The following is a 110,574-nucleotide window of genomic DNA, read 5'->3' as shown; positions in this document are numbered from 1 at the left end:
GTCGTTTTCTTTCCTAACTCGGGTCATAAAGGCCCATTAAGGTGCTTGAATAATTTACACAAGGTATAAACGATTACTTTTCCATAGCCACCAGTTTTGTTGCGATAGGTTAAGTATTTTTTTAACGCGAAAAATGGTAAATTCCGCCATCTTGGACGTTGCTGCTTGTCTGGCAACTTTGCTTTCTCCGCTCGACGTTTGCAATTCTCGGAGCGAGAAGGAAGCGAGAGAGGCTGCGCCAAGGCGCTCGTTGCTTGCAATGGGAGGCGAGAGGAGGAAAGGCGCATGGAGCGACAGAGTTGCAACAGAGCGGGCGCCTGCTCTCGTGCAGGCAACACTGGCGCATATCCTTTCTTGAATCCTCTCCCTCAGGCGCCACCATTAAATTGCAAACGCTCTCCAGGTTTTGAGTTGCGCCCACCCTCACTAGAGCCTCCCTAATCTCTTTATGCAAAAGTGATGCCCCCTGTTGGAGACTTAGTTCGAGGGTTTCTTGGTAGGAAATTCGAGGAAAGAAAAGATGTCAGAAAGGATGCAACTCAGGAAGGCAGGGCGAGGAAAAGGAAGGCCGGGGACGATCGAGAAAGCAGACAGAATGCTGGAAAGAGGGGAATGTTTTTCCCTTTCCTCTCAAGTGTTCCGTGGTGTCGGTCCTGGTTGGTCTGGTCTGCTTCTACCTCCCCAGCATAGAGATCATACATACTAACTCTAGAGGAAAAGGTCCGCCATTTTCCCATACATTCTGGCTGCCGCAAGCGGCGGATCATGCAGGCAGACCCTCGGGGTCCCAAACACGGTTACATCATCAGAGCAGTTTCGTGAACTTCAACAATCCCCGAACTTACCGGTGGAAAGATATTCGCATTCCTTTCGAAGCTTTTTTTTTTTGCATAGCGCGCAGATGTACGGCTTCGCGTTAACGCTAAACTAAACCATATACCCGGCTTCGGCGGTGGGGCGCGGGTGGGCGCGGTTGAGGAATACGAAACTGCGCAACCACCAGATTTCCGAGATTTCGACAGAAGGGAAGTTAATGCAGCGTAATGACTTTATTGCTTTTTATAAACGTTAGAATAGCTCAGAATTTAGTTTACAACGTTAAATTATCACTGTTTATATTGCTGAGAGTTTACACTCTTCGTGTTTACCATGGCAACCATGGCAACGTTGCTTTCTTTTTCTCGTGTTCTGTCGCTCTCTTTTGCGATCGTTCACTCGGGACCCCGGGTGTCGGCGCACGGGATTTGCCACTCCTCCTCACCCACCTTTACCCCCCTGCTCCCCAGCCACCCCATATCCATGACTAGGGGTGTCGCGAACCGGCCGAGGTTCGAGTTCGACCAGGTTCGACTTTTTCGAACTTTTCGTGGAAATTTCGACGAACTTTGTATTGAGGTTCGACTCGTGTGCACAAGCGCGACAGGCTGGCCAGTTGGCTTCGGATTGGATGGTAATGGCTAAGGGATGAATTAAGGGCACCGCTGATTGGTTATTTCAGTTAATACAGTACAAAAAATTAATTTATTAACATCTTCAGTGATTAGAATTGGTTTCTTTTAATTGCAACTGTTCATAAAATAAAATAACCCTTTGCATAAAAATAAATTCTCCAAACCTAGACATGCGTGTATCGAGGTTAGTACACTGTCCGCAAAGTCGAACCGGTCGAATCTGGTGAAAAGTTCGAAGGTTCGTCGAACGGTTCGATCCAGTCGAACCCCGAAAGTTCGACCTAAAAATCCGGTTCGACAAAAGTTCGCGACACCCCTATCCATGACCTCAGCCTTCATTTCCCTCACCCTTATTGCCCTCGCCCTACCTTCTTGACCTCCCCACATAGTGGTTCCGCACTCTGCGAGGCTGATAAATTTATATTCTTTAAATTCATTCTGAATGCGGATTGTGTCGAGTTCTTATCCGCAATCCAACCGCGTGCGGAATGTGTTGAATTTTCCGCACTCCACGTGTGGAGAGATTTAAACGTGGGAAACTTTGGATACAGTGACTTACGATGTGACACTGGCCTGTTGGCAGCATCACGTCCATATGAATATTAGTGGTTGTGCTACACTGTACTAGAATACTTCAGTTGTGCGGTGTTTAACTTAATCGGAATCCATTAAATTCCAATAATTACCTGTTTTTTTTTTTGTTTTTTTTTTAATTGATTAGCATTGGGTGGCGCATTTGAGTACAGATTGAACTGTAATCGCACCTTGTACACTGGAAAGAAAAAGGATCAAAGCAGGAGATAAGCGATCAATATTTTTTTTTTTTTTCAGTTTCTTTTTGCATTTTTTTTTGTTTGTTTGTAAGACAAATATTTTTTTTTTTTTAACTATTCGAAAGCTGGTTTAAGATTTTTACGTATAATGCGCCTTTGCCACAGTCAGCGCATTACCATTGCGTGGTGCTTAGCTGATGAGGGTAGTAAATGTGGGAACGGAGGGGGAGGCTAGTAAGCAATTTTTAAGACACAAGTAACCCCCCCCCCCCCCCGGGCCCCTCTCAGCTCTTACACACAGACACAGATGTTCCAAATGTCCCCTGCCCCCCACTGCGGCCAAAACCCGCACGCTCATAGTCCCAAAGTTTGGCACCTATGATCACACAACCACAAAAACATCTTTTAACATTCATCACATCTATCAATTTCTACTTACAAACACACAGTTCATTTGATTTTTAAAAATGCTACAACCTTTCAGGCATGCCCCGTCTAGTAGTGTTGAAAGTGTTTAGGATAGATTAAGCGAGTTGGGGAGGGGGTCTATAATTATTGTTTACTGGAAATGACCAATTTTTTCTGCGCACCCCCCCCCCCCCCCATCTTTTGTCCCTGTGCCACTGCCCCCATCATCTAGGCACAAGACGTCGAAAACCTTACACCAGCATGTTTCATTTCTTTTTCTTTCATCAACAAAGATATTCAACCCTACAAAAAAAAAATAGTGATCGCCAAGTTTTTTTGGGGGGGCGGGCTAATGCGCCTGGGGTGTCCTTGACTTAGTGTGGGTAAAGGGTACAACCCCCTCCCCCTCCCCCGGCCACACACACACGCACATATACACAAGCACACTGATCGCCTATGTCCCCTTCTCTAAGATCCCCGAGGCGCCAGTACCGTTTGATTTTAAGTGACACCACCCAATGCTAATTAATTTCTTCAAAAAATGAAAACACAAGCATTTGTTTCAATATTATTCTAATTCCGAAACACAGGCCTTTGCTCAATTAAACACGGCAGAACCACTAATATTTCCAGAGAGTCATCGAGTCATGCCAGCACGCCAGTGTCTAACACAAAGCTGATAACTTCTAAACTACCAGGTGTCCCAAATCGCATCCATGCTCTGTAAATCGACCGCAAAATTCGGTTTCTTAACCTATCGCGCTGCGATTTTGTGCGGCATTGCCCACAGATGGTGCTTTTTTTTTTTTTTTGGAAAATTTACAAACAGTGAATTTACTTGAGGAAAAAGTAAAGAAAGAAAAAGGCTTAGCTCCTATGGAAACGAAACAAAGCCACCGCTCTTCAAACAATACGGCACAGTTTCGCATGGGTAACAAGAGATGGTGCAAGCGGTCACGACGCCAACTTGCGTCAAAGAACGAACAAACGGTGCCGAGAAAATGCGTCATTGGCAGACGATCGTTTCGACTCAGGGGAATCCCAGCCCTTCTCTTGCATTCCTTGTTTCCCTCCTCTTGAACAGGTTGGCATACGCTCTCTCCCCTGTAGCTTAGGCTGTACTGCACGGTTTTAGTGAGACGGAGTATAGAAGCTACGTGCATCGACGGTCTCCCACGCTGTTCGGAAAACGAAAAGAATGTCGCACCGTTCACGTGACCCACTCCGGCCAACCCAAAAAGTCCATCTCTTCCACGTAAAAAGAATCGTCTGCTTCAAACGCCATTGCCTTCGAAAATTGCCTTCCGAAAACTTTTACACGCATCCAATATTATGACAATTTTGATAAAGCGTTTAGTACCTCACAGTCACAGACATCGACGCAAAACTGCAGAGTCCCTGTGGCAGTGTCGAGGGCTGGAAAAATGTTTGCCCACCATGCGGCTCGGCGAATAACTAGACTAGTCGAAACTCTAATTTATTCCAGGAGGGACATGTGGCACGAGCCTCCTTTGAACTTCCCGCTTTCTATAAGCAAGGCACACACGCGCGTTTAGTGGGGCCCGTGGCTTGTGCGGGGCCACAAGAGAATAAAGCTTCATTTTGGTTTGCCGCGACACAGGGTCAGTCGTATTTCTTTCAGGTGCCACTGAGCACCCGAGACTAATTATCATAATTATGGTAGATCCACCTCTTTTGGCAGAAGTGGTGCCCCCTCTCAGAGACTTGGTTCGAGGGTTTTTCGTTAGGAAATTCCCTAGTGTTCGCACTCACTCGTGCCATGCCCACGCAAGAATTCATACCGAAAAATCCTCAAACCGTGAATGTGGTAAAGCGCGGATCCACTGTCACAGCCACATCACTTTGGGCCATTCCATTTTTGCTGTTCTCGGGATAGATGTAAAACAATACACAGACATCACAGCTCATGTGTTTTAAGGGACACTGACAGGGTGTATGCTTGCCGAAGTTATTTGAACATGACCTATAAGAGCCCAACTACCCACAACAAAATTTGTGGCTCGAAATTCGTTTTCTTTGCCCAAAAACAGTCACTCGAGAAATGGCTAGTTTCAGTCGCGCTCACTCGTTCCTATGGTCATGTGGCGTTCAAACTATGGCTGTGGTTCAAGTCTTACTCGAATAGATCTGAATTACTCCGGTGGATCATGTCACGTGACAACACAGATAGAGCACCGCTGGACGCGATGAATGGAGATGGAGTAAATTTTGGAAGACAGCCTATGTGTACCAAACATATCCAAAGTAGTGGGTTATCTAAGGAACACATTGAATATTGAAAATGGAAAAGAATATGAACCCAATTTTTTGTGGCCTCCAAGAAGCTGCATATATGTTGATTGAAAAAAAATTGTAGAGTCCTTCTACTCGACGTGAAGATGGAGAACCAGCGAAGCTATTATTTTTACAACGTCTAGGATGACCTCGAGGACAACGTCTAGGACAACCTCAGAATGACTTCTAGGACGACGTCTTTGACAACGCCTAGAGGACCCAAGGACGACCTCGAGGACGACGCCTAGAGATGATAACAAGGGATCAGGACCTATCTAATAATGCCAAGGAAGGCTTACTCATGGTGGTTGCCCTCTCTTTTTATTTTTATTTATTCATACTTGCCACGACCAATGGGGAGTTTTCTGTGAACATCTGCAAACAATTTTTTCCCAGATCCTAGCGCATAACAGCTTCGCTGTAAAAAACAAATGTTGCACAGACCACAGGAAGTACATGCACACGTCATTCTCAAAATGGCAACGTACCGCAAACTGAACGATGCAATGGTGGCATGTGACGGACCAATGTTGCGACAGGGGTGGGGCAGCTATTTCGGAACTGTCGTTCGTGATACCAGCCAATCAATCTTTAAGCGCAGAACATTTAGTGGAAGTGATACAAGAGCAAAACAATCGCGGGACAAACGGTCCCTGTAACTTTGTTGTTGCCGTTGTTTGCTTCACACGCCAAAAAAGCGAAGAAAAAAAAAAGAAAGAAATGTGGTCGGTTGTGGTAATGAGACTTCCGGCCATAAGCTTCCGTCCTCGTGTTTCGGTTTCGAGCAGTCAAGTTTTTTCCCATTATTAAAAATATATGCAACTCTGCAGCAAAATACTGATTGAGTAATCTCCCGACACCATATTAAATCACCTGGCAAAAAACATTTTAAAGAAACCCAAAATTTAGGAAATATGAAAGTTTACACAAAGAGAAGGGAAGGAGAGCGTCTCTTCCTTCTCTTCTCTTGGTGTCAACTTTTGTATTTCTTCAGAGTCTAGGGTTGCTTCAAAATGTTCCGTACACACCAGCTTATATGTGCCCTTACGGGGTCCGTGTGGCAAAAATAAATAAGAACTTCTTGGAGGTGTCACTGCCCTTTTAACCCTTAGCCCATGCAGGTTTCAGTTTCAATTTTCTCCCTACCTCTCGCAACTGGGCTGTCAATTTTATTTGTATGTGTCGAGCAATGCTCTGCCTTTCAATAATGCCTGACTGCACGTATAAAGTTTTGTTTAGGGGACTTGTCTCCATTTGCTCCCCCATTGTTCCAGAAAGGTTAGTTGTGTCACTCGACTTCGCATTTTATGGCAAACGCTGAGATCTAAAAAATTTGTAATAAACTAATTTAGTAATAAATTAAATAAGAAAAGGGTGCGAGGTTGGGGTGCCACGTTGCGACGCACCGTCTCGAAAAGTATAGAGGTACAATTCTAGGAAAATATCCTAGGTTGGAGGCACGCAGACATCAATTGACATTGAGCCCATAGATAAGCATTTCTTCGATAAATATACTTCATAAAGCGTGCTAGATTTTCTGCATGGAACCAAAATTTGTGTTTAACATGTGGGAAAAAACCCAACACTCGAAGGATTAGCGATGCTTAAAGGAACCAGTGGTTGCGAGTGCGGTCAGAATTTGGATTAAACATACAGATGAAGCATGAAGATTCTTCGATCGAATTACCAGGACCGAGCGTATATTAGCCTGCCACAATGACTCGTTCAGGAAGCCTTTGTCCGGGCACGTGAAGGAACGGGGTTTATAGCTGGCGAGTTCCGTCCGGCCACCGTTCAGGACAAAAAGAAGAGAAAACGAGAAAATTGTACAATTTTATTTTTCTCAACATGCACGCAAAGGTAAACATTGTTAAAAATAAAATTGAGCCCCAGAACAACTAGTAGGCGCAATAAAACTGTACATGTACAGGTAAACTTTAAAACAGTAAAACGTATAAGGGAAATGAAAAGAATAAAGTTGGCACATGCTAAAACCACCAAACAACGCCCAAGAAAAAGAACAAAAAAAAAAAATCTCCAGCTGCTTTTAAAAATCTACAAGGCCGACTCCCTCTGTTGTAGTTCTGGCTCTGTAGATCCTAACCTTCTTCCTGATCCAAATGAACAGGATCACTGTCGACGGAATGGCACACATTACAACAATGAAGATGAGTACGTAGAGGAGTATGGTCCAGGCGTTGTCCTCCATGGTAACAAAGTCCCAAGCGCAAGAGTGACCTGGGTAAGCAAACGTTTGGGAGTTTCAGACCCAGAGGCATCCGTGGAAGGTCCAGACATTCAATTTGAGATTCTGAACCTCCAAGGTTGAGATCACAATTTAAGGGCACGGCCCACAGCACCTGGCATAAAGCTAGCTTGAGGTCCTGGGTTTTCAAAATGGGTTCCTAGGCAGCCAGGTACTCCCCAAAGCACCCCTGAGAATTCCCCCGAGTTCAGAAATTTTCTCGACCGTCCAAAATATAAAATGTTTTTCCGCTTTGAGGACAACTTTAGTAAGTATTTGCGACTCCAGCAAAACGGACGCCACTAAGCGGGAAAACAGGGAACCAGCCGGACCAGGTCGCTCCGCGCCCCTCCGCGTCTCTGGTGGCTTTCACGGACACGTGTTGTCGGCGCGGTGGCGAACAATATAATTTGGCGAAAGTTTGAAAATTTCTTAAGTTTGCTCGAGTGTTTATTAGTGTGGTGAAGCCTCAGTAGATTGTTTCATTCCATCACTTGTTTGAAAGCCCGTTTATTCCACAACACACGGTCGCGTGCTTTCCATTTCTTAGACGGGGAGGAATCACAGAAAAACATTTAGATTTTTTGTCTGTCTCGAATCACATTCAAAGTGACAACTACTTGGTAACTGATAAGTGGTTTCTTTATACGGATGTAGAACAGTGAAATGAGGACGACAGACGAGGTGTTTCCCTGGAGGGAACACCAATGTTGCAGTCAAGTGAATGGGAAGCTTCGATTGCTTCTTTTCTTGAGTTTGGATGTGTTCGATTATCTGCAAGTTTGAGCCACCCACGCCGGTGGGTGTTGGCTAATCATCTAGGCTGCTTTTCGCCGAAAAAGCCTCTGGACCACACCGAAAGAGTTGGGTTGATTTCGCAACTACTTGATTCCAGACAAACCTGCTCGCTGCATACGATTAATGAGGGAAATTTCTGCTTTCAAAAGATGGGGGACGTGTCTCGCAAAGTTAACTGTCAAGGCATTATGATCTATCGCGCCTCCAATATTTATATTATACCCCCGTCGAAGTCAGCAGCAATACACCTCTACAATGCTCAGGGTGATCGGCCACAAAAAAATACTAATTTTCTCCGTTCAGGTGTCGAAGTCAAGTTCAATGCAGAGAGGTTCTGCTTAATATCCGATGAACACTCTTTTCAGTTTGTCCGCATTTGTCTCCGTGCTACCGGCTAGAACCATTTGACAGAGTAAAAGTGGTATCCCTCTGTCTGTCAAATATACTTTTATTCAGGAGTTCACTTAAGGGGGCACTAGGGTCTTGAAACAATTTTTTTTATTTCTGGTCAGAATGCCACCAAATTTTGCATGCTAGTGTGTTTTCCTATACAGACTCCAAATATGCTCGATTTCGCGGACAGATCAGTCGCATGGTCGAGGCTTGCGAGTTAGCTGAAAATTACTCTCGGTGGAACAATTCTGGTAGCCATCGCCGCTTTCCTTAGCTAATCAGAACTGATTAGAATCTATTACCGTCTCTCCGGAGCCCATAGTTTCGTTTTTGATCGAAATCTCCAAAACAAATGTTTAACATAAAAAAAAAAAACACCGGGAAAACAAAACCATGCTCTGCAAGCTTATGTGCACCGGCTACACTTAACCGTCGCAGTACAAATTTCTATAAAATTGGGCATTACACACAAGAAAATCTGTTAAATTAAATGCGCCACCCGTTCAGGCGGCCCAGCCGAGCCGACGCGACCTGGACTCAGCCGCCATGTTTGCTTGGTGATGGCGCCCCCTATAGGTCGCTGGAGTCGCGGATAAGCTGCTCACTAATGCATAACTATATAGAGTGTTTAACTTTAATTTAAACAAATTGGTAAAAAAAGTGAAAGGTAAATTAATTGGTGTGTTCAGAAAAGATTGAACACGCAAGTCCGGTTCACATTTTTGTTTTTCTTCATATTTTTGTACATTACTCCCCAATATGTGGCAAAAACAAAATAACAAAAGATTCTAAAAAAAAAAAAAAAAAATTATGACTGCCCCAAGATGGCAACATTGTTTTCGGGCTTTGTCAGTTCTGTCAAGTTTGACAGCATGTAAAGGCAAACAAACTAAAAATACAAAAAAACTTGATATTTTTTAAGAAGCAGTGAATTATAGTTACTATATTCTTAAATGTTTACAGAATTCTAAAAATTACATATCACACGTAAAACATTCACAAATTTGGAAGGCGATCACGGTGGCTGTGGCCTTGGGCAAATATGTCCACGTGGGGAGGTACATTTCAAAGCGCCATACTTTTGACGGAGACAAAACGATGCAACATGTTTTGAATGGAGTATTATGAGGGTGTAAAAAAGAGTGATTCCTCGAAATTTTAGAAAGATTGAGTTTTTCTGGGTTTTTTAAACTGCACATTGGAGATGTGAAACTTTTCGATTTCGGATATGTTTGAAGCGCTGTAAATAATCTGAATCATAAACTAAAACAGCAATTTATTTTTTGATAAGGGACAGTTTTATGAAAGACATAAAAAAAGTTTCAGTTTAATACTGTCCTTAACATATAACGAGATAATGAGTCACAAAAATAGGGTCAAAATTTTTGGTATCTTTCGTTTGCCTATTACATGCAGTCAAACTTGACAGAACCAGCAAAGCTGGAAAAAAAACGGCGTTGCCGTCTTGGGGAAGTCTTTTTTTTTCTTTAGATTTCTTTTTAGAAAACCTTTTTGATTTTGTTCCCTCCACATATTGGGAAGTAACATATAAAAATATATAAAAAAAAAAAAATGCAAACCGGACTCACGTGTTTGATTTTATCTGAACACACCCTAATGTGCTCTGTGCAAATGAGTTATAAGGTCAAGGAAGTGGGCGGAGTACCCACCCACTTTCGCTGAAAACTGGGTTAATCTATACATGGATGCTTGTCCGGTCAAATCGGGTGCAGAATTCCCAAGTTTGGGAAATGCTAATAGTGTGTGCTTGAACGAAGAAGGCGCTTCCACAGTATTTTACGGTAACAAGGGGGACTAATTCTCTAGAAAAGTCCGACCGAAGTAAAAATGTTTAATTAACCTTTAAACTCGTGAAAATAAGCCCGTGATTCCAACTAGAAGCTTGCCAAGTGTCGTCGAAAACCACTAAATCAGTCAACTTTAGGGGGATTTCATGCACGTAGGAAGTGCAGGGGTGCACCAAAGTTACCTCTTGAGCAACAAGTGCAAAGGTGGGAAGACACGAATGAATAGATTCTAAACTGCATTTTTTAACTGCTAGCTCTACGCCCGACGCACCAGTGGTAACTTTGGTAGACCCCCGCGCTTCTTACGTCCTTCACATTCCCAAGAAAATGACTGATTTAGTGATTTTCAATGACGCTCAAGTTTCTAATGGGAACCATATGTTTAATTTCTGCTAATTAAAAAAGTCAATGAGCAAGTTTTACTCAATTATTTGAGTTGTGGCGATTAGCCACCTAATACAGTGCAATCCGCTTATAACGATAATGAGAAAAAGACAAAAATTAAATTGTTATTACCGATTATTGTTGTATCTGGACTAGACTGAGCGTTTCTAGTCTAAAAGCTCTATACTCTGTTTCACCTTATGTTGTACCGCAGAAAAGGCTAGAAGTGCAAGCTCACAGCGTTGGGAGCTGCTCTTAACGCACGAGAGCTTGTGCCGCCGAGATGTGCCCTAGAGCAAGGAGCTCGCGCTTGTAGCCTTTCCTGCAGTACATCATCAGGTGAAACAGAATATAGAAACGGATCTTTACAAGCAGGATATTGTTATACTATGTGGTATCGTTATAAGTGGATTGCACTGTATTATGTCCCCCTGCTCATACAACTCACCTGCAAGACCACATTAGTGTACCTTTCACTGCTTTTATTTTTAACAAATCAATAAAGCGTTAAAAAAAAACAAAGAAACACCCTGTATGTGTCAAGCTTACCCTAGTAGGGAGGTTTTCAAATGCGGGTCCGCGAAAGCATTCTAGGGGACCGCGAAGCTCTGCCTCATCAGTCAAGCCCGGCAATAAAAGTGGTAGGTATCTTTTTCAGATAGTGATGAAACATTTCAATTTTCGGTTGAGCTTTCTCGCACGTACCTATGTCATTAAGAGAAGTCTACTTCACAGTGGCACTTAGTTATATCCATTTATTAAATCATTATCATAATTAACCTACACTTTTCCCTTTCCCTCACAACAAACGGGGTCCTTTGTCATATCCGCCGTTGCACAAGGGGTCCGTGAAACACTTATGGTTGAGAACCACTGCCCTAGTATGTGCATTATTGTCCACAATATCTGTATGCTTCTGTACTGCTTTATAGCATCAATGCCAAGTCCGGTAGAGGTTCATCCCGGACGCAGCTTTTGTGCTAAAGACAAATGTTGCTAAAATAGAACAACATCAAGTTCAAGGGGCCCAAACATGGATGTATGAAATTCAGATTAATGCCTCTAGCTCTTCCCTTTGGTTTGTATCGAGGACTCTAATGAAACTTGCTCACAACCTACTTTGACAACCTGTTTTTAAAAAGTCAGCTAGAGAATCCGATGTGGCTTATTTGGCTGGCCAGTTATAGTTATGCAAATATTTTCTCTCAGTTTTATTAAACTGACAAACACAGTTAATATGGTAGAGTACTATGATAATCGAAAACTCTATGAAGCCGCTGAAGACAAAATATGTGGCGGAGCGAGGATTTGGACTCCAGATCTCCCAATGTTCGATTGGGTGTGCTAACCGCTACACCACACCGGCTGGTCTTTCTGACATTTCCTATATGTTTTATTAATGCACTGGAACAAAATGTATCCAATCAGAGGTGTTCTATAAGTACATGCCACCAAAGTGCAACGTGGCACAACGCTTGCTGCCACGTGGTGGGTGCTCCAGAATTCCACTCACTGTTTGTCTCTCACGTCTACCGTATTTTGCAATGTATAAGACACACATTTTTTACAAAATTTTTGGCAATGCGTTTTATACACAGGTGCGTCTTATATACTCATTTTTACTTGGAAACTTGCAAAAAGGAGGGGGGGGGGGTGCGTCTTTTAGAGCAGAAAATATGCATTTTCCGATGTATAAAAAACTTTTTCCCCAAACTTTTTGGCGGTGTGTCTTATCTAGCAATTTTTACTGAAAAACTTGCGAAAACAGGGGGCTGCGTCTTATACAACGATGCGTCTTATACACCGGAAGATACGGTACACATTATTTTTTGTTTATGAGCTTTTAGAGACATGGCATCATCATCTGCGGGAATCCAGAGCCACGTTTGAACATATCACAAACACTTACTCAGAACTAGAAACTGTCACATCAAATTTTGACAGTTAATTATTGCTAAAAAAAAAATCATCAACAAGTTTCAACGATATCACACACTGCAACATGTTACCATTTAAGTTCATAAATTAGAGAATGTAAAAGATTACAAACTTCACAATTTTAATGTTGCATTAAAACTATATAAAGCACTCATTTCTTCCATGCAGACACTAGGCCATGAATTGCTGAGGCTTCCATATAAGTACCTAGGCTTTGAAGTTTTTAGTAATATATATCCAAAAGATGCCAACATAGGATGTGTGCAAAGTATTAATTTGGCCTGTAATAGGTGTAACTAATAGGCTGAAAAAATATAGTGGTTTACCTTTTGACATTTACTCATTTTTTATTCTTGGTGTTGCCATAACAGACGTAAACATTGGGCAAGGAAATACCATCCTTTTGAGGCCGTGCAGTCAAAACAGAAAGTCTCAAACAACTAAACAAAAGTATGGGGTGTCGTCTCAAGTAAGTGAACAGTGTTTTTAGCACCAAAAAGTAAGCTTTATGTAACGGCGTGCCTAGACTCTGCCCATATGTAACAACAGTAGAAAAGTACCTATGCTAAGTTTCAGAGCTTAACGTCTCGTTCAAAAGATAATAGTGATTTTCAGAAATTATCAAGGAGCCAATGGTGACCAATGGAACCCGCAAAGAGAGAGATGAACAGCGCAGAGTGCCGATCGAATACGGATGCCATTTTCTCAAGTAGATCTTAGAAAATCACTCTTTTACTTTGGGTGTTTCTGAAGTATTGGTAACTTCTCCAAACTGCTACAACTGCATTTCAAGTGCACTCCAAGCTCACGGCATTGCAGTTTTTTTTTCTGGGGTGCAAAAAATGCTGTTAAATTTTCCTTGGCCGACATCCTAGGGATATTTTATGTTGTATGCTCCTGCACTTTCCCTCAGAAGGTGTAGTGGCTGTTCTAGTCATTCTCCAATTTTGTCACACCATTTTTCACCGTTAACCTGTGCCACTGTGGTGCTCATGCATATAATTTATCTACAAATGCTGGTTTTAACGGTGAAAAACAAATGCCAATTTACAACATCCAGCTGCTGTCTGAGAACCAGACACCCATGCCATTTCTACCCCGACAAACCTGTGTAACTGTAGTTTGTGTAGACGACACCAACGCCTCCCTTGGCACAGTGGAGCTTAGAAAAGCCGACACGCTTGTTCTTGAGGTCAAAGACCGTGTGCAACCTTCTCAGGACATTGAAGCCGATCACGGTACCTATGGCAAGAAAATGTAACAAGGAAGAAATCACATTAGTTAGGAAATATAATCAGTGTCTAAGCCCATGTGTCACGATTCTGGTACCACCATTTGGCTACCTCACTCTGCATAGTTCTGGGATTTCTGGAGAAAGGAAGCATGCTTCTCAAAAAGTGAGATATCAAAGAACTGTGCACATTCAGCACATCTATTTGTCATTCGACTGCGTTGCAGTACATTCCGCAACGAAGCCTAGAGACAGGCTTATGTTGTCTTATCTGCCTAAGATCATTAGTTTCTGCATTAGAACAAAAAAATTGCTGCTCATCTACAGGAATCCTCTCATTTTCTGTTAACTGCCTACACATCAGGAGAAATGTAATAGCTAAATGATGGTGCAAAAAACTGAACAGAAGAGTTTATGGAAGAGGGAAACATCAGTGGCTCTTTCAAAATTAAAAGCGAGGAAATTTGAATGTTTTGGATAAACACAACAAGAGCAATTTGGATTTTTCAGGACTTATCCCAACACACAAAATCCTAGCCACGAGGGATGTCGAACATAATTTCTTTGACTCCAAGGTGCTCCAACTATCGGGGCTCACCGACCTAACTCCGAAGCACCGATCCCGAGCTTGTAGCAAGCCCTGTCTCCAGTCGTGACCTTCACCCGTTGAAAATAGACCTGTTGGGAGCACCGATAGGAGCAGCAGTCAATCAAAAGCCAAACCACATTTAAAGGAGCGGCTCTGACGGGGAGAAACAAACGTGCCTCGGGAGTCAGCTCCAGCTCAAACACCTTGCCGCTAGAGTCCGGAAAATGGAGGTGCACGTCCGGGAAGCCGGCGGTCACGAATCCGTCCTCCAGGCAGTACACTGTCCCTGCGTCTCGAGACAGGTTGTAGATCCCCTAAGAAAGGAACGGGGTGGCGACACCTCATTGCACGAGGGTAGGGATCAAGCGTATCAAACGCGACAACATCTCTTTCGGCCCCGGAACATTCTCGTCTGTAACGCGAAAGGATTTGGCCCCCGCCCTGCACCATCCTACCTCCTTCTCTCTTCGTCGCGTACGTGTGAACGGGTCGCAAGTCGTTCGGCACATGCATCATCGTAATACAGATGATGTGATACGTAGCTGCCCCGACAAATGCATGTGTTGCAATTGACTCTGCTCTACGATAAAAGTCAGAAGTTCACCGGTCGTCCTTGCAATGCCTCGCTAAAGAAAGGAATGAATGCAGTAAGACATAGTTGAGCAGAAGCAGTCGTGCATTGAGGCATCGCTTGCCAATAAGGTGCGAGAAAAGAAAGAATAGCATTTGGCTAAAGACAGAGAAGCAAAACATGCTCATTCTTCTAGGACCGAGGGCCGGATGAGGGAACGGGACGCTTCAAGCACATAATGCTGCGAGAAAGCGGGCAATCATTTCTGGGGGTGACGTTGGCTAGCGAGCACTCCGAAGAGCAATTCGTTGAGAGTCCGTTTGTGTGTATTGATGGAAAATGTGCGTACATTTCATGCTTACTTGCCTGGCATAGGGTTTGTCTCATTTTATACAACTGGAACAAGAGAATATTTTTTTCTTTCATTTTGACATGACTCTACCAAATTGTTTTTTTTTTTTCTTTAAACAGTTTTATATTATGACCCTAAATGGATAGCACACAAAAAGAAATCAAGGTTAAAGGGACACTGACAGGGTATTTATGCTCGCCAAGGTTTTTATTTGTACATGACATATGATAGACCAACTATTCAAAAACAATTTGCGGCTCAATATTCGTTTTCTTTCCGCCCAAAAACCGCCAATCAAGAACTAGCCGGTTTGAGTCGCGCTCACTCTCTTCTCTGTGGTCACGGGCAGTTTTCTATGGTTTAGACACAACCACCAAATATAATGAAAGTCGTGGGTCATCGAAGGTGCACACACAATATAAAAATAGAATAAAATAATGATACCCATTTTTTGTGGCTTGTAAAAAGCCGCAAATACGTTGATTGGGGGAAAAGTATCACAGCCATGCGACTTCTGCCACCACTCTCCTCTCCTTTATTTTTTTTCCTCCCCAGTCCACTTTCGGTTTCGAGCAGTTGCATTTTTTTACTTTATTAGAAATATATGTGACGCTGTAGAAAAATATCGATTGGGTAGTCTTCTGACACCCTAATGAATAACCTGGCAGAAAATAAAAACAGAGCTTTTAGCCTTTCCACTTTGGTGAAGAAGGGAAGACCGCCGAAGCTGTACTATGATGGGACGACCTCAAAGACAAAGCCTAGAGGACGACAACTAGGACGACCTCAAGAGCGACGTCTACGACGAACTAAAGGACGACTTTTAGGACGACCTCAGGGACGACGTCTGGGACAACGTCTGGGATGACCTCAAGAACGATACCCAGGGCGACCTGAGGGACAAAGTCTAGGACGACCTCAAGGACGACTTCTAGGACGACCTCGAGGACAATGTCTACGACGACCTCAAAGACAACTTCTAGGATGACCTCAATGACGACTTTTAGGACAACCTCAAGGACGAACTCAAGGTTGATCTGAAGAATGACGTCTAGGACGACCTCAAGGACGACTTCTAGGACAACCTCGAGGACGACATCTAGAACAACGCCTACAGAAATTCAGCCTTTCCACTCTGGTGAAAACCAGAGAGGAAAGGCTGGAAAGGTTGTCGCCATCTATAAGCGAGGCCGGGAAGCCGGTCGTCTGGTTGCTGCCATCGCTCATAGATAGCGGAGGCTGTCCAGAGTTTTGTGTCAACATTTCTTTTCAGGGGACACGATCCTCGGGAAACTAGCCCTTAGCAGCTCCGCTGTAATAAGTTTTGGGGGTGTCAGTGTCCGTTTAAGTCCGATAGCCCCATCAGGAAAATGGGCAAAACTGCTCGTAGACTTTGGGAGCTTTGAACCCCTAAACAAGGGGGCACAAAAATGAAAGACGGTTACAAATCTCTGCAAGGCAGAATTAGAGCGCAGCTCTTGAGGAGGAGGAGGGGAGGGTATGCCTCTTCCCCTCCTCCTCCCGCTGAATTTGTTCGTGGGTGACGTGACACAAAGCCATGTGACATTTTCCCCGCTAAATATAAAGGGGAAACTGAATCAGTGTTGAGGTCACGTGACGTCAATTTCCCGCTAAATTTAGCGGGTTAAGTTTCTCCGCTAAATTCAGCAGGGAAATTGATGTCACGTGACCTGAACAGCAATTCAGTTTCCCCGCTAAATTTAGCGAGGAACCTGTGACGTCCCATAATGCAACGCGCTTGGCTACGCCGACGGCAACGTCTCTCAAACCCGGAGACGAGCACCTAAGAGCTGCACTCTAAAAGAGAGAGGGAACCTGAAACGGGGACATACAGAGGACAATGTGGACGCAACCATCGGAACACAGCAACTTATAGTGAGGATGGGACACAACAGAGAGGACAATGGGGACACAACCATAGGTGTGGAACGTATGGTTAAAATAATGGACAGAAATGAAACCTGAAAACAAAGAAGTCTAACCATTCATGTTTTCTCATTTTTAGCATATTATAGTGAAAAAAAAAAAAGTAACTTTGTACAAAAGCTCTGAAATTTAATAATGTACAAGTACATAATGTCAAGTATCCCTACACAGGGGATACTTGACACACTACTGCAGCAACAATAGATATCATCCAAAAAACATTAACAACTTAGAAAATCTCATAAATTAAGACAATATGGTACATCTTAGAATACATTTTTAACAACGCCAGGAGCAGAAACGGCATACGATACGACATATAGTACCGCTTCTCGGTGTCACCATCCTATTAGGAGACGATGTTGCGTGCCGAGGGAACTAATCTGTATCGAAAATGTATTCGATAGCATCATTTATATTGAATTTCACAGTCAACAAAAGATCAAGAAAAAATCTAAAAAAAAAAGCCAAGGGAAAGGGCTACTATTGATGCGGTTTTGTTTTTACGACCACTGGCGAGGGTAACTCGGGCGGGCGGCATCTGCACATACCCTCTTTGGGTTCCGCTTTGACGTAATATTTTTTCTTTTTCACCGACTTTACTGCTATGCAACGCAAACACACGGCAATGCCTGAAGCTGTGCCACAACAGTTCCGCGATCACTACATCGCACCACTTTGTCGGTCGCTACTGGATCAACACGCGCGTTACACATACCTTAATATCCCGAGCCATCGCCCATTCCCTACCGCCTGAAATTCATAAAAAAAGTGGGGTGGGCCATGTCTCGGTGGGTGAGCACAAAAAGTTGAAAAAAGCGGAAAAAACCGCCCATTTTTCTTTGCGTATCTACCGCTGCTGCACAAGAAATACATTAAACTCGAAACTCGATTTAGTTTTATTGTTTTATAGAAAAAATGCTCATGAAAAAATGTTTTACTATCACGAAGTCCGTCACTTGCATACGCGCTAGGAACACCGTCGATCTGCATACAGCGCGATTGATTGTTTCGTGAAAGCACGTCACCACTATGTTCTCCTAGTTAGTTAAAAAAAAAGTCTACAAGAAAATAGAAAAATTAACCAGGTGCAACAAGCGAGCGAGTGGTCCAAAGAAGCGACGAAGGGCGATGCTGGGAAAGCGGAAAAGCCGGCGATCACGTCGGCGAATTCTTTTCTGTCGGGCTTGTCAATCGCAAGTTCTTGTACAACTTTCTTGTTTAGTGCGTACATGCGTGCGTCCGTGCATGGCGTGCTATCAATGGGGGTTTGAGACGCTCTACAAACGTGTAGGGTGTTCCAGCAAAGCTTTATTTACCAGTTGGCTTTGTCTAAAACATTGCACAACCGGTGTCTTGACGTACCGGAAAGAGCGGGTTCGCAGCGACCTTACTTCGGCAAACACAGACGTTCACCTTACACTCCGCAGTTACATTCCCAGTATATGGAGCGTTCGCTTACCTCGCGATCCCTGACTGAGTTACTGCTTGTATTGACTTTTAAATTTTTTGTTTTTTGTTGGGTCGATTTTTTTTTGTAAGCAAAACAAACTTTCACTTTCTTATCTCCATCATTTTCTTTTCTCACGGATACACTACCACTGTGGGGTCGCTCACGGAGGAAATGCGTAAACAAAGAGAAGTGTCTTGCATTCCGTTTTACTTTGTCATGGACATCCTCCAACTGTAAGGTCCGCGGCCGCGTCATTCGGGTAGGATGAGTGTTCATGGATCGCGGATTCCGCGTTGGGGTATTTGAAGGGGTGGGCGATGACTGTGTTTTTTTGGAAATCGATATTGACCCCAAAAAATGGGGTGGGCAATGACTCGGGGATGGGCGATGACTTGGAATATTACGGTTGTACCCAGTATTTTATCGCACCGGGCCAAAGAGCTGGAGATTGCTCCGGTTCCTACGTCCCCGCGCGACCCACTTTGGAACATTCGGACGTCCGACAGACACGCGAGAATCGTCTTAAAAATCCGCGACGAGGAATCATTTGAGCAGTTTACTCACCAAGCTCCCCAGGGTGTCGAACACCCAATCGAAGACGGGGCGGAGGAACTTCAGATCCGTGGTCCCACTGTCGACTATCACGGGACTTCTGTTCAGCTGCAAACGGCACGCAGAGGTTCGCTCAACAAACCGTGACAATCCCGACTCGTACGCGACCACAATGCCCGGAGCGCATCTCGGACCGATTCGTCTGGCGCCCTGTGCCGCCCGTGTGCGAATGCAAATGTCGCCATCGTTACGGCATACCAACTTACGACTGCGGAAGTTTCCGCAGACCGTGTAAAGCCGAAGAGTGGCCTACAGCAGGACCAGGATCGCACAACGTCGTCGGGCAAACGTTGTGGCACCACGAAGGGGAAGGCGGTAAACGCACGGCCTGAGATGAGTTCCGGGCTTGTCATTTGACCGTGGTTCTCGCGAAGGGCCAGGAACATTGGCGAGGAGTGGCGTCAGAGCGACGACGCTCCGTACCTCCGTGCAGGATCCCGGCCACACGTGGTGCCCAACGCGGATGTCGAGCAGCGCAATTTCGAAGTATGTCTCCCTCACGACGGCCGTGTACGCAGTCGCCTCGGAGACTCTCCCGCCAAACTCCTGAAATGACCAAGAACAGAGATTTCCCTTATCCGTTTATCGAGTATTTATACGGCGAGCAAGTAGGCCATGACGTGTACCTTTGCACGTGAGACGGGTGGTACGAAAAAGCGAGGAGTCTCTACGAGCGTGAAAGGAGGCACGAGATGGTGGGGGCAGTGATCGCGTGTGCAATGAAGCTCCGTACCAGTGGAGGCTATCCTCTTTGTTCGGTGGCCAACAACAACATTTCTGTGGATTTCCGATCGAAAAAAAATTGAAAGGCAGCTGCCGGGCGGCCACACGAAGCGACAATGTGCGTCAAATAACGTCGCAAAAAAAGATGAGGAGAGGAATGTAAAACTGAAAATAGTCATTTAATTAGGCGAACTTGTACCCACAAATATTAAAAAAAAAGGTACCGTGCATTCTGTGTCCGAGATGGAAGGACGACCGTCCCAAAGCGGCGTGCTACTGCTCCTCTTATACATGCAGTACACACGGGAATGTTCTGGACCAGAATGCACAATGACGGCCAAGAATGGGCTGGAACCTTCCGCACATACCATATTTGCACAAATATAACGCGAGATTTTTTTTCGGAATTACGTGTTGCAGTACACACGGAAATGTTCTGGACCAGAACGCACAATGACGCCCAAGAATGGGCAGGAAACCTTCCGGACGTACCGTATTTGCACGAATATAATGCGAGTTTTTTTTTTCGGAATTACGTGTTCCAGAACACACCTCACGTTATGTTCGGAATCCAAGTTCAGCCAGGAGGCCCGCGAGTCTGGAGAAAGCCAGAGGAGAAAGCCATCCCACAGGCTCAATCAACATTACTAGAACCCCTCAGTAGGGAAACTGCCATAGAGCCTGCTTTAAAGAAGTGGCTCCAATCCATACTTGAGAACTGAGCTAATGGCGATCGCAACGCCGCCATTTCTCCCGCAGCGTCCACTCCGGGAACTGTACGGCTGCATGTCGAGTCGGGCAAAAGCAGGTGGCACCATCTCGCAGAGCCATCTCGCAGTAGCTATGTAAAGCAGATTTCATGTTTCAACTTCTCGCTAAACGGTGGCGCTGTTATCGTATTTAGCTTGGTCTCGGTGGACGCCAGCGGCACAGGTTTCAAGGGCGTTTCCCAACTGAGGGTTTTAGTAATGTTGTGTTCAATGCAGGAGATCGGGTGGGAAAAAAAGTGGGGGTGTGGGGGGAATATATTAGCTATTAAGCCACGTGAAGGGGCGAATAGAAAACATAAAAAGCGTTTTTATCGCTTTTGTGCTTGTACAATGCGGCGCGCCATGTGGGAATGTGGACGCTGGCCAATTCACGCCAAGCCAAGCTAAGTCAAGTCAACACAAGCCAAGCCAAGACCACCGATTGTGTTTACGCAATCGTGCAACACAAGGTGTTTGTCTATGCGGTGGGACCCTTGGGACCCGGTAACAAGAGCGATCGTGTATCGGGTTCCGCAGACTTTTTTCTATCTGCACATTTTTTAGTTCCCGCTCCAGAGTGGTCTGGAGTTTGTGCGTTGCTGCTTCTGTTTCATGCCTTGCTTTGCTTGTGGGCTGCCGAGAAGCTGACGCCAAAGAAAAAGGAGCTACCAGACAAGCCCCCCCCCCCGGTGCTGCTGCTTATGTGCTTAGTCGCCAAGTGAATTATAAACAAAAGGATCTGAGCAGTAACGATGAGTGCACTCAAAACATAAACTGAGATTTCTTCCATTTCCACTGCCTTTTCACTTCTGCTATACCCTCCCGAGTATGGAAAATGTATGCGGCCTCGGCTTGCGTTATAATAGTAATAACTTTTTGTTTTCTTTTTGAGGGCATCAAAACCTGCCCTCGCATTATATTCGTGGTTGCGTTATATTCGTGCAAGTACGGTATATTGCTCGATGAAAGAAAAGAACCGGGTCAAGCTGGGTTCGAACCCCATTCCTCCACAGGGTAGCTTTGTCTGTTGCCAACTTTGCCACGTATGCGGCAAAATTAAATCTCATAAAAGACGGGTTTCAAGTAACAAACTATCATTAAAAACCCCAAAGAACGCCCACCATATACATATAGAGATAAATAGTGAAAAATATGAGGTGGGCTATCTTTTGGAGTGCGACAGCAAAATTTGATTAAACATTTGTGATAAACACCTGGCACCCGCTACAAACCCCGTGACACAGGACTGAAACCGCAGATAGCAGACACATCAAATTCACGTTCCACAGTGCGATCGATAAACACACAGCGATCCACTATAAGCTCATATCTCATGGCAACTGATACCCCAGATCGCGAACACAAGAGATTCATGTTTCACAGTGTGATAAACATCTGGGAACCCGCTACAAACTTGCGCGTCACAGGAACCTATATCGTGCAAGCAGATCTCAGACGAAAATGTGGGAGTGAATTCGCATGTCACAGGAACGGATTTCGCGAATTGCAGATGCAGCAGATTCTCATTTTCCGTTGCAATAAAGACGTGGGAACACCTCGCGTGGCACTGAAACCGACAGTGCACACGCAGATGACGGGCAAAAATGCGGTAATCTATACTGGTACCATGAGGAAAAAATAAAATATGGTTCAGAAAGATAACCACCCATGAGATAGTGACACGCGTTGGGAAGGGAAGCGGCAAAATGCATTGAGCCAACGACAAAATGGGCAACTCCGCTTACTTTTTGTTTTTGAAAAAACAATGCAGTTCTCTTCAGTATCGCCTTGGAAAACCACAGATCAAATATTACGACGTAGCTCTGTCTAAAAGTTTCTTAAACGAACCTGCAAACTTTGCAACTCGCCAAGTTGCCGAATTCGGCTGACTCGAGCGGACAGGTTGAGGCGCAACTGGGATGTCACGAACCACCCTAGGTTGGATTTTGAAAGGTTTCGATATTTGCCAAGCGAACCGAGGTTCGAATTAGAAAAATTCGCAACTTGCGATCACAGTGGAGTTTCGAATTCGAAAAGTTCGAAGCTTTCACGGTTTCTAAAATCTCGGGTTCAAATATTTTTTTACTTGAGGTTCAATAAAATCGAAGATTTCGAACTTTCCTAACTTGAAATTCGAGATATTCGAAAAATTTGAATCTCTTGGGATCTGAAGTTTGTAAAATTCCAAGATTTCGAAATTCTTTGGAAATAAAATTCAAAAACTTCGAATTTTTATAGACATGAAGTTCGAACAATTCTAATATTTCGAATTTCTTTCTGCATAAAGTCCGAAAAGTTAGAAGGTTTCGTTTCTCTTTTAACGGTAAAATCGAAAAAAACAAAAAACTTAAATTTTAAATTTCTTTTAAGTCCAAGTTTTCAAAGTTCGAAGTCCGGCTTTCAAGTTCCTTCACAGTTTCAGTTTCAAATAACGTTTTCACGACTCACTGGTTTTTTAAGTTTAGAAAAGTTAGGATGTCATATCTAGACTGCGAAGTTGGTCAGGCAATTAAATGAGACGACGAGTGTCCCGGATGTGCTGGAATATTTGCCAGTGCAGAGTGACGCGTGTCCATAGATCAGTAATTGTGACCGCCAGCCCGGGGGGGGGGATGGGGAGGAGGGGGGGGGGGGGGGGAAGGGGTTTTATCCTTCATCACGCAGTAGTGATCAAACGAGCACAAAGTTTTACGATAGTCATCTCGTTCGAAATGGCCAGGGGTGGGCAGGAGGTTGAGGCTCAGAAAAACCTTCAACCGACCTGGCAAACTACCTCCCCACCCCTTGCACGCTGGTAGTAATCTGATCGAACGCCGCCCGAGTGACGCTGGCCTATAGTAAGTTAAGTTTGTAATTATCCTGGAGGTTTATTTTCTGGGACGGAGGAATTGCCTCACAAAAAGCAAAGAAGCCAACACAACTCGAGGTCGAGGAGCGTTCTACCATACAAGTGGCGTCAGAAGAGGGAAAATGGGGGAAGAGGGGAGGGGGGGGCTTCAGCCCCCCTTCCCCCCTTCCAGAAGATTCGGACTGTTAAAGAAAACAATACGGGGAAAGAGGGCGTGGTCGAGCTTATTTTAATCTGAAATTATTTATGCATATGTATAGCTACTGTCGCTCTGCACTGCATAAAAGATCGCGTAGATGGTCATTGTTAGAAACTCGTTGTCAGAAGGCACTACTCGTCACATGCTTAGTGGTTCAGAAGTTCAAAGCTACGTCTTTTCGACCTAAATAACCATGCCAATAGTAAAAAAAAAAAAAAAATTATAAATGCAGGGATAAAAAGCTGGAGAAAAACAAACTATCGAGAATTCGCCGGAAGTGTTGTATTCTTGCATATTCAGAAGTTCAGAACTTCAAAACAAGTTTCTCCTACCAAAATGTGTACAGGCTAAAAGAAACACGTCCCAGAAACGTGAAGCGAAAAAAAAAAAAAAAGTTTTCTTTGAATGACGTGCTGAACTTTAACAATATTAGAAATCTCCTCCCATGAGTTAATTTATTCCTTAACGTGAAAAAACAATAAATACATTATCTTGTATTTCGCAGATGGCAATGATATGTACTGTCTGTGGTGTTAATTTAAATGCAATACCTCAAACAACTTAGACGAAAATAAATACCAAGTTTAGGGCATAATTGCATGTAGATACATGTTTGGACACTTCTTAGAAACTCACCTTGAAAAACAATAATCACATCTCAAGACGGCACTTACCTAGGCTATACATAGACCATTCTTAAAAAGTTTAACATCTCTACCATAAATAGCTTTGGCTACAGCATGCTTCAAATCTGGCACAAACGATAATCGTCATAAACCCGTCGTCCTTCCTCGCCCCTTCGGGAATTTATTTCTTTAAAGCTAAGCACGCCAGAACATTGAAATAAACGGCATTGCCTTTCGTAAGGAACGCAGCACCGCATGTAAAAGTTTGAGAAAAAAAAAAATTACGAATGTACCTCACTACTTGAATTGAAATGAAACCATCCACCGGTCTTCCGAAATTCGACGAACGTCGAACTTTTACCCTAAAAGTTCGAAGTTTGTCGAACTTCTGATTATTCACGATTCGAAAGTTCGAAACTTTTCAAATTCTCTTGATAAATAAGTTCAAAAGTTCGAAAATTATCGAATTCCTTAGCATGGGAAATTCGAAAGTTAGAAAAGCATCAAATTTTTTGGTCAGCCAAGTTCGTAAGTTCGACAAGCATCGAATTTTGCAGCGTGATAAGTTTGAAAAGGATCAAACTTTTTAGCGTAATAAGTTTGACAGTTTGAAAAGCGTCGAACGTCTTAGCTTAACAAGTTTGAAAATTCGACTTCCGTCGAATTTTACGATATAGAAAATTCGAAATCTTTCAAACCTTTCGAACCGCTTGATTCGATCATCGAAACTTCGGTTCGAAAAAAGTTTGCGGCATCCTTAGGCGCAACCAACAGCGCAGTTAAGGCCACAGTGTAGTCGTAGACAACATTAAGTTAAACATCACCACCATTGCCCCCTCTTGCTTGCTTTTACTTCGGGCAAACAAAACGGGTGACGTCGGCAACGTTCTCTCTCGGCGCTCAAGGGTGATTGGCGTAACACGCCTGTGCAGCACGCTTCTTGGGACATGTCCGGCCGCCCCGCCATGATCCCGCCTTTACTGCCGTCTCCCGCGTCACAACTGTCGTCAGAGTCTCACCATCTGTGACTACTGAGAGTCTCATCCACACTACGGACACTTCATGCTCAGACTTATGCCACAGTTGTGCAGACGTCGTCGAATGTCGTAGACACCAAAACGGTGAAGTGTGGTGCAGAAGACACTTCCGCCTGGCACACACCCGCCCATCTCCCGCCCGTCGTGAGCAAAGGATCATGTCACATCTCGTACCAAGTGATAGCCATGTTCTTGGCGGCCCGAGTCCAATGTTGCCGGACGATGCTGAAGTTTCGGTTTCGATTTATGCTCGTGTTTAAAATTAGACTTAAAAAAATATATCCCATTTTTCGCGATGCAACTGATGGTAGTGTTTTTTACTAGGGCTGTTTAATGTGAAATCAGTCATTATAATGAAATCTTTGGAATTGAGCGGTTTTGTATTTGTGGAAACAAATTTAAATCGTCTTCATTTAACCTCCAGGATCTCAAATATCGATAATATTCTTTAATTTGGTGAACGGAGGCTGCAGAAAACCTTTTCAGAAGTACTGCTGAAGGCGCTCCTTCCTGAAGCATGACGTCACAAAAGGAGTTTTCGGAATCTCCACTCTAGTGCATCTTATGCGCCTATCCAAGCTATGCACGCACACTCTTGATATTTTTAAAAAGGGCAGAAAAAAACGTCACGACTAGTGCCAGTGCGAGGGAACATAACTAGCAAGCTTGGAAATGCACGCGCAGCCCTCAAGCGACACGCGCTTGGCGGATTTCAGCTAACGGTCATCACCATTGCCCCTTTTTGTTTGTTTTTTCTTCTAAGGGGCAAGCATAACGGGGGACGTTAGCAATGTTTCCTCTCGGTGCTCAGCAGTGTCCACGTGATTGGCATAATGCTTCAATGCAGCACGCTTCTTGAGAGCAGTCTGGCCGTCCCGCCGTCTCCCATGTCCCAACCACCGTCGTCGTTTCACCGTTTGTGGTTGTTTTTTGGACTCGTTCACACTACGGACACGGCACAGACCTATGCCGCAGTTGTGCAGACGTTGTCGAATGTCATTGACACAAAAACACGGTGAAGAGTGTGGTGCAGACGACACTTGTGCCTGCCCCAATCCCACCAGACGTTGCGTAGAAAATCATGTGAAATCTCGCACCACATGATAGCCATGTTCTGGGTGGATGGACGAATGGATGGGTGCTAACGACCATACCCTTTATATTGGGCAGTAGCTTGCCCCACCGAGTTCAGAAATTGAGAACCAAACATATAATTTTGTTCCTTCGCCAAGTTGCTCGCACTCTGCAATTTTGTAACTATCACTGGGCGGTATGGGATACCACCAGGATGACATTTGGAGAAGGGAAAAACACAAAAAACTTCACACCCCGCCTATTTCCTATGGTGAGGGAGTTGCCAATTTTCCTCTGGTCAAACCTAGTCAGCGTTACCCCGGAACTGGGCCCACTGGAAGACTGGGTGGAGGCTTTGGGCCAGAGCCACGTGGGAGGGAGTTAAATTTTCCTTTGTCCCGCCTATCCCCAGCTGCGTCAGTTGGTTGTACGTCATTCAATATGCCCCAGATAATTTCTACCAGTCTTCCTACCTCCTCTTAGTTAATGAAATGCACTTATCAACCATTGTTCCATTTTCAACACTACATGTTTTATTGTCTTGTCTTCCCGTAGGCACACTGTACACCGCACATCCTCAATACTCCTGTTCTAGCCTCAAATAACAATGAGCTCCCCCGTGAATTATCATAGCACCACAGTTCCTCGCTCAATTTCTGTTTTTGTTCAAGGCTGACTTTCCCTGCATTTTTTCCTCCCACATCTTTCTCTCGGCTTCTTTTACATCCCTTTTTTACAGAGGCAGTAATCTGCTCTGCTCACGCCCTTGACTGTTGATATTTTAATCTTAGTTTTTGTGTTCGGTTTGTTTATTTAGTGTTCAAACTTTTATGTACAGATGCTTAAATACCTTTCTTGTCCATTTTGCACCCCCAATTGTGTCCAGTCTTTGTTCAAATTCCAACTTATGCGGAGGGCACGCTCGTCTGCTTCTTGCGCAGGAGGTAGCGGTGATGTCAGAACACCAAGCCCATGATGGGCTGATCGCGACCCCCAATCCGAGCGTCGTCTGCTCCTTTGCAACGTTGTCTACTAGCAACGTCGTCTGCGCCTGTCTTACCTTTCCTGCGACTTACGGAAGTGCAGGTCTTTACAAGCGAGCTCGACTTCGCCTTTCAGAGAGTGCAGACGAAATAACTCGGGCGCAATAACTATGTTGTTTTGTCTTCGTTTCCTGCGTCTGTCGGAGATTCACCGCTTTTTCACCGGCGAGAACGCGGCCTTCGAAAAAGGCGAAAGGACATACCTTGAAGGATACGTCCTTTCTTTTGAGGTGAAGGATTTCATTCTAGTTGTGAATGTCCAGGCGTTGTTTGAGAACTGTAGCTTGTGGAGGTCTCAAAGGGGTGCGAGGCGTCCGGATAGGAGGCCGACCGCGAAACCACCACCCCGCAGCGGATCAGAGTCACCGCTACGACGGGTTCGACTGCTGGCTGCACCCGCTAGCCGGGACTCACGAAGGGAGTACACGGACACACAGAATAGAGGGACACCCGGGGTTTATTTGTCCGGATAAATACAAAGATATAAAGACTAGTAACGGCAAGGGGGAGGTTGTCCTTACCTTGCCGCACTTTCCCGAGCCTGGACGGAGGTGGGGCAGCAGAGTGCGTGGCCGCACATCCGAACAGTTTCAAGTCCAGCAGACCAGTCCCTTCTCCGAGCGGCCAGAGGACCCGCTCTCTCTCCTTCTCTCCCTGGCGGCTCCAGCCTCGTCCCCGGAGGGGCGGGCGAGCCCGCCAAAGGGAAGTTCCCTACGTTCCCCCCAGCGGGAGGGACGCGGACGGAGGAGTGGCGAGAGTAGACAACCAAGATGGCTGCCTCTCCTTGCCACGATAAGGTACGCTCCCGTCGGAAGCCAAGTGGCTTCCGACGTCGCGCCCGCGGCCCGAAGGCTGGATCAGGGAAAGGGAGCCAGAGGCTCCCACACTCCCCCCTCCTTAAAACTGTTGGCACCCCTTTAGGGAAAGAAAGGGTTGCCGGCTCTCATACCCCAAAATGTACAAAACAAAAGCAAAAACACACAAAAAAAAATACATTAAAAAAGATAAACAATCGCCAACCCCGCCGTCCCTCACAGTTCCCGTACGCCGCCTCCCGCCTAGAACAACATCAGTTCGTCACCCGACGGGAGGTTGGCGTACTCACCGCCGTCGCCGCAGCCGAGGTCCCCGCCGGTCGGTGTGGACGTCGCCGTTGACGCGGACGTTCCTGCCGACGAGGCGTCCCCGGTCTCTGCCGGCACCGCCGACGTCACCGGGAGCTGTAGCAGGCTCCCCTCCAGCATGGCCGCCGCGAACCCTGGCCTCTGGGTCATGTAGGCCAGCACCGCCTCCACGGCGCCGGGCTGGTCGAGGGCGGCGTGCAGGTCGGTCGGGGTGGGGTCGGCGCTCGGCGTGGTTCCCCAAACCTGGTCCCGGTGGTAGCGGCACGCCTCATGCACCTCGTGGAGGCGCAGCGTGCCGCAAACGCCGCAGTACACGGCACCGGGATCCGGTGCAAAACAGGCGCCCTGAGCCTCCCGGCCCTCCTCGTCCATGGTGCGGCCCAAAAATACCGGCAGCACCGTCCTTGATGGTGCCCCTGGCCGTGGGCACCGCTGCTGCGACCACTTATGCCACGAGACATAACAGCGAGGTGGCTCCGTGCCTTTCTGAGAAGTCCACGTCGCGACGTGGCACACCGACCTTCGCCCGCCGCCACCGGTGGTGGGCGCCCCGGCTGCTGACCCCGGAGCTGCGTCGTCCACGGACGCCGCAGCCGCCGCCGATGGAGCCCCGAGGTGACCCGCCGGTCCGGACTGCCCTCGAGCCCGGTGCTGGTGGCCCCCATGACGGCCGCAGTCGACCGAAGGGTGGCAGCGGCCCGGGCAGGCCCCGAGAACGGCGTCGCTCATGGCCGTCGCGGCCGCAGCCGCCGATGGAGCCCCGAGGGAACCCGCCGGTCCGGTCAGGCCGTGAGCCCGGTGCTGGTGGCCCCCATGACCGCCGCAGTCAACCGGAGGGTGGCGGCGGCCCGGGCAGGCCCCGTCTCGTCGCGCCCTTGGCAATGCATCCCCCTCAAGATGCCGCTCGTCCTGGCGGCCCGCGGACCCGGTCCCGGTGGCCCCCATAGCCACCGCAGTCAACCGACAGGTGGTGTTGGCCCGGGCAGGTCCCGAATCGCCACTGCGGCCCGCGGCCGGAAAAACGCCTTCGCCTCGCGGTTCTCCTTGGTCCCCGTTCGGGAAAACACGTTTCCCGGGAAGGGCCGCTCTCAGAGGCTCGGGGCTGGGTGCCGGGATGCTGCTCGCTCATCTTGCAGGAGTAAGACTGAGAACTCAGCGGGTCTTCTGTCATTTCTTGTGCTCGATAGCCCCGGGCACCCCACCTCCTCTCCCCCCCAAAGGTCGGGGCCGCAACAGTTCTGGCCCACTTCCTCTCTTTTCCCCAATCTCCCCCGCAAGACGTTGGGGGGGGGGGGGAGGGGGTGAAGGAACCGGCTTTAGAGGCAGACATCGGGGCATCTTCCTACGTGTTGCGTAGAAAGCACTTACCCTCTGTCCCCCTTCTTCCTCCCGCGCGGTGAAAGTGGGGTGCGAAACCGCGCGGCGGCGAAGAAACAGGCATAGAGAAGCCGGTGGGGCATCCTCTGGCTGATTTTCGCAACTTGGCCGCGGGCGCTTCTTCCCGGCCCGTGGATAGGGGAAACCGAGTGGACTGCGCCTCTGTTCTCGGTCGAAAACGCTGTCAACAAAGGAAAAGCAATCGCTTGCCGAGAACGTGGTTCGCCGTCGGATCCCCAGTGCCAATAGCTGGCCTCAGACAGTGTGTGTCCATTAACCGGCCCAACTGCAGAGCGGAAGGGTCCTCGGGAGGCAGGCCACGCAGTGCCACTAACAGAATTAAATGGCACCCTGCGTACACAAACTGAAGTCGCCGAGAACTGATTTGGCGATCTCCCTTGCGACCAGGGGTCGCGCGGAGACCGGCATTTCGTCGTCCCTAATTACGACGGCTCCGCAGTGGATAGCGGGGAGGCGGACAAAGGCCGCTGGCCCCGCTTCGCCGCGAGCGTGTCTGCTGCCGCGAAGAACAGGTGTCCTCGGTCGGCTCCCCCTCCCTCCTGGTGTAGGGTTTCAGGTCGCAGACATGTACCGGTCCCCCAACGTCTCTGCATTGCAGGTCCGTTAGTTTATAGACAAGGCGGGAGCATGTCTCTTTAACTCGGTACGGGCCCGACCATTTTGGCGCCAGTGCTGCTGAGAAGGCCTCGCTTGCATCGCTAAGCACGTGCGCGCGCCTCAGCACGAGGTCGCCCACCTGATAGCGGACGTCCCGATGCGAGCGGTCGTACTGGGCCTTCTGGCTAGCTCTTGCCGCTTCCAGATTTCGGTGGGCTTCAGAGAAGACCTTTGTTATCCGCGACTGGAGCTGCCGTGTGTAATCAGCGTAGGCTGGCCGCGCATCGTTCACCCCATCACTCGCCGCCAACACGCGGTCCATGGGGTTCAGGAGCTCTCGCCCGAAGGTAAGCATGGCAGGGGTAAAACCCGTCGATCGGTTGACCGTGGACCGCAGAGCAAACCCAATCTCAGTGAGATAGATGTCCCAATCTTTGTGTCGCTCCGCATAAGCCGCAAGCATTGGCTTGAGGTTGCGGTTGACACGCTCGGTCACATTCGACTGGGGGTGGTACGTCGTGGTCCTATTGTGCTTAATGCCATGGGCTGCACAGGTGTCCACGAATACCTTTGCCGTGAAGACGCTGGCGTTGTCAGTTATCAAAGCCTGGGGATACCCGAAGAGCGAGAACACCTCCAGTAGTTTATCTAGGATCACTCGAGCTGTCAGCGTTCGGAGAGGAAATAGTTCCACCTATTTGCTTAAGTGGTCCGTGACAACCAGCAGGTACTGATGACCCCTCGGGCTCCTTCGAAAAGGGCCGACGATGTCGCAAGCCGCAAGAGACCAGGGTTGCTGGCTTTTGATGGGCTGTAACAAGCCGGGGGGTTTGCCGCCTCATGGCTTGAGGCCTTGGCACAGGTGGCAGGAGCAGGCGTATCTGAGAACGTCCCTCTTCTTGTTTGGCCAGGTAGCAGAGTGACACAACTTTCGGTAAGTCTTAGGGCCACTCGAGTGCCCGGCCAAGGGGGTGTCGTGATAGAAGCGCAACAGGGCGCCTCTCAGCCCGCGGGGTACCACCACCTTGAACGGATCAGATGTCTCGTTCTCACATGGTATATACCACAAAAGAAGCCCGTCAGCATCAAGCAGGAACGAATCCAATGCGCCAACCACACCACCAGTGGCTTTCCGGCGCTCGGCGTTTTCAGCAGTACCAGCTGATCGCCCGGCGGCCGCGCCGCCCGACTCCGACGAGTCCGACTCCTTCATGAGTCCATCGATAACCTCTCGACAATACGGATCGTTCCGCTGTGTTTCTCGTAGCTCTTGTTTGCCAAAGGGGATCCCCACGCCGCCTATAGGGTCGACGAGGTTCACGGTCGCGTCTGCAGAACACGGGGGGGCCAGTGTTTCGTTGGACGGGGCTGTGCGTGGCTCGGACGCAATCACATTCTTGGTTTGGCTTTCTGACTCGGAAAGGCTCGCACATGCAACGTGGGCCCGAGACAAAGCGTTGGCCACCACGTTCCTGCTCCCTTTCCGGTAGCGCACCACACAGTCGTAGCGCTGTAACGTCAGCGCCCACCTCGCCAGGCGACCTGCAGGCTCTCGAAGACAGGTTAGCCACCTTAGAGCGGCATGGTCGGTCTCAATGACGAAGGTAGTCCCATCAACAAACATGTCGAACTTACGGAAAGCAAACACCATGGCTAGGCACTCTCGTTCGGTCACGCTGTATCGGGTCTCAGCGGGCGTCAACGATCGGCTGGCAAACGCAACCGGTCGGAGCGCGCCTTCGTGCTCCTGGAGCAAAACCGCCCAGAGTCTCCGGTCGTTTGCGTCAGTTTGGATCACGAACGATCGGTTCAGGTCGGGCAGTTTCGGGTTGGCAGTGGCCACTAGAGCATCCGCGAGGCTACCAAAAGCGGCCTGCTGCTCAGGGCCCCAGTCCCACTTCGCAGACTTCCTCAATAAGCGGGTTAAGGGAGCCTGGAGAGCCGCACATCCCGGGATAAACTGACGGTAGAAGTTTATCATCCCAAGATAGCGGCGCAGAGAGCTGACGTCCGTCGGCGCCGGGTACTCCAGGAGTGCCTGGAGTTTTTCCGGGCAAGGCGAGACGTGGCCCCTATCGATCGTGAACCCCAACAAAGAAATGCGGGTCTCTGCGACTTGGGCCTTTTTCGGATTCAGAGTGATTCCGGCAGCTCTTAGTCTCTCAAAGAACATCCTCCAAATGACGCAAGTGGTCCTCGAAGGTGTCCGAGTACACGACAATGTCGTCGAGGTACGCCATGGCATATGACCATCTCGCTTCCCCGAGGACACGGTCCATCAGTCGCTGGAATGTCATGGGCACTCCCGTAAGCCCGAACGGCATGCGCGTGAACTCAAAAAGCCCACGGTGACAGACAAAGGCTGTTTTGGCCGCGTCGTCGGGTTCGACTCGTACCTGTAGATAGCCTCTGCTGGCGTCGAGAGTTGTAAAGTACTTTGCTCCGCCGAGGTTCGATATGATAGAGTCGATGCTTTGGAACGGGTAGGCGTCTTTACGGGTGACTTCATTCAGTTTGCGGTAGTCCACGCAGAGGCGGGATGGGCCGTCTTTCTTTGGGACGAGAACGACCAGAAAGCCCCATGGGCTCTCTGAACGCCGGACAACGCCGGTGTCGATCATCTCATCCAGGGCGGCGTCAATGGCCTTCCTCTTAGCCAAACTGACCGGACGAGGATTACATCGCCAGGGGCGAGCATCTCCTGTGTCGATCCGATGCCGCACTGAGTCAGCGCAGCCGGGTCGGTCCGTGAACATCGTGTCATAAGAGTATAACAACGACGAGAGGCGCGCCCTATCAAGTCCCGTAATACCGCACGTGGGTGTCAACAGTGAGTAGGGGGCACGATCCCCCCGCTCCGGCGGCGGGCGCCGACCTGGGAGCAGGGGAGTGCACAGCCGCGCAGCCCGCAACCGGTTTCAGGGAAAGAGCATCTCCCTCGCGACTCAGGTTGTTCGCTGCGCTCGTCGGGACGGGGGCCGTGGAGGCAGCCGGGGATTCGCAAAAGGGTTTCACCGGTCCAAAGGGGCCCTCACGGTAACCTCGGTTAGCGACGTCGATCACCATCCCTGTTCGAGCGAGAAAGTCTCGCCCTAAAATGACCGGTACAGAGAGGTCGGGAGGTGAATGAAACGGTGGCGCCTCACTCTGTGGTCCTATCGCACGACTAACCGCACGGCACCGCTCGACTGGGCGGTGCCACCGGCGGCCAGCCGGAAGGACGTGTTGCACTCTCTTAACCGCACAGAGTGCGTTTGCAAGTGTGCAAATACTTCCTCGCCGAATAACGATGCGCTGGCCCCGGAATCAAGGAGAGCCGCAAACGTTCGACCAGCGATTGTGAGGGCCAAGAACGGAGCAGGCGCATCGGGTGAAAAATTGAGCCGATACGCGGACGGAGCGAGGGCGATCATGGGCGCCCCCGCGTTCTTCCGAGCCGCCGGCCTCGTCAGCGGCGGCCTGCTCCGTTTCCCGAGGCGTTGGGAGGCGCTGTCCGCCGGTCAGTACATTCTCGGGCGAAATGGCCCAGATTACCGCAGCGGAAACACCGTGCGTCCGAACCGCGGGGTGGGTCCCGTCGCACGTTCCTCGACGGGGCGGGACGCTCACTGGGAGCATCTTGGTGCTCAACCTGCGCCCCCCTGCGCTGCCTTGTATCCGACGGGCGGTCCCGATTGCGCTGGGCCGCATGCGCCTCTGTGGAGCCTCGTCGCAAGCCAAAGGTGTAGGGGTCCAGGGCACGATCAGAAATGTCTCTCGTGTCCCTTCCCCGCGTGTCGACATATGCCGCATACGCCTCAGGGCGGCGAGTCCGAGCCCCGAAGTCTCCGTTCCACGCACAGCGCGGCTCTAGGGACTCCGACGGGTGGGGCGGAGGCCTGTAGGCGCGCGAGGCGAGGATATCGCCCTATAGGCGGCGAGCTTCAACGACAAGATCGTCCAGGGAGCTGAACCGACTGCTGCGCAGATAGGCGGCCCCACGTTGGGCGCCAGAATGTGGAGGTCTCAAAGGGGTGCGAGGCGTCCGGATAGGAGGCCGACCGCGAAACCACCACCCCGCAGCGGATCAGAGTCACCGCTACGACGGGTTCGACTGCTGGCTGCACCCGCTAGCCGGGACTCACGAAGGGAGTACACGGACACACAGAATAGAGGGACACCCGGGGTTTATTTGTCCGGATAAATACAAAGATATAAGGACTAGTAACGGCAAGGGGGAGGTTGTCCTTACCTTGCCGCACTTTCCCGAGAGCCTGGACGGAGGTGGGGCAGCAGAGTGTGTGGCCGCACGTCCAAACAGTTTCAAGACCAGCAGACCAGTCCCTTCTCCGAGCGGCCAGAGGACCCGCTCTCTCTCTCCTTCTCTCCCTGGCGGCTCCAGCCTCGTCCCCGGAGGGGCGGGCGAGCCCGCCAAAGGGAAGTTCCCTACGTCCCCCCCAGCGGGAGGGACGCGGACGGAGGAGTGGCGAGAGTAGACAACCAAGATGGCTGCCTCTCCTTGCCACGATAAGGTACGCTCCGGTCGGAAGCCAAGTGGCTTCCGACGTCGCGCCCGCGGCCCGAAGGCCGGATCAGGGAAAGGGAGCCAGAGGCTCCCACAAGCTACACGGTAAGGATGACGCTCTCCGATAAAGGTGACAATTTAGAAAGTCACTAAATGCCCTCGTGGGGCCACAAAGTGCAGCCACATGGTGGCTACCGCACTTTACGCGGCTCTAAATGGACTGTCCAAGACGGACCTTCCACAGCAGTGTCTGCAACGCCCCAAGAGCAGCATGCCGCTGCAGGTCGTTCGCTTAGGTAAGAAGTAAACACCATGTTCATCGCTATGTTAAAACGTTTAGTTGCACGAGTTTCGTGAATGGCACCTCGCGTTTATTGAGTTGTTCAAAGATAATCAGCTAAAGACAGATGACAGCCGATGTAGTAACTGTAAATAAACAAATGCGGTTGTGCGATCGGTACTGTGAACACATCATAGCCCAAAAGTGCTCGATCACTGCTTGTTGTCACAACTTTTTTGCTCGACTAAAAGGCTGTTGTGAGTTAGCGTATTATGGTATGTATGTGTGGCGTAAACCCAAGTGGCAAAAGTTCGAAAACTTGTGCTAATCCGTGGAAGAGAATCCGAGCAAGATCGATCGAACTTGTGCTAATCGCGGAAGTTATGTCGTAGACTCGTTCACACCAAGAAGTAATTATTGTTATAATGCAATAAAATGCAAAGGTGCAAGCGAGGTGCACAAGAATGACGAAAATAATCCCTGGAGAAGGGGAACAAGATGGACAAAGACAAAAATAAATCTTTTTCGGAGGCCGCGTTCTCGCCGGTGAATAAGCGGTGAATCTTCAACAGACACAGGAAAGGTAAACAAAAACAATGTACTGCTCGAGTTATTTTGTCTGCCCTTTCTGAAAAACGAAGTCGAGCTCGCTCGTAAAGACCTGCACTTCCGAAAGTCGCAGGAAAGGTAAGACAGACGCAGACGACGTTGCGAGCCGACGAAACTACAAAGGAGCACACGACACTCAGATAGGGAGTTGCGATCAGCCAATGATGGGCTCGGTGTTCTGATGTCACCGCTACCCCCTGCGCAAGAAGCAGACGAACATGCCCTTCGCATTGATCACCTCTCTAGCGTCCAAAGATGCCCAGCCCATGTCTCCCCGCACTCCTTCATTTGGTATATTCCCATGCGCCCCCAATGCCAGTCTGCCCACGCCCCTCTGCCGGGTCTCCAAGCTCGACTGGACCTCAGATTTCATGCATAATACCGCATTGCCAAAAGACTACCCCGGCACCATGACTCCTTTCAATATTCCCCTCACAACTTCATATCTATATTGTAATTCCATTGTGATTAATGCTTCATAATTGCTGCATTCCTTTTTCCTTTCTTCAGCATATTTTATTCCTGTTCTTCTAAGTACTGTTTTCCCTCATTCAGCCATACTGCAACCGTAAAATACCGGGCAAGCACCCACTCAAAATTTTGAGATAATCATAAAAAAATGGGGGATGGGCGCTTGTCCAGTCATCAATTCTACATATAAATGTACTGTGCATATTTTCTCAAACTTACAAATTTGGGTATGGGCGCTTAATGTGGTGTGGGCGGATGCACGGTATCCTACGGTAGGTATTTATACTTCTCTATGTGTTCTATTAAAACATCTCATATTTTCAGCGGGAATAATGGTTATAAACCATTATTCCAGACTTGTTGCTACTGAATTTTAGGCCTAGAGAGTCCCTTTCCTTTCCATAGATCTTAATCAGCTCCTGTAACCTATCCCGGCTATTTGCTAACAGTACAATGTCGTCCGCGTAGAACGTTCCTGGTTTAACTTGGTATATTTTTTCCCCCTCTCTCCATATATAACACATTAAAACCTAAATTGCACCCCTCTAATTTTTTTTCCATTCTACTCAGGTATATCACAGAAAGTAGAGGTGATAGGGGACAACCCTGCCCGAGTTCTCTTTTTATTTCTGCTGGTTCTGCTTCCCATGTTAAAACAAGCTTATTATCTGTGTATACCTGTTCTAAAAGCCTAATCAAATGTGCATATAAATCATATTCTCTCAGCTGTACCAAGAGTTTTTCCTGACTCACATTGTTATAAACCCCCTTAAAGGGATACTTCAACGAAATTTGAAATATTCCCGTCGTGTATAAAAATAGGTTGAATATGATCCACAATATCTGTAGATGACAATCGCACATTTGTTTTTTGAGCCTGGTGGCTGTACTTTTCGTTATGAACGGCCCACTCTGGTAAGCGCTCGGAGAAGGCCCAGCGAAGACCATGTGACATCCAACACAATTGTGACGTAGGTCGTCACGGGACGAGCAAAGCTACGGCGAGGCTGACGTCGAGATGATGGCCTAGTCGTTCCAGCCACCGAAGCGGCTGCTTTTGTACGAATTTTGAGTGAAGGGTTAATCTTCTGTAATCTTGTAAGGGGACAATAGCGATTTCTGCGACACACAAAAGGCATTCCCGGGAAGAAAGGAGCTCCTCCTTCCCCTCTTTTCTCGTCGTGGCCGGAGGCGAGACAACCTCTGTCACTAGCTGTCAAGGTTCCTAGACGGGCATTACAAACGAGGCGTTAGCGACATCCTCCAGGTGCTCTTTGCTAAACGTTTAATTTGTTTTAAAATTCCTTTTCTGGACTTTTTTAACAAGATATTGCCATGTTCGATGTGATACTGCTCCTTTGAACACATATAGACCAAAAAATGAGCGCCGAAATTTTGTTGTAGTATCTTTTTAAAGGGCAATTCCGCTTAATTCCAAAAAATTTAGGCATACATGCGATTCCATTTCACAAAGCACTACTAAGCAGCTTTACGTCTTGGGATTCGCGAAATGTGGAATATTATTTTTGTAATCTTAATTTAAACATCAGCGGATACTGAAACTTTGGTTGCAACAGGCAACATTGGTCTCGTGTCGTCATTGTCATGGCCACATCACGTCGAACCACGTGGTTTTGTGACATTCGTGGAGGCGAGGTACAGGACACGCGCGTGGACGGTGATGGCCCGGGGGAGAGGGGGAAGGGGAGAAGACGAAAGAGGAGAGGGGGAGTGGAGAAACAGACAGATAAGCGTGTAGGGCAGCGCAAACTAGCGCATCTGCGTTACGGTGATCACGTGGACGCCGTTGAGCCAACACCGGAGGAGAATCTCATGACGTCATCGTTCAATTTCGCTCTGAGAACTAAAACAAACAAAACGTGAGAATGACGTAGACATGCCTCTGACGTAGTGGCTCAACGTTGACTGCTCCAACTCCGTTGCATTGACTGCGCTGACGATTACGCCTCATGTTGCATGCTAGAGTTGGCAGATTTCGGCGACTTGGCTCATTTGAAAGTTTGCTGGCCAGTTTATTAAATATATAAACAGAATTAGATTGTAATATTTGACATGGGGTCGTCCTATATGATACTGAAGAGGGCTGCATAGCTTTATAATATCAAAAATGAAGCGGAGTTTCCCTTTAATGTCTAGAAAGGGTGATGATGATGATGATGATTGGGGTTTTTTTGGCACAAGAGCAACTTAGGCCATATTGCGCCAAACAAAGGTTTTTCTAAGAGGCTTAAAAGTATAATCTATACGAACTGGAAGCTACAGCTGGTGTAAAAAGCTAGTTTTATGAAGGAAATTTAAAACTCGATTGAATGGTACCAATGGTTGATCGCCTAGCAGAAAATATGGGTGAAAGGGAAGGTGACCTCGAAAAAGTTCTGGAAAACATGATCGCCGCTCTTGGTTTAAAGATTTGCAATGCCACAGGATGTGCAAAACAGTCATAACTTTCCCACAGTTGTCGCAAAGTTTAACGTTCTCACCACAGAGCAGGTGCAAATGAGTCAAACGGGTATGACCGATCCGTAAGCGGCAAAGGAGAACTTCAACCTGACGGTCTTTATGGGAGGAACTCTCCCACACTCCCAGTTGGGGCTTGATAACATGAAGCTTGTTCTCTTTTTCCATATCCCAATCCAACTGCCATGACTTCATAATTGATTTCTGGATGATTGGTCTCAGGTCTTGGTGTGGCAAGCCAAGAGGCAGTTTTGGGGACTCTTTTGCAGAGCCAGCAAGCAAGTCTGCTTTCTCATTGCCGGAAATACCTACGTGGCTAGGAACCCAACAGAATTTGATCAAGTGTCCTAGTTGAAGTGCTCGGTTTAACCGTACCCGAAGATATTGTACGAGAAGGTTCTTACTGTCTGTTAAGGACGAAATGGCTAGAAGAACGCTCTGGGAGTCGACAAACAGAATTGCTTTCATGATATTGTTCTCCAGTAAGTACTCAACAGCCATTGAAATGGCATACAATTCAGCAGTAAAAATATTTGCACAAGTGTGGAGTTGTCGAAATTCCCTGAAGGTAGTGGAGTAAACCGCACACCCCACGAAGGTTGATGTTTTTGATCCGTCAGTGTAAAAGTGTGAGTAGTCCTTGTATTTCTGTTCCAATTCGGCGAACTCCCGCTGAAGAACGAGTGGAGAAGTAGTTTTCTTTTTGTACTTGGCCAGTGACCAGTCACAAGAGATTGGCAGAAGGTCCCAAGGCGCAACTCTCTCATTGCTCCTCAGCAAAGCAGCTTCACTAAAGGGGAGATGGAGCGATGTTGCCATGCTCTGCACTCTGAAACTCAGGGGTCGAACAATGCTCGGCTTGTTTTCATAGAGTCGGAACGATGTAGAAGGTTGAAGGGCGTCGAAAGTGGGATGTTGAGGATAGCTGTATATCTTGTAAGCATAACAAAGACTCAAATATTGCCTTCGTTTTTCCAAGGACATTTGATGTGTATCAGCATACAAGCTAAGTACAGGTGATGTTCGAAACGCTCCCGTGGCAAGTCTGAGCCCCAAATGATGGACGGGGTCCAACATCTTTAGGGCAGACGGACGCGCCGACCCATAAACAATCGCGCCATAGTCCAAGCGGGACCGTACCAAAGAGTTGTACAGTCGCAAAAGGCACCGTCTGTCAGACCCCCAGGTTGTATGCGACAGTACTTTGAGAATGTTTGAAGAACGTAGGCATTTATGTTTCAACTCCTTCAAGTGGGGTATAAAAGTGAGCTTTTTATCAAATATTATTCCTAAAAACTTGTGGGCCTCCTTTACAGATATAGCAACATCATTCAAGTGCAACACTGGATCTGGAAACAGACCACGGCGGAGAGAAAAGGGAACACAGATTGTCTTTTCGGGGGAGAACCTAAAGCCATTTTGATCAGCCCACCTGCTCATCTTATTGATTGTGAGCTGCAGTTGCCGTTCACAGCTGGACAAGTTACAAGAGGAAAACAATATTTGCACATCGTCCACATACATTGAATAGGATACAGATGGTGGTATAACTTTAGCCAGACTATTAATTTTCACGGCAAAGAGTGTAACGCTTAATACTCCACCCTGAGGGACGCCATTCTCCTGGGGAAAAACATCCGACAATATGGAGCCCAACCGCACTTGAAAGGTCCAACCCGTCAAGAAACTTTGAATGCAGCGAAGCATGCGACCTCGGACACCATATGAATACAAGTCTCGAACTATCCCATATCTCCAAGTCGTGTCGTAAGCCTTTTGTAGGTCAAAAAAGACAGAGACACAGTGCTGGCGATGGACAAACGCCTCCCGAATAGAAGTTTCCAGGCGGACAAGGTGGTCAACCGTGGAGCGGCCCGCTCGGAAGCCGCACTGATTTCTATCAAACACACCCTCTGCCTCTAAAAAGTGGACAAGACGGTGATTAATAAGTCTCTCATAGGTTTTGCCCAGGCAGCTTGTCAATGCAATCGGGCGATAGCTCGTCGGTAAGGAGGGGTCTTTGCTGGGTTTCAGTAGAGGAATTATGTGCGCCATTTTCCAGCAGTCAGGAAAACAAGCAGCATCCAACAATAAATTAAAAAAAGTGAGCAAACTGTTTAAACATTCAGGCGATAGTCTCCTTAACATCTCGTATTGAATCCTATCTGGCCCAGCCGCAGAGTCGTTTTTGACGCCGAGAGCCAGTTCAAGCTCACACCGTGTAAATGGCTTGTTATAAGGAGCACCCTGACCACCAGACAAAGGAATAGTTTGTTTTTCTGCTACTGATCGAAACTTCTTAAAAGATTCGCTATAATTGGCCGAGTTAGACACTTCCTGGAAGTGTTTACCAAGAACATTTGCTTGTTCTTTAAGCGATGTTGCTGATGGAAAAAGAGGTATCCTGAAAGACCGATAGTCTCCCCTGATCTTCCTAAGATGATCCCACACTTCCTTTGAAGAAACAAAACTACTCAAAGAGGTTACATACTTTCTCCACGAACTGCCTTTAGCTTGCCTTCGTGTCCAGCGAGCTTTGGCTCTTCTTTTCTTGAATTCAAGTAGATTCCTTTGAGTGGGATAACGTCTGAAGATGCACCATGCCTTGTTTTGCAACTTGCGTGTTGTGGAGCAGTCCTTGTTCCACCATGGCTTGCACCTCTTGGGGAGTCGTCCAGAGGTCTGGGGGATACTGTGCGATGCGGCATTTATAATCGCTTCAGTAACGTACAGCGTCGCATCTTCAGGGCTCTTATTTACGAGAACAGATGAATCAATAAAAGCCTCCAAACGAAAAAGAGACCAATCAGCCTTTTCCAATTTCCACCTTGGAAGTCGTCTGGGAATGGAAGGAATTGGCATCGTGCTTTCTAAAACAATAGGAAAATGATCGCTCTCAAAAGGGTTATTTAAAACAGTCCATGAAAAGCATGGAAGTAAAATTGGTGATGCAATAGAAAGGTCAATGGATGTAAATGATTGATGTGCTGCACTAAAAAATGTAGGTTGCCTCCCATTAAAAAGACACAACCCAGATGATAATAAAAACCGCTCTACGACACCTCCACGTGAATCCTGGCGAGCGCTACCCCACAAAGGGTGGTGGGCATTAAAATCGCCTAAAATCAAAAAAGGTTGAGGTAGTTGTTTTACAAGTGACTCAAGTTCACTGATATGCAGTGGAGAGTTAGGTGGCAAATAGAGAGAAACAACAGTGATCAAGCGGTCAACAAGAAGGCGTACCGCTACAGCCTCTAAGGGCGTAGAAAGGGGTACCTCCGAGCAAGCAACACCACTCTGCACCACCAGTGCCACTCCTCCCGACGTATTTGGGGAGAGTCTATCTTTCCTAAAAACTTGGTGCCGACGTAAAATCTGTGTATGAGTGTCATTTAAATGTGTTTCTTGCAGGCTGAGGGCGATTGGTCTCAACTCGTCCATAAAATAATTTACATCATCTATATTTCTGATAAGGCCACGGCAGTTCCACTGCATAAAATGGAAATTGGTCATTGTTTAAAAAAGGAGATTAAAATATGAATAAAGAAGAAACACTGGGCGAATAAATGAAAGTTCTAAAGCTGCTGCATGTGGCATAAATTAATTTACAATCTCACATTGGAGGGATCACAGGTTTTTTGCCTTTGTGTTTACTTTTAGAAGTCTGCCACTCCATGTCGTCTTGGTCAGACGCATGAGTGGAGACTTCTTCACACTCATCCATGGCCTCAGTTTCCTGAGGTGAGGCTTTTCCTGCTGGTTTCTTTACGGTCGGGGAACGGGGCGCCATGCGCCGCCCGCGACCAGACCCAGCCAAAGGGGCAGAGGAGGTGCTGGGCGGAGCGTCACCCGAGTCCACCCGTTCCTGTCCCTTAGGCGCTGCAGGTGCGGCACGAGAGCCATGCCGCTCCTTTGATGATGCTCTCTCCAGGGAGTGTGGGCGAGAGTGTACACCCTTCACCCTGGAAGGAGACTGCGGAGGAGGGACGGTTGCAGTAGCCACCGGCCCATCCTGGGTCTGGGAAACAGCCAGAGAGGACAAAGGCTGTTGTCTTGTTGGAGCGCGAGGGTTCGCACTCTGGCCGGGAGGGTCGGTAGACCGCCCGGCCGAGATCGCACGCCCCGGAAGCTGAATCTTCAGCTGGGGCGTGGGGGACTGCCGTGGCTTCCCATAGTCCAAAAAGGACGTCTGGGTTGCCACTGCAACCTTCAGTGGTGCAGGTCCCCGCTGCACCACTTGGGCGTAGCCGCTGCACCACTTGGGCGTAGCCGCCTTTTTGCACGAATGCAAAGCGACGGCGTGCTTCAGGATAAGAAAGGTTTTCTTTGACTTTCAAGGTGAGAACCTGTTTCTCGTCTTTCCATGTCTTGCATGATCTGGAGTATGCTGGGTGAGGTTCTGAGCAGTTTACGCAGTGTGGGTTGTTGGTACATGTATCGGCTTCGTGGTCGGTCTTGCTACACTTTGCACAGGTGGCCTTTCCACGGCAGCTTTGAGAGCCATGGCCAAATCTCTGGCACTTGAAGCATCTACGGGGGTTTGGCACATAAGGCCGAACCCTGCAGCGCAGGTACCCAGCCCTCACAGCTTCAGGAAGGACGGTCGATTGGAAAGTGAGTACCACATGTTTTGTCTTCAGCTCGTTCCCGTCACGACGCATGGTGATACGCCTTGCAGCTGTGACACCTTGGTCAGAGAGGCCTTCAACAATTTCACTTTCAGAGCTATCAAGAAGGTCATCCTCGGAGATAACTCCTTGAATGCTGTTTAACGTTCGGTGGGAAGAGACAGAGACGTCATAGCCAGAAACAGACGTTAAGCCTAATAGCGCACTACTCTGCTGATTTGTTTCCACCTCAACAAGTAAATCCCCAGAGCTCATTTTCTTTGCTTTGTAGTTTCTCCCAATTGCACCTTCAAGTACCTTTGCTACTAAGAATGGGGACATTTGTGAGAGTCGTTTATCACCTTCAGAATGTATAACTAAAAACTTGGAGAATTTCGAAGGAAGGTCAGGTGTTTTTGCAGTGGTGGCTTCGGTGCGGACCCTTTTCAGGGCCCGATCAGTGGTTTTTTGCCTAGAACCCATAAAGATGGGAGAAAAGTTCAGTGCCCGGGTGCACCGCCCACCACGGAGCCCAACAAGGGGGTAGGTAATGTGCCATAACAAGAAAGGCTTGGCTGACACAATTACACTACCAGTGCTGCCCGGGCACTATACCCTAGTGTGGTTGCAGGGACAGGACCTGTTTCCACTCAAGGTTAGCCCTTGCCACCTAAGAAGGTGAAAAAAGAAGGAAGAGAGTGCAGAAGAAAAGAGAAAGAGGTGTAAGGAAAAGTGAAAGAAGGAAGAAGAGGGTAGAAGAGGCGACTGACTGAATCATCCTGGTCGGGCCAAGCCAGGACACCCGTCTACGAGAAGCAGGGGTCGAAGCGGTGTATTGCCTCGCCCGGGGGGCCCCGAAGGGTCCAAACATACCCTGGACTCAGCTCAACCACCAGGGTCCCCTTTTCCCCGGACACGGGTACGCCACGCACAGCCAGACGTGGGTGGGCGAACCCACATGGCTCGGGGTTCGTAGTGACGCCACTCACCAAGCACCTACAAAAGTAGGTGCCCCCTGCGTGCGGGTATGGTGGCCCACGTGGCTGGGGTCCGTGGTGACGCTACTCACCAAGCACCTAGCACCTAAGGTATAGGTGCCCCCTGCGGGGCTCGGGGTCCGTGGAGACGCCACTCTCCAAACACCTGCTTTCACAGGTGCCCCCTGCGGGGGTCTAGAAAGGGTACCCATTACGGTTTTTTACTGATTCGTGCCACCTCTAAACAAAACATCCAACCTTCTATCTCTTTGAAACCCATTCTGTAGCTCACCTCAGTGTTTTCAGACCATTCTTCCATGCTTCTTTTTACTACCTGCTTGGCGGCTCAAGGCCAATGTTAACAGATGGAGCCGAAGTTTCCGTTTCTGCTGGTCTTTAAAGTTAGATTTATCAATACATATCCGATTTTTTTCAAAGCAAATGATGTAGTGCCTTTTATTAATGCTTTTTAGCGTATTTAGCCTCAGAATGAACACAATTTTTTTCCCCGAAAATTTACACATATTTGGGGGGGGCATTGATTACGCGAGGTAAAATTTTTGCATTTACACACTTCGTGCACATGTTATATTAGGTGCCAATATGACACGGCAAGGTACTATGGCACATCTCTAATGATCGAGGCACACCCATGGCTGGTCAAGGGCGCACCACAGTAACCATGCTTTATAAATTGCAAACCTTTTTGGGGCACTTTCGGCGTGCCTTTTGCAGAAAGAAAAGTGCCCTATGAAGCTCATTCAGTACGGAAAGCAACGCGACCATTCTTAGCTTATATACATTGCTAGTATCCTGCGGCGCTCTCAGGTATATATACCGTGACTATGTGCATAAGAACTCATACAAGGTCCCACCGCCGACCACCGAGGCCCGCTTCCACGGATCAAGTTTCATTCACAGAGACGGCTGTTACCGCCAGACACTCTACCTACTACGTAGCATGCACTTCGCTGTGCCATTCCGTTACGGATCAAATGAACAGATTTACCGGGAGCATCGGAAATTAGGCCTAATCACTTTCACAATTTCACTGCTTGAAAGCGGACCACAGACGATGGCATGTTTGTTGACATTAATGCATCTGATAGGCAAAGAATGTCCGGGGCTGGGCAATTACTCGACCCAAGCTTCGTCAAGTGTGCGCGCCGACCAGTTTTACGATTGATCACTTCCGCAACTACCGCACCTATGCAATTGCGGCCTTTACGAGAGCGGCTTGGCTTGGCTTGGCTTGACTTGACCTGACCACTTGGCGGCAAAAGAAAATTGGCTTGGTGGCTAGCTGAATTGAATGCTATTCAAGACTTGCGGAGCCGAAAATTGGAGGTGCGCTGATTATGTGAGAGGAAAAAAAAAGTCAACATATTGGTAAATACAAGTAAATACGATAATGTAAAATGACTTATTATCCGAAACTCTTCGAAACTAAGAGGAGATGCCCTTTAAGCTGGACACAATTAAAGTTTCGTAAAACACCACCCATGCTTGATAGAACCACTCAAGTTAATTTAAACTATCTAAACATAAACTCCACAAACATACTCACGAGGACACCAGTGTTGTCGAATGTGCTCGTCTTCTCTCTTGTGCAAGGGCTGAGTTCAAAGTGTTTGATCCCTTTTTGTGTGTCTAGCACTTGCATAAAGCTGGTTTGCTGAAAAAATAGAAAAATACAAGAGCAAAACTTTTTAACGTGAAGCAAATTTTACAAACAATCACATTTGTATTCTCAAAATTCTGCATTTATTCGGGCTCTCAGTTCTATCACTTCAGCGAAGTTTCCTGACAAAGTAAACGGGACAAAGAAGTCTTGATTCGGCATTAAAGGCAACAATGGTGCATTAGATCACTGTAAGGCAGCAACTGATATATGCTTATCGTAAAATCCCGTAAGGGCGCCCTCTCCCGAGGGATCGCCCATCCCGTTTTCCTAGCCAAATATCCGTAACATAAAAATTTTGTAACATCGTCCACACCCCAATTCCTGTCAGACATCACGCAATGTTCAACGGGAATTACGTCAGCCGCGCGATCTGCGGTGCCAATACGTGTGATAAGCGAGTTCACAGCAGGTTTCCACGTTCCTGTCCGAGATCTCTGCGCGTAATATCGGTTCCCGTGACATGTGAGCTTGTAGTGAGTTCCCACATTTCTTATTCCCGATCTGCGTGTGCGATTTCGATTCCTATGGCATCCAAGTTTGTAGCCAGTTTCCGCGTGTTTATCACACCGCGAAACACAAATCTGTTGCATCCGCAGTCTGCAATATCCTTTTCTGTGACACAGGAGTTTGTAGCAAATTCCCACTTGTTTATCAAAATGTAAAATGTGAATTTGCCGTGTCCACAATCTGCGGTATCAGTTCCCTTGTCGCTGGTTTGTAGCTGGTGCCCCTGTGTTTATCATTAATCTTTTTTATAAAGTTTTGCTATCGCATCTTTAAAAATATTTTCCATGTTTTTCACCATTTATCTTTTCATCTTGGGTGGGCGCCCCCCCCCCCATTACAGGATTTCACGATTTACCAATTTCAGCCGGCAACCTAACGAAAATTCTGCCTCTTGAGATTTTTGGCAGCTCATGGCGTTTAGTCCCGACTGATCAATAGAGGTGTATGTAAAAGGCGGCAGAAGTAAAACAAAACTTTATATCAATGGTAATCTGTGCGTTACTGAAACACCTTATTGTAGGAAAACACATTTCACCATCTCTGCTGCTGCCGCACATGACCACATTTCCCTAAGCTAGTTTCTTTTGCAACAACCTTTCAGCTGCGTGAAAAAAAAAAAAATTATATATATAAGGATTACATGATCATGATGTGTTGCAATTGCACAAAAGAGAATAGAACAATGTCTCAGACTGCGACACCTCATTTATAAAAGTACCTTCAGGACGCCAGAAAGTGTGGCACAACCTTTGGCAAAAACAATACACCAAAAAACCTAGTGACCGAGCGCTTTTAGAAAACCAAAAAGTATACTTCTGGAAACCTACTTAAAAGTATATTCAGAGTTTACTAACTCAGTAGCAATATTTATTTTTTTTAAATGGTGCAACGATATTTAGTTGGAATGTTTTTCACTTTACACGAGTTTAGTGGCACTACCGAAACTGAAATATACCTGCACATAATGCCATTGACCAAGGAACTTCTTTATTACATTGTAATTTTAAGGATAAAAGCAAGCATTATCTTTCAATCTCTCTATTGCAAAGCTTAATGACGTACCTCGGAGGCCGCAGTGTTTGCGTAGTCCTGCGAGTGACGATATTTGAATGCAGCCCATAGATTGGACCCGAGCATTGCATAAACACTTAATTTGGGCTCGCAATAACCAAAAGTTCGAAAAGAATTGTGTGCAACTGCTGCAATGACGACAATGGCTGAACATTAAAAATGTCCGGAACTCTGAGCATGTCCTGTGCTTTGCCCAATCCAGTGCATGACGACGATAAACATTGGTGGCACATAGTCGGCTCCAGATCACGTGGCTGCTTGTTCCAGCTGCGAGTTGATGGGGTGAACGCATTCTTTTATTTTTTATGAAACTACCATTGCAGAGGGATAAAATCTAATGCATATTTTATGGGTTATAAACGTCGGGGATTCATTCTAAGCGGTATTTGTGTGAATTACAAAAAAATGACATTTACAGTTCCTTGTAATGCCGAGTTAGAGCACAGCTCTTAAAGAGGAGGAGAGTATGCCTCTCCTTCCCCTCCCTCTACCCCTCCACCCTCCTCACTTGTGACCCTAGTGACGTCACTCGTAAAGACCTCGTGAAGGCCACATGAAGGTCGTGACCTTCACGAGTGACTTTTGAGACGTCAAGTGTGACGTCATTATGGGAAACGTCCCATAATGTGACGTGCAATTATGCCAAAGGTGACAGCGACCAAGCGGGAAATGGGTGCCTAAGAGCTGCGCTGTATAGGGGTGTCCAAACAGGACACTACAAAACGCACAACTCCGACAAATCGTGAAAATTGAAGCGGGCTTGAAGCGGGCGCATCCGCTTCAATTTTCACGATTTGTCGGAGTCGTGCGTTCTGTAGTGTCCTGTTTGGACACCCCTTAAAAAGGTTGCACCGCCCCTTTAAATATATGCATACCTCAGTGGCTGAACTCGGTGGGTGGCAGCAGTAGAGTTTGCCTATACGCGCAGCGCATCAGTTAAAAGCATGGTAAAGTTGCCATATCAGATATTAGAAGTATAGTGTGTTCTCAATACCGGGCTCGCTTCAAAGTTGGTGGGAAACATCGGCACTTGCCTGTAGGCATCTCAACTTTTAATATCAAAGGTGTATTTTTGTGGTACTCTACATCGTGAAATTTCAAGGCATAGCTCCCTCCCTCATAAAAATTAGACAAACGTCTGCTACACAGTCCACTACGGACAACAATGTAGATGATTGAGGAGTTAATCGGGGGTCATGCTTGGAAAGCCATCTCCCAATAGGCGTAGCAAGCCAACGATGCACTCGATCGAAGGCAGACGGCTACATCGTCTGCTTTCATATATTGATCCACAATTGGTACATTTTTTGCCCAGGGAAATCTGAGTGCCTTACCTTTGACAGAGCCGGGAATGCGAGGCCCAACAGCCCCTGCCAGTGTGACTGGTTGGGGAACATGTCCGCCGAGGAAGATATTGCAACGAGGGCCACTCTGAGGGCCAGGACCCCCGCCCGATCCTGCAGCACGTCGCTGCCCACGGTGCCCCCGTAGGAACCCTCGACAAACCTCTTCGATACATACTCGCCATTCGACTTGTACGTTGCAGATCTGAAAGGACAGTTGGGACGGCGTTATGCCGCCTTACCAAACGTGCCAAAGAGTGTGAAAGCTAGCCGCCAGAGCTTGCAAAATGCATCCGTCATTCTTCCATGCTCTGCAACCGGCCGTATTAGAGTTGCTCAATTGAAAGAGAGTGGCAATATAGATCAATTTCACCACCGAGCGTTCGGCGCACGCGTGATGCTGCCATAGCTTTAGTCTACAGAAGGCACAAGGAAGTACACAAGACGCTTCGTGCTCAGAGCGCACACACCAGCAGCGAGGTTACTGCACGTGCAGAAGACTAAAGTTCCCTCGAAGTATCGTGGCAGCACTGACTGATGAGATCAATCTACTAGTCGGCACAAGCAGACGAGTGGTGAAAATCTCGGGAGGACGTCATTTGCGTTGCCTTTGCTGCTGCAGTAGTCATCGTTGTGGCTCTTTCAAATCGTCGAAGCGATGCTTTAGAACACTTTAGTTTCATGATCATTTTGCAAATTCTAATTTGTGTTTCTACACCAGTGGTTCTCAAATGGGGACTGTCTGCGGACCTTTGAGGTCCCTGGAGGCCATCTTAGGATCCCCGAAGCTCTGGACCGTCAATAAAGTGGAGCAATAAAATACTCTTAATGCGAAAGCATTATAACTGTCCCATGGACCGAACCGGCATTATCAGCTTTTAAAGCTGCACTAAACGGCATCTAAATCCCCGTACCATAAAGTGAAGGCTGCAGTCTCTAGCAGCCACCCCACTGGCTGACACATGGTGTAGTTCTAAGGAACGCTACCCCACATAGAAGCCCTCTCCATGGCGTTGCAGCGGCCCGGCCGCCAGTAAGGAGTGGCCACCCGCAGAGCCCGCCCAGGCAGGCTCCGGAGAGGCTGCATGGCTGAGCTCAGCATGGCAAGCAGCTTGTAGGAATGCGGTGCTTTTGCATACCGACAGATTTTCTTTATTGATGCTAGCTGTCCCACAAAATTAAATGGACGAAACCATGTGAACCAAGCGAGTAGGGTTGATTATCCTCCGTTTCAGAGCTTCAAAGTGGGTTCGCACGAATATAGTTTTCTTCATTTACCCCTTTGTCATTGTAATCGTCCAATACAGTTGCCCCGGTGGATAAGATCCCCATGCCTTTTCCACCTATCAGGAAGGGGACCCGGAAACATTGGTGATGGAGAACCACTGTTCTACACAATAGAAATATTTGCATGCCTAAAAGTCGTCACTCTGCTGCAAATCTTCATGGTGTTATTGCACCCCACAGCACATCCCCAATACTCCCCACCTTGCATTGCGTGCTGCAAATAGCTGACACCAGACACAACCTGCAAAAACCACGGACTCCCACTATCACCACAACCAGGGGTGGAACTCATGAAATGTACTTGGGAGCAGCCACGGGAGCAGCTGAAACAGCTGTTTTGGAGCAGGTTGGGAGCAGCTAAAACTATGTTCTGGAGCAGGCTAGGAGCAGCTCAGATCAGTCTTCGTTGCACTTCAGCTTCTGTCTTTGACGAGAACAAGAACAATTTCAATTGTGCATAGCAGCACAGATAAACATGAGTGGTTAGGAACCTAGCTAGATGGGATAACAGTGTAACGGACGCGAAATCTTGAAACAATGAGAACCAAAAAGCAAGTACCATATGTTTCTGCAGATAGTGTCCTTGATATTTTCTGAGTGGCTTTCAGCTGTTCAAAATGCAAACCAGCACTGCTTATGGCACAACCCACACCTGCTTGACATAGTAATTATATGTCTGAACCACGTGACCTGCGTAAGCAACGGACGTGCAGTTGCGCGGAGGAACAGGGCACCAAATTCCGAGTTTACACTACTGTACAACTCAATATCGAAGCAGCAGATTACGAATAACGAAGTTATCATAATCTAAGCGATAAGCAGGAGCAAGGTTAAAGTACGCCGAGCAGATCTACAGCTCGCGTGAGAGCTGCTGGCCGGCAAGGTTTCGGATCGGACCGCGTTTCAGTTCAATGAAATCACGATTTATCTTGCAGGAATGCCGTTCCAACTTTTAACCATGAAGTACTAAAAAAAATCTTTTGCTAATGTGTTTTTAACAGGCTGACGTCCGGAACCCAGGCCACAGAGCCTCAGGTAATCTGACGCTTAGCAACTCGACCTCACCTCAGCTGACTTGCTTAGCCGCTTATGGTTGAAGAATAACAATCCAGTCGCAGGCGGTGCAGCGCTTAAAATCCGACCCCCGAGTTTTTTCGCGCGCTACCGACTCGGGATACACAGGAAGAATAAACAGAACAAAGAATTGCAAGGACGACCAAGCTAAACGCGCTCATTGTTGCCAATCAAGTCGATAAAAACCGAAACCAAGACAAAATAAAAAATTTTTGGCGCACGTTGAGCGATTTGGAGCATAATGGCGCGAGGTATTGGCTGCGGCGCAGTTTCCACAAAATGGCGCAGACAAATGCGTCTGGCACAAAATAGCGCAAATGGGGCAGCCGTTCCACCCCTGCCACAACCCACAACACCGTGACGGGGGGGAGCGTCATCAGCTCTCAGATACATTTGACATCACGAGCAACCCTGCTCGTTGTTGCCAGTGGAGCGACAGCCGGCGATTTGGAGCTGTACGCATAAACTTCCAAATTCTTTTTCTCGAAATAGGATGATTATTTTGATCAGATATTGTGTAGGCATAATCAGGAGTGGATGTTTTGTGCATGGTGAAAGTTTTATAAAAATCAATGACCATCAATATACTGTTTTACAGCAGCCCACATATCATAATGGGTCTTGAATTTTCCAGGTTTTGTTTCACAGCGAAGCTGTTTATGGCTAGGGTTTCATAGATTTTTCGCGTGCATGACCAAAAACTCTAGCTGCACGCGTATGCCTTCCCTGAATAAAAGATTTTAAGTAAATAACCAAAATAAAGCGTTGACAAACAAGCATGCTAGATGCCATTTGTTTTAGGCTTTTGCTTTAGGACACTTCTTGCTGCAGATGCCGGCACGTGCGGCACCATTCCCTGCATTCTCCTAGATGCTTAAGTAATTTAGCAATAGGTCTATTCAGTAGATTAGTCATCAATATGACTAATCTACTGAATATAAATTCAAGGTCAGCAGGCTCTCAGGTGGATAATAAAGTTTTTTTAAAGATTTGCCGCCGTGCGACTTCCATAGGCCATGTTTACACTCGCACCACCCTCTCTTTGTCGTCATTCCAAGTGCTTGCATGCCTAGTTTCCTTTCCTTCTGCTCTCCCGGGGTGGCGGTCCTGTCGTGCGTGTCTACTTTCTGCCCGATGGCAGTCCCATCCCAAGTGTCTATAGTTTCCTCCAGCTCCTCCGGGCGGGTGTGTCGTGTGCTAAACAGCTTCGCTGGTAATCCACCTTCACAGAGTGAATGAATTTTTTAGCACTCTGACTAGCTTGGAAAACAGAAAATGTCTAAAACCGTATGATGGCAACAATGGTATGCCATTATGAATGGTGACCTTCTCACAGTTTGAAATAAGCATAGAGAGGTTCCTGGGTAGTGCCAGATGAACACAAATAAACACAGAAATATACAACTGCTGGCACCACCCAAGAATATGAACCAACTAGCTAAGCTCCAACAAGGAGAGGTTCCTATTTGTACAATATTCTTGACTTTTCTTTGAGAACTAACTGATACCTTCTGCACACCAGCGAAGTACTAGCACCCCAATGCGAGCCAAAGAACTCACTTATCCAGCTGTTTTTATGCATCAAATGATTCTTTAGACTTAACAAGAGTTGAAATGAATCCCCTGATCCTGTTGATGAGAAACATTAGAAAAGCAATCCGTGTCTAGTGGAAGTGATCCGGTGGGAGAAGCAATCCTGAAAGTGCTACCCAGATTATCCACTACGGTGATGCTACTCTATCATATAGCCACTGCGAGATTTCTCCAGTTTCTATGGCAAATATGCTTAAGAAAAAAAGCTTTATAAAAGCAAAGCTTATGTGAGCCGTTTGGATACAACCAATCAACATGTTCACATCACACGGTACATGGTTTCGTCCTTGCACACCAACTATAGGCCTCCTGCGCTGAAGCTTTGAACGTATTGCGGCGCCCTCCAATGGCGGGTGATAGAGTGTTCGAGTGGTACAAGTCCCGCGCCCCCGCACAAAAACAAACCTGTTCAGGCGGCTATTTACCTCTGCACGCAGCTGTTATTCGTGCGTGCACGTGGTCACTACTCAAAATGTGTCACTCGTAGTCGCCACCGCAAAACGTTATCCCAGGGACCCCAGCTCACCGCAAGCTAGCAATTCTTCCTTTGTTCAAGCACGTCGAAACCGAGAGCAACAAGCACGGCCTCGATGCTTCAAAACGTCGCCATCAATGGTACTTTTGTTTCATCAACTGTCAAGAACAGGGAGGGCTTAACTCCAGAGTAATCTTCTGCAGATTCCCATTGAAACCGTACAAAGTCGAGCAGAGGGAATAATACTAGCCGCCCAGCGCACTCAGTAAGCGAGATAATTGTTTTTCTTGCCCTCCAGGTTAATCTGCTAAGCATGGCCAAACAATCAAGTGGCCGTGGCATGTATCAAAACGTGTGTCATGCGAATTTTATGAAGAGGAACGCGCTATACTGTACTACTAGTAGAGGGATCCGATTGAGCTACTTCTTTTGCATCATGAGATCTGCAGTAAAAGCACTATCTCCAGCGAGACCTTTCATTAGAAAAGACGAGCGTGCAAGCACACAAATGCACTACAGAGAGCAAGAAGCATGTGCTGAAGGCGGAGCTTCTACTGCTGATCTTATGTAGCGTCAAGCTTACAGCACAAATGCATAAGAAAAGCTGCAAGAGCTCGAGAAGCAGCGTGCAGTAGGAATGACCTGCTCTGCCGACAAACGGTCAGTCGCCGCTTGATCGCTAGCGTCTGCTTTTGCGCATCTTTTAGGTTAATCATCAGCTGATCGTGTTGGCTGTACGGAGAGACTGCAGTTTAGGAGTGTTTTGCTTATAAGGCGCATTAACGTATCTCGTAATGCTCATCTAAGGCTCAACATCATAGGAAGTTCGCTGTTTTTGCAAGTGACAGCGCGCCTACACCAACTTTGAGACTTCTTGTACAGCGTAGACTCAGCTTGCAGTAATATGCATCGCTGAGTTTCTTCCCTTTGCGAAGTGTTGAAGAACGAAAGAAGCTTCCCACATTAGATTCCGTGCCATAAAATGATAGCAAGGGGGGAATTCATACCACCGGCTAATGTTTTCACGCAGGTCAAATTTAAATGTGCCAGTTTGTAGCACCCAGTAGCAATAAACAAATGGTAGGGGGCGCTGCAATCCTTTTTTCCGGAGCGCCTCCTGAGCAAAGCAGGAGGGTTATAGAAGCTACAATTTCAGAAACAAAACTGTCTAAATTGAAAAAGTAAAGCAGACTCACACATGGTAATCTGCCTAGGCAATTTCCTGGAAGCTTTAATGTACACCTTTTGTCATAATTGTCCTCACATAGGTATAAAGAATCTGGCACACAGTGTAGTGCCTTGCCTGAGCCCCGCAATACAACGATCCTTTCGTTGAACCCAGATAAAAAACGGCGCGAGATGCCACAAAAATAAAGAAAGTACCTTACTTGTTCGTGTCGAAATACGTCGTTAAATTGCGTTCCGGATACGAGGCGATGGCAACGTCACTGCTGCCGGTGTCCAGAAACAAAGTCAGCTGCGGCAAAGAAGGTGTCGAAGAACATCTCAGGTTCTGAAGGTAGTACGCCACCAACATTCCGCCGGCATTTTCCCTACCTGTTGTGGCGGTGTGCCGACGGCAACGTCGACGATAAAGCCTGCGGCTACGGTTCCCTGGAGCGCATTGCCCTCGACGCCCCTGAACTGCTCGGTGTGAAGGGCAAGGCGGACCGGCCAGCGGACAACATCATCTCCGATCACAGATTTGTGAAGAGCAAGCAGCTGTAGAACAGCAGTGAGGTTGGGCCACCTGACCATCTGACGCCTGATCCAACATTGAGCAAGCCGATGACAGGGGGGAAAGTTTTGCCTGTGGACAGAAAAGTTGACAGAACCAGTTTTTGGAAGGGCGGTATTGCAAATGTTTGCGACACTTCTTTCCAACACGACCACAACAAGGCTGTCGTCTCCAGCCGACATTACCGGGAGTGAAATTTCTTCGGTATAAAAAAGATTCAGAGACTGTAAAGAGAGGTACTCACTATAGAGAGAAAACAACCGCAGTGAGCGATCTTTCATGCATGGCTTTTCAAGAATTGTTGAAGAGAAAGCGATTCAAGCCTAGGGTTATTCACACGTGCAGGTTTCTGACAGGATCAAGTTTATGCGCTGGGCGGTTTGTCCAACAGTTTGTCCGGCGGCGCGGGCGGCTTTCTCCTCTCACTCCTTCAGTCACGAATCCCGAGAGAACAGGGACAGCGAACCGAGCGAACTTTTTAACTTTTCGTTTGTGTTTTCGCTAGTTTTCGCCTCGTTAAAGTGGCGCTACCTGGTGTCAGTTACGCTACAAACTAAAATAATTTTTCCTCTACTTCATGTACCAATAAACCAGACTCATAGATCAGACTGTCTTATTTAGTTTTCATTTTGTTTTAAGATACCAAATATTTAAGCGATTTAAGGTCGAATGCTGTTAGTGCGGGGCAGTCGGGCAGTGGTCAGGTGGTCAGGCACTGGTGATATTTAGTACTATCGTCTATGCTTTTTCTATGCTGTCCGGTTGGTCCGGCTCTGATGCTGTCTAGTGTATCTAGGCTTTTGTGTGATTCAGTTTTCACGGTTTTCATTTCAGTTCTTGTAGAAAGCACGGTTCCGAGCGAAGCGTGTAAGCCAAGTAGGAACTGTTTATTTATGAAATCCGCCGACGTTTGTACAAGACGCCCGACCAACGTATAATTTAACAATGAAAGGGCGGCACGTGTCCGTCGCTGTCTTCCTAGCGCTCTGCGTCACCGCATCTGTGGCAAAGAAGTTCAAAAATGAGGAAAAGCCCGCGTGGGCTAAAAAAGACATACGTGATTACAATGAAGCCGACTTGGAGAGGCTCTACGATCAGTGGGAGGTGAGTACCTCGTTTTCAGAAGTCGGAGCACAGTGTTCTGCCTTGTCAGCGACTAGAGCGAAAACGAAAGTTCCGAGCGCGAGCACCGCTGCGTGCGAGCTCGCGCTCTGCGCGACTGCAACGGCGCGCTTTATGCAGTCACATTAACACGCTAAACAGAAACATTCAGTGCTGTAGAAACACAGCAGCAAAACGGTTGCGGGTTAGCTTGCTACGTTACGGCCCACCTCGTCACTTTCGCAAGCTAGAGATGGGTGTGCTCACAAACGTCCATCTGACAGTTATCTTGTCAGTCATTGCCTGCCCGGAGCTAGATGCGTGGGGGTGAATAGACTAACCGCCAGGGCGAGAAGTCTGAGCGGGTAGTTTTCACTAATGTCGCCCCATGAGCGCTTGTGCAGCCGAGGCGCGATCAAACGAACACAGCTCGCCCGTGTAGCCTTTGCTGTTGGTCCTCGCAAAATCGAGACAAAGTGTAGTAGTCGTACTACTGCACTGACGAAGTCGCCCCTCTACGGGAAACCTCGTATCCAATTTAGGTCACATTAAAGGCCCAAACGTGTAAATAAGCTACTTCCCAAAATCCAAAACGCAACACTGCGCGTTGCATTATGCAGGTTAAGATTGGTAGGGCTGGAGTGCAGTGGATGATGGAAGTAAATCAAAGTGATAGGAATGCAGCAAGAAGGTTCTGGGAGCACATTAAAGGGACACTGACAGGGTATTTATGTTCGTTAAAGTTATTATTTGTACATGACATAAGAGAGCCGCACTACCCAAATCTCAATTGGCGGTTCTAAATTTGTTTTCGTTCCGCCCAAAAACCGCTGATCAAGAACTGGCCGGTTTGAGTCGCGCTCACTCTCTTCTTTGTGGTCTTGTGCCATTTCTATGGTTTAGACACAACCACCAAATATAATCGAAGTAGCGGGTGATCGACAGCACACACTCAATATTAAAAATAGAAAATAAATATGATACCAATTTTTTATAGTTTATAAAATGCTGCAAGTATGCTGATTGAAGAAAAAAAAAAGTTGCACAGCCACCTGACTCCCGGTAACTTTCTCCTCCTCTATATTGGTTTTTCCTCCCCCCTCTAGTTTCAATTTCTTTTCCAAGCAGTTGCGTTTTTTTTTTTTTTTTTACTTGATAAAAAAATATGTGATACTGTAGCAAAAAATTTATTTGGTTGTCTTTTGACACCATAATGAATCATCTGGAAAAAAAATAAAACAAAACTTTTGGAGGTGTCAGTGTCCCTTTAATGCGCAGGAAAGAAAAACGGTAGGGTTCCAGTGTTTATTGACCACACAAGAGGGGATAAGTGTAGAGGGCGAGGACACAAAGGAATTTATTAGACATACAATCGAGGCAACATTCGGAGAATCGGAACCGAATAAGATTGCACAGAGCACGAACAGCAACACGGCACAAGATGAGAGCACTAGTGAGGCGACCACGAGGGAATGGGACAGAGCAGAAAGTCTGTTTATGCCATTTGCTTTTCTTATTGTATAGATATGAATTGCATTCCTACTGGCATTCAATCTTGTATAAAGTTATTTGCAGATGACTGTTCTTTACCATGAAATAATTAACCAATGTGATAGTAATTCTCTTTTCCAAACTGACCTCGACTCTATTTCTATCTAGTAAAATACCGAGAGATGCCTCACCCCCGAAAGATAGCCCACCCCTATTTTTCGCTTTGATATGCCATATCTTTTAAACACCAAAAGATAGCCCACTCTTAGTAATAGCAGTGCTGGGATCAATGATGGCCTCGGTGTAGATGACTCTAGTTCACTATGGCGGGATATAAGCGAACGTTGCTGACTGGGAAGTACAGACATCTTTGATTCGTTGCCCCTCACCACCATAACAACCTTGGAAGGGGCACAACCTAAAAATGGCAATTTTTTAAAACTTTTCTTGATTGTAGACCAAAAGTTAGCCCACTCCATATTTTCAGCGGATTTGCTGTTGATGTTAGGTGTTCTATCTCTCGGGATTTTACGGTAGTGTAATAAATGGTTAATGACTCTTAACATAAGCAAAAGTAAGAGCATGAAAATTTCCCACCTTTCTCAATTCCCCAAATCATGTGTCCAAAATAAAAATGTTATCCCAGTAGTGCATGTCGGCTCATACAAATAACTCGGAGCTCACATAATATAACAAGTTCTCATGGCATACCCAAGTCATCTACGTCATAATTTTTCTCCAGCCCCTTCGTCTTTCAAGCTGATTTCATATCGAACACTCACTTGCCTGAAGCTTGAATACACACCAGCAGTGATGTGATTGCTGCGCCAAGGGGCTAACCCTGCTACATCCTGCTACATTGTGCCCAAATATGGGTAATCTGCGCCAAGCCTGCGCCAAGAAAACAATTTGGTTTTCTTTCAAAACCGAAACTAAACTGAGTACCATAATTGAGCAAGCCGCCGCTTTTCTCGTTTTCTTTAAGTTGAATGACCTATACCAGCCCGCTCGTTCTGTCCTTACCCTGCATCAATCGTCCATCCTGTCTTGCATGGTTTTCCCACCGTCTCGCGTATCGCGCTCTGGTCGTCTCATGGGTCTCGTCTTGCGCCCTTTTTTTCTTTTTTTTTTTTTTTTTATATTTTCAACAGTAGACGCGGGTGTCTGCGGATGCTCCGACGCTAGCATGCCGGGTACCAGCCATGCAGTCATGCTGTGAAACGAAACCACGTTTTTGCGCGGCGGGAGTTACTTTCTGAGCTGAAGCGCACTCTCCTGAAAGTAACGACCATGGGAAAAATATATTTGGTCCCTTCCATTCACCGTGGTCGCGCGACGTCGGGTGTTGCCATCCCCGCGTCGCTGCAGATTTGGCGCTTTCTAAAATGAAGCTAAGTACCGCCGCATGTTCATGAACATTCCTGTTCTTGTTTAAATCATACTTTACTACAAAAATTCCTCTCTAACTGAAAGACTGCTGTGTCGAAGTATTGATTACCTAGGTTTCTCTCGGTGGGCTTTGTTCGGAGAGGGACCACGGTGTGTGAAAAATCTGCCGCAAAAGAAAGTTGTTGAAGAGAAGTGAGCTAAAGCAAAGAAGGGCAATGCCTGCACGCTGAACCCGCACAGAGTGCTTGTTTGTCTCGAGTTCAGTCGTTGCACAAAGCGCTCCAAGAACTTTTTGACCATGACTTGCGATGTCTTGCATCGATATGCTGAGGTTCTTTGTGTGCATGCGTGTGTGTTTGTTTGTTTGTTTGTTTAGCTTGTACTTTGTTTGCCGGCCTGGCAAGTACGCGCCGCTGGACCTTTTTTTTGTCATATTCTCGACAGTTACATTTTGCATACAATTTTGGGAATCGGTTGTCGACGGAGCGTAGTGGCATGGTTTCACATTTCGATCGAACATCCAATGTCTCCGCTCGCGCGACGAGGCATGCGCAACTGCAAGCCTGCCGAAGTTTCCCTCATGTGCATGCAAACTTGATTGCATGACAGAGGCACCAGCCGGGACGCTTGCAATCCATTGTTTTACGTTTGCTTACTTTTGACAAGAATGTGGCACGTCTGGAACCAGCAAAACGGTGGCAAGCAGTGTTTCGGAATTGCTCGGCAATGCCTACAGCACTGTACACTTGTATAGGATGTCTCAGCAGTAAAAACACAAACCGCGAGTTCCGTCGCAACACGTCACATCAGAACACAACACAACAGAAAGTGCCCTTTGTTTGTACAGCACTTAAAAATTAATATTTTTATTTTTTTAAGAATATCTGCTCCAAAAGCCACTTTTGCTGCTCCAAAGGACTGCTTTGGCTGCTCCAAAGGTGCTCCAAAATGGCTTAGGCCAATCACATCACTGCACCAGCGGTACGGGGCCCGGCTCAATGTACAGTCATGTGAATACTAAATAGCTCCACGCGAGGTATTTTCTTTTTCATAAGCGCTTGGCTGGTGGTTTACGTTTGAACTAGCGCTGACTTCGGGACTCGTCTATGTGGAGCAAATGGGGGGGAGCCCATCAGCGGGAACTGCCGTTATCATCTGTGCCTGTGTCGCTGCGGTCTGATTGGAAGGGGGAGAGAATTCTCGAAACGGTAGATGAAAACGGCATTTCGCATTAATGGGCTCTCTCCCTATCTGCTCCAGATGGATGAGTCCTGACGTCAGCACTAGTTTGAATGTAAGCCACCAGTCAAGCGCTCCTCAGAAAAAACGCCCGCTCGTGTGGAGCTATTTAGTATCTGCATGACTGTACATTGGCGCCATAAAATCCTCTCAAAATCTGTCAGCGAGCTTTATTCTCTCTATTTCCGTCTTGCTAATGTTTTATAATAAAATCTGATCTTGAGCTTCCAGAATTACAAATTCAAAGAAAAATTTAACGTCTTTCTCTTCTTCATAAAACTTCCTTTTATAACTCATCATTGCAACATCAACATTATTTCAGAGCCTTCATACCTTTCATCCGGCATTGATCACTGCTATGAAGTTGGCATTCCCTATTGCAGCACAATGTTTTTTTTATTCCTTTCTACCCGAAACCAGCTCAGAGTGGAACCGCCTTCCCCATTTTGTCGTCTCCATTCAAGGTGTCTCATCCTTCAAAATCGCCATAACTGAACACCTCTATTGTCCTACACTTTGTTAATTTATTTAGTTTTTTTGTTGTTTAATTATTGTACTTTTTCTTTATACATCTTCTAACACCTTGTACCCACCCCTCTGTAATGCTCCCTGAACCCTGAGGGTATTGAAATACAGTGCAATCCACTTATAACAATAATTTAAAACCCTTAAATTTTCAATTGTTATAGTTGGTTATCGTCGTATCTGGACTAGAGACTGATTGTTTCTAGTCTAGAAGCTCTAGAAACTGATTGTTTTAAGTCGTACATTGTTATATGTGGTATTGTGATAAGTGAATTGCACTTTAAGCAAATAAATTAAAAAAATAAGAGTGTCTTAAGGAGCAAAAGTATGCAGGGTGAGCTGGTTAGGAAACATAACCTAAACCATGATACTTTTATTTCTCCTTGTCTTAGGGTTAAGATTATGATGTACTCATGAGCAAGGCAAATGCTTAATCGAAGGATTTCCCTAATTTCACCTTGTAAAGAGTGCGGCCATAAGAACTAACACAGTTGGCACGCCTTGCAAGATTCACATTCCAAATGTAAATACCTAAAGTTGGGCATGCGAAAGTTGATTTGAGAGATGTTTTATGTCTATTATTTTGACAGCTCAATTCAGGTGACACGGTAACACTGCAGAGAAGACTAACTGTTTCAATGATTTTTAAATCGACTTGCATAATGCATAAATACACGTGCCCATGTGCTGGAGAACACCCCGCCATTGGACAACTTAACAATCTTTAAAGAAGGAATCTTTTCCCTCTTTGAAGAAGGAATCTTTTCCCTGCTTTTTCACCTGGACATTAAAAAATGAGAGACGTTTGCAAATTTCTGTAATGTGAAATTAGAGTACAGCTCTTGAGGAGGAGGGGTGGAGGGTACAGAGGGGAAGGTATGCCCCTTTACCTCCTCCCTACCCTCTCCTCCTCCCCTCCTCCTTCGATTCAGTTTCCCCGCTAAATGTAGTGGGGAAAATGACGTCACACAACTTGGTGTCACATCAGCTATTAACAAAATCAGTTTCTCCGCTAGATTTAGCTGGAAAATTGACGTCACGTGACCTCAACACCAATTCAATTTCCCGCTAAAACTGAATTTGTCCACTAAATCTAGCGGAGAAACTGAATTTCCCCGCTAAATTTAGCAGGGAATTGAATTGGTGTTGAGGTCACGTGACGTCAGTTTTCCTGCTAAATTCAGCACGGTTACGCCGACGCCTTGAAACACTGAAATGGGTGCGTAAGAGCTGCATTTTAGAACTTTACCGGAGTAAATATCATCCCAAATAATTTTCTGCACTGTTATTCTGAGTGGTGAGCCAAGTATTTCACTGTAATTTTTTGTAAATCTCTCGCAAGTGGCAAAATACCAACAGAGTGGAAGTACGCCAAATTATTCCTCCTCTTAAGGCTGAAGATAGCCAGCTTGTAACAAATTACCGACCAATATTGTTTTTATGTACAACAGAAAAAATACTGGAGCATGTTATATTCTCGCATATCTCTTCACATTTAGAATGAAATGCCTTGCTTAGGCATCAGTAGCAATGTTTTTGCGAGTCCCTATCCACTTCTATTCAGTTTGTAGAAACAACTCATTATTTTTTGGAGGTATTGACGCGGGTAGGTAGATGTGATCTTGGATTTCTCGAAGGCTTTCGATAAGGTTTCACACCTAGAGTTACTAAGAAAACTGAAATTAATCCTTAAAAATTATATGTTAATAAATTTGATTAGTGACTACCTTATCTCTCGTCGCCAGGCTGTTGCTATTGGTGGATCAATTTCCGATCCTATTTCTGTTGACTCCGGGATCTTGCAGGGATCTGTGCTTGGACCATTATTTTTTTTAACATTCATTAACAATATTTTAGATGACATTTCAATTCAGGTGAATCTTTTCGTTGACGATTCTATTATTTGCAGCGAAACCTCTAGCCATGACAACCATCTTCTCATTGACATTTTCCTGGAAAAAAATTAATTCATGGTGCAAAAAAAAATGCCAAATGACTCTTAATGCAAAAAAATCTGTATTTATGAGTATCACGCAGAAAAAAAAGCATTTCACAATTTCCCTATTCTATAGACGGTGTGCCGTTGCAAAAAGTTTGATCTTTCAAATACCTGGGAGTCCTCCTCTCTTCTTATCTGTGATGGAACAACCACACTATATATCTCAACGCGCGTTTCAGGAACTGCTTTCTAAGGCTGTCGCTTGGGCGCTCTAGTCTATCAACAAAGTTGCTTGCTTATAAGTCCTACGAAAGGTAAGACCCATCCTAGAATATGCAGCAGTAGTTTGGGATTGTCACACTCAAGAAAATAATCAATTAGAGAAAATACGTAGAAAGGCTGTTCGGTTTATTTATAACTCTGACAGTTGGTCTGCATCTCCCAGCCAGCTCCTGCAGAATGCCAAACTTTAGTGCCTCGACACTAGACTTCGGAAGGATCAACTTAACTTCTTATACCTAATTGTCAATGACAACCTAAAAATTAACAATAACAAATACATTTCTTTCTTCTAACTACAGGTAACAAGAAGATCACATCATTTGTCAGTTTGAGAGTTTGCTGCTGCAAATAACGCATTTCACCAGTCACTTCTTTTCGTACACTATTCGAGAATGGGATTTGTTGACATTGTCACCAGTGCGTCTCTGTCTTTATTCTTAGCTCAGATTGAATAGAAATTATATTTATATTGTATAGTAAACATGTTCAAGTCCTTTTGTTCGTTTTTTTTTTTTTTAATTACTGTTGCAATTGATTTTGTTTTTTTTTGTTATCTTTCGTTCTGTAGTCAGGGTTCTGCTGGACTTTAGTTTTTCCTCCATAGCTGATGACACAGCACCTTGTCTTTACTTAAAATATTGTATGTATTGCGGAGCACTGCCAGTATATTTTTTTCTTGTGATAGCACTTTCTTATTTGTGCTTTTTGTTTGTCTGTGCCATTCCGGCTAAAGCCTCGACGAGGCGCCCATTGTTAGTGTATAAAGGGCGGTAAAATTTAAAAAAAATGGAGCAAAAACGGCGGTTGTGCATTTCCTAAGCCCTATACCAGCCGTTCGTCGTCTGCACACCGATTTGTGAGCTTGCTCCCCGGTGGTCATTGTTCATACATTTTTTTAATAGTATTCTCGCAATTATCTTGCTGGTCGCGTCTCTGCTATGGTTTTCAGCGTCTTTGCGATAGCAAACCTTTTGAGAGCGAGCTCATAATCCAGTGTGCAGATGACAAACAGGCTGGTACAGGACGTAGAAAATACACAGCCTCCGACTACAGCGCAATGCACTTATAATGATCGGTTTCTAGAGTTTCTACACTAGAAATGATCAGTTTCTAGTCCAGATAGAACGATAATCGGTTATAACGATTGAATTTTTGGTTTTTCTCATAATCGTTGTAAGTTGCATAGTACTTCCAAGTTTGAGCTGTAAAAAAAAAAACAGACGTAAAACTCCTTGCGAGGCTATGCTCGAGTGCCTAATTTCTGGCACGTACGTCTGAAATTCGATTTTTGCAAGGCGTGCCAAGCGTGTTAGTCCTTACAACCGCACCCTGCAAATGATTCCACTGTTTACGAAAATTGCGGTTCATTTCTGCTCGCTCACGTTCCACCCAACGTGCACTTGCGACAGCAGCCAGCCAGAAAGTGCTTGCACCAGGTGCACAAATGCAGCAATGAATGCACTCTATAATGCATTTATGAAATGGTATACCACCAGCATTGCAAATATTCATTGGGGAAACCTAGAGAATGCTTCCGTTTCGCCGCAGCATGCCTAACCTTGACATATACCCTCTTCTAGGAAGATGAGGAACCGCTCGAACCAGATGAACTTCCGGAGCACTTGAGACCCTCACCAAAGATCGACCTGAGCAACCTCGATCCGTCAAACCCGGAGAATATTTTGAAAATGACTAAGAAGGGGAAAATGCTGATGACCTTTGTTTCCGTGACGGGTAAGCTGCCGACAGAGACTTGACCCTTTAACCACCAAGTTATTTTCAAAAAAAATGTACAAACTTTCCCAAATTTTTTTGTTTGCATATATTTTTTCTTATGTCGTTCTGATTTTGCAAATACATTACTTGATTGGTTTCTGACAGGTATTAACACAAAACTTTTATAAGAAAAAGTTATTTTTTATGGAAGCCTTCCCTCAGTGCATGTAAGAGTAATAGAATAACACGTGCCAAAATGCGCTGTATTTATTTGAACATACGCACCATAATGAAAGATCAAGTGCCTAGACGTTTCTCCATACTAGCGCTAAAAAGTTCCGTAAGTTTAGAAGTCCGCTTTCGTGTGGTAGATTTTAAAGCAGGGCTTCACACAAAGCCCTACTTTGCAGTCCTCGCACCATGTCCTCGTTTCTTTGCGTGGCTTCTTTCCCGAGTTGTTTGAATGGGCATGTGTGCACACAACGCATCTCCGTGTCGGCTCCTGCTTTTTTGGAGTTGGCGGGATTTTTCTAGGGAAGTGACGGCCCTTGAGTCTTGTTAGGGCGCAGTCAGATCTGTGGCCTGGCCTTGGTCGTCCTTCACTATCGAGGTAGTGTTGAAGCAGCAACTCTACAAGTCTGACGCGGAAATCCAAATGGTTCAATGTTCCACCTTGCTTCTTGTATAGGCAAAAGGCATTGAAGATGGAAATGTCAAGAAGGTGGCGAAACAGTTTCTTGTAGTAAACCTTTTGCCCTTTACGTAGTGATCGATAGTAAGACATGTTCTGGTCTGAGCGGTCGACGCCACCCATTGTGTTGTTGTAGTCGAGAGCGATTGTAGGCTTTGAAACTTGCTCGTTCTTAGAAATGACAGCATCTTGCATTGTGCTTGAGGGAACCGTGCTTAGAAAGGTTACAAGCTTTTTGTCTCTCCATTGCATAGCGAGACATTTCCCGCTTTGAAAGGCAGCAACCTCCCCTTTGTTCAACTTTATCTTTTTGAACTCGGGCATTTCCTTTCTTCCAGGACAAGCTGTTCCATATACGTCAGTTTTTCGTTTGACGAGCATGTCGGCTAGCTCGGGCGAGTTGTAGTAGTTGTCAATCGTCAAGGTGTACCCCTTGTCGAGAATGGGCTTCATGAGTTCCATTACCACCTTGGTGCCAATCGCTTCTTTGCCATCCACATCTACCGTCCCCTTTCCAGTGTAGAGAATAAAATTGCAGACGTAACCGCTGGAGGATTCGCACAGTAGGAAGAATTTCAGACCAAACCTTGCACGTTTGAGTGGTACATATTGCTTCCACGCCAGTCTTCCTTTGAATAGCAGGAGACTCTCATCAACGGACACATCCTGCTCCGGCGCATAGGTTGCAAGGAAGGCCTTATTCAGCCTTGAAAGCACAGGCCACAGCTTCGGGTTCAGGTGAGTTGCTTCGTCCATAGTCGTCAAGCTGGTAAAGTGAAGGCAGCGCATCAGTGCCTGAAAGCGGTTCCTGCTCATTGCTTTGCTAAACACCGGCGTCACCAAGACTTCTTTTGTTGACCAATACAACTCAACTTGCGGCTTGCCAACGATTCCTTGCAAAATTATTAGCGCAAGGAACACCATCATCTCCTCGCGGTCCACCGGTTTCCACGAAGAACCCCGCGCAGCGAAATGCGGGACCGCGTAGCGATTTGTCTCTGTCACAATGAGGTTGACAAGATCCCAATCAAAGAAAACCTCGAACCAGCCAAGAATGTCTTTTTCGTCAGTGGGTTGCCGCAGAATCCCAGGCACTGCACAAAAGGAAACCTCGGAGGCGCGGGTGGCGGGTTTTCAGTGTTTACGCGTTGCCACACTCGAACACTACCCAGTGCGCCATCTTCTTCGGCACTGTGGTCGTCTAAGTCTGTTTCGTATTCAAAATCTATGTCCGACCCGCTTTCAGACACAAATTCAATGTCTTCATCGTTGCTACTGTTTGAACTGCCGCAAGAGAGAGCCCGTTTCCGAGGGCCGTTACCGGCATCACTCAAGCGTGCTGCCATTTCTGATCACTGTTGCAAGGCTAGATACGCGCCAAAGGCCAAAACACGCTTTATTTGCGCGACCTCTCCTGCCCTCCAGTGTTGAAAATTGAAACTAAAGCCGATCGACGAACCTGTCTCGCGTTTGGCAGTAAAACCAAACCATTATTTTGACTGGACGAGTGTGACTCGTCATCGGCAATATCGGTACAACCTTTCATGACGAGTACAGCTCGGGCCGGGTGGTTAGAGGGTTAATGGGTCCCTCTCAAGTCTCGTATCGCTTGTTACAGGATTAAACATTCTGTACAGTAGTGGAACAACCAAAACTACGGATGATACAAGTCTAAAACCAGATACAGTGTGACCGCATATAACGTATGTCGCGGGAGTCGCAAAAATCTGCACTGTACACAAACTCATCTCTGTTATGTCACAGCGCGGTGGTTTCGCGTCGGACGCGCTTCCGGTCCGGGGCTGTGGGCAGAAGTGCCCATCTGAGACGTGTATTCCTGCGTTGTTTTGAAAGGAACCTGACAAAAACCTGCCTTCTTGTCAAAATGCTGCGACTGGGGCTGTACCAAAAGGGTCGAGAAAGGTTTGAAGGTCAGTTTGCATGCGCTCAATTCGTCCGAGAACGTGGATATATGCCATGAAAAGGGAAAACCAGACGTTGTCGGACCACGATTGCTTGGGCGGGAAGTATTTTGGGTTGATTTCGCAAATACTTCTGGCCATCAGATTTATTTATTTTGTTCCAAAATAAATGCCGGAAAACCGTCAAGTTGTACGGACCACCTGCAAACTACGTTCAGTGCGTCTTCAAGTTCAAACGGTCGCCTGATCGTTCGAACTGTCGTCTGCTCTTTCAAACGTTTCTGCTTGTCGTCTGCTCTTTTAGAAAACACCGGCCCGTAGACCAAACGTGGGCCCGGTACTTGCGATAAAAAGTAGGTGCAGGCCTCAAAAGACTTAATTTTGAGGGTTGGTAAGCAGGCTGGACGTAAAGAGTAGATACAAGGTTATGTTGATCATTGTTACCAGTTGCCATCACCGACTTGTTATGCCTGATTCACTTGGTCCGATTTTTCTTGCGATTTTCAATATCGACGTCGACCATCTCAGCTACGGTTCACGCTTTTTCAGTCCGAGCAACGTCGCTACTGAAAGTTGCGAGCGAAATCCCATCTTCTGAATCAGGCTTTAGTTTACATTCTGCGGCGTCCACGCGGAATGAATCGCCGCATGTCAGGTTATTCACGCGAAGTTTTGCAGTGTAACGAGCCTCGTTAATTTCACTGAGGCCGCTCAAGTGGTCAGACATCGTTAGGAGGACGTAGAATCAACAATTCGAACGCGAAAAAGAGCGCGGGGACTCACATTGGACGCCGACAACATCCCATTCCAATGGTTTGTTTATGAGCGACGGCGAGCTTCGTGCCCACACCCCCATCGCGCATGCGCGGCGCTGGTGGCGTCCGCTGGGGGCGCTCCGGGCGCTCCGGTTTGTTTGTAAACGTGAGTTGGTGTATAAGCGGTACCACGCTATAACCAAAACATAAAGTTTTTCAGGCCAAAATACATGCCATGAGGCAACTTACTTTTGTAAAAGAATTTATTTTATGTTAGATGAAAAATAAAGCTTAGTTTGAGGAAACTCTTTATTTCACCAGACTAGTACACTTCTCTCTCAAGTGTGTCACACATTTTGAAAGAAATGAGCGACTTTTGCCTGGCGCAACCTTTTAACAGCGTCGCGGGTCGCGGACGGACGTTGCGAGCATTCAAGATTGCTAACCCTAATCACTTTTCTCCGGTGATGAAAATCGCATGAAAATTCGCATCCTTTATACGGTACGCGCCAGTAATACCTTCAACTTTAGCACTGGCATGAAATGCTCCAAATAAGAAATCCGGGCGATGTTCGAAAACACAAATGCTTGGAAAGCACCACTGTAGTCGAAGTAAACAAACACAACGACACGGGCGTTTCTGCCGTCTTGAGAGTGCCGCCACGACATCGCTGCACGATTAGATGGATCTTCCCTTCTAGTACGTGCTGGGTTATCATAGTGACACACAACAAAAAATCACAGTCAAGGATAGCGCTTTTACGCGCAACGATGAGCTTCCACCACGCCGTCTACGTTGACGATCACAACCGACGCCATGTTTGCGGATAGAAGCCGGCCCGTGACCTGCATGCAGTGTTGCCGCATCGGCACTTCGGCTTTTCCCGCGTCGAGCGGCGAACATTCCCTTTTTGTCCCGCAACACCATTTTAGTGGCAGAAGTCGTTTTTAAGATACACATGACACCAAGTTCCTTTAGATACAGCAACTCCTCACATATGTTTCTGTTTTGTAGACATTTGCATCGCATAAATTACGAAATGCAAAGGCTGTCATTCGGCAAACTGTTCCCCCTCCCCCTCTTTTCTGCGCCTTACATTGGTTGAAAGAACCAGGGGAACTAAATAAAGGCATGCGGGCCCTTAACTAAACTAAACTAAAATCGCCTGCTCGTGTTCGTGATGTGAAAGGAACGCCACCCACTTTGAAATGCATGATTTGTTGCACTGACAGAGGACGTATGTGCGTAGCTAGCGGTGAGGAAAACGCGCGAACTGGCAGTACTGTACCGGCAAGCTGGCAGCACGCACATGATGATGTAAGTCGCGGTGAATCAGATTGGCTCTTGAAAACAGCAAATATCTGAGTAGCTAGTGCCACTTCTTTTCTCTTGTTCGATGTAGATAAGAAAAAGACATTTCAAGTTTGTTTTTTATTAACAAATATTTCCCATGTTTTACATGCTTTAAATTCTGACTTAGTTTGACGTAAGCGCGTTGGTGAAGTTAAATAAAAACAGAAAGAATAAACATAGGGACGGACAGAACAGCACCTCGCAACAGCACGAAAGAGGTGCTGTTCTGTCCGTCCCTATGTTTATTATTTCTGTTTTCATTTAAATTCTGTTTTCCCTTTTTCCCAAGCTGTCATGCTTTGTCCCACAATATGGGAGATTTCCCACGATTCGGCAACACTGCCGGCATGTAATGCGTGCAAACACGTCTCCTCGACCTGCGATTGGTCTGTCGTTGTGGTTGTTTCTAACGCAGCGGAGAGACGTACGCACGTGAACGACACGTGCGTGCGTTGCTATGGCAACTGAAGTCTCTTCGCTTCTCCCCGCTTCTTCGAGCAACCTCCTTGCCCCGGGAGTGCCGCTTGTGGCTAGCTGGGCTGGCGCCATTATCTAGTGTCGCACAGGGAAGCGTGCTCGCTGTGATCGCTGCGCCAATCGGTCGGCGCGGTAGGCGGGCTGTTCCAGAAACCGCACTATAACCAATAGTTCTCTTTACGCGCCTGCATTTTAAGCGGTATGTAATTACATGCAGTTCTATGGGAGGCGAACCGGTGGTTTAAAAAAGCCGCGTTATACCCGGTCCTGCACTATAAACGGTTACGTTGTAAGTGGTCTATACCAGTGGCGTACACAGGGGGGGGCCGAAGGGGCCGCGGCTCCCCCCCGAAACTTTCGGGTGGGGGGGGGGGGGGGGGGGGCGGAGGGAGGGAGGGAGGGAGGGAGGGAGGGAGGGAGGGAGGGAGGGAGGGGAGGGGAGGGGAGGGGAGGGGAGGGGAGGGGCGAGGTCACTGACTCTCGGGTTCATCAGTAGCACTGCGGTGGTTTTTTATTTTTTTTAGACAGCGGAGCCAACTTTGTGGAGAAGTTGTAAAAAAAATAAATAAGAAGGGATGGGAATGCAATATGGTCATTTATGACATAGTACAATTAATAAAAAATGTGTAGTTTAACGTCTTTCGTGTAATCTGACTGAGGAATTATTAATTAACGAATTTATTCATTAAATAGTCTATTAAAGGGAGGCGATCAGTCGGATTAATTTGCTAATGAACCCCCATCTCCAATCAAGATTCAACGCTTTATGAAAGTCATGGATTGTGCGATATAACAAAAATATGTAGGACCAAAGGTTCTACAAACCACAACACTAAGACTATGGAAGCATCCGACTTAATATTTAATGCTTTGCTGAATTTCCACGTGTGTGAAACGACACAACACAACCTTTAGTAAGAAGAAAAAACGACAAAAACATTAAACATTTAATAAGATGGGTCCAGCTTGTGGGGACCGCACAGATCGCGATAAACGTAACCAAGGACTGCGGGTTGCGCGATTGGGCGTGTAAGCCGCGGCCTCCGCAATCTGTTTTTGTGTATGTGTGTTGTTGCTTTGCGTTTTATTCTGTTGCAATATAGTTTTATATAACGGTCGTCGCGGAGTAGCCGGCACTGCGGGATTCACACACGCACGCACGCGCACACACACACAGACACACACACACGTTATATATATATATATATATATACTATAATCGGCCGCATATCTCATTTGTTAAATATATTGTGAGGTAGGCTGCACTGCTAGCGTTACTCAGGAAAGAAAATATATTTGTTTACTTCTACTTTTATTGCTTCGCGAGTGCCCCAATTGCGCGGAGTCGCCGGGGCTGGTTTGTCGTCGCCACGGAGTGGCCCCCTTGTCCCCCGTCTCAATTGTTCCTCGAGAACCCCCGCTTTGGGTGCGTACCATGCGCTGTGCCCCGCTTGAGCGCAGCGGGGCCCCTCAATGTTTTGTAGCCTTTTTTTTTATTTTGAGAAGAAGCATCGGTAGTCGGTACTGCTCTTGCGCCCCGACGAGGTTTTTTTTTTCCTGGAAGCGATGTCCGGCTGACAATCGACAGTTAGGGCGAAGGTTTTTGGGAGTTTTCGGGGGTATGTGTTCATGTACTTTCTTAATTGGATTTTGTATTATATATGTTTGTTTTGTACCGCGTGGCTCCCATTGGTCTAAAAAGAGCGATATCTGATTGGCTCCTGGGGTGGCGGGAAAACTCTTAACAAAGTGAATATAGGCGCCTAAAGGCATGGGATTTGCGGTTCAAGGCTCGAGTACGGAAGTTGTCATCGGCAGTTAGAGAACTGCGCGAGATAGGGGCGCGAGTGTGTGACCTGCTGCCTCAGGATGAGAGCCAAGTTCAATATGTGAGTGTACAAACCATTTTCCATCGTTCCTTTGTTGCGTCGTGTGACTTCCTTGACTTTCTTTTGTGAACGGATTTCGAAAACCTTAGAAATGGACACCAACGAACAAATCACGTGAGATTTTTGTTGGTTCGATCAGGTTAAGATGGGAAGTAATTTATGGCGGAGCAGCTTTCCAGTGTTTATCGTCTATCCATCAAGGTGTTCCGCGTTTCTACTCATGCATCATTGCTTTATCAGCCCCGATGACTGGCGGCTTCGTGCATTAGAGTCGTGCTTCATAAAATATTTGTTTTTATGATTCTTTTTTTCTGCTAACTCTGGTGCCTTCTGTTGACGTGACTTGTAAATAAAAAAAGTAAAGTGCAAATGCCTTCCTGGTGAGGAATTTTCGGGGCACCATTTTTTTTGTATCATGATCATCCCAAAACCAATATGACAACTTTAATTTAATTATTTAATAGAAGAATGCAGTGGTGTGATTGCTGCGCCAATTGCGCCAAACTGTGCCAAGGGGCTAACCCTGCTACATCCTGCTACATTTTGCCAAAATGTAGGTAATCTGCGCCAAGCCTGCGCCAAAGGAGCAATTTCATTCGCCTTTTAAAACCGAAACTAAACTGAGAACCGTAATTGAGCATGCGTCAGCTAGGTGGCGCAAACGGCCGCCTGACTCAAAGCACCCTGCATCAATCGTCCATCAGGTCTCGCATGTTTTTTCGCGCCGTCCTAACCTCCTTGCGGCCGTCTCGCGCTTCACGCCCTTGTGCCCAACTTTGCTTGTGCCCTCGTCCTCGTCGTCTCGAAAATCTCGTCTCGCGTCTTTTAAATGTTTTTCAACGATAGACGCAGGCATGTGCGGACGCCCCGGATAGTGTGCTGGGTGCCAGCCATGCCCTTCATGCTGTGAAACCAAACCACGTTTTTGAGCAGCGAGAGTTACTTTGTGAGCTGAAACACTCTTGCGACCACAATCGCCGTGGTTGCACAACATCGGGTGTTGCCGTCCCTACGTCGCTGCAGATATGGCACTTTCTAAACTTGTCAATCTACATTCCTGGCCTTCTTTAAATCATACTCTACTTAAAAAAAAACCCTCTAACTCAAGGACTGCTCGTCGAAATATTGATTACCTAAGTTTCTCTCGGTGGACTTTCTCTGAGGGGGAGCCCGGTATGTGAAAAATGTGCCGCAAAAGAAAGTTGGTGAAGAGAAGTGAGCTAAAGCAAAGAAAGCAATGTGTTCACATTGAACCCGCACATTGCGCTTGTTTGTCTCGAGTTTGGTCGTTGCACAAAGCGCTCCAAGAGCTTTTTTACCCTGGCTCGCGATGTCATGCATCGATGCGCTCAGGTTCTTGTTTTCTGTCTGTTTAGCTTGCATATCGCCTGCCGGCCTGGCAAGCACAGGCCGCTTGACTGCATTTTCTTTTTTTTTGTATGCTGAACAGTTACATTTTGCACACTATTTTGGGAACCAGTTGGAGACGGAGGGGAGTGGCATTGTTTCGGTTTCGATTGAACAGCCGTTGTCTCCGCTCGCGCAACGAAGCACATGCCACTGCAAGCCTGCTGAAGTTGCCCTCACGTGCACGTGAACCTGACTGCATGACAAAGGCACCAGCCGGGATGCTTGCAATTCATTGTTTTGCGTTTGCTTACTTTGACGTCGGGAACCAGCAAAACGGTGGCAAGCGTTCTTTACGGAATCGCTCGGGCAACGCCTACAGCACTGTACACTTCTGGGATGTCTCAGCAGTAAAAACACTGGCAACGAGTTCCGTCACAACACGTCACATCAGAACAGAACACAACACAAGGTACATTCGTTTGTACAGCCCTTAAAAAATATTTTTGTTTTTCTAAGAATATCTGCTCCAAAAGCCACTTTTTCTGCTCCGAAACACTGTTCCGGCTGCTCCAAAAGCCACTTTTGCTGCTCCAAAACACTGTTCCGGCTGCTCCAAAGGCCACTTTTGCTGCTCCAAAACATTGTTTTGGCTGCTCCAAAAGGTGCTCCAAAATGGCTTAGGCCAATCACATCACTGAATGCATAGTTCTTAAAAAAAAAGGAAAATGCTTTTATTTCCTCTTGGACTTTCTTTTCTCTTTTTATCTTGTCCCTCTTTACCCCCTTTACCCCCTTTACTCCATTTACCCGCCTTATCTTGACCCCCGTTGATCCGGCCCCCTCCGAAATGAAATCCTGCGTACACCACTAATCTATACTGTATAGTGGCAATGAAGCAGAATTTGCAGTATTTTTTGGCTCAAACATTTTACTTTTTTTTGTGCATTGTGCAAAATGTCTAGAGTTTCCAATAAAGGGCAGACTTTTAAGAGGGGTGTATTACATCTGGGTCATTCTCTCTAAGATTAAGCATCTAGGTTCATTAAAAGTTAATTTGGCAACATTTACTTTAGTTCGCTATCTTATGCTCATCAATAGGTAATTCATTTCTTATTTTTATAGAAAACACAGCCGAGCACCCAGATGTTTATTTATATTGTTAACAACAAATATTGTACAACATACTCAAGATAAAATTAGCAATAGCTCTTTTACGGCTTTATTTTTTTGTGCTTATTAGAATGTATTTTGTTTTAATTTTGCAATATTAACATTTGCGATAACATACATCAAATGTATAGACTCAAGTTTTGTACCTAGATTAGAAAATATTATTGTGAGGGCCGCTTCTTTTGTGAAAGCTCCTTGAAATGTGCCACCTGGTCTGTTCGAAAAGTAATTAAACTTGTTTTAAAGGACAATATTCTTTATCTTTGAGCATGTTCACTTTTTGATGAGCAGTTCAGTATTTTTACACAAACTGAAAAACAAATTTATCATGCAAAAAGTATACAGTAAAATCTTTTTCCGCATACCAAAGTATTATTTTCTGTTCTTTTTTTTCGATGTGGATGCAGGCGGTATAGAGGGTATTGGACCTCGCATTTTGTGCCTGTCATAAAAAAATCTAATGGCTATAAAGTAGCATGATTGTACACTAGATACCAATGGGAGATTTACATTTTTTTTTTTAGTTGATGTGACTGACCTGTGCTGCGATTTACTCGCGGCTCAACTGATTGTTATGCGGCTGACCGTTATACGGCCGTTTTATGAATGACTGTTATATGACACTGTTCGTTACACATTTGACAATTCGGGAAAATATAGTTTGTATAGTAAAATCTTGCAATTTGAATTTAATGTTTTAAATACCACATGAATGTATGTCTGTTTTGTCACTGCAAGTTATTTCTCATTGAGATGTTATGAAGAATAGCACGTAAAAGCTCCGTTACACCACTGACACATCAAAAAGGTATGCATTTATTTCTGTCTCTATAAGGTAATAAAGTTTCAGGGTTTGGCCCAGGCTGATTGGCTCTTGCTGTAAGACTTCTCTGAAAACATTTTAAACAGTCACCATGCTTGCAAATTAAATAAGGTTGGCAAAAGCTTTTAAATAAATTTTATATCTTTTATTATACCAGTGACACTCAGGTCAGTCACATTTGTTTCTTCTTAAAATTCGTAAAAATAAAAATACTTTAGCAACATTGGACGTTAAGATTATATAAATTTGAGCTAATGTAGTTGTACAGTTTTTTAAATTCAACTCATAAAAGCTTACTTTGCTAACACAAAAGCTCACATCTTTGAAACTTGTGTGGTAGTTAGCAGATACAAAACAAATGCGGAAATTACTCATAGAACCCAATCTAAACTCATTTTTTTTCTAAAATAATAAAATTTTCTTAATATAAGAACTTGCAAATATTTGTTTTTAGAACACCTTGATGCTATGCTATACAAACTATATTTTAAGAATGATGGGAGGAAGACATTTGAAGGTTACTTGTCAATCACATTAATGTTTAATTTTCGGGAGAATGACCCATTCCATTTTACTTCCATTGTGATGGCACAGTTGAATGTTTGCCAATTCAATACACTCACAATCATAACTAGGATTTCATGTTTTCAGTAAATACCAATAACCCTTCGAGACCTTTTTCTTTTTTTTATGTGTTAGCATAAGGACACTTCTTTTAACAAAAACCCCGCAGTGTCCTTCGTTCGTCAGTTGACGTGCGCGACGCTCCCATTGGTCCAAAGCGCTGACGTGAGCATGCGTCAACCTCCCCCTTTCTCCCCGGCACTGACGAACTGACAGACGCCGCCGGGTTTTGTCAAAACGAGCCGTTTCGTTTTCGACGAAGTCACGCGCAGAGCTGGTGTGAAGCAAGAGAGGAGGTGGCACCGAGCAATGCCTCCTAGGTAACAAAGGGCTTAATCAGCGAAGGCCAACGCTAGACACAGATCGGAAACAAGTGCTGCATCAGCGCTCAGCTTCACGCCAAGTTCGAGTCGAACATTGACGCAATCGTCATGTCCAATCTGCCCAGCGTTAGCCTTCTCTGATGACGCCATCTCATTTAGCACTACGGCTTTGTTATCTAGGAGGTGTTGCGGCGTGGCGCAATGGAATGCGGGCGTGCCCTGGTTGCCGCTCTTTTGTTGCCGGTTGTTCTTTGATCTGGGTTTCTGTAGTAGCGGTGCGTGGGCTGTGGTGTGCGTTGTAGTTAAAACAACTAATGCGGTTCACTCTACGAATGATATGGATGCGGTTCTTACTACGAGTGATATGAATACCCGTATCCAAGCGCATCGACATACTCTGACAGGCAGAGTACAAAAAAGGAGTGACAAGAATTACAGGAAGATCGATTGGTGGATTGTTGGGGAATTCGTTAGCATGACCCTTGGAAAACGCCACACACGTCCCCCTTTGGGAAATGCTAACACTGACCCTGTAACGAGGTGAAAAAGAGGCAGCAAAAAATAAAAAAACTAGAAAAGAATGCTAAAAAAAAAAGTGAAGTGGTCAGCGTTAGCATTTCTTAACGGAGGACGTGTGTGGCGTTTCCAAAGGTCATGCTATTGCATTCCCGAAAAATCCACCAATCAATCTTCCGGTAATTTTTTTCTCCAGAATTTGCGAAAATTCTAAAATTTTTAATTTGAGCTGTTCTCGAATGAGGTCCAAGGTTAATGAGAAGAAAATGTTCCCCCCTAAAATTTACATGTTTTTTTTTAACTGCAAATATAAACTGTGCATTAGAATCACGCAAACACAGGAACCCCTCTGCCTTCTTATTCTGTCTGCAGTCCTCCATTTTGTCTTATTCTGTCAGTGCAAGAAACTCTTCTTCACCATCTAAACACCTTTGTTGCCCAGTATTATCGGTTTACAACAAAAGAAGGGGGGGGGGGGGGTGTTCTTTATGCCTTTTTGAGGCTTGCTGTGGTTCCCTGGGAAGGAAAAGTTTGAGAACCCCTGCTGTAGAGTTTTATTGTGTGTTGACTCGGGTTCGGCCCATTCTTAACTGTCCGGCCCGGCCCATTCTTAACTGTCCGCAAGGCTGCTTCTATCTTTGAGAATCGCACCCCTTATCTTGTTTGCCTTTCTTATCAGTACTTCAAGTCACATATATATATGTTCCCTCAAGGTTGCCGGTGTCCTATTTTTTTAGCATAAGTCTCGCCGAACCCAGGGTTTTTGGACAACCCCAAAAAACCAAATCTGCGGAAAAGAAAGAAATAATAAACCCCCTTAGGAACTTCCCTAGTTCAAAGAACACTAAAGCCAAAGAATGTTGAATCCTCAGTTCTGAAAAGTTCTCCAAGAATTCAAATTACATATATGTTCCCCGACGGTTGCCAGTGTCCTAATTTTTTTTAACATAAATCTCGGCGAACGCAGGTTTTTTGGACAACCCCAAAAAACAAAATCTGCGGAAAAGAAAGAAATTATAAATCCTGTACAATTTGCCGAGTTCAAAGAACACTAAAGCCGAAGAATGTTGAATCTTCAGTACTGAAACGTTTTCCAAGTATTCAAGTCACATATATGTTCCCTCAAGGTTGCCGGTGTCCTATTTTTTTAACATAAGTCTCGATGAACCCAAATTGTTTTTGGACAGCCAAAAAAAAATTCTGCGGAGAAGAAAGAAATAATAAACCCCGTAAAAACTTCTTAAGTTCAAAGAACAATAAAGCCCAAGAATGTTGAATCCTAATTGTAACTCTTCAACTTCTCTGCATTCCAGGAAACCCAACGAAACAGGAGTTGGAAGACATAACTACGATTTGGCAGACGAGTCTCATGAACAATCACATCAGCGTCGACCGGTAGGTGTGCTATTTTGTCTTACCGTGATCCGTCGTTGCGTCAGATTGAGCCTGCAGTACCGTAGCCGTGATTGACCTGTACACAAACGGAACCCTGCCCATGCTATAAAAGCTAAGAAGGCAAGCCTTTACCGCAATAGCAGCTATGGGCTCTACCTTCCACTGGAAACGACGTCTGTCGTTGATGTTGTAGTTGTCGTCGTCAAATACCATGTAAGCCAATACAGGCAACTCATGTGGAGCGTGGGTGAAAAGTGATCGCAGTGCCCCTGACAAGCTCGAACTCTCGGCTAGCAGACAAATTCCTCACAACGCATTGGTTTTGCCCATCTTGGCAAGGTGACCAATGAAAAAAAATTGTCATGGGTATTCGCTGCTTTGAATGCTAACTAGCGGCCAGGCTCTTTAAATCGACCGCAAAAATCGGTTTCTTAACCTAAAATAGGTGCCACCTCATGATTGAAGGACATTTTCTTCATGTAGGAAAGATGTTAAAGCTTTCAGAGTGCAATTTAGGGGCTCTCCTGAAGAAAACTCTCTGTTGCAGTTTATATAAGCAAGCAAAACACAAAAATGCACTTTGGCCTTTCTTTTTTTAAAAAAAAGGGCCAAATATACAAAAATTGCAGAACATAGTTATATGCTTCAGCCTTACTGTTCTTATCAATCAATTTGTTTTGTTGTTGCAATTCACTTTTCTCATGAATGTCTTGGTTATAACCGTTTTGTCGAAAAGGTGAACTGGCTAGCCCGTTAAGATTGTCTCCAAATAAAGAAGCAAAAGGCAATTTTGAACCAGGTACGTTACTGCAATGTCAGTATGCTCTTCAAGAAGTCGATTGTGGACATGCATATCTGGCGCTATTACTAAAATTAATAAAAGTAGAGTTACAAAAAAAGCAGACTTCTCCTACATCCAAAAGAAAAAAGAGGAGAGCGTCGTAGTGCAAATAAATGTGATTTCGGTCATGTTACATACGGTGCACAAATTCTGATCGTTAGTGCCGGGACGACTTACATCTTCTGCGTCTTCTACGATAAAGGCCGGCGCCCGTTGGATTGTCTTGCAACTCCATCCATTTTTCAAAGTCTACTTTTTATGTTTAAGACAACAATATACACCACCACATTTTTTTTTTTTTTTTGACATTTGAATTATTGCATATTTTGCTTTGCCTTGTTTGGCTTAGTTTTTACTTTCTTTCCTTCGCTTCAAATCTTACTACCGCTGGTTCGTCTGCTACGCTATGCCCAGACGTTTTGAGGGACGTCTAAAACTTTGTTGTTGTTTTTGCTGTTTTCTTCCACTGTCGTCTGTGATAACCTCCTATTTTTGCCTTTGATTGAGTTTCTAATCCGAAATCTTCATATGTGCTTTTTGATATTTATTAAATATATTAAAAAGTGTAAGCTCGTTATACATTTCTATTTGGATTTTATTTGTGTACGCCGGCACATCTGCCATGGATCATCGTTTGTTGATCAACCGGCTGCCTTCGGGCATACGCCAGCTCATATTTGGAGATGGCATGCCATGGGCTGCCTGCCACTGCAAAAACAAGTTTCTGCGATGTGGTGGAAAATCCTTTCGTTTTTCGAGGACCGAACATACATGAGTAATTTTAAGTTACTGCAGCATTCATATTAAACTGGAAGAGCTATCCAAGTCTGGCTCCAAAATTGCCACTGACGCCTCAAAATACGATTATGACAACTCCACAGAGATTGCGGAGAACTTCACGAACGATAGACCAGATGCACAACTAAACGCCCAGCCCTATATAGCCGGGTGGGCAGCCAGTCAGGTCTGTCATCATGCTTGCCAAGTCCCAACTGCAATCAGAAACATGGAACACCTCGAAAGACATTCTGTTGAAGAACAAGAAATATTTGCATGCGAAGATGACACCACCTTCTGACTTAGCTCGTCACCTAGCCGGTAACATCACTCGTGTCTTCGACACACATTTCACTGATATATTGCACGAGACAAGAGTTCAGCTAAAAGCAGACTTGAGGCCGCTGATCGACACTCGAAACTAAGGCACAATGTGCTAAGATTGCCTGGACACGTACATCAACAAGTACAGTAATCCTTCGTTATAATGAAATCACTTTTTATGAATAATCACATTTTTTCAAGTTTAACGCAGTCCCGATTGCAACACATGCATTTTTAACTGGATTATTCGAAGTGTATCGACAGGCAGACATGCTTATTATGAAAGACGATCCGGCGTAAGTACAGCATGTAATCCAGCACAACCCTTCGAACAGGTGCGCACGAATAGCTGCAAAAGGTATATTGTCTTTTGCCGCTATAAATGCGCGAGGAGCGCAGAGCATGCGCCTCGCACGCGGAGTGACTGTCGCCAAGGAGGATAGAAGGGTAGGAGAGGGCATGATGTCAGCCGTGTAACCTCCACCAGCCATGCTCCCTTGACGCCTCGCCTCTTTCTCATTTTCCTCCTTACCCTCCTCACTTATCAGGCCAACGTGACTGCATCACGTGACCATAGCTAGCCTTCATCTAGCCTTCGCTCTGATAGAGCCTGCCAGACAGAGCGTGCAAAAGCCTGCAAGGAATCCTTCTACAATCAACCATCCATCTCACACGTGACATGTCACGCGCACCAATTGCCAGAGATCTACGGTCACGTTGGCCACAACCATAGCCTCCTCTATACTGAGAAAGCCTGGCACATCGACGACGGAGCCATAGGGCATGCGGCCGCAGGAAAAGGGAGAGGAGAAGCGCGCGGAACGGTGACCAATATGGCAGCGCAGAGCAGAAAGGGCAGAGATAGTCTGCGAGCGCTCGGGTCATGAGCGGCCGCTCCCCGAACCACGATGCTTTTCGTGTTTTCGTCACCATCGGTTTCGTACTCCGGGAGCAATGCCTGCAGAGATTCGAAAGGAAGCTGGCAACAATGCACCATGCCGGTGGCGTCGGCAGTGTTGTCGGTGTGTCAGCGGAGCGCGCCGTCGTCGGACCATCGTGTCGTACAGCAGAAGAACCAAACAGTTTTGACTAAGTAGTTTTGACGCCCAGGTGCCGGGGATACTAGTAACAGCGCTACAGGATGAAAGTTCGGCATGTTCCAACGAGAACTGCGACAAGAAACAAAGGTGCGTCCGCGTGTCGCGAAGAGGAACACTTTCAGGCAAGAGACGGGCAGTGCACATACGTCGGAGAAATATGTGATCGGTGGCAAAGGGCCACGAATTTACACTACCTGGAGACATGAGAAGAGCTTCTTTGACCACCATTGGGAGTGGGTGGCATGGGCCGTTGTGGCTGCGTCGTGCGAGGTTGAGAAGCGATTGTGCATGAGGTGCGGGATTCGTTCTACGACTACAATGTTTACGTACCGCACGCCTAGCACTGCCTTTGCTCGCACATAAGATCACACGAAGTATATCTTTGAGATTGTTCAAACCTAAGGTGAAACAAAGTTTATGGCCCATGAATCGCCGAACACTCCAAGCACCAGATACCGACCTTTTCGGGCAGTTCGTCGCACAACCTCCAGCGCAAACAAAAGCGACGACCGCGACCGTTGCGGAGATGTGGACATGCGGACGCAGAGACGGCGAAGGGAAAGGGTTCACGGTAAGTTTCTCTTCTCCGCAATAAAAAAATAAAAAAAAAAAAAAAAAAGAGGGAAGAAAAAAAAGACTTTCTGCGTTTGACCGCTCGCTCTTGCGTGGCGCTAGCAGGCAAGCTTCCCTCCGCTCCCGATTCCCCGCCCCTCCTTTCCTACTTTCGGCGGCCACTTTTTTTCGCGACGTGCCAGGCTCCTAACTTTTTATGACTAGGCTTCACCAATATTGCAACGTGCCCCCTCCTAGAACTTATAACCTTCTTGACTGTCACACCCACCGAGCCCCGACGCACCTGCCTGTTGCCCGGCGCCCATCTACGCGATTCCGACTTGACGAGTCAAAGAAGCAGAGGAGGCGGGAGATCGACCCTCGTGAGCTCATATGCGCGCAGAGGAATGCAACAGCGTACAGCGGTACAGCGTCGGCAGCGTGTTGAGTGACAGTTCCGACACTTCACATGGTGCCCGTGGTGTCCACGGCCCGGCGCTCGTCAGAATCAAGCCACGCAAGCGCATCCCCTGCCGGCACCCGCCTCTTTAAAAATGCCATCCCAAACTACTAAAAGAAAAAAGTTTTTTTAATTTAATCCGTTTAGTACAGCCAAAGCTACAGGGGAGAGAGCGCATGCCAACCTGTTCAAGAAGAGTGAAAGGAGGAACGAGAGTGGGGGCCTCTCCCCTGTAGCTTTGGCTGTACTGCGGTTGACTTGGTCGCGATGCACGTGTTTTCCAGCATGAGTGGGCGCTGCATTTACGGATCGTGTGTGCGTCGAGGTAGCACCTTCGTTATCGTATTCTGTATTGCGAAGGCAGCACAGCCCGTCTGCCGTGTGTACAATAACGGTAGCTGCGTGTAACCTGCTTCACTGCTGATGGCACCCTCAAAGCCTACATGGAAGTGTTTGACCCTGGAACAGATGGTCAAGCTGATCCGAGAACTGGAGAAAGGTGGTCGGCTGAAGAAATTGGAAATTGCGAAAGAATTCAACATCCCGGCATCGACGCTGCCAAAGGCATTTCCCGTGCACGTGTGCTTGATGTGCCTGCGGATGACGCCGAGATCCGTGCACAAGATCGTCAGTGCAACTCCCGAAGACGGCTTCGACTCATTTGCGCTTGTGGATGCGGAAATCTTCGTTGTCGCTCCCGTGACGGATGCGGAGATCGTGGACCTTGTGTGTGGCCAGGGCGAAGACGAAGAGCCGTGGGATGAGGAACCCCAAGAGACACCCATGACTGGAGAAACGTGAAACAAGCTTCGCCTTCTTCGCAACATGGTGGAGTGCGGCGGCAGTGATGACAGAAATCGTGCGGTGTTTGAGACAGTTGGAGGAAGTTTTTTTAATGCTTGGCAAAAACGCCCGGCAAACTGATCTCTTGTCTTTTTTCATGCCTCAGTAAGCCTGGATCATCAGAAAGGTTTGTTTCTGTGAAAATATATTTGTTATAAGCCTTCCACACTGCTCCTGTGTACTTTAAAGGTTACTGTTACGCTTTTTAGGGCTCTCACGTTTTTATTAAATTACCGTTTTTAGTGATTTTTTTTGCCGCCTCGTTGACTTCGTTATAACGAGATATTACTATACAAGTACTTTCGAACCGCTTCGTCAAGCGAGCAAACAAAAAATCTGCCAGTTACTGAGAAAAAAAAATGCGAAAGCAAAAAAGGTCACACGCTGCTAGCATGTAGCAGATTGTAGCGTGAGACTTATTTACTGGGCAGTGTGAGCTGGACTATGTTATACCATTCACCTGTTTTGTTTTTAGTTTCTACTAATGCCGTGAAAGTAAATAAACGTGCAACAAGCAGCTGAAGAAAAAAAAAAGTGAAGTCCTTTTCTTTTTCCCACGTTTGGCACCAAATGTGGGATTTACCAACTTTACCCCTAAGTTTTCATTGAGGTAGATACCCACTCGTAGTCTGCTTTTTCTGTGGCTACGGCCGGGTCCGTCCATTAACTGCCTTTTTGGGCACCAATGGACTAGAGACAACACCAACACAGGGAGTTTGTTTTGGACATGTTTATTGACTCAAATGCAAACATGCTTCGCTCTTAGACATGAAATTCGGGCGCTGATTCACGGGAAGTCGGAGGCCCACAAAGAAATGCCGAGCTCCATAGAGCCAAGGCCTCCGTTGACGAGAGCCCCCGGCCCTCCTTCGGGGCCGGCTTATGTAGCCTCGAAGATATGGATGCGTCTGGGTAGGCCGATAGCAGTCGCGTTCACTATCACTCTCAAGGGTGCGCCGGCGGCACATTCACCCTATGTGAGCAAGGGAGAGCCGTCCCTATGGGGAATACAGCTTCGGTTCCTCGTGTCCGGGAGGCCGACGCGATTGGTGACGACGACTTTCACGGCCTGCTTGAAGCTACACTCTAAAAAAAATAGAGGAAAAAGGTAGCAACGGCACATCTTCCTTCCTTCTACTGACGCGCCTCCAAGCGGACACGAGAAAAAGGGAGGAACGAAACGTTTTTCTCCTTCTTCAGGCAGACGGGAGGAAGTTTTCGCCCTCCCGACTCATCTTCTTTCGGTTTCGTTTTTCGAGTACGTCGCACACGTTGTTTAATAAATGTTGTTGAGTTGATTGAGCTTCAGTGGCAGCGAAGGCCGCCTGTAATTCCATCTTCTAGTCCAAACGTACAGAACATTTCGGTTGCATTGACGTTTTTATCACTAATTTTATCAAACGAGCAAACGAAGCCGCTAAAAACAGCGAAGTTCCGGAGCAGTGCCAGCAGCGCTACATACAGTGGGTAAGATGGCCGTCTCCGGATTGCGGGACCCATGCGGAACTATTTGTAGCGGAACCACGCGGAACTGTGCCAACGTTTTCGACGTTGTGGAAATCGCAGGAACTGCGTCCAAGACAGGCAGGCTTTGCTGCCGGCTGCCTGGGTGCCTTCCGTGTTGAGTTTGATTCTGTTTTCCGATGCCGAGTGCGAACCGGCGTTCAATGTGGTTTTGTATTTCTGCGTGTCAGCAACATAGCAGCAACATCGTGATGGCAGTGTTGTGCGTTGTGATCAGAAGACTGGAATTATCGCCGATGTGACCGTGTGTTCGCGTATCAGTGGTGTACAACAAGATGAGATGACGTAAACTGTCGGGCATTGATGCTGCTGGTCGGACCGTGATCGGAGGGGGCGGGGTGTCGCAGGTTGACATTCCGCTTTACATTAAAAAGTTTAAGACCACTTGAGGGATTAGGTGAAATCGATCGACGTGCGGATAGTCATGTTGGAACGCTGGTCTGAACAGTAATCTCTTATCGTATACAGTGGCCAATGTGACTGCCGAGTGGCTCCTCCCCGAGAGCGATTAAGCTCTGGTGAAAGGACTGAACAGTACGAAATTATGACGGAAAGTATGTGTATTTACAGTGTGGAACTTTAGCATTAAAAAAAAACCAATAGGTAAAATCGAAAAAAAAAAAAAGCTATTCTTTATTTTGCTGTTTAAATATACTACAGTTCCTGGAGAAACTGCCCTCCAAGTGGCACGCTGGGTTTTTGGGGAGCGCTAGAAGTTTTTGAGTTCGCCACGGCGTAGCTCCGTACACTTAACACCTGCCGCAAGTCGTGGCTTTTGACTACATTCAAATTGATCGAAAAGCGATTTCTCTGACCGTGAAGCATCACTTCCAGCTGAGTGAATATCCACTCTAGAGAGAGCAATTCTAGACTGCAATAGCAGCCATGCGGGAACAGCACAAATAGAAGAACACGCTAAAATAGAAATACAGGCTACGACGCGCCGTGTGGGGAAACTAACTCGTGGCTTCGAACCGCATTGGAGCGGCTTGATTTATTGGCTTTCAAATAATTACTGCATGATCAAGCGTTCACTTTTTAATAAGAGATTCATCCCCTGAGCCATTCAAAATACTCCCAGAGGTATGACATTGCTGGAAAAAAATCAACATGCTGGAAATATTTTGTATTGCTTAGTCAGTCACCGAGAAATTCCGAACATTCAAAACGGCCAGGAAACGCAGAGCTCGGCTGTAGTGTTTGGGTCAGTGTGCCGTTTTATTCGTTTCTGTGTGCCATGTATGTATATGCGCTCAATGTATGTTCACCTGATGCTTGTAGTATGCGTAATGTGTCTGCATGTGTGTATACTAGAGGTTCCCAAAGATCCCGAAGTGCAATGGTGGCGGGAGGAAATAAAAATATTTTTTGTAGTTTATGAATTGGGCGGTACCTAGCGCCACCTAGCCTAGCTACTTGCAATTACTCTGCTTGACCCTGCCATCTGGTGGCAAGCGATTTAACTTTCTTTCACGCTACACAATAAACAGCAGCTTTGAGTTTGTTCTTTTGAGAGCGGCTTTTGGTTTCGCGGATTGGTTTGCCATTCCTCCGTGATGTGCGGTTGACGATGGAATTGTGACTCTAGGAACAGCAAAGGTGAGACGTAAAGTGCGCGAAATAACTGGGTACCAGTTGTCTCCGTTTAACATTGTAGTGCTGACGACGAGAAGACTGAGTAACTGCTTTGGAAACGCAAGTTTCTGTGCCTGCGGGGGGAATCTGGCTTCGGAAATGAACACAGTTTGCGGAAAGCTCGTGTTACGCTTTTATTTGCTGCTCCTCTGGTCCCGTACAAGAGACGTAGCGTCCTTGTTAAGCCTTATTGTGCTCGATTTGCTCAACTCAGGGCCGCCTTAATGAGATGCAGGCGACGGAAGAACTATTTGCTCCCCTGATTCAGGGACCAAAGTTTCTCCCTTTTTAAAGGAACATAGGTTACAAGACCGTTCCACCCCTTAGGGAAGACTATCGATACCCTTTTTTCTAAGGGTATAGGCCTGGATAGGGATATAGGGAACCCCATGGTTCCCACAAGAGCAACTCTACTCAATTCCAGAAATTTTAGGCTACACGTGATTTTATTTCTCAAAGCACTACTAAACAGCTTTACATCTTTGGATTTGCGAAATGTGGAATATTATTTGTGTAGTCTTAGTTTAAATATCAACAGATACAGAAACGAAAACTTTGGTTGCGACAGGCAACTTTTGTCTCGTGTCATCAGAGTCATGTCTACGTCACATCAAACTACATGGTCCGAAAGGTAACGTGATCCTCTACGGAATGATGGGCGAACGTACAGCAAAGTGCAGGTGTCGTCTGCTCCGCACTTTCCGCCGATGTAGTTTGCTATAACATCCAACGATGTCTGCACCACTGCGGCCCTAGCTTGCGCTTCTTTCCGAAAAAGTAAGTTTTCTCGAACGCATATTTCAGAAGCATTAGTCGAAGCTAAGGAATACTTAGCAACACATGCATATGCACGAGCGTGGCACAGCCAATTTCCTAAGAAACAAATTAACTGTAACAGAGTCAATCACGTAGTGCATTAGCTTGTCCTCACGATAACGTTGATGCAATAAAGCACCGTAAAATCCCGTAGAGACGCCCATTCAAAACGAAAAGATAAATGGTGAAAAACATGGGATGGGCTATCTTTGTGGATGCCACAGCAAAACTATAAAAAATTAATGATAAGCGCCGGGGTACCCGCTACAAACCACGTGACGTAGGAAGTGATATCGCGGACACGGCAAATTTGCGTTTCACGTTGCGATCAACACGCGGGAATTCGCTACAAACCCCTGTGTCACGGGAAAGGATACCGCAAGTGGCCGATGCAGCAGATTCGCATTTCAAGGTCTGAAGGACCCGCGGAAACCCGCCGAGAACTTGCATCTCACAGGAACGGATACCGCAGATCGCGGACGTAGCAGATTCAAGTTTCATGGTGCAATAAAGATGCGGGAACCCGCTACAATCTTGCCTGTCACGGAAACCGATATTGCAAGCACAGATCGCGGACAAAAACACGGGAATACGCTACAAGCTCGCATGTCAGAGAAACTATTACCGCAGATCGCAGATGAACAGAATCGCACTTCACGATGCAGTATACACGTGGGAACAACTCCCACGTGTTACAGCTGAAAATCGATATTGCACGCGCAGATCGTGGACTAAAACACGGGAATTCGCAACGAACTCGGGAACGGATACCGCAAATCGCAAACGCAGCAGATTCGCATTTCACAATGCAATATACACGCGGGAACAACTAGCGTGTTACGCAAGCAAATATCGCGGACAAAAACGTGAGAACCCGCTATGAACTCGTTTCTCGGACACACCGGTACCGCCGATCGTGCCGTCGATGCGCGATTCCCGTTGGACATCGCTTCACGTTTAACGAGAATCGGGGGGTGGGCGATTTTTCAGAATTTTTGTCACAGATATTTGGCCAAAATCGGGATGGGCGATCACTCGGGGGAGGGCGCCCTTACGGGATTTTACGGTATTTACAACAACCATTGCACGGCCCATGAAGCTGCTGTGTGAGATGACGTGCCAAATTATCATTCCCCCTACACGTTACAATAAGGTGACGCCAAAATTTTGGTGACAGCAAACCTTTTGGCAGGAAGGGATCATCCATATTATGTGGACACTATGTGAAGAAAGTCATTATTGATACATCGTAAGCCCAATAGCACAGGGAGAACTTTTTGGGCAATGAAGCCGGCTGAGTGCACCCGATCACTTGCTGGTTTTCAGCACCGATCAAAGCTGTGTACCGATCAAAGCTGTCAACGAACTCCTATTTTTCAACCTGCGCACCCCCAGTCGGTTGGTTGGAATCTTGATGGAAGTGCCCGCAATTTGATGCGGGCTTATTGTTGCGAAGGCACTGAGTAACCAAGATCTCGGTTACATGTCGCAAGATACCCACGTGGTGCAAATTAATCATCAGGTCTCTGCTGGGACGTGCCAGATGCCTTTCGTATGTCGGGCACATAAACCTCCAAGTTCACATTGATTTGCCCAAAAATAGCTGAGTCTTCGCACCTTATTTCTGGAAGAGTGAGACATATATACTCATACACTGGGAAAGGCCCGGCGCGTAGTGCAACCGACGCAGGGGTCGTTTGATCATGCATGTGTCTCCTGCTTTAGTAGCCTGAATGGTGTACCTTTATGAAGCTATACGGCAGACTAGACGTTTGCTGTCAATAGCAAAATAGTCAGCAGAAATTATGAATGCCGTGATGAGTATGCGCCAGTGCACATTCATTTGGTTTCACAGCACAACTCATATTTTCATACATATTTCTCTATTTAGTTGGTAGCAGCAAATTAGTGTCATGAGCATAAGCAATCGGAACAGATCATTGTCCTGCAATTTGGCAACAACGGCTCCCCGGAATTTCATCGGCACGGGATATCTGTCCATACCTTCAGATGCACACTATTGTGTGGAAACTTGTGGAAGACAACTCCCAGGCTGGTCAACTGGTTTGTTCGAGCAGGCAGCAACACAACATTGTGTCTATGGATTCTTCGCCTGGCATCTCGGCTAGGCATCGGTAATGCAGCCCGCGCTCATATTGTAAATAAACAAATTGTTGTTCTCAAACTACAACAGCGGCGAGACGAAACGGACCGCTCCCAGCATCCACCTCTCGGCTCTGAGAAGTGTGCAGGGCAGCACCAACTAGCGCATCCATGTTACGGTGATCACGTGAGTCAACACCGGGAGAAGAAACTCATGATGTCATCGTTCAATTTCACTCTGAGAAGTAAAAACAAACAAAATGTGAGAATGACGTAGACATGACTCTGATGTAGTGGCTCAGTGTTGGCTGCTCCAACTCCGTGGTGTTTACTGCGTTGTTGATCGCGCTTCACGTCGCACGCTAGAGCCAGCAGATTTCTGCGACTTGGGTCATTTGAAAGTTTGCTGGCTAGTTTAGTAAATATATAGATGGAAATAGATCGTAAAATTTGACATGTGATCTTCCTAGATGATACTGAGGAGGGCTGCATAGTTTTCTCAATTTTAAAAATGAAGTGGAGTTGCCCTTTAGCATGTTGTTGGACTGCGGCGTCGGGCACACTGCAGTCGACTTTAAGGAAAAAATAGAGTGCAGGGTGGGATATGTGTGTCTGTGTGTTGGGGGGGGGGGGGGGGGGAACCACTTTAAGTGCACTCTCCCGCGACCGGGGAAAAGAGAGACATACGAAGCCCTCCTTCAACAGAAAAGAGCAGTTCGGCGTTTTATTGCTCAGTGCCTGCTACCACTTCCAAACAATCGAATGAGCGGGTCCTGGCCTTCGCTGCGTGTTTCAAGAGTAGAAGGAACTTATTCCAGAAACTAAACCGCGGGACTAAATAGCATGTGCGAGTATGTATGCAAGCGCTTGCGTATAGGCGAGTTGGGAGTGGGGGGGGTGCGGACTTCCAGAAGCTTTCTCGGGGATATGCGGTGACTCAGCCATAAAATCGACACCTGAAAATGCCCCCTTCTATGTCTTTTTTTTCTTGGAGGATGAAACGCGAAGGATGTAACGAGAATGGATCAAATGCGGCGGGCCCAACTGAGAAGGATGTTTTAATGATCTTTTTGAGAAAGTTCAAATGAGAAGGTCGAAACGAGAACGGGCCCAAATGATAACCACCCCCGCCAAGGTGCTGCTAGGTGGTGTGTACGGGTGGCCTAAGATAAGGTTTGTAGAGACCTTTTTTTCAAGGGCGTCGCCTTCTTTAATTGTCACTTCCAGTATGGGCGAAAACATTGTTTTGCCGTCGCCACGCCAATAGATTATATTTAGGAGATAAGCATCGTAACCATCACACATTGTTGTTTTGCCTCCCCTCTATTTTTCACTATTTACAGGTTGAAATGTTTTTTTATTTTTTCGTCACCCATACTGGGTAAGCCTATTAGATGGCTGGGAACGAGAGTACACAAAAAAGGTGCATAGTCTTCCAAATAGCATGTGTTCGGCCCACCCCCTTGCCTTCTTGTGCACAATTGCTTACTTGAGCTGACGGGTTTGTAGCAAGCGCAACTATCTGCAATGTGCACACCAACAAAAAAAAAAAACCTGAAAACGACAAGCCGTCCGGTAAGAATAGTAGGCTCAAATGCGCCCTCGACACTTTTTGCGCACAAGCCATAACCGCATCATCGGGACTGAACTGGGCAGTGGCATCATGGGAATAGTTCCGGCGAATTCATTTTATCTGTTCCTTTTGCTTTGAAGATATGGGTTTTCTGCTCCAGAATTTGTGTAAATTTGTTGCTTGGTAATGGAAGGGCGCCACGAGATCGCACGACACGAGAGCGCCGACGGGAGAGCGCGCGACAGGAGCAGCACCATGAACATGAAAGCACACGACAGCAGAGCGCCGCGACACCAGAGTGCATGACGGGAGAGCGCTGCGACACGAGAGTGCATGCCATTAGAGATGCGTCGCGAAAGCGCATGCGCTCCTTGGGAATCATCTTTATTTGGAGTCTTCAAAAAACATGTTTTTTCAGATAGCGCAGTTGTTTGCACGTAAGTTAGTTGCCCAATATATTGTAAATTATATGCAACACACAGAGCATTCTTTTATCAAAACAATATTTTTTAAAGTAGGGTTTTGTGCGTTGTGGATGTTGTCTTCGATATGTGCTGTTGAGGTTGGTGGACATTGGAGGTACCAATATACAGTAAAATATGTTGGCAATGAACTAAAAGTCTCTAATTACCCCTTTAATTTGTGGCTGTATGGTTCATGTTGCAATCGCAAGTACCGCCGTCTACTAGCGTGGTTGGTAAGGGGTTCCAGCAGAAATGTCACTGGAAAAAGTGTCCCCGGAAAAAACTGCCCCGGAAAAAAGGTCTCGAGTCCTCGCACAATGCATTCCAGAAGGCCTTGGGGCTGCATTATCCGGGACACGTACAAGCAGTGGCCGCATTTTAAAGAGAGCAAAGCTTGGCAGAGCAGAAGCTGGCGGCTGTACTTCGTGGAGAGCCTCAAAGGAGCAGTAAGGCCACCTACGTTCGCATAGGGAAGAATCTGAGCAAGCTAGTTGAAGAGTACGACCAAAGGTGCATGCTAGACTACCCCCCGGTGTTGCGCAATCCTTCAGTCTCTCTTTTTTTTTTTTTTATATTATGGAACGGCAGTTGATAAACAACTATATTTCCGAAACTGTTTCTTGCTTTTTGGTTTTGGGTCTGTGCTAACTGTATTTTTAGACTTGCCACAGGTCTGCATACTCAACCAATAAAATGACGTAAAGCGTTCGATCCGAGAAAACGTGTTTGAAGACTGAAACATTGATTATTCTCAAGGCGCGCACATGCGCTCTTGGGATACATGCTCTCATGTTGTGCGCTGTCGAGTCGTACAGCCCTTGGTAACACTGAATGTTAGTTGCCAATCCGATCTAATTATTTGGCGGCATGCAAGGTGTTTCCTGCTCTCCAAAAGTAAAAGGGACACAGGCTACTTTTTGCCAAAGTCGTTCTCAGCCCATGTCACACTTGTATACACTTGCACACGTATTATTGGCATTGTGTCAGTTCTTTGAATCCCTGTACCAGCTTTACAGATATGCCATAACTTTGCTTTTCTTTAGCAGTCTTTGCCTATGCGGACAGCAAGTCGTCTTCTCCTTGCGCAGGAGCCTCGGTGACGTCAGTATGATGCCGAGCTCTGATTGACTTTGATTGAAAAAATAGTGGGTAGACCTCAATGCTAGATGCCTTGAGGTCTACCCACTATTTTTCTGAATCAGCCAATGAGAGCTTGGCATTCTGACATCCTCGCAACCCCTGTGCAAGAAGCAAATAAATTTGTGCGCCACATAGGGGTCATACGGTATAATGATCACTTGCACTGTGTAAGTGGCAATTGTCTCTTGTGCATGCTCGTTTACTTCTCTGCTGAAAGTGAATGCTGAACAATGCAGGTTCCTGATCGGCGAGAACCGGGCCATCTTTTCTTTCAAGGATGGGTCTCAGGCCTGGGAAGCGAAGGACTTTCTCGTGGAACAGGAGAGGCTTGAATCCATAACCATAGAGAACAAGGTCTACCCAGGAAAGCATAGCAAGGTATGTGCAAATTAGTTGCTTAGTAACACATTGTAGTCGCCGACAAGGTGAACGGCAGGATGAGGCTGCAGTTCCGCCTCCGGCGAGAGCATCCCAGCTCTGACAATGCTTCAGTGATTGAAGTGCGCAGACGGAGCCAAAGCATGGCGAGGTGTGCTGGAGGCCGGGCGCTTGAAAACCAGACCTTGCTGTTCTTGCTCTGTCTGTCGCTATCGAAGGACTTACCCTTGAGACTGGGCATGCTAGTTCAGTTCTTAATTTTGGTTGGAAAAACAGTATAAAACAAGTGTACACCCGTGAGAGATATGAAGGTGAACAGCCCTCTTCTTGTGAACAAAAGGTAAGGGCACAAACGAGCCGGTGGTAGTTAAACTTTTCGAAAAAAAAAACCGAAACCGGGACAACAAGGGACAAACAAACACGGAAGTCTCAAACACAGCTGAATTTTATTTGATAACAAAGGCTGCTTATATAGGCATCAAGTCCTACACCAATCAAAAGAGACGAAGGAAAGAGAGGGAGAAACCTACACAACACAAAAGAGACGAAAGAAAAAGAGGGAGAATTGGGGAAACCTGTGCCAGAAGCAGTGCAACAAAAAAAAAAAAGCATAATTGTTATGCTTGTTTTTTTGTTGCACTGAGAAGTGATGAGATCGTTTATACAAAAATAAAAGAGAAGGACCAAAGTGCATTGTTCTGACGAGAGAGGCATTGTTCTGACGAGATGTAGTAGATGCAGATAAAATATAACCCACTGTTGACTCTGCTCACGCTTTATTTGCTACCCTCAAATTGTTAATCAATGTCACATCCCTAAAAAACAAGCTATTTCATTGCAATATATGATTTTGAATTCACTAATGTTGGGGCTTCGGAGGAGGATCTCAGACTACCTGTCAAAATCAGTGGGGGGTCTGAGACCCCCTGAGACCCCCCAGACTTTAAGCCCTGCGTAAAACAGGCAAGAACCCAGGTAAGGTGTTCACCTTCATATTGCCAGCGGGTGTACGTTGGACAGACGGTCTCAAAGCATGTCATCCTCAGTGGTTCTAGACCAGTAATATCTCGGGGACCCCTTCAAGATCTGCAGAAGTGGTAAGGGACCCCATCCACAGGGGGAAAAGAGTAAATTAGACAATTACAGTGACGAAAGTCAACTTTGAAGCTCTAGAGAATAATCAGCCCTTGTCACTTGGCACACATGGTTTGGTCTATTTATAGCTTTGTGGTATCGTAAAAATCAATTTAAAAACAAGTTTTATTGCTTGGCTTGATTTGATGCTTGGCTTGAAGGTCTCCTTAAGCACCCCCGGGCTCCAGGGGTGCTTAAGGAGACCTTCATGATCTTCAAAGGGCCTGGGACCCCCATTCGAGAACCACTGCTTTATCCCATGCATTTTATTTTTGTTTCAGTGGAAATCGTCAATTTAGCAATGTGCCTACTTAAGTAGTTTGGCTAGCTTACCGTGGCAATGAAAAGATTGATGTTGATGTGTGGACTAAATATGGTTCCAGTAAAGCAATATTTCGACTGTGCAAAAACAGCCCCGACACACCGCAAAGTTGCTTTACTCAGATGTGCTGTAAGGTGGGCTCCGAGTCTTGGTGACCAGAGAAAGGAAATCAATGCCCACAATTAGTCTTTGCTGTCATGCATAACATATGGAAGAAACCTCTGGGGGCCTTACCTGCTCAGAATGGAGTGGGAAACCTTGGGGAGTGTCAAAATTTGACTCCAGGCCCTTTAACATCTCTATCATTTCTACTTAATATCTAATTAGTTAAACTAGAGAGCTTTTCCAAATTTTTAAATTTCAAGAGTCTTACCAAAAATTTTTACCAGATGGCTCTACTAACATGCCGGCAGCAGCAGAGAAGGAGTGGACTTTAGGTGGTTGGATGTAACCAAGCAGATGTAATCTTACTGATCACAAAAGTTAAGAGAAGGAGAAACATTTTCTATGATAAGGTCCACAGAAGCTTTTCTCCCTTTCCTATGGCTCTCGCATTTAAAGTGCACCTCCCACTGTGCCTTCATCCATGGATTATGACCATTCATGTTGGGCAGCACCAAGGTTTTTCAGCCCTTCAGCAATCAAAGTTGCTCTTTGCCAGGCATTGTATGGGTTCCTTAAGTTATCGTTGGTTTCGTTAAAATGCCTAACAGGGAACAAAGCCATAAAAGTTTGAAAACAAAACCACACACTAGTGGTTAGAACATTAAAAATGAAACTCTGTGAACTGGGTTTGCTAAGAAAACAAAAGCAAAACTAAGTAAGTGTGTTGATGGACATGTACGAGCTTTTCCTGGTTTGCTTTCATCTTCTTAACAAAGAGGACAGCACGCTTCTAAAAATCTCTCGTTGAGGTACCGTAAAGAAGAGAATAGCACCAATAGCTGGTTTTGATGGATTTGGATCTGTATTCAACAGTTCTCGTTTTAAGTATCCATATACTTGCAGTTACTTCAAAATGGCTGCACAGGAGAGGCCAATCTCGTGTTCTTTGATTGTAACTACAACTTAAGGAAACAGAGTTAAAAAGAAAAAAACAGCAACATTGCATTATGATTATAATGCAATTAAATGTAAAGGTCCAGCTCGCTTGCACCCTTGCATTTAATTGCATTATAATCATATCTTAAATTGCAACCTTCAGCCTTGTTGTGTTAGACTGGTGGCAGCTGATAAAACCCGCTTCACCTGTAATGGAGAGGTCTCGGGTTCGATACCCAGACCAGGAGGATTTTTTTTGGTCATGCACCAGTCACCTAGCTGTGTTCGGAGATTTGTGTTTGTCCTTTGTCCCTCTTGTTCCCCTTCTCAAGTGATTATTTTCGTCAACATTGCATTATGTTTGAGTGAATATTGAACTCTATCTAAAGGAGGAAGAAAAAAATCAAAAAGAAGTATCCAATCTGTTGCCAGTTTTGCCTTACAATACTTACAGAGTACATGCCCACAAATTATTTCCTGGCAAATGGAATGTATGATAGGGCATGGGTCTCCAATTGGATGATCATTGAACCATCTTGTATATACAATCAAGTCCCAGTGTGCTACAAAATAGTAGACCTATTTGTTGTGGTTTTTTCTTTTTTTTTTTTCTTTTTTTTTCAGGCCAAGGATCAGGAGGCAAAGGATGAGCTATAGGTACTATCCAAGTGTACATGCGACTGTGACTGGCGACCCTGTTAGGAAGGGATGTTTTTTTGTGTTCACTCTACTACAAAGAAGACAGTACTACATGACTGCATATCAGCATGTCTTGTCTAAACATGTCTAAGTGGCCGAAAGGTCATCTTGTGGTCTATATATAATTTTTTGGTCTGTTTGAAACAACTTTTTGTTACCTGTTTTTGATGGGAATACAAGCATAGCACAGAAATCAGTGCAATAAATTTCATTTTTGAAAGAAATAGGGTGACGTTTCTGAGGTGCCTCCTTTCAGGCAGACAATGTCCCCATGCTTTGTAAAGACAAGGACACCAGCTTTCTTCACTTCATCTCTCTCATTCACTTAATTTACCATCGCACAAAGTGTATTCTCTGGTTTTACTACAATTTTATACCCTTCGGGAGTTATGCTTGAGACTTGTCATCTGCAGGGATGTTATTCTGTGCCAAACTGTGCTCACCTCTCTACATCCTGCGCTTACCTCTCTACATCCTGTGCCATCTAATAAAAGTGTAAAGCAGTTGTGCCAAAACCTAAATTCACTTTCTCAATACTGAAATTAGTAGTCGGCTACCTCATCGCCGAATTGGTATGGAGGCTTGATTTGAATATAAAAAAAACATTGGATTATTGCTTCGAATAAAGTACTATTCAACTTGATTTTCGTATTAAATATTCACAGATTCGAAATTTTCTAAAGATTTCTCATTTTTTGAATTCCGTTCAGGCAGGTTGGCTAGCGCTTCCTACTGCCTCGGAGCACTGTAGAAAGGCGACACGACCAAGGCACGACCCGCTAGGTCTGGCGCCTTGATCGGGCCATCCTAGCTTTCAGTCGTAACAATATACAAAGTGTGCATGTGTGTTTTTATTAAGGTTTTAGATTTGTATTAAAAAACCCATGAAAGCTACACTTGTGCGACGAGTTATACGGCCAGGGTTACATGGTATAGAAGGCTAAATGTAAAGATAAGTCGGCTAATTGAGGATAATTTGTTAATAAAGTTTTAATTAGTGAAAATTTGCACACGGTTCCAATTAGAAACTTGCTAAGTATCCTCGAAAATCACTATATCAACTCTTTTTAGGAAGACATGGTCACAGCGCGAAGCCACCCCCTTGCCACCTACGTAGGATGGAAGAAAGTAGGGTCGTAGGGTGCACGTGTGTTGCGCGTCTCATCCACTGGGGCGCAGGACCTTGAGCGCAGAGACGGGCTCCGACAAGAAACCGAAACCTAGAAACGCATCCAAATGGAGCTTTTTTAAGGAACGCTGTAAAATGCTGTCCCTCTGTTATGTCTTTTCATAAATACTTGATTTAGTGGTTTCAGATGATGCTCAGCAAGTTTCCAATAAGAACCACAAGTCTAATTTCACTAATTAGAAAGTTAACCCTTTCCTTACCATGGACGACCTGGGTTCGTCCACACTGTTTGTACCGCTCCCCCCGAAGACAAACTGGGCTGGTCCACGTGTTTCTAGTGAGCTTTGCCGGGGATAGATAGCACTTCACGGAAAATAAAAACCTGGAAAATTTCTGAATTTGGCAGAAAATTGTTCCAACACAGGCAACAAGGAATTTAAAAATGGCGACGTCAACTTCTGGTCGCTGCGTTCATAGTGACGATCTTGCTTAAAAATGAACCTTTTGGCGAATATGTGCTGCCACCTAGACACGCGACTCGGTTCGAGACTAGGTGGCTAGAAAACAATGCACGCCCAAGGCCTCTCCCACCCGTTCCATACCCAAAACGTCAGCTACATCCTGTTCACCCATTGAGGCGTTGTGACCTAGATACGGCTCCCCCACTCACCTTTGTCCCCATCATGCGTAATCTTCTGCCATGAAGTTTACACAAAGTAACCATCTTCCCTTTCTGCTCGGCTCTGCTCGGCCAGAAGGAAGAGTGAGAGGGTACTGGAACCTTTTACTCTCGAACCGATAATTCTACAAAAGGTCCATTGGGGAAAAAACGAAGATATGGCGTCTCTTCAGATTCAGAAGACGAGGAAATGAATCTTTCATCGAACAGCGAGAGCAATGCAACTGAGTTATTGGATTTGAGCTCGGACGACTCGATTTCGATGAGGACATTGTGTCGGCGTGGACTAGAATCAGTGTAGAAAATCCCCCTCCAGCCCCTCCACATTTTGCGTTCACTTTGCGCGCAATGTGACGTGAACTGTGCAGTACTGCTACGTCCGGCCTGAACGTCCATGTGCAAGCTGATGTGAACTGTCTGCGGTAATGCAGTGAAGCGGAACTTTAGTCCCTTTTTCTTTTGCAGTGTGGTCGATTTCTCATATAATAAATATTTTGGCATTTGCTTTTGGCCTTTGTATTGGGTATTAAATTTATAGGGCACATTAAAAAATTCAATATTTTCAAATTTTTTTTTTTAAATTTTTGTGCTAGACAAAGGGTTAATTAACAAATTTTACTTAACTAGCCGACTGATTGTTACGATTAGCCCTCTGGCCATATAACTCGCCTGCACAAACCGCACAAGTGTAGCTTTCAATGCTCTGGGCAGAATCCCAGAGAGCGCCACCGTCGGTTGGTCATCAGCGCCACCGTGGCCAAATAAGGCAAGACTGGGACGGCTAAAATCGGCAGCGGCACCGGCATACCCTTGCGAGACTACGTTATTACAAACTCCAAGCGTTGTGTTGTCGCATTACACTACTGACTATATTAAGAATCTATCAAACGTTAAATATATAAATGTGTATCCGTGTGTGGTTGTGTCGTTCTAGCATTAGGGAGTTTTAGTAGGTGCCTTCCTCGATAGGTAAAGACAACCCGAAACGGGAGCTAATATATCGGTCAAATATAAGTGTGAAAAAAAAAAAAATAAACAAGGACAGTTTTTTTTTTTTTTTTTTTATATAACAGAAGCGAAGACTTTGTCCAGCTTCCCTCTACAAAAACGCACTGCAAAAGCGGAACTAAAATCGCACCCCCTCCCTTTCTCTCAATCTTACGCACCCTTTTTTTCCGAGTGAACTCCTCCCGCATGAATACCTGACCTCAATTTGGTGATCAGTTTGTTTCCAGTCGCCGTGTTGAAGACGATTGTGGTGTCCGAGAAATGTGTTTTTCGTGCAAGCTGGATGTAGTTTGGACGGTGTCGTACGCAGTTGCTCGGCGCAAGCGGATTCTCTTTCTCTTCCATTGAATGTGCTGTTCACTTTTACATAAATCAAAAATAAACGCCGCATGGATAACCTTTTTTCGTGGGGGACGAAGTTAGGACCGCTTAGACACGGGTCGAAATAGACCAACCATCTTGGGCAGCTACGCGGTCATGCTGAAAGCGCAAACGACAGTTCGTTCTGCAATCGGCGAAGCAGAGAAAGCGCTCACTTCGGTTTCCTGTAACTACGATCAAACGTCCACACAACGTCTTTCAGTCAAGATGTGTCCGCGGAGCAGAGAGCAATGAGTGTCAAAGAACTGACCTGATCTTAGAGTCATCGCATCGAATCCAAAGACGACGCCGACGCCGGGCTTCGAGCGCATTAATTCGAAATATCGAGTCAAATAGCGCATTTAGAATTGCATCTCAAGTCAAGCAATGTGAACGGAATGCTTGTTTTACACGCTTTATGACATTTATTAATATCCGACGGCCTTGCAGACGGAAACCTGCGGAGTTTCACGTCTGCTAGGATTCCAAGGTCGCGACAGAGCGGTACGCAACAGTCCCTACAGCTTCGGCGTTTGCTCTTCTGCGACATCCGATAGCAATGTTAAGAATAAAATACCAAAAACGCATGAATCAACACCTTCAACTTGATGCGTGAACAGCCCCAGGAGCAAACAGGCTGGCGAAAAGGCCGTCTCAGTATTGCAAATATTTTGAGCTAGATGGCGCAACGTGACACCAAACTTGACTGCCCGGAGGGTCTCGCCTGCACAAACCGCACGAGTGTAGCTTTCACGGCTATTTTTTTAAAAATCTGTAAAGCTAAAAAAAAAAAACATTCTGTATTTTTTGGTTGTTCTCGTTTCCGCAGCACCGCGGCTTCGAATGACGCAGTTTTTTTATAGCGAGTTCGTTTCACGGCACTTGTGCCCACGCGTGCCCACTCGCAGCGTGGAACGGGTTTGTTTCGGCCGGCACTCCACGAGTGGTTGCACTCTCCGAGTTCGTTTCAGCGCTGACACCCCACGCGTGCATGCACTCGCTGCACCGAGAAAATCGGGCGTGCACCAAAGTGCAATCCCGTCATGCCTCGCTCCGGTGGGGCCGGCGAGGAGCGGGAGCAGACGACGAGGGTTCGTCTGCTACGATGTGTCGCGAAACCAAACGGAAAAAAAAAAAAAAAAAAAAAAAAGTATATTTTCCGATAGAATTTGCGTCCCGCGGGCAACGAAATCAAACGCGAGCTTGAATTGTGGGCGTCTGCTATTTCACGAAGGAAGCAATTGACAACCCGTGATTTATTTGCAGGTTTTAAATCGCTCTGTTGCCGTACAAACGCTGAAATATACCAGTGTGTAAAGAAATGCTCAGAACAAACGCAACAGCGGCCCCCGAGATGTCTATCACCATCCGTGTTCGGGTGAAAAATTTAACAATTGTCGACAAAACTCCCCCAGCAGAAAACTCTGACTGCCCATTAAGCATCAGAGAAAGCTAAAGATGGAGACTTTACCCGAGGATTGAGCAACATCATCATGTTTAACATTTACCTACGTCAGCTAACTTGCCCCGTCGTATTTTGTTCGAGAAAGCTCTCGTTCTCGACGCCCTCACCAAGGCTAATATCTAATCCACCTATAATGACGATCCAAATCGAAAGTCGCAGTTTTGCTGGATATTCCAACAGGCTAGTTTTAAGCCGTACCCTTTCAGTGGTTCACGCATAATACCATACTCAAACGGATCTAGCTTCTGTTCGGACAGCATCATCAGTCTTCTTCAGTGTAAACGGTTATAAGAATTGAAAGATCGCAACCAGCTGCTTTGTAGACAGCTGGTTGCGGAAATTTACGCCGTCTGTAATTATCTCTACGGCAGCCGAGCTGCTTGAAGTCATCGCAACTGTAAACTACAGGTTGCAGCGACCAACGTTTATAGATGAACGTTAGTAGCGACTGCATTCTCGCATTCCCACGCATCACTCCGAACAGAAAGGCGCTAGTTTCGGTTTGAAGTCGGTACCTTTTCTACAACATAGATGGCGGCAGCATCAGTCTTAATTCTGCACTCGGTGCATTCGGCGAGTTCGTTTGAGTCCAGTTTTCCGTGCAACACTCTGTGAGTGCGATGCATTCTGGGAGAGAACTCGAACGGTGCCAGTGCGTGTGAAACGAACTCGCTATTAATGAGCTAGTATTATAGCGAGTTCGTTTCACGGCACTCGTGCCCACGCGTGCCCACTCGCAGCGCGGAGCGGGTTCGTTTCAGCCGGCACTCCACGAGTGGTTGCACTCTCCGAGTTCGTTTCAGCGCTGGCACCCCACGCGTGCATGCACTCGCTGCACCGAGAAAATCGGGAGTGCGCCAAAATGCAATCCCGTCATGCCTCGCTCCTACGAGGAGCGGGAGCGGATGACGAGGGTTCGTCTGCTACGATGTGTCGCGGAACCGAGAGGAAAAAAAGTAGATTTTCTGATAGAAATCGGGTCCCACGGGCAACGGAGTCAAACGCGAGCTTGAATTGTGAGCGTCTGCTATTTCACGAAGGAAACAATTGACAAACCATGCTTTACTTGCAGGTTTTAAGTCACTCTGTTGCCTACAGACGCTGAGATTTACCAGTGTGTAAAGAAATGCTCAGAAAAAACGCATCAGCGGCCCCCGAGATGTTTATCACCATCTGTGTGCGGGTGAAAAATTGAACATTTGTCGACAAAACTCCCCCAACAGAAACCTGTGACTGCCCAATAAGCGTCAGAGAAAGCAAAACTGAGTGACTTTACCCGAGGCTTGGGCAACACAATCATAATAGACTTTTCCACATACCGACGGCTCCAGGCGGTGCCTGCACGAACTAAAAATCGAGGAAGCGACCTACTTGCGCTACCAATCGATAATGGGAGCTACGCTACCAGGTTCTTCGCTCTCTGAGCAGCAGCGCCTGCCCAACCCGACTTTAAAGAGGGGCATCCGTGGCGTCCACCCAAACGTCGTGTTTTCCTTTCCGTCGACGTTCTTTTTTTGTGTAACACAATTATATATATGCCGCAGTTACGTGTTCTACTCGCTGATATACAGCCTCCTTCCGAATTTCCTCGATTTTTCGTTCCGACTTCCGCCGCTTGGCATCGGGCGCTCGCGCGTGCGCAGAACGCTTCTCGGAAAAGGTCCATTAACATTTACCTACGTCAGCTAACTTGCCCCGTTGTATTTTGTTCGAGAAAGCTCTCGTTCTCGGCGCCCTCACCAAGGCTAATATTTGATCCACCTGTAATGACGATCGAAATCGAAAGTCCCACGAAAAGATTTGCTGGATATTCCAACAGACTAGTTTTAAGCCGTACCCTTTCAGTGGCTTACGCATAATACCATGCTCAAACGGATCAAGCTTCTGCTCGGACAGCATCATCAGTGTTCTTCTGTGTAAGCGGTTATAAAGATATACATGCCTTGCACCTACGTCATTAAAATTGCATGCTGGGAGTGCCGTCGCCATAACTCCGTACCAAATCGTCATCGCTGCATAGGAAGTTCCCTGGAGTTGCCGTCAGTTTGCCTCGCTGAGCGAAGGTTTTGCTACGTAGAATGGTTGCGTGTGCGGTTATTAGGGAGTTGTAGTAGATCGTTTTTCTCCTCCGCTACGCTATCCCCGAAGAAAACGCCGCAGCTGCGCATGCGCGCCGCCAGCCTTGTCTGCATAGTTCAAGGTCTTGTGGCGGATTACGGAGCGCTATCCGGGTGCTTAGCGGGCTTCGGAAACGGTCTACTACAATTACTAAGAGCAACAAGCGTCGTGATCGTAACACCGTCAGTGAAGCGAGATTTTTCAAACTACCGAAGGTGATCCCCGCTCAGTGTCGGCGGACACACGAACTGTCAAAGAAGCTAAGGAGCATGTGGTTTGCGAAGATTAACAGGGCCGACCTGGTCGCGAACGTGAACACACAGGTGTGCAGCGAGCACTTTGTTACAGGTAGGAAATGCTTCTTGTCGTTCTCCGTTTTCGGGACGCGTTCACCCCATTGCTGTCGCAAAATCGAATGTAAAACTCGGCGCAGCATTGTCTGCTGCGCCGAGTTTCGCGAACGTGAGCGCGTCAGCGAATGGCGTGTTTTCTTTGCTTTACTGGAGCTCCTTCTAAGTTGTTCGATGACACGAACCCTGACTGGGCGCCGAGTTTGAAGCTCGGTTACACGGACGAAGGAGATCGCTCAGCCTCGAGTCGCAGCGCTCGAGGCTGAGCGAGCTACGTTAGGGAAAAAGGCGGCGTCGAATGTTGTGTCCACGCCGACGCGAAGTTTGTAGAGATCCTCGCCGTCGCAAAGTTCCATCTTCTTCGCGTATCTCGCTCTCGTAGGCCCAACGAGCTCGTCCTAGTAATCTCCGCAGAGCGGCAACGTCCGCTCCTCCGGCGACGGCATATTTAGCCCGTAGGCGCTGGTAAAAATAGATTAAAACGATTTGTTTACAAATTGTGCGAAGAACAACAAACACACACAAAAAACAAAAGGCGCTACGCTCTCAAACTGCGTAAACGCGTCACGGTCGGACGAAACACGCCGTCGACTACGTTTTGTAGGTTCTCCGGTCCTCCGTTGGTACGGAGCAATGGCGATCGGGGGCGGGGCATCGCGGCGTGACGTCAGGCGCAAGGCATGTATAGCAACCAGCTGCCTTGTAAGCAGCTGGTTGCTGTCTCGCCGTCTGTAACTATCTCTACGACAGCCGAGTTGCTCGATGTTATCGCAAACATAAACTACAGTTTGCAGCGTTCGACGCTTGTGGATAAACGTTGGTAGCGACTGCACTTTCGCAATCCCACCCATCCCTCCGAACAGAAAGGCGCTAGTTTCGGTTTCAGGTTGGTGCCAGCAAGACGCTGGGAGAATTCGTGTGCACTAACATACTGCTTCTTAAAGAAAGTACCCGATTTATAGTGCATGTCAATTTAGATGTAAATAGTTTAATAAGTGTGCACAAACATTCGCGGCATGGAGGATGACATGGAAGCATGGCGGAAAGCAGCATGCTGAAAATAGAAGTCTCTATTGCATTGCACTGGTGTGAAAAATTATTACGTATGTTTGTCTTATCTCTGTGCGAAAATAAAAACAGCGTTTGGAAACCGAACACTGCGTTTTCAGGAGCGCCGAAAGGACATAAAAAACCGGGACAACCAGAGCTTGTCCTGGTTCCTTGTTCGGAGCCTTTCAAAGGGGGATGAAAAGTTATGAACCGAGTGACCCGACTTACCACATTAGAGCAGTTCATTTCCATTGCGACAGCCTGTCTTCAAGCGCCTTGCATAGTCCAGCTTGTACTGGTCCGTTTTTATTTTCGGTTCCTTTCAAAAAGTGAGCTCCAAGCCACTGGACCAGACTAGGGAGCCTTCATGTGCGCTTTGCTGGTAACCGGACGAAAGCTCACCGGACAAAAGCTCACCGGACAGAAGCTCACCGGACAAAAGCTCACCCGTTTTTTGACAGACCCGGACAAAAGCTCACCCGTTTTTTGACAGACCCGGACAAAAGCTCACCTCGATTTCTTTTTTTTTACTATCCGGGCGAAACACGGGCTGAAATAAAGTGCGGACGCAATGGACATTGGACCATTTTTAGGAACACTTGTACCTCATCCACCATTGAGTTGAGAATTTTTTTTAAATAATTTGAAAGAACGGGAGTTTGGCCTTTTGGAAAAGTACAAGACAGATGACCAATTTAAAAAATTGTGCGGTATTTTAGATAGGCTCGGGTTCCTTCCACCACAGCTTGTTCCACAAGAGCTGACCACCAGGGAAAAGTCTACCGGTGACATCGCTACCTACTGGACTATTTTGATTGCACGTATATTCAGCGGCCGCTTCCGTTATGCTTCTGTTCCATCTGCGGCGGCACCCAGAGCAAATTCTTCCCTTCGCCTGCCTCTGCGCCGACGGCGACCGGAGTTTCCCCCGGTACGGAGGAATATGTACGACACCACTCTTCAAGATAAAGACCAGATGAGCAACACCTGCGAAAGATAGAGTACCGGGTTCCAGAAGCCCGTCGGCCACGCCCATCCAAGCGTCTTGAGGCTGATTGAATGCCTACAGCAAAATCAGGCGCTCGTTGCCACGGCATTGACAAAAGCCCGGAGAGGAGAGCCCACCGTAAAGCGGGTGCGAAAAATTACTCTGCACCTGCAGAATCGTCTTAGAAATATTTGCGAGGGCTTGATGTACATCGAGATCTACCAAGACTGCTGGAGCGAGTGGGGCACTGCATTTGCTTCTAACCAATCGATAAATAAACTTGTTTTTATTAAAATCAACAAACCAAGCGCCTGTCAGATTTAATTTATCGTTGCCTTTTTGTGTCGCACGCATGCACCTAAGTTGTCCGCACTCGTGTTAAGACCAACATGAAATTTTCTCGTGGTGAGCTTTTGTCCGGGTCTGTGGAAATATGGGTGAGCTTTTGTCCGGGTCTGTGAAAAAATGGGTGAGCTTTTGTCCGGTGAGCTTCTGTCCGGTGAGCTTTTGTCCGGTGAGCTTTTGTCCGGGATTCCGCTTTGCTAGGGTGATGCCACCCTTTGTAATACCACTCGCCGACAAACCAGCAGCCATTTTGATTCTCGGCGATAATCCGTGGGGCTTATAACCCTCCCGGAAACAAGCACCTTATCTCAGAAGTTCGGAGCAGCGTTGTGGAACCCACGGAGGGAGGATTAGCATTTTCCCCCTCGGATGGGATTACCGATGGACACAAAGGCCACTTTCCGGCGCACGGGGAAACACTGAGAGAAACAAAATGGCGGTGGAAGAGGGTGTGGGAAAGGGAAACAGGCAGTTGGCATCACTCTATGCGAAGCGCACATGAAGGCGCTCTAGACCAGACTACCACATTCATAATCTACGGAAGCGGAGAAGTGGAAATGCGACAAAAGGAAAGATTCACCGGCGTTATTTGAGGCCTATAGAAAAGCGGACCGGATACAAGGGGGCCGAAATCTCTTTCAAGAAACACACAATCTTCTCTTCAATTATGTCTAACAATGTGATGTGAAGGTGTACTTGGCTATGGCATTATTCGTTTAGGAATCAAGCGAAACTTCGTGGCTTGCACATGACGTCTTTTCCGATGCCCTCCAGAGAAAAGGGAAAGAAGGAGCTCCCCTCTTATCGGGATCCTCCTTTGTGCCTCCCGGATAAGCACAGGCGTCGCCATTCTCCTTCCAGAAGATTAACCTGTCACTCAAAATTCTTGCAAAAGCAGCTTTCCTCTCCTCCTTTTACATGGTGTTCAAAAGTATGCGAGATGACGTCAGTGCAAGGATATATATATACGTCTACGTCCACTCCCATTCGATGCTTATCATGTTTTTGACTAGTGGGCAGGAGATCTGACCCGTTTGTTTTCCCCACGCAGGGTGTTTACTCAACACAAGGCCTGTGCACATGCCGACAGGCCTTATGAACATGTCCATGTCATCTTCTACAACAGAGCGCGGGGCACAGTTTAATGTAAAAAATACTAACAATCGACGAAGCGACGTTAAGTGCCGGATCTATCCTCAGAGAATGCGAGCTTGACCCACTTCGGCTTTTGTGCTGCGCTGGGACCGTGCATGCTGCATTGTTCATGCAGGCCGTAGTGGAAACAAAAGAGCCCCTCCTCCCCCTCACCGGAGAACACGAACTCCAGCCGAACGCTGACGCCACGTTCGGTTATGTCGGCCGAGCGCTGAGTCATTGTATTTGTTGTCCCGATCCGTGTAGTTGTAAAGTTGACCGCTTGGGGCGTCACGGTCTGTCCTCCTCCCCAATATGTACACGGGGTGGTTTTCAGCGGTAGGTTTTTAATCTGACTGCCCGCCAGAGCGCGAGTCAGAAAGCACTACGGCCGCGGGCCGTCGCGCTCTTCTCCTTCTTCTCCGTATGAATATACAATCAAAGACGGCGGGCGGAGCCGTCAATCCTGCTGGGGTCGGGAACGTCTGACCCTTGAAATGCTGGCGTGACGCAAAACCCAGAGGCGTCTCGTTCGCCCACTTACGTTCTTCCCCGGCGACGGAGATTGTCTTTTACAGGGGATTATTTTCTGAACGGATCCAAGTTACTCGAGCAAGGTCGCATTCATCTCGCAAAGCCCAGCCACTAAGCAAGGGCATAGCCTCCTCTATACGGAGAAAGCCTGGCGCGTCGCGTGAAAAGACGGCCGCCGTAGATGGGAAAGGAGGGGCGGAGAGAATCTTGCCTGCTAGCGCCACAAAAGAGCGAACGGCCAAACGCAGAAACAATCTTTTTTTTTTCTCTCTCTCTCTTTTCTTGTCGCTATCGTGGAGAGGAGAAACTCAACGTCCACCCTTTCCCGTTTCTCCCTGCGCCCTTTCGAATCGCCGCGCCCGTTTCTCCCGGAGTACAAAAACGACGGTGACGAAAACACAAAAACAAGCGTGGTTCGGGGAGCGGCCGCTCATGACCCAAGCGCTCGCTGTCTAGGTTTGCCTTTTCTGCTCTGCGCTACCATATTGGTCACCGTTCGGCGCGCTCCTCCTCTCCTTTTTCCTGCGGCCGCGCGCCCTATGGCTCCGTCGTCGATGTGCCAGGCTTTCTCCGTATAGAGGAGGCTATGGCAAGGGAGACGGAGGGTTGTTCGAGAGGCGTGCAACCCTTGCCCGCTTGGCCCTCCCAACCGACCATTTGACCACATCTATTCTTGTGTTGGCAGTGGCGAAGTCAGTCTTCTCTTGGAACGTTACGAACTACACGCAGACAGTTTCAGAGGTGAGAACTGCATACTATTTATTTAAACAGTTGTAGGAAATAGCCTCGACCACAGTGGCGCGTAGCAAATAGTTTATGCATATGAAATTACCAAGGCATACAGTGCCGCATACCCCTCCACCTTTTGTTCCATGTGCCGGCCGCCATAACGTATTACTGGAAGCAGGATTCAGGGCTATGTGCTACGTTTTCCCGTGTTCCCTTTCATAATAAGATTCCTCTCGTTCATGCTGGTTGTTTTTGTACACACGATTGCAAAAGTATGTCCGCTTGAGTTATACTGTACTATCGTGGACACTGTTAGAGCGACCAAGAACTCGTCGTCTGATTCTGTTTGTTGTTTCTTGTATAATCGAATCGCTGCTATTAATACTTCTAGTTTTGTGGATAGTGCTCATTTGGTGAACTAACCTAAAATAAACATTAGCTGGTCGTGAATACCTATCCAAACAAACCGAAAAACACACACACACACACCGACGCCGTGTGTTTGGTAAGAGTGGATCGAAAACGCACTAATTATCGCAGCGGAACGAGAACCAACTAATTGACACCTGGGCTGAATATGTGTTTAAATAAAGTAAGTCAAAGCAGCATGCATATTAGAGAGCCTTAGCAGATCGTGTTTTTGGTGAACGATTCTGGTATCTGAATTTCGCTCTGCCCCTTCTAAGCATACTTTGAAGTTCGTGTTTCGAGCGCCATTGGGCCTGCACCGGGGCTTCTTCAAACTCTCCGACATAGCCGAAGGTTAGCAAGTCATTTTCACGTGCGCGATTACGCCCAGGGTGCTCGCTTCAAAGCATATGTCGGAGCATTAGTGCGACCCCCGAAACCAATCCCAAATATTGTCGCGGCAGTTCGAAGAGTTTGCTAAAGCGACAGATAGTTTGTTAAAATCCGGTATCCCTTAATTTTGTATAATCGCTCTGAATTCAAAGCAATATTGAAAAGAGGAGATCGCGCAGGCTCTTGGAAAAATGCCTTGAACGTTGACAGTGCCGTGCTAAAAATCGTATACACATACTTATAACGTGCTAAAGACTTTAGTAAATCAGTACGCCGCTCAGCAATGCGAGTCATGAAAAAAAAAATACTTGTGTAAGCTAGCCTATTTTCTTTATATTTCATTCGTGACCGCATAGCGCTCCGTAAAAATACGTGCGAACTATCTAACATTTTGTAGTATATGTCGCGAATTGTTACATCAAGTTAAACCTAAAGCTAATTGAATTCGTTTTCCTCCGTTTATTTCAGAAATTCGGATGTTCACGCGAGACTGAGATGGACGACAGAACAAATGTCCCTAGTACACATCACGAAAACCCATGCGAGATAGAACAGAGAAAACGTATGTGTGCAGCCGAAGCAGTCTTCGACGGACTTTCAATCTCACATTTTCTGAAAACGCTGATATGGTCGTGTTTGACGACTTACTGAAACAGGCGAAAACCACCTATAAATCCGACACCCTCGGAAGCCTAATGACCAGGTCGATGCGACGACTCCTTGAACCCGAACTTCGTGACACGGAGGAGAGATCGGGCTCGGGTTCCCCATGCACCGCGTGCAACGAGCTGCATGGTGAAGAGGACTCATGCACGATGGCTTCCGACTCATCACGTGAGCACAGTTGTCTGCGACCTTGCTGCTCTTTGCGAACTCATTCAGACTGCAGCGAAGCACAGAACAGTATGCCCAGAAAGCAGCCTCGTCTTGGAGAAGGTGACGCCACGGGGTTTTCCGTCACGTCTGCATTCAAGTGCAGTAACCACTCACCGGTTCTCGACACCAGCACGGTTCGCGGTTCCATCCGGGTCGTTGATTGTTTATTCACGGTAGCATATGCCTGCTCCGGAATGCTGGCAACACAGTTCGAGAAATTCTGCACATTCGGCGGGCTACGGTATTCGGCACGAACCCTGGAGAAGGTGCTAACGCGGATCGCAGCTACTGTAGAGTTACTGAAGCTGGAAAGCCTATCAGGTGCGCAACGGGAAGAAACGGAAGCCACTGAGCAGGACGGCTCCGCTTTGGCAGCAATCAACGCCGAGATTGATGCGCGCCATGCTTGCCGCAAGAATTCTCATCATACGGACGTTGTCGCACTTGGTCGAAACACCCACAAAGTAGCCGGAATCGTCCATGTGAGCAAGAAAGATGAAATTTCGTCCCAAAAGCACGAAGCGCACGGAACAAGAGAGCTGTACAACTACTTTGACTCAAGGAACATCCGTGTTTTGGACCATGCACATGATCGGAACACAAGTGTAAATAAAATAATCAGAGAAAAGAACGGTCCAACCAATTCAAACGACCGGTGGCATGCTGCAAATGGCCTAAAGAAAGGATTTCAGGCGATAGCGTTAGGTCCTAAAAAAAAATGATGAGGGCAAAACCTGGCTTATTGAACTGTCCGTCAAGTGTCAGGCAGTTCGGAATCACACCTACTACGCAATTGCCACCTGTGAGGGCAACGCATCGAAACTTTGTAAGTCCTTGATGAATTGCCTGAGGCATTTCAGCGAAGAACATCAGGAGTGCTGCGTGGATTCTCCTTGCAAAGAGAGCGGACATGTCCCGACAACTCGGATCCTGTGGCGTTGGAACTC

At 46.5% G+C, this 110,574-nt stretch overlaps 3 protein-coding genes across 4 annotated transcripts; 2 read left to right on the top strand and 1 right to left on the bottom strand.

Moving 5' to 3' along the window:
- Positions 1-6,747: 6,747 nt before the first annotated feature.
- On the bottom strand, positions 6,748-55,863 carry LOC8032401 (beta-secretase 2). Of its 2 annotated transcripts, XM_029979659.4 has the most exons (11): positions 55,609-55,863; positions 55,184-55,436; positions 55,015-55,103; positions 49,189-49,402; positions 46,160-46,267; positions 19,672-19,794; positions 19,201-19,296; positions 14,490-14,627; positions 14,327-14,402; positions 13,601-13,735; positions 6,748-7,165 (listed from the first exon to the last, which is right to left on the bottom strand). In XM_029979659.4, the coding sequence occupies exons 2-11, from the start codon at positions 55,382-55,384 to the stop codon at positions 6,975-6,977; spliced, it is 1,371 nt and encodes a 456-aa protein (XP_029835519.2). In that variant the 5' UTR covers positions 55,385-55,436; positions 55,609-55,863; the 3' UTR covers positions 6,748-6,974. The 2 variants fall into 2 exon arrangements, with proteins under 2 accessions (XP_029835519.2, XP_040354630.1); XM_040498696.2 differs by having other exon boundaries at positions 14,327-14,627; positions 55,609-55,858.
- Positions 33,793-34,617, top strand: LOC120850569. The gene has a single exon (XM_040223100.1). The coding sequence runs from the start codon at positions 33,793-33,795 to the stop codon at positions 34,615-34,617; it is 825 nt and encodes a 274-aa protein (XP_040079034.1).
- Positions 55,864-55,953: 90 nt separating the features above from the next.
- Positions 55,954-96,285, top strand: LOC8032400 (LDLR chaperone boca). The gene is made up of 5 exons (XM_029979658.4): positions 55,954-56,468; positions 64,911-65,064; positions 78,254-78,335; positions 92,724-92,865; positions 95,987-96,285. The coding sequence occupies exons 1-5, from the start codon at positions 56,310-56,312 to the stop codon at positions 96,017-96,019; spliced, it is 570 nt and encodes a 189-aa protein (XP_029835518.2). The 5' UTR covers positions 55,954-56,309; the 3' UTR covers positions 96,020-96,285.
- The last annotated feature ends 14,289 nt before the right edge of the window (positions 96,286-110,574 follow it).

This window comes from Ixodes scapularis, unplaced genomic scaffold (genome assembly GCF_016920785.2).
Source record: "Ixodes scapularis isolate PalLabHiFi unplaced genomic scaffold, ASM1692078v2 PGA_scaffold0__279_contigs__length_252992795, whole genome shotgun sequence".
Taxonomy (NCBI): domain Eukaryota; kingdom Metazoa; phylum Arthropoda; class Arachnida; order Ixodida; family Ixodidae; genus Ixodes; species Ixodes scapularis.
The sequence above is the reverse complement of the archived record's forward strand: the minus strand, read 5'-3'. Positions and strand labels throughout refer to the sequence as shown.

Excerpts from the sequence above, each read along its gene's own strand:
- LOC120850569 (XM_040223100.1), top strand. The coding sequence starts at position 33,793 with ATGAAACGGTGGCGCCTCACTCTGTGGTCCTATCGCACGACTAACCGC.
- LOC8032401 (XM_040498696.2), bottom strand. The coding sequence starts at position 55,384 with ATGGTCAGGTGGCCCAACCTCACTGCTGTTCTACAGCTGCTTGCTCTT. Across the intron at positions 49,403-55,014 it reads ACGTATTTCGACACGAACAA|ATCTGCAACGTACAAGTCGA; the intron begins GTAAGGTACTTT and ends CTGTCCTTTCAG. Across the intron at positions 7,166-13,600 it reads CACAAACTACAGTTACACAG|GTCACTCTTGCGCTTGGGAC; the intron begins GTTTGTCGGGGT and ends TTGCTTACCCAG.
- LOC8032400 (XM_029979658.4), top strand. The coding sequence starts at position 56,310 with ATGAAAGGGCGGCACGTGTCCGTCGCTGTCTTCCTAGCGCTCTGCGTC. Across the intron at positions 65,065-78,253 it reads GACCTTTGTTTCCGTGACGG|GAAACCCAACGAAACAGGAG; the intron begins GTAAGCTGCCGA and ends TCTGCATTCCAG. Across the intron at positions 78,336-92,723 it reads AATCACATCAGCGTCGACCG|GTTCCTGATCGGCGAGAACC; the intron begins GTAGGTGTGCTA and ends TGAACAATGCAG.